This window comes from Protopterus annectens, chromosome 11.part0 (assembly GCF_019279795.1).
Source record: "Protopterus annectens isolate FY-2018-M chromosome 11.part0, PAN1.0, whole genome shotgun sequence".
NCBI lineage: Eukaryota > Metazoa > Chordata > Ceratodontiformes > Protopteridae > Protopterus > Protopterus annectens.
In genome coordinates, this window is record NC_056745.1 from 63,884,837 (window position 1) to 64,029,015 (window position 144,179).

Consider the following 144,179-nt stretch of genomic DNA (forward strand, 5'->3'; position numbering starts at 1 on the left):
GACATAATTGTTGTTTTACCATCACAGTGACAACAGCAGGGGACTACAGGTGGGTTTGGGATGACTTAGCATCAGGCAATGTTGTCTGATATACAGTAAGATTCTTTGTGAGTATTTAGAGGGACTCATATTTCTTGATTCATACACATGATGTAATGCTTTCACATAACCACACATATGACAATCAGTGATGCACTTATGCCATGCCACATTCATTGATCCCACAATGGTGTAGATTTTTCTCAGCACTTACAGAAGTGTTCCAAACCATCATTGAATGACTGTATGCATTTGTTTCCTTAACAGTTATGCATTAAAAACCCTCCCCAAATTGTACTTTGTATGTATAGAGTGGCAGAGACCTACCCAATCAATTTTAGAAGAAAAAAATATGGACAAATATAGTATAGCTGACTGAATGACTTAATATAAGTAGAGTTCAACAGCTGTGATAACAGTTCCACTGTGGCAAATGTGATTAATAGCCATATTGTTATTTGGAGAATTTGTATAGCTTTATGTTCAATTGTAGCACAGGGTTTCATTTTGTGTGACTGCACTGACATTGCACAACAATCATTGCATCACTTCAGTCTTATCCCTTGATATGTTGTGCGAACACATGTGAACATGGCTTTGGATTTCATGGCAGTAGACATTTGTTCTGCCAATGGCATGGTGAGAGTACTACTTTGGCACATGCACTGAATCCTGTGGCACATGCACTGAGTCCTATGGCACATGCATTGATTCCTGTGGCACATGCACTGACTCTTGTGGCATATGCACTGAGCCCTGTGGCACATGCACTGAGTCCTGTGGTACATGCATTGAGTACTGTGGTGTACACTCTTGTGCTCCAGTTCATGGGTGGTATATGTACAAACAGACATAGAACCTTCCTTGACAAAGGAACATTGATACAGAACTGATCACATTTGTGTGCACAGGAGCATAGTCATTTAATTGCCATCAGCCTGACATGCTGATATGACATTCATTATCAGGGATCATTTCATTAATTATTCTGACTGCCGTATTACAAAATTTTATTATTACAAAATTGTTTTTGTGACATAAGCATCTTCACATCAATTATGATACCAGAATTTGAGCATTTACCCTCCCCTTAACACATTTCTCTGTAGAGCTCTGTGATTTCTGTGCACATTGTCCTCGGTATATTTTTCCTGTCTGGCAATATTGCAGTTGCCCTTACCACTTCACATCACATCTTACTTATTACTGTATTCCTATGTTACATTGATGTGCACAGTACACTCAGTACACTTTCCCTGCCTGTACACAGTATGCATTATTTCCCTTACTTATTACTGTATTCCTATGTTACATTTATGTGCACAGTACACTCAGTACACTTTCCCTGCCTGTACACTGTATGCATTATTTCCCTTACTTATTACTGTATTCCTATGTTACATTTATGTGCACAGTACACTCAGTACACTTTCCCTGCCTGTACACTGTATGCATTATTTCCCTTACTTATTACTGTATTCCTATGTTACATTGATGTGCACAGTACACTCAGTACACTTTCCCTGCCTGTACACAGTATGCATTATTTCCCTTACTTATTACTGTATTCCTATGTTACATTGATGTGCACAGTACACTCAGTATACTTTCCCTGCCTGTACACAGTATGCATTATTTCCCTTACTTATTACTGTATTCCTATGTTACATTGATGTGCACAGTACACTCAGTACACTTTCCCTGCCTGTACACAGTATGCATTATTCCCCTTACTTATTACTGTATTCCTATGTTACATTGATGTGCACAGTACACTCAGTATACTTTCCCTGCCTGTACACAGTATGCATTATTCCCCTTACTTATTACTGTATTCCTATGTTACATTGATGTGCACAGTACACTCAGTACACTTTCCCTGCCTGTACACAGTATGCATTATTCCCCTTACTTATTACTGTATTCCTATGTTACATTGATGTGCACAGTACACTCAGTACACTTTGCCTGCCTGTACACAGTATGCATTATTTCCCTTACTTATTACTGTATTCCTATGTTACATTGATGTGCACAGTACACTCAGTACACTTTCCCTGCCTGTACACAGTATGCATTATTCCCCTTACTTATTACTGTATTCCTATGTTACATTGATGTGCACAGTACACTCAGTACACTTTCCCTGCCTGTACACAGTATGCATTATTCCCCTTACTTATTACTGTATTCCTATGTTACATTGATGTGCACAGTACACTCAGTATACTTTCCCTGCCTGTACACTGTATGCATTATTCCCCTTACTTATTACTGTATTCCTATGTTACATTGATGTGCACAGTACACTCAGTACACTTTCCCTGCCTGTACACAGTATGCATTATTCCCCTTACTTATTACTGTATTCCTATGTTACATTGATGTGCACAGTACACTCAGTACACTTTCCCTGCCTGTACACAGTATGCATTATTCCCCTTACTTATTACTGTATTCCTATGTTACATTGATGTGCACAGTACACTCAGTACACTTTCCCTGCCTGTACACAGTATGCATTATTCCCTTACTTATTACTGTATTCCTATGTTACATTGATGTGCACAGTACACTCAGTACACTTTCCCTGCCTGTACACTGTATGCATTATTCCCCTTACTTATTACTGTATTCCTATGTTACACTGATGTGCACAGTACACTCAGTATACTTTCCCTGCCTGTACACTGTATGCATTATTCCCCTTACTTATTACTGTATTCCTATGTTACACTGATGTGCACAGTACACTCAGTATACTTTCCCTGCCTGTACACTGTATGCATTATTCCCCTTACTTATTACTGTATTCCTATGTTACATTGATGTGCACAGTACACTCAGTACACTTTCCCTGCCTGTACACTGTATGCATTATTCCCCTTACTTATTACTGTATTCCTATGTTACACTGATGTGCACAGTACACTCAGTACACTTTCCCTGCCTGTACACTGTATGCATTATTTCCCTTACTTATTACTGTATTCCTATGTTACATTGATGTGCACAGTACACTCAGTACACTTTCCCTGCCTGTACACAGTATGCATTATTTCCCTTACTTATTACTGTATTCCTATGTTACACTGATGTGCACAGTACACTCAGTACACTTTCCCTGCCTGTACACAGTATGCATTATTCCCCTTACTTATTACTGTATTCCTATGTTACATTGATGTGCACAGTACACTCAGTACACTTTCCCTGCCTGTACACAGTATGCATTATTCCCCTTACTTATTACTGTATTCCTATGTTACACTGATGTGCACAGTACACTCAGTATACTTTCCCTGCCTGTACACAGTATGCATTATTCCCCTTACTTATTACTGTATTCCTATGTTACATTGATGTGCACAGTACACTCAGTATACTTTCCCTGCCTGTACACTGTATGCATTATTCCCCTTACTTATTACTGTATTCCTATGTTACATTGATGTGCACAGTACACTCAGTACACTTTCCCTGCCTGTACACAGTATGCATTATTCCCCTTACTTATTACTGTATTCCTATGTTACATTGATGTGCACAGTACACTCAGTATACTTTCCCTGCCTGTACACAGTATGCATTATTCCCCTTACTTATTACTGTATTCCTATGTTACATTGATGTGCACAGTACACTCAGTATACTTTCCTGCCTGTACACAGTATGCATTATTCCCCTTACTTATTACTGTATTCCTATGTTACATTGATGTGCACAGTACACTCAGTATACTTTCCCTGCCTGTACACAGTATGCATTATTCCCCTTACTTATTACTGTATTCCTATGTTACATTGATGTGCACAGTACACTCAGTATACTTTCCCTGCCTGTACACTGTATGCATTATTCCCCTTACTTATTACTGTATTCCTATGTTACACTGATGTGCACAGTACACTCAGTACACTTTCCCTGCCTGTACACAGTATGCATTATTCCCCTTACTTATTACTGTATTCCTATGTTACATTGATGTGCACAGTACACTCAGTATACTTTCCCTGCCTGTACACAGTATGCATTATTCCCCTTACTTATTACTGTATTCCTATGTTACACTGATGTGCACAGTACACTCAGTATACTTTCCCTGCCTGTACACAGTATGCATTATTCCCCTTACTTATTACTGTATTCCTATGTTACATTGATGTGCACAGTACACTCAGTACACTTTCCCTGCCTGTACACTGTATGCATTATTCCCCTTATGTACCACTTTGTGCTGTCTGTGCGAGCACACTTACCAGGTTCGCCCATATGCAGGCCTGTTTGTTTACTGTCTGCTTGTGCTGCTCAACATATTTTCCTGGCCGCCAGCACTGCTGCTGTCCATGAAAACCTGTTTGCATTTGTGTAAGCGTGATGAGCAGCATGCATATGTGATCAGCATTGCTGCTGATTGTGCTAACACAGAAAGACTGTGTAAGCTAGTTCATGAATTCCATGGAATGTCTGGATGGCTGGGATCACTGGCATAGTTAACCCTTTGAGATATTACCTCGCGAAATCTAGTAATGTTCATTACGTCTTACAATGAATGGTGGTAAAGAATTAACATATTCAAAAAGACTTACTTTTATTTAGCTGACTGCAAGCAACTGCTACATTTCTCACATGCATATCATTAATGCATGTACAAGACCTGCATTGTAATGCAATACGATAGCTTCCTATTCAGAAAAAGTAAACAAAATCTATGACATTGATTCCATATGATAATGAGGAAACCGGCCTTAAAGTTAAAAGATTCTGCCATAGTGTGTGTGAGTGTGTTTGGAGTTTTTAGGTGTGGGTTAGGGTAGGTAGGTAAGATTGTGAGTGTGTAAGTGTTGAGAGTGGTGGTATTTGGATGTACGTGATGTGTGTTTATGCAAGGGGAGTGTAAAATGTGTAGTGGTGGGTTTTGTGTGTTTGTAATTTTAGTGTGACGTCGGAGTTAGTATATATAAGTAGTGGGGTGTGGGGGGGCGCAGGGGGGCTTGCCCCCTGCTTATATGTAGGGTAGGTGCGTGTGTTAATTTGTTGTGTTTGTGTACATTTTGTTGGTTGAAGGTGTATGTGTGCTTGTCTGTGTGGTGGAGTGTGTATGTGAAAAGTCGTGATTTTGAATTTTGTGCTTTTGGGGTTTTGGGTTTTGGAGTTTTCGGTTTTATAGTCTCAAGATACTGCAATTCAATATTTCAGTATTTCAGGATTATAAAGTGAAACCCTTTAAACATATTTACAATGAGCAGATTCCAAAATGCCAGAAATGCCTCAAACTGATTTTATTGCTTCAAAGTCATATAGACTGTACATGTAAGCAGCTTCCCAAAAACTATGTATGAATAATAATATTTAAACATCATTTTCCTTAAAAACTAAAGAATATTATAAACACCTGCCTCATGGTTCTGTGAAACTGTAAGTGGTAGAGTTTCTGCCACCATTGTAGTATGGTTACTCACTACACACACCCTTATTACAATGTGTTTGGCAAATCTGATCATCTAAGCTTTGAAAATGTAGAATATGTAGAAGCAAGAGTCATTTAACAAAGGTTAATGCTAACATACAAAAAGTATACTCTGCATGTGGTTGCTGCCATTGTCTACACAATGAGGGCATGGGATCTGTGACCACAGAGGAAATACCACTGTGAAATATATTTTTAAAGTAGGATTCTTTTATTTGATTTGTTTTCTTGAAATCAAGGACCTCTAACTTTGTAAATGCAAATGAATATCAGAAAATGACTTAGAAGGAAAAAAATTCAATCACCAACTGAAAGTACTACCTTTTCCACATAACGTCTTTGTGCTATATATGACAAAAATGATTGTTAATAAAGAAATTAGCATTATATAGAAATGGTCAGCTTGGATGGGTTAAATATGTCTTCAGTTTAAATAAAATCAAAAATGAAGTTATGGTGGAAGGTCTGTAAAACACATATCCTATTATCATGATTATGTAGAAATTAAACAGGGTTAAGCAGGTGATTAAATATGTAGAAATATTTACTTTAAAAACAAATTCAGGCATATGGGAGTAACACTGTTCCATTATAGAGTAGGATAAACAAAGCACACAAAGAAAATATTTGAATTCTAAGATGTAGTTACTTGAAGATGCACCCTGAGTTACAGGCATTAAAACAGTAGCTGATATAATTATTGGCATTTTTTTGGATAAATATGTAGGAAAACCTTGGCAGACATTTCCCTGTAATAGGTAGTTATCCAAGTTATCATACTACTTAAAGGCAGAGTTTATTTACTGATTTTATTCATCACTTGTTGACCAGGTTAGTCGCCTCTTTTCAGGGGAGACCCAAGGTGCTATTTATACTACTAGGAAAAATTTGGCCAGGGCATGGGGGAACTTTGACTTTTTGGTAGGTGCTGTAGGATCTTTTCTATCTACCTGAGCTACAACCAACTCAAGCAGATGGGGCCTCAGTTTAACATCTCATCTGAAAGATGCCACACTCAGAAGTACAACACCTCCCTTCTGCTGTACTGCGATGTCAGCAATCTATCTAACTGATGTGGGAATAGAACCCACAGCCTTCTGCATCAAAGCTGAGTGTGCTACCTTTTGTGCCATTGTCACTGATAATATTAGTGATTTGTTTATAAAGGTCCTTAAACTATATTTTGGTTGCCATGTTTTTGATGTGAAGTTTTTTAAAGGATGATTCTGTTACATCTACCCTTAACAACTTTTCCTAGTGAAGGTTGCATTTTTAGACAATCCAAGTAGGATAGCCCAAACATCTTTAACTGCAACAACTGTCCCCAACTCATCGTACAAAATTCCTACACATTGCAAGACATCCTAATGCAGGATGAGAAACATAATCTCATCTACATGTCCTAGGTCTACCTCAGTGCCTCCTCCACAAGAGTTATGCTTGATAAACCTCACGCAGCAAGCAATGGGAGGAATCCTCACCAGGTGTCTTGAATCCTCTGTACAAGGCATTACTCTGAGATTCTTAAGGATTGCTTAGTTCTTCACTCTGTTGCAGGGAAAAAGAGCATAAATCCAGTGAAGAAACCTTATTTCTGGTATCCCATCCTGTTGCCATTTCCAAAGCTTGTGACTATAGCTGAGAATGGAGGCACAAACATATCCATAACTTCCCAGTGCTATAATGACTGTACCCGTCTGCCAGTCAATCACCCAATCTATTCTACCCTCACTCCCAAGATATTTAAACTTCCCAAGTTGAGGTCGCAGATTCTGCTCACTTTTTTTGAAACAATACACTCTTTCTAGGCTATAACCATGACTTCAGATCTGGAGGTGCTCATCTTTAACCCATCTCCTTTATACTCACCAGCAAGCCTTGCTAGTATTTGTCACAGATCACAATCAGAGAGGCAGAGAGAACAACATTATTTGAAAAAACAACAACTACGCAAAACTCGATGCCCCCATGCAGGGTACTCAAACCCTTAGTGCGCCTTGAGATCTTGTCCATAAAAATCATTCGAAACATTCTACACCCCACCAAGACTTCAACTTAAAGTGAGAATGTAGACACAATTATTTCTCTGCAAGTGCATCGACTAGTTTCCCCGGCTCTTTGGTAATAATCTGACAACTCAGTTGTAAACAACATCGGTAGTCCTGCTATACAGGGGTCCAGAAAAGTAAATATTTGTGGGAAGCAATAGCCAGGGAATCGTTATGGCTAGGCTTGTATAGGCCCTAGGGCCAATAGCCTAGTACCTACCTATGAACCTATGAACCTATGAACTCAGCACCACTCTTGGTCTGAAGCCCTAGAATGGCTGTATAACTAAACTTTGCCCCATTTTTGTCTCACACACAAGATTTCAGACAATAGTGTACAATCTCTAAATAAAAGAGTGACATTAGATACTCATGGTAATGGAATAAAACTATTTTTACAGACAGGCATCAGCTCCCTCACACTCTCTTCTTGGAGACTGTGCTCCAAATCCCTGATACCTAAATATGGTAACCCCAATATTGTTGTATCTCAAGGGAAGTTAACTTGTCTGATGTGTCACATTCTCGCAGCTGGTACATGTTTCAATGAAGTCACACACAACCGTTTGCACTTATGAGTGCCAGACAGTAATGTGCTGAAGTTCTACCTTGTTGACACCCAAAACATGTGCCTTCAGTTCTGATGACACTACTAGGAAATTGATCGTTCAGCATTGGCCATGTCACATTATTCTTGCTACTTATTTTTTTAATATGCTTATCACTTTTTTGAGAAACAAATATTGATTTGATGCATATAAAAATAGTTCCAACTCAGATGTGTCAACAAAAATGATGACAACTAGAACAGCTTTATCCATAATTTATCATAATCATAATTTATTTAGCTTTATCATCTCAGTTCCCTAATGAACACTCTGGGCAAGCTTAGTGAAAGATTTTACTTTCATAGTTTCAAGAGGAACTTGAAAGTTCTAATCTAATGTTTAAAGAGAAAAACATTTCCATAAAAATTATAATGCTTTGTAAGAGCTAAAATATATTTTTTACTTGTTAGGTCAATGAGTCTGTAGATTAAAAGCAATGTGTACAATCATTTTCTTAGCTAGGACAACTTTTGATAGCACACCTTACTTGTTATTTGTTGAGGGTGTAGGTTTCTCATGCAGTATGCTTGATGGGTTTCAGTTCTTAATTAAATAGGAAGTGTTCTTCTGTAATTAACTATTGCAAATGTTCATCTTAGAATGTTTTATTTATTTATTTAATTTTATTTTACGTTTGTTTACTGAGGAGGTCCGACTGGACAGATCTGCCCGTTTTCAGCAAAGGCCCGGGAAGAAAGGCTCCAGAAACAATTACTAACATACTATACATAAGATATTTACATGAGCATTGTGGTTTACACATACAGTTATAAAATATAGCAGATAACTTATGATTGCATAAGATATGTACATAAGCATAGTGGTTTAAACATACAATTAAAATTATAGCCGGTAGTAACGTGATTGTTGTTCATACAGTATATTTAGTAGAGATAATCTTGAAGATGTAAAAAAATAAGAGAAGAAAGAAAAAACTAAAAATTGACATTTTAAGGGAAAGCTATTTAACTTAGTCTAGGGGAGAGTTAGTGGGTATAGATGGGACAGTGGGGAATAAGTATCAGTGAGTCGGTGAGTAAAGTATGATAAATATAGTGCATTGTGGGAGTTTAAAGAAGAGTTTGGATAGTGGGTAGGGAAAAGGTGTTAAAATATGTCAGCCAGGTGCTAGGCAGTTGCATGTTCATGAGTTGTTTAGGTGGGAAATATGCTATTTTTGAAGATTTTTTTTGTTAGGTTGTACCTTGATTTGTAGTGGTAGAGAGTTCCAAGTCTTGGCAATGTTGCTAGAATACAGGGAGTCACCACATTTGTAAGTGCTTTTGGAGACTGAGATTAGTGTGTTATTAGTGGATCTAACTTCTTGGTTATTGGAGTAGAAGGTGATCAGGTTTTGTAAGGCTGGAGTTTTGTCAGGTTTTACAGTATTTGGTGAGCTAGAAGAAGTTGGTTTAGAGCTAAGGTGTTGGGAAGTTCCAGCCAGGAAAGCTGTTTTAGGGCTTGACAGTGGTGGGTACGGTAAGAGGAGTTTGTGGCGAATTTTGTTGTTTTTGTTGGTTATGTTACATTACATGCTTTTTAGTCCATAAAAAAAAACTCACAGAAGTCTGCAGAAATATGCAAATATTATTATTTGTTGATGGTGTTGTGATGTTTTCCTCTGGGAACTCTTTGTTAAAGACAATTTCCGGTCTTCAAAATGATTTAATTTTGATAAGTCAGTAACACAGATACCGAAATAGTGCAGGACTACAAATATCTAAGGGGTCACATTCAGCAATAAAGTAATCTTTAATGATCATGCCTTTGCTACTATAAAATTTATAATTAAAAAACTAGGTTTATTGTACCAAATAAGCAAATGCCTGTCCTCATTGCTTATGTCCAAACTGCCAAACTGCTTAAACATGGCTTAGGCAGATTAAATAACAAGTTGCAATCTACCTGCTAAAGAACTGCTAAATTTGTAGCAGTATCACCACCCCACTGACACTCATACATTCACAGGCTTAATTATAACCAACATATTTCTCAACCTCTTAGTGTAAGAAATGTAGATAAACCCTGACAAAATGGGAGGGAAAAGACCCAGAAAGAGGGACAGATTTAAAATATTGCTCTTATAAACTTAGAAAGTTGCTATAGCAACAGGGTTTGTGTTAACATACATTTTCTGAAGGATTTGAAGTCTGAAAGTTGAATGTTTGTCATTATTTGGTGACTTCAATCCTCAGATCATCCCAGTGATTTTCCAGAAAATCACAAGTTTTATAAAGAATAAACCAAAATATGAGGTGAAAATCTGGACAGTTTGAGGTATGACTAACAATTTGGTTTATAAATTGATATGTCAGCACTTGTTGTTTGAACAAGTCTGTGTCTTCAATTATTATTAAGAATAACAAAGGTCAATAATTCCAACAACCAATACTGCTGGAGATGAAAAACACTAAATTGAACTTATAATTACTCAGATGAACAAAAGACAGAAAAAAAATCAGGGAACAGAAATACAAAACACAATTCTGAACAACCACTCAATATTAAAAAAAGTCAGACATATATTTAGTAAACAATATATAGCCACAAACAAGACTTTACCATTTAATACTATCAGGAAGTCCAAAATTCACAGAATTCATAGGTTCATAGGTTTATAGGTAGGTACTAGGCTATCTGCCCGAGTGCATTTATAAGCCTAGCCAGAGTGTGCCGGCTTTCGCCGCCCCATTGATTAATTAACTGAGCCTCTGTCAAGCAGAGCCAATGAAGTGATCCCGGGGTGTACTTTCTGTTACCCATCCACTCGTCAAGGCTTCTCTTGAAGAGTGTTAGTGAGGGACTCTGCCTAATGTAGTTAGGAATTTTGTTCCAAAGCATGGGAGTCTCTGTGACAGGAATATATCCCTCCAGCATGTTCTATTTATTGTTGTGGTGAGGTTTAGCTGACTAGAGCGCGTGGCTCGCAGTGACTTGGATTTCTTTAGGTGGAGCATGTCCATCAATTCTGAGTTGGACATGGCTTTGTATGAGTCAGACACTTAAGATAATTACACTAAACCTATTATCATGCAGTGACATTTACAGAAAACATAATAGAATACAGTGTACCTTGCTGAACATAAAAAAAAACTTGGAATAACTCCAAGCATAAATTAGTGACAATTATGGCAAACAATATAAGACTATTGCTGCCTATTTTTTGTTTTGTAATAGTCTCAGTAAACAAGTAGCTCATATGAGATCAGGCTTAAAAGAAGCAGTTAAATTTAATGCTATGTATTTCTGGTATCTGAAAAAATGAAGGAGTTTTTGGTTTTGGAAGTTTCGAATAGATGAAAATTCAGGAGAGACTTTAATAGGGCTTGTAAGGCAATGTCAGTCAATTTTGTCTATTTAGTTGTCTAAACCACAATACATTTGTGTCACTCATTATTGTTTCAGTGGACTCAGTATACCTTGCATTATCCATAAAAATCAACATCCTACCCTTTATTAAAGGCCCTTTTTATTTTACTTGTCATTTTGTGCTCTTATTCTCACCTACGGCATTTCATTTTGGGGATAAATTAAGAATGCAAGTAACAGAAATGAGGTTTCTTCACATTGGAGCTGGGCTCAATTGCTATGCAGAGCAAAGAGCTCAGCAGCCTGGAAGGACCTTGCAGTGCAGACACTGCTCCTGTGCATTGAGAGGAGCTATCTGCAGTGGTCTGGGCCCCTGGTAAGGATGCATAGCGTCTCATTAATTTATTAAACACAGCCTACTAAGAAAAGGCCTCATGGCAGAATAAGCCATGGTGCACAAATATTTCTCTCACCCAGCATATGAATCCCTGTGGATGCCCAACAACCCAGCATAAGAATACCTGTGGGATCCCCAACAACCCACCAAAAAATGGCTGTGGATCTCCAACAACCCAGCATAAGAGTACTTGTGAGATCCCCAACAGCTCAGCATATGAATGCCTGAGGATCATGAACAACCCAGAATAAGAATGCCTATGGATCTGCCACAACCCAGCTTGATAGATAGAATAACCCAACATAAGCATGTCTGTGGGAACCCCAACAACCTAGCATATGAATGCCTGTGGCTCCTCAACAACTCAGCATAAGAATGCCTGTGGGTCCCCAACAACCCAACATAAGAATGCCTGTGACTCCCCAGCAACCCAGTATAAAAATGCCTGTAGCTCCCCAACAACCCAGCATAAGAATGCCTGTGGGATACTCAACAACCCAGCATAAAAATGCCTGTGGCTCCCCATCAACCCAGCATAAGAATGCCTGTGGGATACCCAACAGCCCAGCATAAAAATGCCTGTGGCTCCCCAACAACTCAGCATAAGAATGCCTGTGGCATACCCAACAACCCAGCATGAAAATGCCTGTGGCTCCCCAACAACCCAGCATAAGAATGCATGTGGAATCCCCAACAACCCAGCATAAGAATGCCTGTGGCTCCCCAACAACCCAGCATAAGAATGCCTGTGGGATACCCAACAGCCCAGCATAAAAATGCCTGTGGCTCCCCAACAACTCAGCATAAGAATGCCTGTGGCATACCCAACAACCCAGCATGAAAATGCCTGTGGCTCCCCAACAACCCAGCATAAGAATGCCTGTGGAATCCCCAACAACCCAGCATAAGAATGCCTGTGGCTCCCCAGCAACCCAGTATAAAAATGGCTGTGGCTCCCCAACAACCCAGCATAAGAATGCCTGTGGGATACCTAGCAGCCCAGCATAAAAATGCCTGTGGCTCCCCAACAACCCAGCATAAGAATGGATAAAGAATCTGACTGGTTCCAGTAAACACTTGCACAAGCACTTGTGCATTGTTCTTTTCATCCTTTCTCGGTACTCCACCCCTGGGATACAAATAATTAAATGCTTCTTGTAAGTCAAATGTTTCAGATTACAGACTATCTCCCTGTTATGGCATACTGATATGGTGCTAAAATAATGAAGCAGGTATCTATAACTGTTGTTTAATTATTTATCTATTTGATAACTATTTGTTTAAAAGTAGTTGAATGCTTACTTCTAAACATTTCACATAAAATATACAATGTGCATACTGAGGGATGGCTTCCGAAAGGCTTTGTCATGGAGAAACACTCCCAATTACTATACACCTAACTCCAAAATGTCAGCCTTCACCAATCTCCAATTAGTGTATGTTTAATAGGAACTGGCACTGCCCTGTGCCGGATTTCAAAAGATAAATCAGGTTTGTTTCCCCAAATTAATTAATTGCCAATGTACTAGGCTGAATTAATGGTGAATTGGAATTAGCAGTCTTCTTGGTGAGGTAGATGCTGCAAACTTATGTGGAAATAGTTACTGAGTGCAATATCTCTTTACACATTCAGATGGAGCTGTAGTGCAGGCATAGGAAGTAGGGGTCCCTGCCTGGGATCACCCTCATGGGTAGTAGTGGGTAGTATGGGCTGTACCCTGAACTCCTCAAGGGATGGGTTATTTTACTCTCTCTTAAAAAAGAAGATTGCATTCCTCAGTGGGTTAATCATTCCATGTACATGTGTCTCTCTTTCTGGACATGGTGAATGCAACTACGATGGCTGTGCTGACCAGCATGTCTGCATTTTTCAGTCCTTCCCACATATTGAACTGTGACATTGAATAACCTCATAGGGATACAGTCCACCTGTATGTTAAAGATAGCATTGCAGGCAGGCTCTCTGCCTACAATATCCATTCCATCATACAGTTGGAGCTGTTCTGCTTGAGAACTTCATCTTGGATAGCTTTGGTACTGTGCCCAAATAAGGTAATGTAAGTATAGCAGATCTCCATTAAATTCAATAAATTGACATGCCAAGATATTGCATTGGATGAATTGCAGGGACAAGTTGAATTTTATTGCTCAGCGTAGCAAGGGCAGGATAATAGAGGCCATGGACCCTCACTACTCCAGAATGTAGCTCTGAGCGTGGCTTGTTATTTTGATCCATTATTAAAGATGTGTGTGTATCACTCTGAATTTGTAAGCCAGTATTTAGAATATTTATGTTTTAGGAGTAATTAATGTACACTGTATGATACCTTGATAAATGATATTTCTGTGTTTTATAACATATTCTGCCAAGGTTCTCTCTGCAACTGCTCAGGGCTACTTGATTTCATATTGTTATTCTTACTTGGTACGTTGCTCTTGGGTAAACAAGGACAGGTACAGCTTGTAAGCCAAAAAATTCAAAGTATAAACTACCTAACACTTATCTGTATACAGTGAGGTGAAGCAGGAGTGAACCGCATGCCCATTTTAAATGAAGCCTTGTTTTTTGGATTGCTTTATTAAATGCCCTTGAGTCAGTGCACATTTTTGACCCAGTGTGCTGAAACTTTTCTACTTTTTGGAGGGGGGTAATCCACCTTCTTTAATGTACTGATAAAAGGACATACACATATAACATTTGAGCTTACGGAATGGAAGGGATGATGTTGCTGAAGAAAAACACTAAATTCCTTTAATTTGTTCTGTGGTTTATTTATAAGAAAATAACCTCAATTCTGCAGCAGCTTCTCTGCTATCTATTTAAGGATATCAAGTGTTTCAGCTAAATGGCAATTCTAAATGTCCATACCTTCTTCCTTTACTTTTAAGTCTATTTATGGACAATTTCAGGCCAATAAAGCCAAACCATTTAGCTGTGGACATGCATGTTTCTGCCTTCTTATGGCATCATCAGTACAGCATAAGAGGAATTTTTGACTTTTGGAAACACAGTGATGTCATACCCAACTGACATCCATAAACATTAGTGTATCTACAAAATATTCCAACTAACAGACTAAAACAATGAGTAAAAAGGTCACACAGGAAAACCAACTGGTTAAAAACTACAAAAAGAAAATTCTAGCAAAGCTAGACTTTCCACTGCATAATACCTTAAACCTCTTGTATCAGAGGCAACATGGGATATATGCAAATTACCCTTTAAGGATATCAGCTGTTTCAGTTAAATACCATTCTGAATGTCCTTGGCTTCTTCTTTACTTTTAAGTCTATTTATGGGCAATTTCAAGCCAATAAAGCCAAACCCTCTAGCTGTGGACATGCATGTTTCTGTCTTCTTATGGCATCATCAGCACAATATAAGAGAAATGTTTGACTTTTGGAAACACAGGGTTGTCGTACTCAACTGATATCCATAAACATTAGGGTATCTACAAAATATCCCAACTAACAAACTAAAACAATGAGTAAAAAGGTCACACAGGAAAACCAACTGGTTAAAAACACAAAAAGAAAAATCTAGCAAAGCTAAACTTTCCACTGTGTGAACCTTAAACCTCTTGTATCAGAGGCAACATGGGATATATGCAAATTACCCTTTAAGGATATCAAGTGTTTCAGCTAAATGGCAATTCTGAATGTCCATGACTTTATCTTTTACTTTTAAGTATGATAAGAGTGCTGATGATGCCATAAGAAGTTCAGAAACATGCATGTCCACAGCTAGAGGGCTTGGCTTTATTGGCCTGAAATTGTCCATAAATAGACTTAAAAGTAAAAGATAAAGTCATGGATATTCAGAATTGCCATTTAGCTGAAACACCTGATATCCTTAAAGGGTAATTTGCATCTATCCCATGTTGCCTCTGATCCAAGAGGTTTTAGGTATCACACAGTGGGAAGTCTAGCTTTGCTAGATTTTTCTTTTTGTGTTTTTAACCAGTTGGTTTTCCTGTGTGACCTTTTTACTCATTGTTTTATATGTTTGATATGCATAAACATGGGCAATTATAGTTTTCACACTATGGTGTTCTGTATACATTTTCCTTGAAACACTGTATCAGATAAAATTATGTTTTCATTACAGCCTTCCCTACAAGGGGGCAAACACTACAATGAATTTGGGTCATGAGGCACACAAGAACTTTAATTCCACAGGTGCAGCTCCAAGACTAGCTTAATGAGTTTTCATATGTGTAAAAAAAATGTGTAGCAGGAGCCGTTTCACCCATGGGCAAGACGAGTGTGTGTAACAGTGTTTCTGGCAACATTCTCAAAGCAAATTAAGTGTTTTGCATGTAGATAATAAGCCTTGGTAGTCATCCTTGATGTTAAGGAACAATAATAAAACACTTCTCAGAGTACAAGGAACTCTGACATGAGTATTGATAAACACATGATATGACCACTAATGAAGCCAATTTATACTTGCAGTACATCCATATATTGATTCAACATGAAATTATAATAGTGAATTAATATGAAATAAGTGATAATAGTGTAGTCAAGTTAACAAAGGTAAGTGAAATCCATTAATACACAAATACCTGTCTGATACTCAGTTATTCTATCAAAACAGATGGACATATTTTTACTAGCATTTCTTCTTATTTATCTGTTTATGATTTAATTATATGTGTTAGGAATCAATGTATTGTATTACATTGTCTAGAGTTAAGTAAATTCTCAGCTTCATTCACAATTTACTGGAAAACTGTCAGATATTAGGATTCTTTTGCAAAGGTATCACTCATATGACTTATGAAACTGTATGACCCATGACCTAGGAACCTGACATTCAATTCTTAACCATGAAACAGATCAAGACAAGGCAAAACCATATATATAAATAATTCCTAGGTGCCATTTCCTTTCTAGTTGCACTATATTTGACTACATTAACGTACTGAACCAAATCAGCTAACCCTTCTTGGATAATAAATAGAGGTAAGCAAAAATTCTTGGATAATAAATACAAACAAGCAAAACTTTGAAAATATACAAAACTATGCATTAGAAGAATGCACACATAGCCATATGCCCAGTGGTAACAGATGGGGAAAAATCATTGTTTTCACTGAGTTTTACATTCTGCTCTAAGCCTGGAAAGGAATAGCTCCCTGGAGTTCTAAATGATGCAGCAGATGTTAGTCATGTGATGCAAGGTGCCCCAGGTAGGGCCACAGGCCATCAAACCTACATTTCTGAAACATTCTGTGAAAGAAATCATCCTAGCCATGACCTGAAAATGGTAACTTTGTTTTAACAATAAATGCTTCTTAACAGAGAACAACTATGCCCTGCAGGCCCCTATAAGAATGAAATGATAATGTTTCCTATCAAAAACACAGTTAATACTAGATACATGCTTACAACCTCTATGGGGAAAGTTAGACATACACAAATAGTTATACAAGAAAACAATTAGGTAGAATATTATTCCCTGCAGTCTTAACATCTGCTGATACCAGCTACTCAAGAGACAGCATAGTCTTTTTTGGAGAGTTTGCATACAAGTTGTTATTAGGTGGAAAAGATTCACTTGCAGTGTATATTCATTCTGCATATCGATATAATAAGACAAATGGAGATGATCAGAAAAAATAAGCTAATGGGCTTGGAAATGAAGTTGTTTAAAATGTTAAATATCACTGCTATGTTTCTTTTTTTCTGAAAATGTTGTTTTGTCCAGTAGTTCAGTATTATGAGTGTCTTCATATTCTCATTTCAGTAGCCTTTCTACATGAAACTATTGTCTACCACTAGTTAAATGTAAAAATTCATTTGTATTGAACTTTATACCAGCAGAAATTAGGGATGGTTGTGATTGTGAGGTCACAACAAACTGAAATTCCACCTCAAATCTGGTCTCCTTACTGCAACTACCAAATGATTAGCTCAGCTCCTTGCCAGGAGAAACATTAAAACATCAGAAATGCAGGTGATACAGCTCTGATGGCTGGATGGTACAGAGGACTTGATAATCTTGTCAATCAAGACGAAAATAGAAAGAACTACACATGTCTTGAAATTCTATTTACGAAACTATCAAATCTTTGCAAATAGATTGAGAAAAAGTTGTGGCAACTATGGAATTTATTTTCCCAGGCTGTTAGATCACAAGAGATGGTGATTAGAGCCATGAAATTAGAAGATGCATGCCTCTTAAAAGGAAATCAATGAGAATATGGATAAGATATCGAACAGATTCAAAATATTATTATTAGCAAATGTCCATGTGAAGAGCTGGTAGCAACCCAGCCACTAGATATAATGTTATCCAGTCTGTTTCAATGAAGAATCCACAAAATATAACCTTGGCACTAAGAGCATAAAGGGTATATCAGCAATTGTGTTAGGTATGGGTTCTAGCCTCCACACCCAAATTAGACTACACACCGGTCACTTACAGAGCCATACAGCTCTTTCCATGAACCAATGTCTCCCAGTGTTCCTCTATCCATGGGAAACTACATTTCACACAAAGTATTATTTTTTCACATGTACATACATACCTGCACACAATTTCTAGCACTGCCATCACTCTGAGGAAAGTCAGAGGATTCCATTCTGGTCCATTCCAGTCTACTCTTATTTTGCCAGTTGATATCTCTTTCACATGTAATCAGTTGAAGCAGTCTCGAAGACAAAGCCTTTACAGTTTATTTCTTGTTATCATGTTATTGTTAATATTATTATTCAGTATATATGGTTACTGCCCTCTGAGTTAAGCAACAGTACATAAATACACTTGTAATAAATAAATACCAGTGATTGTACTTAAATAATAAATAAAATAGCACAAATACAGAATAAAATATACAAAGACTGGAACACAAGGAAAATTAAAATAAAGTGCAGTAAACAGAGAATACATTCAGAAAAACCTTATTCCAGCTATCTAAGCTTCCTAGCTATCTGCTACAAGATGTGCTATACCTTAAGATAACTAGACGATTTTCAGAGATAGAAGATTCTTACAACAGGTCCACAATTACTTCTTCAACATTTCAGTAAATCACAATTATATAACTGTGACACGCTGGCCCAGTAATCAAGAAGCCTCAATCCTCACCACTAGCACCAGTGAGGGGCGTGAACATTGGGAAGGATTAACAAGTACACATACAGTAAAGTTCAGTTTCCCTTAAGAGTACACAGAGATCACAGTCAGTCTGGGGCTCGTTTCTCCCTTTCTCTCCAGATCCCCAATAAGACTCCTTACTGGCACAGCTATAGAGTCCAGATCTCAGCCTAGTGGTCAGGCCAAAACCTCCAGCACCCTCTCTGTCCAACCAGTGCTTTGTCTCCCTGCCCAAGTAGCTGACACAAGCACACACTTTAAGATACGAGTTATATACAAACACACAGACACTCCTGGGGAAGACTGGCAGAGGTTCTCCAGTTATCCCCCTTTCTGTCCAGGCTATAAGGTAGTAATCCACTGCCACCAACCACTATTTATCAGCTACTAATAGAGCTCTTCCCAATGGGTGACCAATTTCACTGTGCAATATTACTGTTATCCAAATAGTAAGTGTGACTCAGGGCTAAAGCTACTGGACTGGCTTGGACAGATCACCGAATACATGCAATGTACTCTAACGCTTAAATTACCTTCACACAAAACAGCCACAGTTGAAAGATTTAATAAATATTTAATAATAAATAAAAACTCAACACAAATCTTATTGCTTCAACACAATGACATTACAGAGTTCACTGATCACAGGAAAATTTTTAAAATAATATTGCAGGATAGTTTGACATAAATATAGAAACATCTAGATGAATCTTACTGTTTCTGTCTATCCCTAGCAGAAATACTAAAGTCTAAGATCCTACTTACAGAGCAAAGGCAGAGTGCTGGTGAGTTGATGTGTTCAGATTCAGACAAAAATCCGAAATGCTCTCCTTTCTTTCTGTCCTTAAATTGATAACACAGCACTGCTGAGTCATTTCAGATTATATCATTCTTAACAGTTCTTTAGTTCCGAAGATGCACGTGGCCAGAAGGCCACAGCAATAAATGACATTATACATGTAAAACCTTAGTAATTATCTCTTAAATCAATACAGTAGAAAACATTTCCTGGCCCAGACATCCCATCTCTGAGCTTGTGATCAAACAGTCATACAATGTTTGACTTATCAGCTTTCTTCCAGCAGAGTGCACTGTGGTTATGTTTTTTGAAGCTCAGTATAACATATAATTTAATCATAACACATAGTTCTCTTTACATTTGTAAACCAAGCCTGTGGATTATATTAATATTTACAAATGACATAGAGTTATCTACAAAATTCTAGCTAGCTAGCGTGGCAGCCTTCAAAATAACCAAAGTCCTTTTTTGACTTTATTGTTGCTGTCAAGACTGGTCATAAACCAGCTAGCTCCACACCCAGCCCAATAGTCAGAGTTTGTCCAAGCACTTTCACATCTGTTTCTTTTTGGACTGAATCCCAACTGAGTCACATAAAGTTCCATTGGCCATTACATTTCAATTCTGTTTCATCCTTGTCTGCTATCTCAGAAGAAGGTGCAAACGTGTCTGAGAACTAGCCCCTCATTCTGTCCTTTAACATCTGAGCAAACAAATGTGTATAATTAAATATGACACAAACAGAAGAAAAAAATACATTTTACTTTATTTAGCCTGGTATAAGCATATTTCACAAATATTCACTTTTAGCTTGGCATGATCATTGTTTTCAAACCATGTCCCCTGCATAAAATTCTTTTTTAACAAAGCAACACTTGTTACAATGTGTTTTAAAATTGTAGTTTTAATTTTTTTTTCCAGTAAACAGTGAAAGAAAATGTATGCCCCAATAATGACAAAAGTACTAATTTCAGAACATTTCAACCATAAAATACCACTCAGACTGTTGTCATTATAATAATATCTATACTCATCAATTACAGCCAATTTGTTGACTGTGTACACATAACTTGTATGATTGTGATAAAAATGGCCATAATAAACTATTCCAATTTACTTTACACAAATGCACACTAGTCTTGCAAAGACAGACCAATGACTTTTTAACTTTATCAGCTCAGCGGGGTCAGTCATTTTTATCCACAGGCATCTCTAGCCCAAGACTTATAAATACACTGTTGACTGCATCCTTCTCATAGGTACATAGGTATATACTAAGTTAATGACCACCCAGGTCTTTATAAGCCTAGCCATGTAATCTAACCCAATTGTGTCACTATGTAACATGAGCATTTAGTAAGAGGTGGCATGTTATTTAGAATGTTTCTAGATGTTATATGGAGGAGTGTGTTAATTTGGGCATTACTGCCTGCCTCTGTCTATCAGTGACATGGGGGCCAGACCAAGAGTAATTTTTCAAATTTCCCTTTCATTGGTAAAGTTTAAGCTTAAAAAGGGTTAGGGACAGACTGTTATTCACCTGGATTGAGAGCTTGTTCCAGAGCATCGGGATCCTCTGAGACACATATATTTGTCACCAGTATGTCAGATCTGGGTCTAAGACTATTCACTGAAAGCACATTTCACTGAAACACATTTCACTGTGCACAATTCACTGAAAGCTCAATTCACTGAAAACACAATTCACTGAAAACACAATTCACTGAAACACATTTCACTGAAAGTTATATATTGCCTTTTCCCCACTATAGTGCGACCCTGGAGTTAGAATATATAGTAAGGGGAGGCATAGCCCCCTACCTATTTTAAATATTTTGAAATATATACATGGATACTTGCAATTTCAATAAATTACTCTTTTATAAACTTAATATATGTCCAAACTATGTGAGGGGCTATACCACCCACACCCCCAATGTGGGGGGGTGCCCCCCACACCACCCCTTACTATATATACTAACTCCAGTGTCAAACTACAGTGGGGAAAAGGCCATATATAACTTTCAGTAAAATGTGTTTCAGTGAATTGAGTTTTCAGTGAATTGTGCTTTCAGTGAATAGTCCTAGACCTGTCATATTTATGTCACAAGCAACATTTAAATCCTTGGATGTAGTGTTTCTGATGTTGTTCATTTTTCAGACATGAGGATGACTTGCATGCCAGACATAGATTTATACTCAGTAACCTGTAGGAGATCAAGTATAGAGATAAGGCCTTAAGGCAATCTGTATAGGATAATGTGCTGGCAAGGAACCTTTGTGAGCATTCCTACTGCTGCTGCATATATCTGGTTAAGTATATGCCAAAGAGGACATTATATTCAATGATAGGTTTGATAAGGACTGAATAAAATGGCACTATGACTTCCTTGGACCTTGACAGATGTCTGTGTCAATAAAATTAGTAACAATAATAATGACCAAAGTGAAATATTTCAAATTTGTTTCACACAAACACACAGTAGCCAAAATATTCCAACTTGACTCACATAGATATACACTAGACCTGCAAAGCCTAATTAAAGACTGCATAAAAATGAGCATATAATAAGACCATTAGATAAGTTCATCTGCAGAGAGTTCCCCACCCTCACCAGCATTAACAGCCACTTTGCTGACCAGGTAGTCTTCTTATTGTTATGAAGAAATTAGATGTACTTTACTGGTAGTTTTGGATGAACTATATGACATTTTAAAAAGACCATACAATAAGATCAAGCCATGTGTGGCACAGTTTAAAGAAAAGATTATTTAAGGGCACATAAGAAATATTAACCACCTGATATAATATGTTAAGTCAAAATGCACAGTCTCTGCAGGAGTAAAAGTCATCTGAATAATTCCACAGTAAAGAGAACTACTGCTAATGCAGAGGCTGCTGGCAAACAACTTTGCGTTTCAGTGCTTGCTGCCCTTGAATAATAAAGTGCCGCTGTTACATTAAAAATGTAATGCTGGTGATATTGCTATAGCACTTCCTGATATGAATCAGCTATGCAATAGGGAATGGCTGACAAACACTAACAACATGATTCATAGCTACTGGGCATACAGTCCTGGAGATAATTAAGTAACCTAGCCCAAATTCCTAATTGTTCCAAAGCACTGTTGGTTCAGTGACTTGTTCAGTATCACAGAGTAAGTAAATGTAGGTGGAAAGATTCAAATCCTTTATCCTTATTACAAGAAGCAGCTCATTAACAAGTCAGAGTGGAAATCCTTTACAATCCAATGTTGTAGAGAAGACTTTATTACTGTAATATGCAAATAATGGATGCTAAAGATTAGACATTTCTGATCACTCCAAATAATGCAGACTAAATGACATGACAAATGTCAACCCCTTTGCAGTTGCTGGAAGTTGCAAATAAAATACTACAAAATACATTACTAAATGCAACATGTTTAAACTGTATTACACAATCCAAGCCTATTAATGAATTATTTTTTTAGTGCAATGAATAAAGAAAAATATAAATGCTGTAGTAGCTTTTTGTTCAATAACCTCAAAGTCATACAAAAATCCTAAATATTACTACATATGACATACTTTTTTTTGAGGGAGCTTAGATACATACATCTCATTTTTGACCTCATTATTTCTTGTCTTCTCTGTTATCAAGAATATCAAGGATATGTATCTCTTCTGACATCACTCAGTACAGGTCTGGCCTACTTGGATGGCTAATAATACTGTACTGTTGCGGCATACACCTCCAGAGTCAACCAAGCCAGATCATGGACAAATGGGACCCTACACAGGGTAATGAGCGAGGCCCCTGCCAACCATACCAATACCCCACTACTTGGCACTCTCTCTCTGCCCTTCATTTACCATAAATGCTGTTCAAACCTGTCAATGTACATAATGTTTTCTAATTTACTTTTATGATTATTACAGAAATTTGGATTTAATTTAAAACTTCTGTTTCAAATTTTACAGAAAAAACACTGACAAAAAACAACTTCAATTAAAAATATATTCATAGTTAGAATATTAACATAAACTCATTACATCCAACTGATACCTCCAGGTGCATCTGCGGTTAACTCCTACTGACACCTTTAGCTGTCAAATATTGCTTGTTCATATTTGCATTAGTTATTCCAAAACCATGATATGAACAAGGTTTTAAAAGATTTAAACCTTACACAATGGCAAACTCAACTGCATTAATATTTGACCTCTGTCTAGTGCAGGTAAATGGCTATTAACTATTGTTTTTATCATATTAATTTATACAGATTTAATTTTCACATTTTTCTAAATACCTCAACAGCCAAGTAACACAGTCAGACCTCCTTAGTATCACATGAAAGTCCTCAGCTAGATGAATAAAATGTTGCTGGCAGTATGTATGTAACTTGAGTGGTTGCTGAGATATTGTCAGTTGTTCACAAAATATTACAAATATAATAGTTACTGTGTTTATTATGACTTATAAAATTCAGATTAAGACCTAGAACCTAAATAATACCACCACTGTAAAAATAGCTGGTGCTGAAGAGTTTGCCATTTATACTTCTTTCATAACACCTATGGTTCTAGAGATACGAACATTTGTTTGAAATGTGAGGATATAATTTCATTCTGTCAAAAGGCTTTTGCCCATTGGCAGTTACAGTGCAAACTTCCTGAGCTCCATTGGAGTGAATGAGTTAAACACACAGTCTTCATGCAGTCCAGTTTGTTCCAACTAAATGATAAACACATTGTCTACATTAAGGAAACCAAGGGGTCACATCCAAAGAACATGGTTCATATGACAATCCTTTTGTTTACTACAAAGGGACTTGCTCAAATTATGGGCATAAATATTTTAAAATCAGAGATTGTCTGCAAAACTGGAAACAGATAAGAGCTGAGTACTATAAATCTCTTAACAGAATAACAGGTTTTGCATCAAAATGTGTTTTCTGAACCACAAAAACTGTGAAACTGTAATGCTTGACACTGACTGACTGCAACCCTCAGTGAAGTAACAAATGAAAAAAACGTTAATGGAGGTCTGGCAATTGGTGTAGAAATTAAGGGTCTTGCCTCCTGCAGATAAAGTACAACGTTGAGTTTGTGTTACCCTGAGCAAGTCATTTAACTAGACAGTGCTCTTTTAAATGGGACATTAACACACACACACACACACACACACACACACACACACACACACACATACACCTTGTGTTCCGTTAATGAAATTCAATTTCCTAATCGATATTCCTAATACTGCTGTATCTCCCAGTCCCTAACATTAATCACCTGTCTGTTATCTTGGTACACTGTCTTTCCATTCAATGCTGTATGCTGTATAATGTAAAAAAAAATCTCTTCTACTGTTGTGTAATGTAAAAAAAAAAAAAAAAAACATTCTGTTCTGAGCTGCAAACATTTGATGTTTAGTGTTTGTGAATCATATGTCAGTTTCCTGATCATTATTTGCACTGCATGCCATTCTATTCTAGCCAATGAGAGACTGGACACCAAGGAAAACTTTGAATACTGAACAGATTAATGTTGCAATGGAAATGCAGAGCAATGCTGTAGAGTAAATGCAGAGCAATTTTTTAATTAATGTTATAGGACTGGAAACATTTTTTTATTGATTTTTTGCATAGATAGGCCCCACCCAGCCAGCAACTGGCCCTAGACAGCTGCCTGGGTCACTTATTGCTGGATCTTGCCTTGAAAACAGACATAAAGAGATATATGTCAGCACATAAAAAAGGTATATGATATGGCTCATAACAAAGTGCCCACCACATAGAGCATATGTTAACATTCACAGCTGCTGTAACTAATAATTTCAAGAGCTGCACTGAATTCTGTTGCTAAGCATCAAGAAGCCACAAATCAGCATTGGCCAGTACTGCTAGCACTACTGCCACCAATATCAAGACAGTCCAGACATGCAATGCCAAGGTACTAGGGAGAATAAATTGCTATTTATGGATCAGTGGAAAGCCACTGAGAATACAATGATATCCAAAATGTAACAGCGATTTATCATAAAGATTGATGGACACAGCACAAACTTTATGTTACAGGATGGCAAGTCATTTTTATCCCCATGTGAACAGCTTTGGTCATTACACCCACTTACTTAACTACTCTAACACTGGTCCCATAACCATGCTGAAGGGACAAACACTGGAAGACCAGAAAAAGAAACTATTCTGTCTCCCTCTGGGTCCCATATTCTGCTGCTAAAGCTCATGTAGTCAGACTACAGCTGCAGTTCAAAATGTAAAGCTTAAAAGCAGACTCATGCCTGCCTAACACTCAGTCACTCAAATTCTACAGACTTCCACTGCAGCAAAAGGATTAAACATCAGAACTATAAAAAAATAGTAAAATAATAGCAGTCACTATTACTGTCTTTTGAAGCTTCTGTTACAATAATAAAGCAGTTAGAAGCAGTCCATATGAACAAATAACATGATGCCAGCACTTGTTACTGTCAGGATTCCATAATAGACTGTAGCGTATTGACTGCTGTATATACTGTGCTCATTGTTATCCTGGACACACTGATGTGGTCAAAAGGGTGATGTACCCCATCATGTTTAGCACACTTGTTTCTGGAATTTCAAAATAGCTTTATAAATATCTACTGTTCCACATATACTAGTATAAATATGCGTACCATAAGACACACTTGCCTATGGTGCCATATGGAGCTCTATATTTATAAACTTCTCCAGGTATTATCACCATAACTGAGTCTTCACTTAGAGATATGAGGAACTCCTCTTTAGTCTGAGGGACAACATCAACCTCAGCCCTCCAGCAGTTTGCACGGCGCAGAATATACAGCCATCGCTGCCCTCTGCTATAGTATACAAGTTTCATCTAAAAAAAATTAACCTGATTTCAGTGCTGTCCTTCATCTCATCTTAAAGCACTTTCTTATAGAAACACACTTCACTGTGGTTTGTCCTCTTGTTGGCTATTCTTAGATAATTAGTACTCAAGTAGTGTTGTAGCATTTCAACGTGTACTGAAATATGCCCAGGCAAAGGTAGGTGATCCAGTTCTACCTGTAATGCTGACATTTAATGTCATCTGATTTATGTGTCATGTATCATCTGGTATACATTAGTACTCCTTTTGGGAATTATGTTTTTTTTTTCTCTGTTCATAAGCATTCTGCATTCTGCTTATCTACTGGATTGTCTCATGATTTGCCTGTTAGATACATTACCTCAGTGCTGACCTCCTCAGACAGAAATATGCATAGCTGTATTTATGAGAATGTGACAAACTGTACAGTCAGGTGTTTACCCCCCCCCCCAAGTACTTATCCTGTATGAAAAATATATTAAGCAGCATGTACTGTTGGACCTCTGTGAGCTTCATTTAATTTTTCTTAACATCAAGGTAAAATCTTTGTAGTACAAATAATTCACCTGGAAGTTAATTAGTAATTTTCTATTACAAATGTGAAACTTAGTGGTGTTTTACTGATATTAATACCTTCTGAAAGGTGTGTAGGTAGCTACACCTGATCTGATTCACATTCTTCAAGTGCTATCAGAATACTGTTATTTAGTACTGGACAAGCTGAGTATTGTGGGGAGAGGGAGTTCGCTGAGTCTCTCCTGCATTCTTTATTACACTGAACCTGTATACATCAGCTGGATTGTCATAATCAGTTTTTGTAAGTTAGTATTCACATTCTGCTCAACATTAAATCACACAGATATCCATGGAGGATGCCTACTAGCCCTTCACACACTCAGTAGTTTAGGGTGGTGAATGGATTCCCTAATGATGAGTGCACTACTGTATGGGACTACAACATAACTGGGAACTCTCTTGGAGAGCCTGGCATTCTTCCTATGTATAGACTTGGTATCATTTATTCAGGCTGATGATGCCCTCTGTGGTGGTGTGAATGGAGTTGAGTGAGGGGTGGGGTGTTCTGGGTAAGTTGTGGGTTGCACTATGCCCCCACGTCTCTTAGAGAACCCTAAAGATCATGTTATATTAGCTCTCTTTGATCAATGGCTGCTACATGAGGTGAATGCTGTTCTACATTTCAGTGCAATAATGTGTTTGATACTGTATGCTAATGTAATATATGTTTTGTTTGCTGTCATGATGATTGCAGTATTTACCATCTGAATGTGCAGTGCTTGCTGTATTTAACTTTTGAATGTGCAGTGCTTGCTGTATTTAACTTCTGAATGCGCAGTGCTTGCTGTATTTAACTTCTGCTGTATTTAACTTCTGAATGTCCAGTGCTTGCTGTATTTAACATCTGAATGTGCAGTGCTTGCTGTATTTAACTTCTGAATGCGCAGTGCTTGCTGTATTTAACATCTGAATGCGCAGTGCTTGCTGTATTTAACTTCTGCTGTATTTAACTTCTGAATGTCCAGTGCTTGCTGTATTTAACATCTGAATGTGCAGTGCTTGCTGTATTTAACTTCTGAATGCACAGTGCTTGCTGTATTTAACTTCTGAATGTGCAGTGCTTGCTGTATTTAACATCTGAATGTGCAGTGCTTGCTGTATTTAACTTCTGAATGTGCAGTGCTTGCTGTATTTAATATCTGAATGTGCAGTGCTTGCTGTATTTAACTTCTGAATGTGCAGTGCTTGTGTAGTCTGAGGCATGTCTGAACACTCCATGTTTGGTCAAACATAGAAGCGACGTATGGGTGGCTTGCACCTTGGAACACTAATAGTGCCCACATGACACCCCACTATATAGGAGCATGAATTATTTCCAATTCCATGAAAGGGGACAGCAGTTTCATCCTGTTTTGTCTTTTCTCTGTACCATTATAAATCCTATAGCATATTGTGATACTGTTGTGAGGTTTCCTGTGGTAAAATTATGGTTGTTAATGCTGGTCCCCTATCAAAAAACTAAATGTGACTATAGCAACAATATGGTAGCATATTGCAGTGTTAGAAAACAAAACACAACCTGCATGAGTTTTGTTTCCTTTTTGCTATCCATGCCTGATAAGTATTTGAGGAATTCAAGACACTGCAGGAAGTATGCAATGTAACTGTCACCCAAGCAGCCATGGGGTGGGGGGGGGGGTGCTCCATTCTGTTATGTGTTGCCATTTTCTGTTGTGTATGCCTGGTATTACTGAAAGTACAGCCTGTCACTTGTTAGAGCATTCTTTCAGGAAGTGCCAATGTTATGAAGTGTGTGTGTGTGTGTGTGTGTGTGTGTGTGTGTGTGTGTGTGTGTGTGTGTGTGTGTGTGTGCGTGTGTGTGTGTATAGGGCAGTGGAGATGGCCCTCCCTCACATGGCATGTACAGTGGAATTTGACCAAAATAAAAAATAATTTGGGTTTGCTGAATATGTCTTTCACCATTTCAGTATTTGCTGAAAGTTCCTTTAATATATTGAAGTGATTCTTCCAAATGCATGTGAGTGAAGCGAATGAATATTTGCAAGGGGATGTCATTAATTTCCATGCAAGACCTAAGGAGGCGTGCCCTCCTTTGCAAATAGACACCGCCCATTTCATCGTTGGTCTTCACTAGCAAATTTAATGAGTGCATGTACCCACAAGGCCCAAACTCAATACTCCCACACAAAGAAAGGCAAGCAGAGAATTTCTCATCATTTGTCACCCTCTCCTGCTTGATTGTCCAGTAGCAGGATTATTAATCAGTCATAGATCATGTAGGTTATCCATGCATTCTCATCCAGTAGCAGGATTATTAATCAGTCATAGATCATGTAGGTTATCCATGCATTCTCATCCAGTAGCAGGATTATTAATCAGTCATAGATCATGTAGGTTATCCATGCATTCTCATCCAGTAGCAGGGTTATTAATCAGTCATAGATCATGTAGGTTATCCATGCATTCTCATCCAGTAGCAGGATTATTAATCAGTCATAGATCATGTAGGTTATCCATGCATTCTCATTCTTCTACAGGGTATACCATACAGCCAGAAGAAAAAGAGCCTGGGTTAGTAATGTACAGTGAAATGGCTGCTTGCCCACAGCAGCATGACTAATGTTGTATCTCTACTGAAGGAAATCACCATCCAGGTGCATCACACTACCTTGAGCTCACTGCTTAACTTATTGCTATGCAGGTAGTTGTAAGTACCCGACAATGGAAGAGATGTGCTCTGGCTGAGATCTACTTTAGTTAGGAGCTCAGTGATTCACCTTCATGGTGATGAGGAAGGCATAGAGGCATATGGTTGTAACTATTTCTCATTTCCTGCTTCTTCTCTATTCATTGAATCAACTTTCCCATAAGTAATTGTCCTATACGTATGCATGTTTATTTGTTGTTGTCTCATAACTTTCCCATAAGTAATTGTCCTATACGTATGCATGTTTATTTGTTGTTCTCTCATAACTTTCCCATAAGTAATTGTCCTATACGTATGCATGTTCATTTGTTGTTGTCTCATAACTTTCCCATAAGTAATTGTCCTATACGTATGCATGTTTATTTGTTGTTGTCTCATAACTTTCCCATAAGTAATTGCCCTATACATATGCATGTTTATTTGTTGTTGTCTAATAACTGTCCTATATGTATGTATGTTTATTTGTTGTTGTCTCATAACTTTCCCATAAGTAATTGTCCTATACGTATGCATGTTTATTTGTTGTTGTCTCATAACTTTCCCATAAGTAATTGTCCTATACGTATGCATGTTTATTTGTTGTTGTCTCATAACTTTCCCATAAGTAATTGTCCTATCGTATGCATGTTTATTTGTTGTTGTCTCATAACTTTCCCATAAGTAATTGTCCTATACGTATGCATGTTTATTTGTTGTTCTCTCATAACTTTCCCATAAGTAATTGTCCTATACGTATGCATGTTTATTTGTTGTTGTCTCATAACTTTCCCATAAGTAATTGTCCTATACGTATGCATGTTTATTTGTTCTTGTCTCATAACTTTCCCATAAGTAATTGTCCTATACGTATGCATGTTTATTTGTTGTTGTCTCATAACTTTCCCATAAGTAATTGTCCTATACGTATGCATATTTATTTGTCGTTGTCTCATAACTTTCCCATAAGTAATGCTCCTATACGTATGCATGTTTATTTGTTGTTGTCTCATAACTTTCCCATAAGTAATTGTCCTATACGTATGCATGTTTATTTGTTGTTGTCTCATAACTTTCCCATAAGTAATTGTCCTATATGTATGCATGTTTATTTGTTGTAGTCTCATAACTTTCCCATAAGTAATTGTCCTATACGTATGCATGTTTATTTGTTGTAGTCTCATAACTTTCCCATAAGTAATTGTCCTATACGTATGCATGTTTATTTGTTGTTGTCTCATAACTTTTCCATAAGTAATTGTCCTATACGTATGCATGTTTATTTGTTGTTGTCTCATAACTTTCCCATAAGTAATTGTCCTATACGTATGCATAAAACCAAAAAACGCCAAACAAACTGCTGAATACGAAAACCTCGGAGGAAGCTGTCAGCAGATTACAGTCAAATAAATCCAATAATAAATGAATGTAATCACTTGTAATAAATATAATGTGAGCACTTTTATTACACCAGAACCTTCGGGCGGCTTAATATCCGTCCTTCTTCAGACAAAACATTTCTTGTTACAAACAAAAGTTAGTTTAAATACATTTAACTTCACCTAATTAATTGCTCTTTAATTGAGTGCCCGCCTTCATTTAAAACCCTTTGTACTTGTGATCATCTGTCTTCACCTTCACAAAGTACCATAAACACTGAATAAAAACTGTTGTTTAAAATCATTCATCATACAAAATGTATTAAAATATGTTTAATCCTTTAAAACATTTAATGTATAGTTAAAAACCAGTGTGTAGACCAGCGTTAAATCGCATATATTATACACTTTGTGCTGGTTGCCCCCATAAATATGTCATGTAAAAACATTGTGATGTGACCGTATCAATGGATGCACAAATACAAATACGAATGCAACCTACTATGTGAAATGTCCTCCTACCCTAGAACTAAAAAACAGTCCACAGCTGATGGCAAACTAAAAATGGCTAATGAACTACCAAAAGGATCAACCCCATCTATGCGGAAGGCAGAAAGAGAAAGAAATAAGTCCCCCCCCCCACACCACCCATATGTGCTTACCCAACAAAAATAATGAATAAACCTACAAAACCCAAAAAGACTTGGTCACTGATTACCTCCTCAAGGCCAAATGTTTAAGAATGCAGGACAGAGAAATACCTTCATTTATACCAGGATGTATATATGCCCCTGTTCTAATTTGCCAAAATAATTCCTCTTTTTCTAAATTCACTTGCCAAGGGCCACTGTTAGAATCCGTTACAACCTGTTTTACAATGGCAAACCGGTACTCATGGTCAGGGTGTTCCAAAACATGGCGGGCTAGTGCGTTTTTTAGATCTGCTTTGGATATTGCATATAGATGTTCGTAAATGCGCTTCCTAAATAGCCTTTCGGTCTTGCCTATGTAAAAGGCTAAACATTGATTACATAAAGCTACATAAACTACCGCTTTAGTCCCACAATTGAAATTACCCATAACCTTGTATTTCTCGTTGTTTATATAAAGTTGTGTTCCTTCTTGTATGTTTTTACATTGACGGCATGTCCCACATTTAACCATGCCTTTAGGCCTATTAGACCAAGTTCTTTTATTTCTTTCCAACAGTGATTTTAAAGAAAACCCTCTCCTAAAAGTAACCCCTGGAACTGAACCTAATGTGTCAATCAACTGCCTGTCTTCCATAATGATAGCCCAATTCTTCCGTAAAATGTCTCTTATATAACGGTGATCCACTGCAAAGGTACATAGAAATTTTATGCCTAAATCAGTCTTGTCAACTCTAAGTTCCTCCACATCCTTATTGTCTTGCCTTATATTAATGTCCAGACCCCCTGAGTTCAAAATGGCTTTAAAATGTCCAGAGTGTCTTTTTATTTCTACCTCTTTTTTAATTTCAACAAGAAGAACCTGAGGATAACCTCTATTTATAAACATGTTGTTTAATTTGTCGCACTCATCTACAAAGTCTATGTCCTTAGTCGTCATACGTGCCGCCCTTACCATCTGTCCATTAACAACAGCTTTCTTTTGATGGTAAGGGTGGCAACTACTGAAATGTAGGAACCCATTAGAATAAGTGGGTTTACGATAAATCCTACTAGTAAACCTGGATTCATTATAATCTTTAGTGAGTAATATGTCTAAATAATTGATTTCGTTAATGTTTATTTCAAAAGTAAAATCAAGAAAATCCGTGAATGTCTTCATAATTTCAATAAAGGACTTAATTTCGTCTACAGGGCCCTTCCACAGAAAGAACATGTCGTCCTGGTATCTAGTATACCAGGCGACATGTTGTTTGAACATTTCATTACCAAATAAGAATGTGTTCTCCCACTGTGCTATAACACAGTTTGCAAATGCTCCCCCACACGGAGACCCCATAGCGACTCCTGTCGTTTGTTTATACGTAAGCCCATTGAAATTGAAGAAACTATGTTTCAAAATCAAGTCTAACAATGTTTCCGTAATATAAACAATGTTCTGGGGTACTTTTTTACTTTCCATAAATAACCTTAACCATTCCAATCCTAGTTGTTGCGGTATCACAGTGTATAAATCCTTTATATCCACTGTCAGGAATGTAAAATTTGGATCAAAAGGTATTCTATTTATGTTCTCCAAAAAATGCCACGAGTCCCTACAAATCTGTTTTTCGGATTTAATGAGTGGCTTCAAGATGGTATCTACGTATTTAGCACAAGCCACCAAAATAGACCCCCTACTATCTACGATTGGTCTAAAAGGAGGTTTGTTAATAGACTTGTGAATTTTTGGGACTCCAAAAAAATTTGACATCTTAGGTGCTGGCATACACAAATAGGAATATATTTCCTGATCAATGAATTCCTCCACGAACAAATCTTCTATTGTGTTTCTTATATAACTATGGGCTTTATTAACTTCATTTAAACTAATCCTCTCATAGGGGCCGCTGTCCAAATGTGTGGTTAGTTCATTTACATAATCATTGCTGTTCATAAAAACATGCATGTTTATTTGTTGTTGTCTCATAACTTTCCCATAAGTAATTGTCCTATACGTATGCATGTTTATTTGTTGTTCTCTCATAACTTTCCCATAAGTAATTGTCCTATACGTATGCATGTTTATTTGTTGTTGTCTCATAACTTTCCCATAAGTAATTGTCCTATACGTATGCATGTTTATTTGTTCTTGTCTCATAACTTTCCCATAAGTAATTGTCCTATACATATGCATGTTTATTTGTTGTTGTCTCATAACTTTCCCATAAGTAATTGTCCTATATTATGCATATTTATTTGTCGTTGTCTCATAACTTTCCCATAAGTAATGCTCCTATCATTATGCATGTTTATTTGTTGTTGTCTCATAACTTTCCCATAAGTAATTGTCCTATACGTATGCATGTTTATTTGTTGTTGTCTCATAACTTTCCCATAAGTAATTGTCCTATATGTATGCATGTTTATTTGTTGTAGTCTCATAACTTTCCCATAAGTAATTGTCCTATACGTATGCATGTTTATTTGTTGTAGTCTCATAACTTTCCCATAAGTAATTGTCCTATACGTATGCATGTTTATTTGTTGTTGTCTCATAACTTTTCCATAAGTAATTGTCCTATACGTATGCATGTTTATTTGTTGTTGTCTCATAACTTTCCCATAAGTAATTGTCCTATACGTATGCATATTTATTTGTTGTTGTCTCATAACTTTCCCATAAGTAATGCTCCTATACGTATGCATGTTTATTTGTTGTTGTCTCATAACTTTCCCATAAGTAATTGTCCTATACGTATGCATGTTTATTTGTTGTTGTCTCATAACTTTCCCATAAGTAATTGTCCTATACGTATGCATGTTTATTTGTTGTTGTCTCATAACTTTCCCATAAGTAATTGTCCTGTACGTATGCATGTTTATTTGTTGTTGTCTCATTTCTGTTTATGTCTATACTGTGCTTTATTGCATAACCCTTCCTAGTGCCTCACTACATCTGCTTTACTTTCAGTGTGCTCTATTAACATCTCTTTGTTGAACCTTAATGACATGGTTGTGGACAGCACAGTGGTTTCTCTTTTTTGTCTTACTATGCCTTTGTGTTATGTCACTTCCCCAACTTCTATGTTGTGCTGAAACTGGTAGATTCAGCATCTGTAGGCCTGGTATGTGGCTCATAGGTTCATAGGTTCATAGGGTGTGTACTAGGCTCTGGATGATCTATTTATTCAGATGTATAATCATGTGACATGTGCCTGAGGTCCATACACCCATTTATTTTTCTGTGGTTGGGTCTGTGTGCTCCTGCAGCTTGCCTTGCACAGTTCTGCCTGTTTTACACTGTCAGCATACACTCTTGTTTTCCTTCTAGATCTTTCTTGCCATCTTGAAGCATCTCACCTTTGTTCTATATATTAGATTGTCCCATAGGTTGTTCATCACTATGTGACACAACTGTTTCTGTGAGTGTTTGCTCTCCTCTCCTCTCTTCTCCTGTTTTTCTGCTCTGTATAATCCAGTAATATATAGGGAATCTTTAATGCTCATATGTGAAGTGCGCTTTGCATTCTATTCTTACTAGTTTGTTCTGTGGATATGTAACTCTCCCAGCTGGCATATGAAGCAAATCCTGTTCCATTTGTCTAAACTGCTGTACTAGTGTGTGTGTGTGTGTGTATGTGTGTGTGTGTGTGTGTGTGTGTGTGTGTGTGTGTGTGTGTGTGTGTGTGTCTGTGTGTGTGTGTGTGTGTGTGTGTGTGTGTGTGTGTGTGTGTGTGTGTGTGTGTGTGTGTGTGTGTGTGTGTGTGTGTGTGTGAGTGGTGAATTGATAAATGTCATGCAAAAACAAATAGTTTCAGTCCTGTTGAATAAATAATAAATATAATGCATGTCTAGTCTAGAGTGAAAATAAATTATTGCTTCTACATTGTTGTTGCTGCTGATACACTGAAAATAAGATGAACATTTATGCTGGAGTGAAAATAACAACTCATTATTTTTTCTAGCTATGTCATTTATGTATGGCATATGAATGAAACCATCAAACCTCTCCATCCTGAATTATTATTTCCCTGTAACAATCAGCATCGAACTTCAGCCACAGACTTAATAGTACTCTACATCAGAAAAACTGTCATTACTGGAAAAATAAATTATATTTCTTTGTAAATACCTGAAAAATAAGCAGACATCCATTTAGAGAAGATTTCTGAGAATTAAAGTTAAAACAATCAATTCAACTGCTTTCACTCTTAAAATTCTTACTAGACTGTTTTTGCCTGAAACAGTTAAATGCATTTTATTTATTTTTCTACTAGTAAACAATAAAACTTATAGTGAAGTAGCATTTATTTCTAAATGTGTCTATCAAAGCATGTAAACAAAATGGGTCTACTTTGACCCATCGAATTTACGTTTCAGTGAAACTCAATTTTGCTAGTCTGTTTTTTTGCGAATCTACATTTCACTGAACAAATAAAAAAAAAAGAAATACACTACACTAAATTATGCAGGGGGGGCAAGCCCCCCCTGCACTCCACTACAAAAAACCCCTGTTACTAATTATATATCAACTCCAAGATCACACTACAGTGGGGAAAAGAGAAAATTCCCTTATACCCACTGTACTGCAATCTCCAACAACAACCTTGGTGAACTGTAGTTTCGCAAAAATGCATATCCAGAGAAATGCACTTTCGCAAAACCGGACTAGCGAAACTGAGTTTCGCTGAAATGTAAATACGATGGATCAAAGTAGACCCAACAAAATATATAGGGCTGGATTCTGTAAAACTCACGGAATCTAGCACATTATGCCGATATCAGTGTGAAACTTGCAGATAGCATTGTAATATGGTAATGTTCAACAAGAAACTCAGAAAAGCTCTGCACACAATGGAGTACTGCAGTTACAACAGCGCACTTTAGAAATGTGTACATAATCCATAATTAATAAGAAATAGTTGTCCAATCACATTGTACTATACCAAAGTTACAGAAAGATGATCATAATTCAAAAATCCTGATATCTGTATAGAAATATAACAAAATATGTACAGAAAGGTTAAGAACTACAGAATGTAACTGACTTCATTATGATAAAAATAAAAAACATTAAAAATGCCAAGTAGCTCAATGTAAGTTGCATGACATTCTATAAATTTGCAGGAGTACACACACAAATGTTTAGACAACTACAGATATTTCTGTATGTCATGCACTAAATTACAATACGTTTCAAAGCTACAAGGCTATTTGTAGTATATATATTTTCAACATGCTTTACAGTAAAGTCAGAGACAACTACAGATATCTACATAATACATGGACCACTAAAATATATCAGCTTGGACTTATGAATTCCTACGGAATCTTTAAATTTTCTAATAAAAAAATTAAAGGCAAAGGACAATCAAGGCCACATTGCCACAGCTAACCGTTGCTAACAATGAGCTTGGGACTTGTGTGGGGGACACAAGTAATGCCCACACCCAAGGAAAGTGGGAGGTAGAAAAGAAGATGTGGGGTATTGGGGTATTAGTGAAGAAAAGGGACACATAAGAGGGATGTTGGAAGTGGAAGATCTGATGGAAGATCAGAGGGGCATGGGGCAATTTTTTTTTTGATGAAAATAGGTCCCATTTTTTTAAGTATAAAATAAAAGGTAAACATAGAAAAAAAGGAGGTGAAGGTCATCACAGCTGGTATACGCACAGAACAAATATCACAACACAGGATAAGAATAGGCTGGAAAAAAACAGTAAGGACAGGTAATTTACTCAGACAGCACACTGCATGACATGAGAAAGAAGAAGCTGAAAAACAGGGTGTGGATGCATACCAGCCATGGTAAAATGCAGAAAAACATATCTACCTATCCAGTATCACATTGTGACATGTTGCAAACTATGGCAGTCATACCTGGATGTGTATGAAAAATGGTAGATGTGTGTTCCATGGTAATAAATTAGGTTTACAGCACACATTGGATAAATATTCACATATCCGATTACCCCATTAGCAGTGCAAGTGCAAGTCAAGGAACATCACAGGTATAACAGTGCTAGATAACTCCAGCAGAGGACAGAACCAAACTTACGACCATGCATGCAAAAAGCAAACAACTAAGCACAGTGTCAAACAGAAGTACTGCAGAAAGGCAACAAAGGCTGCTACATACACAAGAAGGTTTACATAACACAAACAAACATGCAGTGGAAAGTGTATGTGTTACACACATATGGCATGTCACAGGCAGCACATAGGTGCAGATGTGTATGTATGTCTGTCAGTGGTATAAATGGAATGATCATGAAATCAGTGTCGATACACATACATACACCAATGACACGTAATAATATGTTCAAAAATGTAACAGCATAATGAATACAGCAGGTTGTGTACATGGATGTGAAAAACTCACTGAGTAACACGCAAGTATAATGAAAACAAGGATGCATTGCATGCTTTAGCCAGGACCTTGTGTGCATGTTTTGCATTACACAATGGCCTTACATGTGTCACATGTTCACTGTGTCAAATTAATTAATGGCAATGACAGTAGTTTTAATAAAGACAAACATACCGGCAACAAAAATAATAGTGAAATATGAAGGTGGGAGGGGACAATCTGGGCCCACGTCAAGGTGAACAGGACAAGGTAAGTTGACACAATGCAAATGCAAGTGTACAGCACACAGGGTGCTGTAGAAGCCAAACAGAAATACATTTAACAAAATGGAAAAGTATGTCAAATGGTTAGATTGCTTGGTGATGTCCACAGAAATGGACATGTATAAAACACACACACAGTAAAGTGCAATTGTGTCACATCAACATGTATGGGTAAGCAAGGTAAAAAGTAAAAGCACATGCACATATACTATCATGCAAATGTCAACTAAAGAAATGCAAATATACATCAACCACATTGGTCATTATGGAGCAGAAGACACTCCTGTGAGAGTCGTTACAGCACATCAGCAGTAAATCACTAAATGCTCTCATGTCAAATGTACATTTCTGTGTCAGTATATATTCGGTTATGTGTACATCCGCAAGTACAGTAATTTAATCCAAAATAAGAAGCAAACCCAGTACTGATGTAAACACTAAGCCAAAATAAAAGAAGCAAAAACCAGCTGCCTAACAAACTTGGAACTTTAATAACAAAACAAAAACTTGGAGATAAAAACACTCACGGTTTAACGTTTTCATTTTATATAAAAGACATCAACAAAACCATGAAATAGGAGGTAAAACCACCTTTTAAAGGAAATTCATAAACACACCCACAAACACACTATCAGGTGACAGAAACCTCTAAAGCCTGGAAAAATATTAAAATAACAACAAATACAAAAAGAATGACAGTATTTGCACTATTTACAACCTGGAAGCTCTCATTTTAAGTCCACTGCTGATAGAAATGCCATCATTAATCTCTGGCAAATGTGTGGCATCTAATCAAAGTTGCCACAACATTTCACAATGCAATAATTTGTTCTTCCAGTCCCTTGTGTAGGCAACTGCTTGTATATAAAAAACTTGAATCTTTTAAAACCTAGGCAGGATATGGAATGCCTAGCAAGGTCACTGGAATTATGGAAATGAGGTCAAAACAAGGGGCAGGATTCACGAAGGCTTGCACGGAGTGTAAGAGACGTGCAACACTCCATGCAAGCCTCGCGATCCAGGAACAGCCCTAAACTCCGTGTAAGAGACCAGCTAAAACGTCTCTTACACGGACTGGGTGTGGACATGCTAAATACCTCCCTTGCATCCGAAAGGTATGCAAATGAGGTATATTAGCGATCCACGAAGCAGAAACCAGTCCGTGTAGGAGACGTTTTAGCTGCAGAAATGTACTCAGTTGACAACTGAGTACATTTCTGCAAAATCCACAACGGAGCGATGTCAGCTCCAAAAAAAGGTTGCATATGATGCAGGCAGCATGCCAATGGCCAAATATGTGGCCATTGGCAAGATAACCCGATGCAAAAATATTAAAAATATATATATTTTTTTTCGGCAATCGCCGATGTTTAAACCCAGCGCAGCCCCGCGCAAACGGGCTGCGCTGTATAAAAACATAAAAAAGAAGGTTATAAACCCACAAATGTGGGTTTCATGCAATACATGGAATGACAATGCAGGGACCAGCAGACCAAAACCAACATGGCCACCGTGTAGTGGTTGCTAAGGGGGGAAGCTGAGTCTAAGACATGTAACTAAGCATTAGTAGGCAATCTTATGTAAATGAGGGTTAGGATACTGAATCCCACAGTCACATAGCAAATGAGCATGGCCTGAGTAGTGTGAGAGATACAAAAGGGGGAGGAATAGAGTAGGAGATAGGTGACATCACTGGGGGGAATGGTAGAAAGAAACGCAGTTCATTGGAGGCCAGTGTAACATGACAGATGACAGGCACAGATCATGGAAAGAGGTGTGCCACTAGATAAGTCATGGAAAGACAAGAAATGGAAGGTGTACACTGTTACCTACACTAAAGTTTCTTGCTGGCCGTGCATGCGCACGTGTGCGCCCAATGAACCGCGAGTAAGGCAGTGTGCGCGTGTGTAAGGCAGTGTGAGCATGTGGGAGCGTGTTGGGAGATGTCTAACACTGTTTGCGCGGGTGTGCGCGCGTGTAAGACAGTCTGAGTATGTTGGAGGCTGTTGGCAGACGTGTAACAGTGTTTGCGTGGGCGTACGCGCGTTTAAACCTGAATAAGTAGATCCCTAACCGTGTAAGCACATGTGCGCGCGTGTAAGCCACTGTGAGCGTGTTTCAGATAGTATGCAAGTTGCTCCCCCTTGAGGAAACAGAGAGGAAAAAGGAAGCAACAGAATTAATAGGAAGCTAGCAGGGATAACTGCTGAAGCTAGCAGGTGAAAATAATTAGAAGCAGGCAATTACACAGGCAGAATAGTAGCCCAGCCCAGCACTTAAAACTCTGCAAACAGTAGTGCAGGATGTTGTCATTAACAGACACTGCAAGACAGGAGTAAGCTAATAAAAGTGAAAACTGAAAAAGCTGAACTCAGAGCAGAAATGCTAGGGGCTGCCATAGCTGTCATAATGAGACATAGGCGACTTGCTGAGGGTGGTGACAATGCAGATGGTGCCAGACAACCCACAGTGAGGAGACGGAGAAGAGTGTACAGGCCCAGGGTCACCTACCACGGGTTACATGAGCTGGAGATAGTAGAGCGCTATAGAGTGGACAGAGAGCTCCTGCAGCAGATTGTTGAGCTGTGCAGGCCACGCCTCACACACAGAACCAACAGAGGGGAACCCATCCCAGTGGAAACCAAGGTATGCGTTGGCCTAAGAATACTAGCAACAGGTACCTTCCAGAGACCAACTGGCGATATGATGGGGATATCACAGGCATCAGCCTCCAGGGTACTACACCAGTTCCTGGATGCCATGTCAGCACATGTCGGTGATTATGTATATTTCCCCAATGCCCGTGAGGTATTGGCCAGCAATATGCGTCTCTTCCAGCAAATAGCGGAATACCCTGAGGTACTGGGTGCTATAGACTGCACGCACATACGCATCAAAGCACCAGCAGGAGAGCAGGGTAGGGCCTACATAAACCGCAAGGGCTTCCCCTCCATCAACTGCCAGGTCGTGTGTGATGCCCAGGGCATAATAATGAATGTGTGTGCTGGCTGCCCTGGGAGTTATCACGATTCCCACATCTGGCATTTGTGGAGCTGTACCAGACATTTGCCAATGGGGACATCCCACACGGACACCTAGTGGGGGATGCAGGTTATGCACTGGAGCCGTGGCTGATGACACCCATCAGAAACGCACACACACCTGAACAGGAACGCCATAATGAGGCACACGCACAAACACGTAATGTGATAGAGCGTGTGTTTGGGCTGCTCAAGTCACGGTTCCGGTGTCTGGACACATCTGGTGGAGCCTTGCAGTAGACACCAACTACATGTACCCAAATTGTCATGGTATGTGCTATGCTACATAATATGATCTTGCGAAAACAGCTGCAGCAGGACCAGCATAGGGCCGGGCCAAACAGCCCCCCACCATTGCCAAGGCCAGCACAGGCAGAGCGTGACTTGGAGGAGGAACAACCTGAGCCTGTCCCAGTAGGCAGAAGGAGGCGTGCCCAGTATGCCCTGGCCTTGGCAAAGAGGCAACGCATAGCACATACATTGGCTCAGTAGGAACCTTGGGAATGATACCCCTCTCTGACTCACTCATATAGTAACAGGGATGCCTAACATGACACAACCTGCTCTCAAACATGTACAGGGAAGTGTAATATGCGCATCCGACAGAGGCAGCCCTGCTGCACCACCTGAGGCATGAATGCTATGTGTCAAGTAATGTAACACCAAGTACTATATGCACACCTGAGGACCCTGACTAACATCCTACCCTCACCAAGCATCATGCCACAACATGACAACGAGATGATCAAGTGCAACAATTGACTGAAGTATCGCAGTTAGTCAAAGGGGACCCAATGTGTGCCAGTCTGGGATGACATGCTGAGCATGACATGATGCACCACCTGCTAGGACTGGCGTGCACCTATCAGTGCAGGATGTATGGATACTGGCAAAGGCTGTCGTCACCCACAGTGTGCCCTGAATAGGTAAGGCTCAAAACACAAACCTATCTCCATAGGTACCAGAAGGGATAAGAATAAGATAATGGATAAGTTGAAACAGCAAGATTCATGCAGTCTGGACTCACCCAGTATGGAGAATGTTGATAACTGTGCTGTAACAGAAAACTGAGGCAAGGCCCACAACAGCACCCTAACACTACCAGGTTACACCTCATACTGTGCTGTACAGCCTCAAAACTTGGAACAAGCTACAAAAGGAGGGTGACTAGCAAGAATTGTCAAGGATAACCACACCCCCATGTCGGTACCACAACAAAAAGCAGCATGGACTAGCCATGTTCAAGTAACAGTGGCTAAAACTGCCCCCAGTTTATAGCCTGCTACAGACTACTGTCCCAACACCAGGAACTGCATCTGGCCTATGCTGGAATACATGAATATATCAAGTCCTCTAACCCACATTATATTGGGTGACTGCAAATACCCAGACATAGACTTGGAACATTATACTAGCTCCAACAGTGTCGGACAAAGGTTCATAGAATCCACAAACCAAAAGGCCCAGGAACAACGTACCACTCCCACAAGAGGGGTAAGCATACCGGATGTGATAATCAGCAACATGGGTACTGGATGTCAAGATGAGAAGTGTATTGCTCACTGGTAAAACCAGACCATAGAGTAATCACACCAGATATACAAAACCTGACCACAGTCCCTGGCCGGGAAACCACAGTGGAAAACATGTGTTAAGCAATATCTGCACTCCTCCAAACTGATGTGGAATCCATTAAAGGTCCCATGCAGGTGCAAAATATGGGCCACACCTCAGAACCTGTAATACAGCCATTCCATGAACACTGCCAGGAATGCTTGGATTATGCAGTCCTAAATTAAAACAAGACACAGTGCCTAAATCTGGCATGGTGGACACCAGCCATAACCAAAACATGCAAGCGAATGAGGAAGCTACTACATGATAGAGCAAACATAAACAATGAAGTAAGCACTGATCAGTAGTATGGCAATAAAATCTGTCCACACATGCAATTCACTAAGGCCAGCCACAACAAGTGGAATCTGTGAATCCCGAGGCAATGTCACACCTGCCCCAAGTACACAGACAACCCCCAACTCCACCCAAGAAATACACAAATATGTGAGAGATGCAACCATCCATCCAAACTGGAGGCTGAGCTCCCTCAACTCAGTACTCCCAAAACAAGTCAGTAGGAGAAGGTAACCACACACACCACAAACACAGTCCCACATAGACCTATCACAACTGCAAACCAAACACATAAACACAGACAAACATTCCCAGAGGCACAAATTACAAACACAGCACACCAACAGAGGCCTCTAAAGCAGACACCCAATCAAACAGCCTCCAAACATAGCACATGCAACACATAGCACACAAAGCTGGTGTGCCAAACAGTCACAGGCCAGAAGGAGAAACAACATGCCTGATACAGTTGTAATAGGTGACTCCATAGTCAGACACACTGCTGCCTGCACACCAGATTGAACAAGGGAAAGGGTACAGTAAGCTGCCTGTAGGCTGCCACAATATGCCACATAACAGAAGTATGTAGGTCACTCCAAAGCAAGTAGAAATATGATGCAGTCATAGTCCATGCTGGTGTGAATGACCTGAGATGTACCGCCCTAGACTACAGGAAAAGAGACATAGATGAGCTATCTGATTATGTAGTCCAGGCCGGTATGACACTCACCGTTCGCAGCATCCTACCCTTACCAAGAGTAATGCCACAGTACAAACACAGAATGATCAGTCATAGCAAGTGGCACACTTACTGGTGTTATTCCAAGGGGATGCAATGTGTGTCTGCTTGGGATGTCATGCTTGACAAGCCAAGCAGCTGTCCTTGGGATGGCCTGCACCTGTTACCCCTGGGCGTCTGAATATTGGATAAGGCCTTTGCCACCTCCATAGAGCCTTTTGTAGGCAAGGCTGAAAAGACTGACCCACCACCCTAGAAAACATAAGTGGGAAGAAACATAAGGGAAATGCTGACCAATGCCAGATGTGTACACCCCAATATGCATGCTCCCGAGGCCATCCCCAGAATGGAGAACATCGATGTCTGTGCAGTGACAGAAACCTGCTGCAAGCCTCCTGACAGCACACCAGCACTACCAGGTTATACCACGTATCATGTGTCATGGCCCCAAACCCTGGAACGAAACATAAAAGGAGGGTGAGTATCCATAGTCAGCACAGACACCCATACGTTCAGGTAACTGACAATGCACAAGGCATTGGAGTACACACATGTGCAACTAACTGTAGGCAAGACTGCTGTGCAGTCTGTAGCATGCTACAGACCGCACTCTCACACACAATAACCCCACCCAGCCATCCTGAAGACAATGGACAGTATGAATGTCCCACCAAATAACAAACAAGGTACCACAAATTACCACATAGGTGGTAAACCAGTATGTATAGAAAGAGTAACCAGGGACCTAGGGACACACGTGGACAGTAACCTGTTATGTGACACCCACATTGCCAATGTGGCTAGGAAGACTGTCTACATTTGACACCGTAGCAGGAAAGGAGTCACATCTACAGCAACAGAGGTCATTGTGCCCCTATACTTTTCTCCAATCACACCCATAATCCAGTACAATGCCTCATATGGGATGTATCTTACCTGACACCTGCAGCAGTTAGAAAGACCTCAAAGGTACCTCAACAATAGGATAAAGGGTCACAAATATATGTCATATGCTGCCTGGCTGTAGACACCCCAGCTGAATCCAGTCACATACGGCCTACACAGAGGCATTGCATGCCTGTTGTAGGAGGCCATGCCCAACACAGGAGTAATGGACATGCCCCACCCCAGAAAACACAAATCCATCGGAGCTGTGAGAGGGAGAGATGTCAACCTCAACAAATAATGAAATAGGATGTGCTGGTGGGACAGATACATAATCCAGAGGCTCCCCACACCCTGGACCAGAATCCCATTCCATGTTAGGCAGAGCCCCTCACTGACACTCTTCAACAGGAATCTTGCCAAGTGGATGGATGATTGTAGAGTTACACTGGGGGTCTTCACTGTGTCATGTCCAGACAGAGGCACAGCCAAGCAAAACATAAATGGCCATAATATGCACATAACAAGGGGTGTCAAAAGCCACACACACTCTGGCTATGCTAACAAATGCCCAGGGTGGATAGCCTAGTATGACCCTATGAACCTATGAAGATACAAATTATACAGGACACTAAGGATAATCCCAAGGCTTTCACAACTGATGGTAGGAACCATGTTGGGAATTCACAGATATGCCCTGAATCACACAAATATCACAAACACACACACATATTGCCAACATACATCCTGACAGGTGCAGTGCAAACCCCCAGATGCAGAATATCTATCCCAGCAGACTGCTGGCCCCCTGACATTGCAGATGCTGAGGTAACAGCCAACATCTACAAAGCAAAACACACAGCAGCAATGGTATGAGATGTTGTCCTGGGCTTAGTGCAACATGGACTTCAAGATGAATTGAATGCAAAACCACACTACTGCTCAATGTCAGCCTTACCACAGAATATGTACCCAAAGAGCAGTGTACAACAACAGTGGTCCTTCTCAACAAAGGTGTTGCCTGAATGGATACTGAACACTACTACCCCAGAATCCTGAGAAGCTCGGTTTGCACAGCTATGGAAAGGATCAGCATGTACCACAGACATAAAGATATTGGGGACCTACTGACACCGGACCCAACCCAGTGTGGCCCACCCAAGTGCAGATCCTGCCCCTAACCATGTTTGACTCAATTGAAACAGCCATTAAGGTCATTGATGAGGGCAATGTGCTCCACACAGTGTATCTGGACCTTGCAAAGGCTTCTATACAATACCCTACGTGTTCATTATAGATAGGCTCACCAGCTTAAATATAAACCCACATGTCAGTAGAGGGGTTGCAAACCAGACCAAGGACAGAACAGACATGGTCAGACATGCTGCAGCCATGTCAGACTACAAACCAGATATAACTGGCATCCCACAAGGCTTTGTCCTGGGATCTCCCCCGTCTGGTATATATGTCCCATAGGTACAGGCAAACATGGAAGGACTGTGTCCGAACATGGTTGCAGAGGACTACAAACTGCTCACCACATATGATCCACCAGCTGACACAAGCATCCCACAAAAGGGCCACATAGAAACAGAAAACTGGTGCCATAGCCATGTCAGCAAGCTAAGTGCAGAAACGTGTATAGTCAACCCCCGTGGATATACAGTAAGTGCCCACCAATTACCACATATGTGTTAACCCATTATGTAGTTAACATGTAATGAGAGACCTGGGGACACAAGGTGATAGATATCCTGCATTGGACAAACATGTGCTGTAGTGTTTACAGGAACATACCATATACCCACCTAATCACGAAGGCTGTCAGATCTAGATAAGGGGAGGTCATTGTGGCTCTGCAGTCATCCATCATCAGCGGTACAATTGACTACAATAGCCCCTGTGGGATGTACCTCAGCAGACACCTCCATCAACTGTAAAGTCCCCAACAGTACCTCATCAGGAGTATCTAAGAGCTTGCCCAGATGCCATGTGTTGCCTGTGTTGCTGGCATCAATAAACATGCTGCACCTTGTACAATCTGAATGGCAGTGAGCTATGCACATGAGAGACCTGAACCCCAGCACTGACTTACATAGGACAAGCTGTACTGCGTGCTCCATAACACAGAAGCCACCCCCAGCACAGGCTACCCATAGAGTCACATATCAATCTACCTCAATAGGAATCCAGATGAGTGGATGGGAGATGGTAGATTTAACCTGGGTACCACTGTCATGTCACAGGTAGACAGAGGCACAGTATACTAACCATGACATATGTCATGGCAAACTCCACTTACAATGTGTGTTGAAGGACAAACATACTCTCCAACTAGCATTACACATGGACTAGGGCACATCACTAGTGTTTGCAAATGTACACCTATGTTGTGGAATACACTACCAATGTTGGACAAGCCTGGTTTAAGTAGTTCATATCTGAACAGAATGCAACATGGTCAGATGTACACAACTGGCCCGTAACCAGGCTGTTGTGCCCACTATCGAAATGTAAAGCAGTGATAGCAGTAAAGCCTAGGATACTGCCCACCACAGTCAAAGTACTACCAGTACACTATACAGTACTACAGTGTTAGGTCAGTGTGAAAGGATGTTGACAACTGTATGCAAAGTATCCCATGCAAACACTGCAGGCACAGTATAACCCTGTTGTGTTCACACACAAAGCAGTTGTACCGTAACTACACAACATGACACACAACACACAACCATAAACGGGTGATAGTCATTGAAGTTCACACCCATCCACAAATGTGGTGGGCTGCAGAGTCCAACATATGGAATGCTCACACTGGGCATGCTCACACACATTGACAACATGCCATGGGAAGGCTGAACTGGGCATGCTCACACACTTAGGCCAAATCTCGGTGTAGCAGTTGGACACACATAGCTGGCATTGTTATGTTGTAATCCAGGAACCAACCACATTATAGCAGTCTGCCCAGTGCACACAGCTAGATGACTACAGAGACATACGTGATATAGTGGATCCCTCCCATATGCAAACATCTTCCACAGATGCACAAGTTGTTCATACAAACAGGGAATGCTATGGCAATAAAGATGTGCAAACAGTCTATCAGCAACAAATAATGTGCATTTGACAATTAAACATATGGGTGTAGAGGTCAACACTAGGCTGTTTGCCCTAGGGAATGACAGCTTAGCCAGAGTGTGCTTGGTGTCTGCCTCCCCACAGGATGCACATTCCCCTTTCTAAACACAGATGATGTCAGCACCCTATAAGTACAGCAGGAAAAGAGAAGCTTCCCAGTAATCCGAATAGAGCGCTCTGCTAATGCGTCTGTCTCAAGTGTCATAACATAGTTAGGTAGGGGTTTCAAGTCCTGCAAATGCTCAGTGTGTGTGAGTGGGGTTGGTGTGTGTGTAAGTCTGTGGGAGAGAAATGTCCCTTTTGGCAAATAGGAAAACACACTACAGGATGCACATTCCCTTTCTAAACACCAATGATGTCAGCACCCAATAAGTACAGCAGGAGAAAAGAAACCTCCCAATAATGCGAATAGCACGCTCTGCTAATGCATCCGTTTCAAGTGCCATAACATAGCTAGGTAGGGGTTTGAATCCTGTGAATGGCAATTGTGTGTGTTTGTCTCAGGGAGGTTTGTGTGTGTGAGGAAAATGTCCCTTTTGGCAACTATGTGAACAGACTACAGGATGCACATTCCCCTTTCTAAACACTGTTCAGCAGAAGGCCATGGCTCTGGCACAAGTTGTCTGTTTCTATGATGCCCCTTTGGAGGATGCTTGTGTCAGCTGAAGAGGCGATTATGGTGGCCTGTTTGCAGTCATCTGCATATTTGGACAGCCACAGTCTGTCCGTGTTGGCCTGTACCTCCAAGAAATATATACCAAACAAGAGGGTCCCAGGACTGAGCCTTGTGGGACACAACCCGTAACTGTTGTGGGGTCTGGCATGGCTCCAGCAATGCTAACCATGTGGTATCTGTCCTTGAGCCACTGTGCAATCCATCTAGTGACATAGGGCCTTATATTTCAGCTGGTGACCTTCTCTAGAATGCCCAAGTGGGGTATTGTTGTGAAGGCGTCTGCAAGGTCCAGGTAGGCTGTGTGAACCACCTTCCCCTCGTCAATGGCCTTGGTGACTGTTTCAAAGAAATCATCCGGGTTAAACCCGGTAGTGCTGGTGTGCTCTCAGTAGCCCTGAACCAGGCATCTGTAACTGCACAGATATCGATGTTTTCCATGCCAAGGAGTGTTTTGGGTGCACGCATCTGGAGGTTTAGATATCTGGCGTTGGGTAGCATTGCTCTTAGTTTCTTATCCCTTGTGACACCTATGAAGGTGGGTTTGTCATCTGAGCCCTGCCTAACATAGGCACTATGGGGGTAGCAAGAGCCTTTGCCAATATCTGAATGACCAATGCAAACTGTACACATGCTCATAGGATGCAAGTGTCAAGGAATATGCTGCGTGGCCAGTATAGTCCTCCAGCATGGGTCCTCTGAAGTCATTCACCCCAGTCTACACAAGTGTAGAGTCTGCATGTGCTAAACACAGTTTGTGTGCAGTGACAACCTTGCCTGGGGTGGAGATGGGATATGGATGTCCAGGGAAAGGTGGACATGGGCAGGTATCAACAATGGTGGTCTACCTCCGGTGTGGAACAGTGGGTACCCACGTTGCAGATGGACAGGTGCAATATGTATTAACCCATGTGGCTGTGGTGTGCGGTTCTGCCATAGCACATGGACCCACAAATTGTAGTGGCGGTAGGGTATAGTGGTAGAGGCCTGAGTAGGTCTCACACACAATATGCCTGTACCTGATGTTAACAACTGGAACGGTGTATGTGAATACCTGCATATCCTGGCACTGTTCCCAGGGAAGCTAGGTGTGTGTCCTGGATGTGGGTGTGGTGTGCTGGACTGGTAGTGTTGTGTGTTACAGGTCCTGTGGTCCCAAAGCATGGTATAGAACATAACCTGCCAGTGCGATGTGCACACCTGACCCTGATGTAGGTGGCTGCAAATGCATATACATGCTATCCCCCACCTGACAGGTAGTACGACAACCACAAACCTCTGTGGAAATGAAGATGTCAGCACCCTAGAAATACTACAGGTGCAGAACAGATGCCCAGTAATTCGGATAGTGCGCTCTGCTAATGCGTCGCCCTCAAGTGTCATAATATAGTTAGGTAGGGGTTCGAATCCTGCAAATGCTCAGTGTGTGTGGGTGAGTGGGGTTTGTGTGTGTGAAAGGCTGTGAGAGGAAAATGTTCCTTTAGCCAACTGGGAGAACACACTACAGGATGCACACGCCCCTTTCTTAACACAGATGATGTCAGCATCTTTAAGTACAGCAGGAGAAGAGAAGCCTCCCAGTAATGTGAATAGCGCGCTCTGCTAATGCATCCGTCTCATGTGTCATAATATAGTTAGATAGTGGTTTGAATCCTGCAGATGCCAAGTGTGTGTGTTTAGAGGGGGGGGCTTATTGTGTGTGTGCAGATATGTATGAGAGAAGTGTTCCTTTTGCCAAATGGGAGAACACACTACAGGATGCACACGCCCCTTTCTTAACACAGATGATGTCAGCACCCTATAAGTACAGCAGGAGAAGGGAAGCCTCCCAGTAATGCGAATAGCGCGCTCTGCTAATGTGTTTCCCCTGTGTATCGTAATGTAATTAGGTAGGAATTTGAAACCTGTAAAGACATGTGTGTGTGTGCATTTACGTATGAAAAACATGTTAGTTTTGGCAATCAGGTGATCACACTACCTGATGCACATTACCCTTTCAAAGTACTGATGTTGTCAGCACCCTCTAAGTGTATCCGGAGACGAGGAACTATCTAGTAAACTTAACAGTGCGCTTTGCTAATGCGTCCCTCTCACGTGTCATGACATAGGTAGGTAGGGGAATGAATCCTGCATATGGCAAGTTTGCATGTGTGTGGGGGTAGTAGGGTGTGTGTAAATGCAAGTGTGAGGGAACAGATCCTTTTGGCAAATAGTACTATACACCAGATGCTGCATACCCCACCAGTAAACACAGGGGATGTCACCACACTATCAGCACAGCCAGACAGGGCTAGTTGGCTAGTAATGCCAATAGTGTGCTCTGCCACTGTGTCTATTACCATCGTCAGAGTACAGATAGGCATGTTTGGGTAACCCACAACTATCACGTGTGGTTGTGTCACACAGTATGACCTTGTGCGGGTGTGTGTACATACCAATGCATGCCATTGCCTAACCCAGCAATGGCATTGCACACATGATGTATGTGTGTGACAAATACACAGAAATACCTGTGACCTGCAGTAGTTACCATGTCTGACACATGCTTTGTGTGGATAAATGGTATTAGCAATGTATACCAATATGACTGTGTGTCCTACTGTGCAGGGTCCGCACGTGGTATGTCCCTATACAGTGTGGGTGTCTATGGTGAAAGACCTACAGCAGGGGATACACATCTGGTCTGGCCCATATAGTGTACATGTAGTCAATGTACAGGTGCTGTATGTTCCCACCTGTTGTGGTAGTTGTAACATGTCATTCCACTGCATTTCGGTGACCACATGCTGTGAACTCGTCAACTAGAGTGTTGTAGCTACAGCAATGCTCACACACAATGTTCGGCTGGATGCAGTATGGCCTTACAAACACAGTTCATGGGACTGTCATATTGCCGGTGTTGTTATGGAGGATAGGTGGTCTTCCTGTGTATGTGAGGGTTGTGTGTGCCATGCTATGAACCAGATGGCAGTCCGACACACTGTCAGCTGCACCTGAGTAGGCCCTGATGGTTTGTGCTGTGCCAACAACCTGGAGGTGTGTGTATCTGTGTTGACTGGATACCACACCCTATCCATGTGTGTTACATGTGTAGGGGACGACAGGCATGGTAAGGGGCATAGCCTGTCAGTGATGGGTAACACCTGTGAGCCATGACTCATGCATCTGGTACTGCACAGACACTGCAGTTCACCGTGCTGAGGGCAGTGTCCGGTGCATGCATCCTCCGGTGAACACTGCTGTAGTTGTGTAGCAGCACTGTCAGTGTCCTAACCTGTGTGATACCCACGGAGGTCGCTATGTAAACCATGTCCTGCAGCATAAGGCAGTATGTGTGTACCAAGGAGCCTTGCCAGTATACATCGGGCCATGTGTGTCACGTGCAAGATTACCCATGAACAGCAATGTGGCTTCCCTAGCATGTAAGCACACGTTGACAGCCAGTGGATACCCTATGAATGACAGTGGAGACTGAGCATAATGTAGACATACAACAGCCTTCCCACATATAGTGGTAGAATACCTGGGGAGAGTATGTTGGCAACTAACATCAGGCTCATACTGGCCTGTGCCAAATGCTGAGAGATCCATTCTATGTTCCCTATCATGTAGTCCAGGGAGGTATGTCCCAGGCAGCCACACTGGCATGGTCAATGAGTGAGTCATATCTGTCCATGCCTCTGTCTGACCTGTATGCATGTGTGCTGTGGTGGACCATAGTGCCCCTGAGTCATAGCACTGTGCCCTTCACCATATACAGCCTGTTGAGCGGGACCCCAGTCAAGCACACATGACAGGTACCTGACACGTCTGTAGCAGGTGTGTTGTGTAGCCCTACAGGCTGTGGGTGTGCGGTACAGGGGATGTGCGTGCCATGTGTGGCATGTGCTATGTTCTGACGGAACATATGCCTGTGTGCCAGCTGCGGAGGTGTGTGATGCACAGGCAGGCTGCTAGTCTGAGTCCCCACGTATGCCCCAGTGTGTTCAGCATGCTGTCAGTGTGTGGCAATGTCTGCCTGGTATTGTTGTCACTGTAATATCATGTATTGATTTATTTATTTGTCCTACATATGTTGACTGGGATAGCCCAACTGGATGCATGTCCATTCCCAGGGTAGGCCCGTGGAGACAAGCTACGAGGGTAGCAGATACAGCATTACAATATACTAGCATGACATAGTACAAACAGATTATTTACAGAGATTACATAAGTAAGCAGGTCCAACATGTTCCACAGGTTAATGTTAGACCTGAGCACAAGCCAGGATTACATTGTATTTACCCAGTACAGTGGTTCACACAGGTTACACATCCGAGTTAGCCAGGCCTGATACACTGACATAGCCAGTTACATGACAAATGTTGTTTGGGTCTACTGTTAAATGACCTAAGGTGGACATTAGGGTAATATCAGCTGGAAGTGGGTTCCAGGATCTACGTACAGGATTTGCAAAGACAGAATCACCAGCTGTGTTAATAGACTCGCTAGTCCGAAGCAGTACAATGTTAGAGGCTCGAAGTGGTCTAGGATTGTTATAGGGGGTGATTGTAATTTACGTGCAGGAGTATTGTCTGGATTATACAGGATTCTATAGGCCATAATCAGTTGGTTATACTGTAGTAGGCTGGGTATTGCAAGCCAACCAAGCTGATTTAGATTGATGCAATGATGTGTCCTAACAGGCAGGCCAGTGGCAAACCTGGCAATGTGGTTGTAGCAAATCCAGTGCTTGTTAAGGACAGTCTTGTTCATATGTGAGAGTAGAGGGGATGCATACAGAAGGGCTGCAACACGGTGTGAGCGAGCTATGGCACCTTTAGCTGGAGGGGCTAGGAAGGCTTTAATTCTGTAAAGTGACCCTAGCTTTCTATTGATGGCTTGGCTAATCTGGTCAACATGTATGTCACATATGAGGTTATTGTCTATGATGACACCTAATAGTTGTTGAGATGGGTCAGGGTAGAGTATTGTGCCATCGGTTGATGTTATGGTAACGGTGAACGTGGTAGACCTACGTGTTTGTGGAATAACAGCAGTTCAGTTTGATTGGGATTTAGGATCAGATGATGTTCAGAAAGCCAGTTTGCTATTGTATTACAGGTGGTCTGGGTAGCTGAACATAACTCTACTGGAGATGTGGCTGAGCAGATCAGAGTTGGGTATAACGGTCGTTAATGACGATGGAGGACAGCAAGGGCCTTAGGATAGAGCCTTGTGGTACTCTGAGGGTGTTTGGTAGACGGTTAGAGGGTTTGGTCTACCAGAGGCCGGCCTGCTGTTGACCATGCAGGTAGGATTGACACCATTGGAAGGCTCCAGTATCTAGACAGGCTGTGCAGGGTGCAGAGTCCAAGTTGGTGATCAACCATATCGTATGCCTTTGAGTTATCCAAAAAGAGGGCTGTGGATATATCATTGATGTTGCAAGTATGGCTTATGGTGTTAGTAAAGGCTAGGAGGCCTGACGGAGTGCTGTGATGAGGACGTAAGCCATGCTGAGTGTCTGCCATACTGCAAATTTGGACTAGGCAGTGCATGACTTGTCTATGACGAAAGTCACCATAACCTCTGCAAGTGGAGAGTGTATAGCTATTGGCCTATCAGTGGAGACGTCAGTAGAGCTGCCTCCTGTGTGAAGTGGGATTACATATGACATTTTCCAGATGGTGGGAAAGTTAGATTCTAACATAGTACCTTTGATTACCTTTGAGACGGGGTAAGCAATAGCATCATCTGGTTTTGCTAGGTACTCGGCAGGGTGTTGATCGGCACACAGTGTAGTGGGTTTCACTGTTACAACCAAGGTACAGAGAAGTGAAGTGGCGACTGGTTGGCAGCTGGACGCAAGTAGTTTTCTAGGGGTGCTGCTTTCAGGACCAGGGGAGCTAGGAGGTAGTTGGCAAGCTAGGGCCTGCACTGTCTCAGTAAAGGACTGGTCAAAGCTATCAGGAACATCTTCAGGGGTATTATCATTAGTAGCGGCAGGGATTGGGTTTGACGTTTGTCCTGTACGTAGTATATATGACATGCCACCTGACAGGGTATGGCATCACTGGGTTCAGAGAGACCAGTCCCCAGATTGGCTGTGTGGTGGCATCCCACACATGTGTTGTATATACCTGGCCAAGGGTGATGGCTGACTGCATACATGTGGCAGCTGTGACGATGACACATGACCCACATAAACCACGACTGGACCATAGAGGCGATTCACAGGTTACCTTTGGACATGCCACCCTAGTAGTGTGATTGCCATGGTGAGTACCAACACATAGGGCCAATGGGGAACAACATACTGAAGGTGTGTATGTGTGGGTGGACTGCCTCTGTCTCATAGCACTGACATATATGACTGCACACGTGGGTATATGCCGGGTAAGACGTGTGCAATGTGTCACAGGCTACTTACATGCGTACAGGACAGACAGTGACGTTCTGTCATGTGTAAGGTTGACATACATATGGTACGCTATGCAGATGTCACTAGCAGTCTACAGAAGCACTGTAACCCTGCATTGCAGGTGTAAGCAGTGTTCCAGGGGACCCCAGGCGAACATGCATGCAAACAAGGCTACAGTACACAGGGCTGGAAGTACTGCATCATACAACGAAGAAGGGGTAACAATAACAGTAATTCACAATGCATATATGTAGGCACTGTCAACATGTACCCAGGAATACGCAGCACAGATGGCCATGGTGGAACCGATATTATGTCATACTTATTTGTGGTCTGGACAACATTGGTACTGCACACATATCTAGATGCGTGAACATACACATGGCATAGTTGTTGTGGGCATCCTGACACCATTACTGTACATGTCCACCATTGCATATCACTACTTGCATTAGCATTCCCCCTGTGCTACCCATGTATGCGGCTATCTGTTGACAACCTTACCACCGGCATGCAATTATGTGCAGCTGTTATGCTTTGGTATGTACTATGGGTGCAGATAACAATTCAGGACATTCATACAGTTACTACAGCAGGCATGCTGGGGTACACACAGTCATAGCAGCACACTGTACTGTTACCAACATGATACTACTAATACACGTCTATGTAGTCACCCTGTGCATCAGCAACATGTTTACCTGTTCCCGCAATGATGTTGGAGATTGCAGGAGGTGGCACAGTGTCATCATATGCACAGGGTGTGGATTAGGTATGCCTGAGTCAGCCACTGATACCACCAATTGACATGTGTGTGTATGTGTGTTGGTGAGGGGCAGCAGTACAGGGTGGGCCAGTGTTGCTGCAGTGTGTGCATGTATGTGGTTGCCCTAAGTGTTGACATTCCGCATGTGGGTATGCACGCACACAGTTCCACCTCATGGCTGCCATATACAGGGGTTTGTGGACAGCCACAGACTGCACCTGGCAGGCCGTACAGATCAGTGTCTGTGTGCACGGACACGATACCTGTGCCTGGCAGGGGTGCTACGGACCGTATCCAGTACAACGCCTGACTGGGTACTGTCATCAGAAGCGGGAGTGTGTTGACTGGACACATGTCCCTGTTGGGACTGTCCAGAGCCACGCGCACGTGGTCTCCTGGGGCGTTCTGATGACAGCACAGGCTCAGCGGTAGGTAAACAGACAAGACAGAGGTACAGAGTGCCCTTTTTTGTTTTTTTATTTTTTTTCAGGTAAGAATGGTATGTCAGGTGAAGGAAGTCGGTTCAGCTGGGGAGGTAGGCTGGGCAGGTAAACAGACAAGACAAACAAGACGCATACAGGGGCGGTGTATGACATGTGTGGGGGGTTACACAATTGACGGGGACGGAGGTTTGGATATCCAGAGCCCATGAGCCCACAGATGGCAACAGTGGAACTGATATCCCCACCCATAGGCAGTTGCCACTGTTCCTTCACTGCCCAGGATGGGGCTGTGCTGGGGGCTGTGTAGGCGGGGCAATGGGCATGCCCGTTAGTTGCGCCACCCGTGCCTCGAGCTGGCGTAGGGGCTCAAGGACAGAGTCCCAAATCTCCCTACGCACCACAGTCCGGATGCTATGGAGGGTGAGTGGTGGATCTCCTCCGGCCACACTTGCAGAGGGGGGGCGAGCCCCATCCCCTGCAGCGCTTCCACCCGCAGGTGGCACAGGGCCACCGGAGGAGGGTCCAGACTCGGCACTAGTGCCAGGTGCACTCGCCAGCTGAGGTGGGAGAGGTGGGTCCGCTGGAACCCGCCTTCCCTGTCGTTCTATGTTTTGCATTATGTCATGACAGTTTGGGTTAGTGACATATAATACCATTCACAGTTAGTTGTAACAGCATGCATTAGTATTCCCATTAACCAAACACCCAGATATTCACACCATTGAACAGCGTGCATAACACATGCATAATTTGAACAGAAATACACAGTCCAACAACATGCAGGGTTAATTGATGGCAACAGGCCATCAGGTGTGGGTGTATGAACAGGGCAGATGCATCAACAGACATGCAAATATATATGACCCAACAGGACAAACGTCCAGGGGTGTTAATTGTGATTGCACATACCATTTTCATGTGGAATGGGTTATAGGTGGTTATAGGGTGGGGTAAATAAGGTAATATTAACACCTTTGAATACCAATACATATGCTGTACATTTCTAATAGCTACAGTTATATACACACTACTGTTCTAACTACAGTGTCCTATATGTTAACTACTTCACCTTGCTGATAGGACTGTTACTGCAACATCAATATACATTTTAGTGTTCTTCATACACATTCATATCGAGCTTTGTTCAGATACATCATCTTGCTACTTTTGCTTTATATACCTGTAGACATGTGTGGATGTTTGGTATATCAGACAATCATCCTATCTGCGTATTTCAGACTGGGAGCAACATATCCAGATTTTGGGATACACATTCCACATGCAGCAACACTTTGAACAGATTTTGCTGTTTAGTTCTGAGTCTCACATGCATTTAATTCTGTCTTGACTGCAGTATACTTTATTCAGGGGTTATTACTACCGTATTGCTGGATTCATGACACTTTCTCACACTCTCTCACTTGCTTTCATGTTACTATTCAGGATGGTACTTCTAGGCTTTATTGACATGTTTTAACAGTAGTTATTACAATACTTTCCAGCAGTCTCACTTCTGTCATGTTTCAGTATTTCCACAGGGATATATTTCACACATGTGATTTCATCATCTTCTGCAGCTATACTTTACATCCTGCTGCAGGTTGTGTACTATTTTCTTACAGGCAGGGCATTTTTATTTCAGAATATATGTTGGACAGTTTCATGTTTAGTTTACACTTACAGGCTGGGAACTCTTGTAATCAAGCAATACTTGCATACACTTTCACACTGTTACTTGCAGATTCTATTCCTTACTGGCTACACTGGACTCTTTTGCTGACTGTCATACTTTTATATTTCTTTACAGTTACTGGTAGTGGATTACTGACCTGCCTGGTGGCGCAACCGCACCAGCCCATCACCATAGGCTCTGCGGTTCGCAGAACGGACACCTGCAGCTGTAATATAAATGAAGTAATATTGGAATACACATCTCCATAATTTCAGCTAGTTTAACTTTTTACATACATAATTTATTGTTACTTACTCAGTGGTGGGGCGTTGGGTGATTGCCGGGCCTCCTGGATCCAAAGGTTCAGTTGGTCCTGCTTGCGTCTCTTCAGGTCCGCATGGTGGTGACGGACCTGCTCACCTGTCCTTGGAATCCCTGTGACACTGGTGAGTTCATGAGCCAACCGGTCCCACGTCTCAGCCCTGTACGCTCCCCAGAGGACCTGGCCCTGCATGAGTTGGGCCTCATGATTGTGGACTAGGAGCCAGGCCATGTACCTGGACTCCTCAACACCCCACCTCTGCGCTCGAAAGCGACTACCCTCTCCTACACCTGACATTCTGCCTGCAGGTCTGTTCTACAATCGTTTATGCTGTGTATTCCCGCCTATGGGGCTTATATAGTCCGTTTTTCCCGCACATATCTGTGATTGGCCATTTTGGAATTGTATCAACTTCAGTAAACCTGCATTGTCATGCTCTAGTTTGTATTCATTCCTATATATTAGCTATTATTGCATTTCTAGGTACTGCTGTCATGGCTTAGTGGTTCTGTACCTTAACTATGGTGTATGGTATCCTGGGTTCGAACCTGGCCACTGCTTTTTATTTTTCATGACTGTCTAGACATGCTGAGGGGTTTGTCTGTGTAAAGGCAGTTTTGATACGGCTTGCTCAGCGTTGCCCGTCGGTTAGCTTGTTTGCGCGGTGCATAGCTCCGCGCAAACGGGGTAAGCTGGTTTAAGCCTCATTTGGCTATCGGCACGCATATTACGCTCAGCTCAGTTAGGGGCACATATATTTAGCGTGTTAAACCACTGCTCAGCTACGGGCACTCATTTTGCACCGGTTAGACCACTGCTCATCTACGGGCACATGCACTCACCCTGTCAAACTGTAGCTCAGCTATGGGCACATCTGGCATTTTTTATTCTTTTGTTACCTCACATTTCTTCAATATAAATGGGCTATTTCATTACAATTTACATATATTGTGGTTTTATGTGTACATATTTGTCAGGGACTTGTTTCCTGCTTATTTTGCAAAAAAAAAATGGTGTTGTGGGGGCTCGAACCATGAATGCCTGCTCTGCAGCCAACATCTCTACCGCTACGCTATTGCTTTCTGGCTTATTTTGCATATTTAGTTCTTATATGCTTTCCCATTGACTGCTAACAGTAGCTGCGCTACGGGCACGCCCGCGCAAACGAGCGCACTCACGGTTAAACATCTTTACAATTTAAAAAAATATGACATGTTCATTTATATTTCTTTTATGTTTCATAGTCTGTAGGAGCATGTGTTGTGTTGTGTTTATTCACATTTCCGTGGACTCTGTTGGGGGTGTCTACTTTGGGCACTTTTACACTTCTGGGGGCGTGTCCGCTTGCAGGGCTCAGCCTACGGACACGCCCCCACATGTCTTACACAGACCGTGTTAGACTTAGGTGTGATTCAGCATGCTCTCATGAATATGCAGAGCATGCTGACATCACTCCGTTTAACTGCAGCCTCCGTGTATGAGTTATAACTCTTACACGGAGGCTTCGTGAATCCTGCCCAAGGTCTCTCCAAAAAATGTTTTATGTTAGGCTTCCCTTTGTATGTCAATGTGGGCCGGCTGTTGACCAGCCGATGGGTCCCTTCGTCACAGGAAAGAACATGCCAATTCTTACAAATAATCTGCTCAATATTCTTAACATCCAGGGAATATTGAAGGATCATGTGCTTTTGATCAGTGAATTTATCGATGTCCTTCTGGTTAAACCCAGTAGGATTCACCAAGCCACCCTTTATAATGGGTCTATATTAAATCAGCGAATGCTTAATAAAGCAAACGCTGATTTATCGACCCCCATGTAAGCGAAAGCTTACAATCCCGAACACTTGCAACAGCAATTTTTTTCCCAGGGAAAAAAATCCCTGTTCCAAAAAAGAAAAAAAAAACTTTAAAACATTACATAAAGTGGAAGGCTTTGCCCACCACACCCCCCCCAACATGGGGGGGTTGAGCCCCCCGCCCTTCCTACTTAAATATAACAACTCTGAGATCACACTACAGTGACAAAAATAGCAAAAAAGCAAAGGCGGCCAAGCGATTTCTTTCCCAGGGAAAGAATTTGCTTATATGCCGTTTCGGTATATTTTGCCATTTCCTGCTTTCAAGTTCAATCAAGACACAGTGGAAATAATGTGTCTTTGATCATCTAATAAGGAACCATAATAGCTGCATACCTCTCCATTTTCCCTTCCCATACCTTAGCTTGAACACTATCCGAAAGGGAAACGGGGTATCCTCGGTCTAAAAACATCCCATATTTGCAAACTTGGTTTTGTCAGAATGGGAAAAGCATTGTGTTTTCCTCCCCCTACATGCCCAAGATTTTGATGTTTTTTAGATATTTGGATAAAATTTTAATTTTATGGTCACAGAAGGTAAATGAGATAGAAGGTTTATGGAATATTTGAATAACACCACCTCTTTTTTAGGTTCACTTATAGAATTCATGAAAATGAAATAGATTTTTTGATATTTTTTGAAAAAAGATGTTTTTAGAGGCAGGCTGTCATCTAATATTTTTCAGAAAAAGACCTATTCCAATATGCTCCTTCACTATGACAGTTGTCACCCATCACACCAGAAGAAAAGTGTGGCAAAAGGACAAATGGTTAGGCTGTTCTGATTAATAAGTGATGATGATAAGTTTTGTGAAGAGATGGCTACCTTAATTGGAATGTTCTAGAGTAGGAGTTATCCTTTGAGATTTTTGTTAAAAATTAGGAATGAAACTTTTAAGTAAAGGAAAATTATTTTTACTCCTATTTTAAAAATTGTAGAAAATACAGGTTGGTCGGAATTCTTTTGGTAATGATGTGATGGTCATCCAATATAATCATGATAGGTAGGGTAATTGTTGGTATTATTTAATGCTTGGCTTTTCATGCTGTTTTTATACCCTGAAGACTTTTTTGAGCCAAGGCACTAGAGTGTTAGTATTTGTAATAAATTTGGTTCACTGGTCTTTGTTGTTTTTATATTATTATATAATCATGATCCATCCTTTCTTATTTCAAAGCTTAATATGTTTTAGGATTTTAATTTTGACTCTGAACTGAAAACTAAATTAGGCACAAAGCCTAAAGTAGATTACAGTAAGGGAAGAAATTTGAAAGATATTTTTGAAATTCAAGATGAAAGAAATTTTATCTTTACAGACCAATTATGTATAAATGTGGAGCTTGTAAGTCACTGTAAATTTATAAATAATGTCCCCCCATGTTTCTGTAGTTGGATACAATAAAACTCTACAATGTTCTGCTCATTGTAAATGCAGTACAAAGATGGTAGTATATGTAGCAACATGCATGGCATGTCCAGGATTTTATGTGGGAAAAACTACTTGGAGATTAAGAGCAGGATAGCTGAACACATTAGAGACATAAAAAACAAGAAACCCAGTAGTGCCTTATATGTTCACAGTACAAGTTGTGTTAATTTTAAAAGGTTTATACTTTTTATAATTGATAAGGTGAATTTTAATGAAAGGGGTGGTGATCCTAAAATTTAGGTCAAAGTGAGGGAGACTAAGTGGCAATTGAGGCTGAATGCAAAATAGGAGCCTGGCATTAATTATTGCATTGCAATTGCAGCTATACTGAAACAAAGGGCTAACCAAATATAGATATTGCATTAATATTTTAGAGTCTAGTGATCTATAACATATTTATTTAACTTGGTTTATTTTATTTTTTATTTTGGTCAAATTATTAAATTATGCAGAAGTGGCTATGTTTAGTAGTGATAGGGGAATTTATTCATTCAGCAATATTTATTAATACAATGTTACTGTGCTTTCAAAAGGGTAGTTGTTTTAATTGGATGATGTTACTTAATTACTTGCTTAATAATGGTCTGCTGTGTATTTTGTATTTAAATGAGCGTTATTTCTTATGCTAGTTTGACTCTGATGATGCCCGTTAGTTATGAGGGCAAAAGCAGTAAGTCGATTTTATTGTTATTATTATTATTATTATTATTATTATTATTATTAAAGTAAGGAGGTTCCATTTTACCACTTGTGTGTTTTTTTTATTTTATGTAGTTTAATCTTTCTGGTTTTGTGGCTGTTTTAATTAGTTACTCGATCTAAAAACATGTTCTTAAGGAATGAGAATTCATCTAGACAAGTGGCATCATTAGAAGAAAGTCTTGAGACTCTAATGAATTGACTTTTCACAATTTCTTTCCTTTGGTGGAAAGGCTGGCAACTTATGAAGGACAAAAATGAATTGCAATAGGTAGGCTTCCTATATACCCAAGTTTCTAAACAACCATAACTTGCTCCCTGGATATCAATATCCAAAAAGTTAATCTGCTGCACATCCAAATGGCAAGAAAACTTCAAAAAATTGGTATCAGACTCCACCACCTCCACTAATGCCAAAAAGCCATTGGTGGTGCCCTTCCATACAAATAATACATAATTCAAATATCTAAAGTAACCCAGGCAATCACTGAATAATGGCACCTTGAAAAAGAGTGTCATGTTCACACTTGAGGATAATGGTGTTTGCAAAAATGGGGGCACATGCAGCCCGCATTGCTACTCCTGTAAATTGTTTGTAATATTTACCACCAAAGGCCATGAAGTTGTTGTTTAACGCAACATTCATAAAATCCTGCACAAGTACTTGATCTTGCTCTGAAGGGCCAGCAACTCTCTAAACTATTTCTCCAAAGCAGTCCAACCCCACTTCATGGGGATAACTGAAAATTAAAAGAAGAACACTCACTCAGTCCTGGATAAAGTGCCTTTCAGAATAAACAGAAAAATCCAAAAATCATCAGTCTGATGAAACGTTGTGATAACGTGAAAGCGCTCACTGTCTTTATAATCAATTGGATTAAAAGTTCGTTTTAAAGGATTATCTGCTTTGGTGTTGCCTTTTTCAGCTATTTTTGGATAACTGAAAATGAGCTTTGTACGTCACAAGTGGCAAATAAAGAGATACTATCAACATTGATGTGACGTAGTTTGTTCAGCAGGTCCCATGAATCCCTGATAACATGCGGGAAGGGGCGAAACATGTTCTTAAGTTTCTGTTCTATATACTTTGCCAGCGGTTCTGTAATAAAGCCACCTGCAGCTACAATGGGCCTTAAAGGAGGGTCTTTGATATTCAAATGCACTTTTAGAATTCCAAAAATTTTGGGAACCACTGGATTTTCCACAGAAAGAAACTCATACAATTCATGTGTAATATTGTCAAATAACATCAATTCTGATACTTCTGTATGCAATGGTGGTGAATATTACAAACAACTTACAAGTATAGCAATGGGGGCTGCATGTGCCCCCATGTTTGCAAATGCCATTCTCCTCAATTGGGAACTTGACACTCTTTTCAAAGTGTCATTATTTAGTACTTCGATTTTTTTGAAGTTTACTTGCCATTTGGATGTGTAGTGGATTATCTTTTTGGATATTGATATCCAGAGAACAAGTAATGGTTGTTTAGAAACCCAGGTATATAGGAAGCCTACCTATTGCAATTCATTTCTGTCCTTCACAAGTTGCCACCCTTTCCACCAAAGGAAAGGAACTGTAAAAAGTCAATTCATCAGAGTCTCAAGACTGACTTCTAATGATGCCACTTGTCTAGATGAATGGTCATTCCTTAAGAACATGTTTTTAGATCAAGGATACCCCATCCCCATTTTGAACAGTGTTCAAGCTTAGGTATGGAAAGGGAGAATGGAGAGGTATGCAGCTATTATAAAGGGTGGCTTGGTGAATCCTACCAGGTTTAACCAGAAGGACATCAATAAATTCACTGATCAGAAGCACGTGATCCTTCAATATTCCCTGGATGTTAAGAATATTGAGCAGATTATTTGTAAGAATTGGCATGTTCTTTCCTGTGATGAAGAGACCCATCAGCTGGTCAACAGCCGGCCCACATTGACATATAAAGGGAAGCCTAACGTCAAAGATTTATTGGAGAGACCTTGTCTTCACCTCGTTTCCAGACTTCCAGTGACTCTGAAATGTGTGAGATGTCCTCAATTCTGTTACATTGAGAATAATTACATGGGTCCCTTAGTGGACATTATCATGAAACATGCAAAAGGGGGCATGTTTAATTGCTATTCTGAAAGGGTGGTATACATCATAATGAGCACCCAATGTCAAGAGTTTTATGCAGGCAAATCCAACAATGCCTTCAACAAAAGAATCTAGCAGCATGTTTATAGTATACAGAAGGTTGAGACACAATCGCACCCTTGCTAGGCATTCCCTATCCTGTCTAGTTTTTTTTTTTTTTTTTTTTGGGAACAAATACAAGCAGCTGCCTTTACAGAGAACTGGAAGAACAAATTATTGCATTGTGAAATGTTGTGGCAACTTGATTAGATGACACCCATCTGCCAGGGATTAAGGATGGTACTTCTATCACCAGTGAATTTAAAATAAGAGCTTCCAAGTTGTAAATAGTGTAAATACTGTCATTCTTTTTGTATTCACTGTTTCTTTAAGATTTTCCTGGGCTTTAGTGGTTTCTGTCACCTGACTGGGTGTTTTTGTGGGTATGTTTATGAATTTCCTTTAAAAGCTGGTTTTACTTCCTGTTTCATGGTTCTGATGATTTCTTTTATAAAAGATGAAAACGCTAAACCGTGATTGTTTTTATCTCCATATTTTTGTTTTGTTATTAAAGTTCCAAGTTTGTTAGGTTGCTGGTGTTTGGTTCTTTTGTTTTGAAGTGCAGTCATTTAATGTGTACAACTATTAATGGAAGGTGTACACTGATGTCACTACATCATGGGTGTGGAAACACTGGACACAACAAATACTCTGTAATGTAATGTGAAAGAATGTGTTAACTGCAACATTGTGTACAGATTACTGTTACATTGTTGTTTGATGCAGTCAGAAAGAAGGACTGCATATAGACAGGAGAAACCTGTATATGATCAAACATGGCATCAATATTGCCAAACCATGACACAACACCACATCATGATAATGGAACATAATAACAACTGTCATCTAAAAATCATGTGGAATGACATGTCTGCATGTTACACATACTTGAGATGGCAAAACAGAAATTCAATACATATCACAGTGTTAGTAATGGAGTATAGACAAAGTATGTTGTCTATCAATTGTCCCAGTAGCACATGTTTACAGGCTACCTCTTGCAGCACTATCTGCAGGTTAACTGCCACAATGCATGGATAGATAAATGTACATTGAAAGAGTAATGTCGTAATGTGTGTCATGCACACATTGAAACCAACGTAAATATCATGAAGATAACACGTAAGCATGACAGATACATGGTATGCATGCACAAGAATGCATATACAGTCCAGTCAATGAAATAGCAGTCACCATGTTGGCAGTATAACACAAGTGGAGCACACAGACAATACTTACTAACCGGAGAGACCAGGTTAATGGGGATCAGAGTCACAAATCATCTCATAAGCAATCAACCTGAACAAATCCTGGATAGCCTATGCATATCATCTAAGTTCAGAATACATTGGTCATGACTTCCTGGATTTCCTCCTGAGAATTATCTCTATTCCAGTCGTGTTGACATCTTCTCCTGGGTACAGGCAGGATGGGTTAGGCAAGGATGGGTCCCTGTTTCTCATCATGTAAACATCATCCTTAGACGACTCTGGCAGTGGCCTCACATTTGCATGTCATCGCCTTCAGATCAGAAAACATCCATGGGTACCACGCTCTCTAAAGATTAATTGCGAAACACAACAGAAAAGAAAAGCAAATGTCTATCATGAAGAACAATCTCATGAATATCATAGCACAACAAAATATGATTACAATGAAAGTTTGCACAGTGACTGAGACAAGCCCATTAGGGATAGAGTTACCTACGGCCCTATATGTCATACTCCTGAAAAGGACGACAGTATTCTTTTCTGAGCAATGCTTAGACACACACACACACACACACACACACACACACACACACACACACACACACACACACACACACACACACACCACACAGGTCATTAGCTTTGCAAAAATGTATGAATATTCAAATCAACATATTGTACTGTCTGCATTTAGTGATTGATATGAGCAGCCACAATGTGTCGATAAAATGAGGAGAAAGTGATCTGAAAATACTGTGAACAATAGGCAAGCCATATGACAAGCATCTGAGACAGGCAGCAGGATATTTATTTATATTTATTTATTTATTGACATTTGCTTACTGGGAAAGTCCACTGGGCCAGGCTAGCCCATTTTCAGTGGAGGCCCAGGGAGAAAAGTTCCAATGTAAAAAAAATAATACATAATACATGATACATGAAATTACAAAAAAAAGTTTACAAAATTACATAAAATGAAATATAACTGAATAAAAGAATGTAAAAACAGAAAAGTACACATAGTAATAGTACAGAGGCACAATAATAGCTTGAAAATAGTGCAGAGCATAATACAGTGGCTTGAATTAAACAGTTATATGTAGAAAAAAGTATATAATTTAAGGCAATATTCATATCAAGCAGTAGAAAAATATGAGTGTAAGTTAATGAGTAAGGTATATAGGTATGAAATTAGAATGGTATGGGTGTAACGAAAAAAAATGAAGGAAAAACCAAAGGGGGTATGAGGGGGAAGAGTCAAAGTTAAAGGACAATAAGAGGACAGGAGAGAAAGAAGATTAGTAAAGTAGAAGGAAAGTGGAAACGGGGAAGGAAGGCAGGAAAAAGGAGCAAGGAGATGAATGAATATCAGTAGGGGAGGGCAAGAAAAAGGAGCAAGGAGATGAATGAATATCAGTAGGGGAGGGCAGGAAAAAGGAGCAAGGAGATGAATGAATATCAGTAGGGGAGGGCAGGAAAAAGGAGCAAGGAGATGAATGAATATCAGTTGGGGAGGGCAGGAAAAAGGAGCAAGGAGATGAATGAATATCAGTAGGGGAGGGCAAGAAAAAGGAGCAAGGAGATGAATGAATATCAGTAGGGGAGGGCAGGAAAAAGGAGCAAGGAGATGAATGAATATCAGTAGGGGAGGGCAGGAAAAAGGAGCAAGGAGATGAATGAATATCAGTAGGGGAGGGCAGGAAAAGGAGCAAGGAGATGTATGAATATCAGTAGGCGAGGGCAGGAAAAAGGAGCAAGGAGATGAATGAATATCAGTAGTGGAGGCCAGGAAAAAGGAGCAAGGAGATGAATGAATATCAGTAGGGAGGGCAGGAAAAAGGAGCAAGGAGATGAATGAATATCAGTAGGGGAGGGCAGGAAAAAGGAGCAAGGAGATGAATGAATATCAGTAGGGGAGGGCAGGAAAAAGGAGCAAGGAGATGAATGAATATCAGTAGGGGAGGTCGGTAGAAGTCCGTTAGGGAGTTAAGATAGAAAGGATTTATGAGGAGAAGCTGGAGCTAGACAGATTCAACTTTAAATAGTACATTAAGTTTAAGTAATGGCTGAGGTAGAAATTGAACAGTTACATATCCACTTGGAGAAGAAATGATTGTGCACTGCACTTTTGAAGTAAGAAGGTGTTGGTTGTAAGCAAATAGATGCTAGAAGGTTATTCCATATTTTGGAAATTGTCCGGGAAAATAATAATTGCCCTGCAGGGTAGTTTGGGTTTGGGTATTTGGAGAAGATATTGGTGTTCAGACTGTACAGGCCAAGCTGATTTGCAAAGGGTGACTAGGGAGCTGAGTGCAGGACAGTCATGAGGCTTATATACCAGTTTATGAGTGGTTGTGAGCTGAAGGAGGAGTAGGCAGTGGGAGAGTTCAAGCCATTGTAATTGTTTTAGGGTGATACAGTGATGAGTAGAATGGCGACTACTTGTGGCAAATTTAGCAATCTTGTTATAGCATGTTTCTAATTTAGCCTTCAGGAAGACTGCAGGTTAATTAGTAAAGGAGCACCACAACTTATCAAAGACAGAAGGTAAGATAGTGCTAATGCTTTTTTAGAAGGGAGGGAGAGGAAATTATGTCTGTAGGGTAGGTCCAGGTTTTTGTGGGTCTTGCTTATATTATTTTGAATATGAAGACAGAATTTGAGGTTTTCATCAATAATTAAGCCTACATGTTTAGTGTGGCTTACTAACTCAATTTTGGTGGAGTTAAGACAGAATATTTCAAAGTCAGCTTTATTAATGGGTGAATTTCACTTGGGAGCAAAAATCATAAGTATTTTTTTTAAGATTTAGTGAAAGGTGATTTTTGTCAAGCCATGTTTCTATGGTGGAAAATACAGCTTGGGTGATTTGGTTTAGTATGTTAGAGTTGTGTGCAGAGCAGACTATAGTGGATTCATCTGAATACTGGACTAGGGAACCCTGCTGGATAGCTTGGTGGAGATTGTTAATAAAAATGTTAAACAGTAGAGGTCCTAAAATTGAACCTTGGGGTACACTTGTCGAATTATGAAGGTAAGGGGAAAGGGAGTTCTGCCAGTTAACAGCATGCTCTCTGCTAGAGAGGTAGTTTTTGAACCAGTTAAGTGACTGGGGAGATAGGCCAATGCTGGACAGTTGGGAGAGAAGGATAGAGTGAGAGATAGTATCAAATGGTTTTGATAAGTCCAAGAAAAGGGCTGATGCAATGTTTCCTAAGTCTCAGGCTTTGTTAACTGTGTCTAAGAAGGATATTAGTGCAGTAGATGTGCTATGTCCTGGATGGAGCACGTGCTGAGTGGGGGAGAGAATTTTGTGTTTTAGAAGGTAGTCTACGAGTTGTTTTTGAACACACTTTTCTAGAATTTTAGAGATAGGAGAAAGTATAACAATGGGTTGGAAATTCGAGATATCAGCGGAGGGACCACCTTTATGAAGTGGTAATATTATAGCTTTTTTTCCAGATGCCAGGGAAGTAAGATTCATGGATGGATCTATTTATCAGAATGATAATGGGATAGGCCACTGAGTCTGCAGCGAGTTTAAGAAAGTTGGCAGTAATTTTGTTAGCAGAGTTGAAGTAGGGCTTTAATTTTAGAATTTTTTTGGCATAAGAGGTAGGGATAGGAGAGAAATTGAAATGTGGCTGAGACGTCAGTTACATGCTGTTTGGTAAGGGACTGTCAGTGGATGAAGAGGGATGATGAGTAGTGTATGAACTGTTGGGAAAGTTTTGCCTTAGCGTATGAGATGGAGAACAAGAAGTGGTGTTGTTTGAGAGAGAAAGGGAAAGCAGAGGTAATACTGGCAATGGTGTCAATAAAATAAGAGTTAAAGATACTTGCTATTTGTTCAGGTGGCTTGTTAGGGTGTGGGCAGGGACTGGATTTGGTGCCAGGGTTCAGGAGATTATTGATAGAAGACCAAAATGTTTGGGGATTACTTTTTCTGTTAGTTTGCTGGTTCCAGAAGTAGTGCTGTTTGTCTTTAGAGATGAGTTTCTTGGCTTAGTTACAGAGTTGTTTATAATGTATAAGGTCAGATGTATTCTTAGATTTAAGCCAAACGTTCCATGATTTGCCCCTATTTGTCATGAGTTATTTTGTTATTAGCCAGGGGGCATTACTAGATTTAGTTCTTTTGGTTTTTGAAAGGGCTAGGCTATCTAATACTTTTTGAAAATTACTATTAAAATGGATTAAAGCATCGTCCAAAGGGAGAGTTTTAAATATACTCAAGTTAATGCTTTTTAGGATGCTGTTAAATGTGATGGGATTAAATTTAGTAAGATTTTGACTAGTTTAATATTGTGTTTTTTTGTGGTGGATGAGCAGGCTCGGATAGTACAGGCAGGGAGATGGTCACTAATAGAATTAGACATAGTGCCAGAAGTTATGAATTTGGAAGAACCTGAGACTAGAATCCAGTCTAGGATGGATCCTTCACTGGTTTTATTGTTGTGCCTAGTAGCAGTAGTGATACGTTGGGTGAAGTAAAATAGGTTTATGCTGGCAGATGACTGATTGGAAGAGATAGAGGACCAATTGATATTCATGACTCCAAGGATAATTATTTCATTTTTATAGTATAGGAGAGTCGAGATAGAATATCATCTAGAAGTGGAATGCTATTTCCAGATGGAATGTATAAGACAATGATACAAAGTTTTTTTGAGTGGTTAATTTCAAGAATAGAGATCAATATCTCAGCATTTTGGAACTGTGGGATCTGACCTTTGTATGGAGAGATATTAAGTGTGTTAAGATAAATAATGGCTACACCTCCTCCTTTTTTCTGTCGTCTATCTGCCCTAATAACACTAATGTTAGGATTGAGAAGCTCAGAGTCTGAGCTTTTTGGCTGAATATTTGGCTGGAGACGCATCAATATAATTAGTACAGCATTAAAAACAATGTGATATCTTCAGTCATCACAACTGTCGATATATGAGAATCTAATATATCTGTTGCTAATGGTATTGTATGTATACAACTGCATGCATTATCTACAAAAACTATTTGCAATCAGTAGCCTGAAAAAACAAAGCTTTGTCAATACGCTTGCTGATACAGAACTGCCACAGTCAAATGGGTATCTCCTCAAGTGTTAGTCAGGCTAGGCTATAACTGTGTTTCTAAAAATCACCCAAGAGGTTGGAGACAGATATAATACAAATGCTGACCTCCAGGGTGTGCTGAATATGAACTGCTATAATCAAATGAGTATCTGCTCAAATGTCAGTCAGCCTAGGCTATAACTGTGTTTCTACAAAACACCCACGCTGTCTGAGGCAGATGTAATACTAATGTTGAAATTAAAGATATGCCACACACTCTACAAACAGCAGTGCAAAGACTATCACAGCAGACACCCATTAACTCTATGAATAGGCATTCTATATATAAAGATCAAGTACCACAGCTAGACATTCAAGTGTAGCAAACCACACATCATAAACACTAATCAAAGCACCTATAAAGACATGTGACAGATACATCAAACCATTATTTAGGTTGTGGAGTACATTTAAAAGCATGAGTGCTGAAACAATGGCTCAATGATACATAAAAAATCATCACTGTTAGATTATATTCACAGTTGTAAGCACAAATACCATGTGATGACTTCACTTACCTTACTCGTGCATGATGGGTATGCCTGCATTCTAATCAATAAACATGTTATTGTGAAAAATACAGACCTATAAACAGTGGAAGATGCATTATTTAATTTCATAAAATACATAAAATAATCAACATACCTTTCTCCTCTGGTGATCCTCAAGCCTGCGCATCCTCTTGAAGCACATGGCTCTTTTCCAACTGTGATATGATCCTTGTTAACTGAAATCAAAAAATAGAATATATGAAAAATATATTCCTCAAATAACACTTATACACATTTCTCACCGCAATTTGTAGACATTTCTCTCTGAAGAAAATTAGATAATCACAATATACAGTTGACATTTTTTACATTCAGGTGTTAACATCTTTGATCACAGATTGGAGAACATGAGATTCAAACCTGCAAACATAATCTATATCCAAACTGTAACCTTGAGAACTACCTGCCTATCTAATACATCTTAACTGAAAAAAAAAAAAAAACGTTTTGCAGGCAGTAAAAAGACTTTATATCATGACATCATCTCAATGGAGGATAGTCTACAAATCATGATCTTGACTTAGGATTGCAAAGTATGAACATGTGCTGCTCATGTTGAAAAATACATTCATGTTATTACTGTTTTCAGATACATTAATGGTAATGGAGAGCATATATTCCTCAGGCAGTGTGACACTTTCATATAGCATACAGCTTCTGTGAACAGAACCATATATGTTGCTGTATGTTATGGACACAGAAAGGTATGTGTGAGGACTATTATTCCTTCCTAAATTGCACATCACTAGGAAAATACATGCATCTTTCCTATTCTTCATTTCACCTGTTTGTCTGCCCATCCCAGTCCCTCAAAATTTGAACATGTTGTTCTACTATTGACTTTAATACTTCATGAGAAAACAAACCTCCATAGCATTTTTACAAATTATGCACTATTAACCAAAGAAATGCTCAGATATATAAATAGGATTTAGCAAGCTTACTACCCCTACAGTTAATTAGCTGATGTTAACAGAATGTTACAGATTACAGATATATTAGCAGGAATTCGATGAATAACCAGGTTATTTGCAAATACATTTAAAATATATATTAATATCAATAAGTGTACTATGCTTGTATAAATACATGCTATGGGTATATTAAAGAAAGATGACAGGTTCAGATATATGTGTCCCCTTTCCAGATCTGAACACACAGCATACCAAAATGTAGACATACTGTTTTTTATTTTTTCTTACAAGCTGAGCTAACAGTCAGCACATGCTACTCTTAAACAAACAGGTACTGCCCTACAAACCCTGTCATTAGAAAGCTGATGTTGTCAGAACATTATGGATTACATCCATATTCATAGAAATTCAAAGAATATATCAATGAGTTGATACCATGTATGACATAAACATTAACATAAAGTATTGCAATATATTTTTTCCAAAAAATGTTATGGGTGAAGGTAACAGGCATAGAAATATGTTTCCCATATGTTCACTGGAACCCACACCATGCCATACTTTAAATACAGTGGCTAGTTGTTTTACAGTCTGAGCTAACATTCAGCAAAGGTTTCAGTGCAGAAAACAGGTACTTCAGGCATTTATTAGAAATCCTGCAGAAAATAGATGAATACAGAAAATGCAAACAATTTTTTGAACTTTCATAGTACAGAAACAACGGCTATCAACACATAACTGAAAGCATATGTGTACGCAATGGAACAGGCATTACATTTTAAATTAAATAAACATGTCTGTGTAATTGTTTTTGAGGAATGATGTAATGAAGTTATATTTGTGTTTTTATTCCAATGTGTAGCAGTCCAATAGGTGATACAGTGGGACTCTGATGGAAAAATATGAAGTGCGCAGTCATTTGCAGCCTAAGTGCTATAGGGGGTCTGTGATGCATGAGGAATGTGGCTGTGTGAAATTATGTAGTTAGATGTTGTAAAACGTATATACATTTACAAAGGACATACTTATGGATATTATACACATTATTAAATAAATTAACAATATGGGAATCAAGCCCATAATTAAGAGGACAGTATTTACCAAGTTCACTTAATTACAACCATGAGCTAATTATCACAGTAGTTAGTACATGGTTATAAAACATCTGTCTGATATGTATGGTACAAAGAAATACCTGTAAAATCCTTAGCAATGTTCAAGTATATGTAGAATATTGGTACTTACTGTAGGGTTCTACTGGCTGCCTCCCCACCTCAGTGACCCCACTTCGAGGCTATTCCAGTTCTCTCTGATGCAAGTCATCATATATCTCCATCCTCTATCGATGCTCTCTATCAATCCAGTTCCACACATCGATTGTGGTGAATTTCCTGGGTGTGGCTCTCATCCCCTGCTCCAATTTGGTGTAAACAGTCAACATTTGGGTCATCTCCTCATCAGTCCACATGGGTGCATGGACATGTATCAGCCTCCTCAAAGTAGCTATCATGATCCTCAAGTTGACGAATTCTAGAAAATACAAAAACAGAGAAATGGTCATTGAGGTACCACTCAGTTCACAGTTAGCAATGATCCGATCAGTAAACATATCAAAATCAGTATCTGAAAGGGCCAGTGATGTCATGTTATCAGATCATTGGAAGATAATGGGCACATGCCACACATGGTACCATTTTTCAATACCTATTGGACGTTTACACTATGCATCTGGGTGTTTTGGTGCATAATGGCAATTTGCACAGATCTGCACAAATGGGATTGCAAAAAAATTGAATTTTAATTAACCTCATTAATTCTGTTTGGTGCAAATGGTACTTAAAGTTCAGTGCACACAAGGTGCACTTTGATTCTGTGATTTGGAGTGAGAGGTACATTGGCATTTAGTAGTATTTCTGTTGTGGTGATTAGTAAATCTGTTAACGTTACTCATTTCAAAAGGTGCATGTTTAAATTAATATTTTCTGAAAATTATATTTTAACAGAAGTTGTCATAAGTTACTGGAGTGATGCTGTCTTGAACTTTATGCATACAGGTGTTTTTCTTCTAAGTAGTTTATTTCAGCCCCATATTCAGTTGTAATAAAATAAAGTGGAAGGTGCTGCGAAATAACACAAAGAACCAAAATACAGCACCAAGACGGTAACACTGGTACCTGGAATGTTTAAACTGTTTCTTTATTGTTAAAATAATCCACAACTCGAAATATTTCAAAATGTTGAGCGCTTTCATCAACACTAGTTAACTTCATCAGAACACTTAGGATAATTCACATCCCATTTAAATAGTATACAGCCAAACCTGATAGGACACAAAATCTGCCAATCAAACCCAGTAATTCCAAACAGTAACACAAGACATTATATGTAAATACTGTAACAGCATGAATAAATATAATAAAAATATTAAAAAAAATTGATTTGTATATAAAAGTTAAAATGTGCCAATCACAAAAACACTAAAACATGTCTAGTTGCTCCACTAGTAAATATTCTACATGTTAACAGTACACTAAAAAATTAATCAAACATTAGAAACCCTAGAATGTGTTAAGTAACTAAACAATAAAACAATAATCAAACTTTAGCTGCTTTTTCCTTCAATGCAGGTGTGACGGAAACATATGCAGTTGTATAGACAGGCTTCCAATGTAAATGTTAACAGTATATGAAGGCTGATTTACGGATCATTGACAATTCTTACTGATAATTCCTTGCACTCTGTGGTGTAACAGTGGAAAGCTATGTATTATAAGAATACAGCACAGACAGCTCAACGAATTACAGCACACTGGTTTATTCAGAGACAGCACTCCACAAAGTAAAACATAAATGCTTATATCCACAAGTACGTTTTGGTCTATACAGACTTCCTCAGCTAAATAGATGAATGTATCTCACATTCATTATCTGTGATAGTGGAAAGCTATGTACTCCAACACACTGCATATCTAGTATGTATTGTTGATATTATGGATAGTTATCTCATGTCTCAGAACAAAACTGCTATAAACATGTGCTTTTGCTGTTCCAGATTAAGTTCTCAATGATGATTCTTAACAAAGTTATTATCAGTACTGACTCATTATACTAAAGATCTGTACTATGTGTGGCCTGGCTATGGATCCTGAGGTTTACCCACAAATTCCTTACGTTCTTCAGATTATTTGTTGTTGTATTTGAATGTGACATGCAAGTAGACTCATGCAGCATAATGCTGTTGTCTTTAGACCTCCGTGTAATATATGTGTATTGTCAGGGTGTCATATCCTACTTATAAACTGTAAAGATATTACATGTTATGTTGATTTTACCAATGTTATATATGTAGGCATTTATGTTACTTGTAATAACGTCAAATTAGTATTCATCACACACAGTGTTATACAGACATTTGCAAAACACCAGAATGCATACCGTTTAGGAGATCGTAGGTTTACCCCGAGTATCACTTCTGTGTCACTGTTAGACAGAGGCACAGTATAGAAACCTCGAAAAAGGGCATAGCAAAATTATTTTAAAATGGGTGGCAAAAGCCAAACACACTCTGGCTAGGCTTATAAATGCCCTAGGGCAGATAGCCTAGTATGAACCTATGAACCTATATGCTGTTCCAGAATAAAATGCATGAATGGGCTCAGACATGAATATTATCATGTGCACATCAATGTCTTTAGACAGCCACAACTTCTCTCCCCTGGGAAAATGACATCATAATTGATAGTCTCCTCCAACATGGAAGGAGTCTCCTAAGCCACTCAGGTGATACTGTTTGGAAAAATGAAATCTGGACAGACCTCACAAATATTGTCAATGTACTTGGGGGCCACAACTGTTCCCATGAGGCGTGTAGATGATGCTGCTTGGACACAATACAGCCAACAGCATGACACATTATGTGAGATCAAGGAATGTTACCACTGGTGGACCACCACTGAGACCCCCGATGACATCACAATACTTCTGACATCACTATATACAGCAAGAGGGAACAACACATTCCTGGTGATGGGATTGAACCTGGAGTTGCAAGATGAACATGTATGTATGTATTTATTTCCATTACAGGGAGGCATATTCAATCACTGCATATTGCTGTAGCATGCATATTCATGTATTGCTGTTTTTGATTTACAGCAGTAGAGCTGAAACATAAACACATATCTAATCAGGGTGAAGATAATAAATGTAAGTCTAATTACACGTATTGGTAGAACTGAGTTGCAGACAGCAGACCAAACAACAGTTGCAATGTTGGAATAATATTCACAAGTCCAGACTAAACCAAGGATCGGCAGGTGAGTATCTCTATACTGTTGCTGTGAACACTGCCTTGTTAGTACCTCCACATCATTTCATGGCACCGCTGTTCACTGTTATATTGTTGTTTCTCTATTACTGAACACTACAGATATATCCAGTGGAGGGTCAAGCTGTGTATTTTGAAGTGCAGACAGACCAGGTATGTTACAGCAAATTGTCATAGTTTTCATCAATGTGTAGCACATGCAATACCTGACATTTACATCAATATTTGCCAATAGAGGCCCATCTGGTGTATAGCTGCAATCCATCACATGAGTATTTCAGCCAATATTACCACGTCACATATTTGGTCCTGTCAGTATTCTTTTTTCTAAATGCATGACTGTGCTGTATTTGTCTTTAGTCTCCCACTGGAGGATCCACAGCACAACCTTTCGAGAGCAGGAGTTTGTTAGTGATAGCTATTGTGCTGGTTTTATGCCTGTCCTTATTGTTAATCCTGTAGTTGACCTCCATTAACACTTTGCCTTTCTTACCATTCCTAAGTCAGTCTGCATCAATGTCCTCAAGTGCACATACGAGTGGTACGCGTATGTCACACCTTCTGTATGTCTTAACTGTGTCCACCTGGTTAATGGTCTAAATGATGTGATCAGTAATGCCATTTGTTTTTGCTACAATATTTGAAGTTCATACCTGTCCAACACTTCAGCACCACCATCTTCCCATTAGTGTTTGCCAGGTTCTTTTTTTTTTTTTTGTGCATTACAGATGTCATGTTTGTTGGCCATGTAAACAGATTATATTCTTATTTTGTGTACATCCTGTGAAACATGCATAGAGTAGACTGCAAGTGAAGTCATTATTATTTGTAACATTGCAGCAAGGTATATATATATGCCATATGTCTTTGATGATATCCATCATGTGATGTAGGTACATTGTCCTGATACAGTGGCGGCTGGTGACTTCAAATCAAAGGGGGGCTGCAGGAGACAGCTGAATGGGTGAGGTCAATGGGAAGGGGTGTGGCCAACTAGAAAGGGGAGGAGCTATGCTCAAAACCACAACAACTAAATATACTGCTCTGGGTGCCAAACCGTCATTATGAGAGTCCAATCAAGACAAAATGAAGTGTAGAAGAATAAAAATATTTCAATGCATTGGCTGCATGACAGCTTAATATCTGGATGGAAACAAAAAAGGTTGTGAGGCATGAAAAAATAAATTACTTTTTTAAATACATTAATGGAATGCCAGTCAAAATCAAGTATAAGAAAAACAAGCAGCACTCAACTCAAACCACTTCTTGCACTGCAGTTCTAATTACAATTTATATTCAGCTTTATTAAAGTACCAAGTAACATGCTGAAAGTAGAAATCTCTGATGCCCCCACTTGTAAAAATGTTCCTTATCCAAAAAAAGACCTGCTGCCTGACATCTACTTGTTTCATGGGGAAAACATGATCAAAGTAAAAAATGAAAAGCAAACAAGAAATAAACTCAAGATACATTGCTTAAAAGGATTACTGTACAGGCTATGGACCACACTAAAAGGATTACTGTACAGGTTATGGACCACACGATTGGCATTCTGTTTACGGCTAAAGCCTGCAGAGATGACTGGAAGTCTCCAAGTGTAATGAGACTCTTAAAATAATGTAATCCTGTCCTTTATTACAAATACTGGCATATGCATTTCAATACCCAAGGCTTATACATTATCTAGTAAAGTATTCTCTACATGGCAACAGAAAGGCTTTCAATGTTGGCAATTCTTTAACAGTATGCTTATTTAAGCTTACTTGCATCTTGCAATCTCAGCCAAGCTTACCTAATGGTCATTAAAGTATTGCTACTTAAACACAGAGCAACAGGCACTTTGAGTAATAAGCATAAATCAACAGTACAAAAAATATGGCAGAAACCAGACCATTCTGTAAAAATCAAGGACAGATGAAAAGCCACTCTAGTACTTGTGTCGACCTTGGATGGGGGGGGGGATACTCTGCACATTTACACTACATAACTACTCCTTGCCTTGCTTCGACACATCCAGAGTCACTACATGGGGGAGTGGGGTGCAACAAGTATGTCATAGTTTGAAATGTCTCTGGCTGACTTGTGATGGCCCTGACACATTTGTCATACCTCTCAACCTCAGAGCAAGAAATCTGGACAAAGCCATACAAAGAAATGGGACAAAGGCCCAAAAATAAGGACAATTTTTAAAATATTGCTCTTATAAACTTAGAAAGATAATAGAGGTCTTGCATTAGTATGAATTTTCCGAATGGTATGAAATCTGAAACTCAAATGTCTGTCATTATTTTCTAACTTCAGTCTTTAATGATTTGTCACTAATTTGCCAAAAAACACAATTTTATGAAAAATGGACCAAAAATGTGATGTAAAAATATAAAATAGCAACACAATACAGCTGGGAACCTGTCAAAGAAGGGATACTTTAATATTAGTACTGCTAACTTGAGCAGCTGACAAAATAAAATAATCTACATGCATTTCTGAAATAAAAGTAATCTAACTGATTATTACAGTTATTTCTTAATTATAAACCCTCCATGTTTTCTTCCAAAATTGCTATTTTGCGGAGGGAATCATTAGGGGAAGAGCAACATTTTGAGCCAAAATCAGGGACAGTTGAGAGGTTTGGCTACGCCTAATTCTATAAAGCAATTTATTTGTATGTACCTCTCAACCTGTTACTGCAATAAATCTGGACAAGGCCAAATACATTGGGGGAACATATAAACAGTACTAAAAATTGCTCTTGTATAAACTGAGACAGTTGATAGAACAGGTCTTACTTTAGCATGCATTTTTCTGAAGGTTATGAAGTCTGAAATTCAGTGTGTCATTATTTAGTGATTTAATTCCTAAATGATTTGCCAGAAAACCACAAATTTTATGAGGATCAAACCAAAAATAAGAAGCAAAAAATCTATTCATTCTTTGAAAATCTGGACAGTTGGGAGGTATGGTTCAGCTGGGGCTGCCTAAGTTTGCCACCCTTCCCCCTCACAAAACCATGGTGGAATGGAGCCTCCCCCTGCAGCCATTCCAATGATCCATTACTTGGCTATTTCACTCCATTTACCATAAACACTAACGTGCATACTGATTTACTTCTATGATGATTTGAACTTCATTTGAAAGTTTTATTTTGCATTTTACAGCACAAACAATAAGACATCTGCTAAACAAACTTGGCAGTAAAACTTCTCTGCCATTGAAACTCACATTCATTGAAACAACATTGAAACCCACATTCAAAGAAAATACATTTTACCCGTGGCAGATAAAGATTAATTCTGGGCTGTTTTCAAATCATAGGCCCCTTGCATATGAAACATACATGTGATCTTTGATACACCTTCCTATTGCTTTGAACATTTTTCCAGTAAACAATGAAGCAAAACGCATGTACCAATGACAAAACTGCCCAATTCAGAACATTTCCATCATAAAAGTCTACTCAAACTTCTACAGTCCACTATTATCAGTAAATATGCACAATTCTACAGTCCACCATTATCAGTAAATATGCACAATCTCTGAAGTAGTAAAAAAGTCATCTAAATAATTCCACATTAAATAAATATGTAATGAAGAGGTTGCTGCTAGCAATCACCTTTATATTTCATGGTTTCATCGAAAAATAAAGTGTCTGATGCCCCTGAGGAATAAATTGCCTAAATTACATTAAAAATAAGCTAGTAATATTGCAATAGGAAATGGATAGCAAACTGATAATAGGCTCATAGTTAGTATCTTAACTTTCAATAGGGCAACATTCACCCCTTATGGGAGTAGAACCAACAACCTTGTGCATCAAAAGCAAGTACACAACCTGTTGTGCTATTAGCAATGAAGCTGACTTAGCATAATCAGCACTAAACTTCTCTTCCCCTGCAGCTCTCAGCTCCTTGTAAAACCTACTCAATACTCAACTGCATCTCAACTTCGAAGCACAAGAAATCTGGAAAAAGCCAAATTTATTGGGGTGGGTCAAAAGGGCAAAAAACAGGGACACATTAAACATTGCTTGTATAATCTTGGAAAGCTGCTAGAATAAAATGCTGTGTTACCACCATACATTTTACTGCCAAGGTCCCTGTGCAAAAGAGTCAGAACAACATACCACTATGCCAAATCACCTGCTTTGTGAAAGAAAAATGCTGTGTTACCACCATACATTTTACTGCCAAGGTCCCTGTGCAAAACAGTCAGAGCAACATACCACTACGCCAAATCAGCTGCTTTGTGAAAGAGAGGAAGACTGAAACTTAAATGGCTATCATTTAATGAATTCAGTTCTCACCATAGCTGTCAACCTCTTAGCACAAAACACCTGGACAAACCCAGTAATGAGGGAATACAGCCCTCAAACATATTCAGTGAATTCAGTTCTTGCCATAGCTGTCAACCTTAGCACAAAAAACTTGGACAAAGCCAATAACAGGGTAATACAGTCCCAAAAATAAGGACAAATTTCAAATAGTCATCTTATAAACTTAGAAAATTGCTATAATAAAAGGTTGTGTTACTATATATTTATTGCTAGAATAAAAAGTTGTTTTACTATGTATTTTCTGAAGAATATGAAGTCTGAAATTCAAATGCCTGTCAATTTTACTTCTGACGGAACAAACACAATTTTTAGCAGAGGCCCAGAGAGAAATACTGTAGATATGTCTTTGTAAAATGGCAGGACACCAGAGCAAATCCACACAAACACAGGGATAAGATGCAGACTCCACACAGAAGGCACCCCAGCCAAGAATCAAACCAGAAAACCTATAGCTGTGAGGCAACAATACTGCCACTGCACCATCAAATATGTAAGGAATTAAACATTCAGAAACCTGAAGTCTGAAATTCAAATGCCTGTCAATTTTATTTAACATTTGTTAATCAGGACAGTCTGACTTGGAACAAAAAAACAAATTTCAGCAGAGGCCCAGGAAGAAATAATGCAGACATGTCTTTGTAACATGGGAGGACACAAAAGCAAACCCACACAAACACAGGGAGAAGATACAGACCCCACAAAGATGGCACCCCAGCCAAGAATCAAACCTGAGAACCTGTAGCTGCGAGGCAACAATGCTTCCACTACACCATCAAATATCAAGCATTGCACCATTTATAAACCACAGATATTATGAGGAAGAGTACAAATCAAATATGAGGCAAAAATTTGCAATTTTTTTTTACAAATGGTGGTGGTGGGTAGGGAATTCACCTCTTTAACACCTGCGTACAAGGTACAGGGTTCAAGCCTGAGGTATTCCCTACCACACCACCATGAGTCTAACCACCAGTATATTGCACCTGGGGCATTTTCACACACACACACCCCCCCTTGTAGCAAACCACCATACATCCCTGTAGCAAAAACCACCATAAATCCAAATCCCTCCGAGTAAAGTACGAAAACCCGCCCACACACATCCAGACCCTACCTGTCATGAGATCTTCCCCTGACGAGACTGCAGCAAACTCCAATCCACACCAGACCCTGCCCGACCCGATGAGACTGCAGCAAATTCCATGTATTTTCCCAGCGTTCCAGGACAGTCTATGCAGTTTAAAACTGCATAGACTTCTGGGAGCTCCATTCTTCATGTTTCCCAGTCAGGACTGATGCTGAGACAATCTGCGCATGCTCCAGACTGTCTCAGCAGCAGTCCGGACTAGTGCGCATGCGCGAAAGTCCGTGATTTTTAAATTTTTTTTTTCTTTTTATTTCTTTATTTTTCTTATTTTACAGTTGAGGGGGCTGCAGTCCGGCAGTCCAATAGCACGGGCCTCCCCTGTCCTGATATGTGTCTTTGTATCTTGCAGCACATAAGCTATCTGCATCATCCAGCAGACCATCCAGCGATCATGATGTTGTTCATGATTTGTTTCATTATGGTATTATGGCCCCTGTCACAGAGGACCTCAAGTTGTTTGGTGAGTCCATCTATGAGGATGACAGTGATGTTTCAGCAGATGTAGCCTCAGATGTGGACATCTACTTGTTTAGCCATTCAGAGGATGCAGCCTCAGTGGATATTGAACAGCATGAGGCCATTGACCTACACACCACAGATGAGAGCACTGCTGCTAGCAGTTCCAAACAGCAGCCAGAAACAGGGCATTGTAGCAGACATAAGCGAGTACATGTTGTGCATGGTCATGTGCCAGAGGGTGTCCACCTCCTGCTGCAGTCAAATGAACGATCACAGCAATGGCATCATTCAGATGTCTCCTCATGCCACAGATCATGTGGCACACCAGCTACATGTCATGCATGAAGGACAAGATCACAGACATGGTGATATTATGGCTGCATTGGCCACTCAGAATGAGAGTCTGTTAGCTTTCACATAATCGGTAGAAGCCCTGTCCTCTACAGTACTGCAGCAGTGTCATACTACCTGCAGGATTCTTTGTTCCATGACTGTGCTTAGCAGATTGCAACCTATGAGAGAAAGGCCACCTGTCTGTAGAAGCACCATTGACCATCAAGAATCATTGTCTGTGGTCCAACCTGCACAAATTTCATCTGTTGGCCCTTCTGCTGAGGTCCCACCAAGGCCTTCAACTCACTGTCATGCTCTTTCATCTAACCCGTGTTGTAGCCCCACCCATCTCCTTTGTGCTCACTGTCATGCTCCTTCATCTAACCTGTGTTGTAGCCCCACCCATCTCCATTGTACTCACTGTCATTCTCCTTCATCTAACCTGTGTTGTAGCCCCACCCATCTCCATTGTACTCACTGTCATGCTCCTTCATCTAACCTGTGTTGTAGCCCTACCCATCTCCATTGTACTCACTGTCATGCTCCTTCATCTAACATGTTGTAGCCCCACCCATCTCCTTTGTACTCACTGTCATGCTCCTTCATCTAACCTGTGTTGTAGCCCCACCCATCTCCATTGTACTCACTGGCATGCTCCTTCATCTAACATGTGGTGCAGCCCCACCCATCTCCTTTGTAGAGCAACCAGAGCAAGATGTGTCTGTACATGGTTGGAACAGAGCAGATCATGGTGTGAGATCTCAGCAAGGTCACCTGAGACTGCAATAGAGTGTCTGTGTCTACAACAGTGTAGTGCACACAGGTGGCTCATATTATTGCAATACCACTGTACTGTGATATGTGTTTTTGAAATTAAAATTTCTGCATTATGTCCTGTGTGATTTCTCTGTTTTCATGTTATTATATTGTAGAGATATGTATGTGTAGCATTGATGTGTGTCTTTTATTGTTTACCATACAGTGATACAATAATCTGAGTGTGTATGCATACCTGTGTCATTGTGCCATGAGATGATGATCTGTGTTTTTGGACACATTTGGATATGTTCATATTGGAATATGTTATGATTATCTGTTGTGTGATGCTCAGTGTGTACATCTAGTGAGTGCTTTCCATTAAATGAAATCTGTGTTGCTGTGGTTGGGCAACATCTGGACATCAATGTTCAGTCTGTGCACTCATGTACATCTGGCGTATTGTGACTCAAATATTTGGGTCAGATGCTGCTGTGCTGCCTGGGCCCACACATGTGGTCACACCCTACACTGCCTACACCCATGACCTCTGTACACTATGTCTTCCTGTTCCTCCTCCAATACCTGTGGGATGTCCTCTTGAGATATTTGGGTTTCTTGGGGTAGTTTACCCACACCTGCAGCTGGAAGACCACCATGTGCTGTAGTTAGCATGTTGTATGGCATGGTGCACACTGTCATCATTTTTGCTGCCTTCTCAGGTTTTTATTGGTGAACCCCCAGAAGTGTCCAGACATCTGAACCTACCTTTCAATACACCAAACACATGTTCTATGGTGTTTCTGGTTGTTGCACATGCTCTTCTGTACAGGGTTTGATGGCTCATGGTACAAGGTCATCAAGCCTTGAATAACCACATTCACCAAGTCACCAGTTTTAGGGGATAAAAACACTTTTGGTCATAATGGATATTGTTGAGAGGGGTATCCTTAAATTGCATCCTAGCTGTGCTCCTGTACTTACCCAGTAGCAGTGTGTCATGTATTTCACCATGTTGGAATGCACCCCTCAATCCACTTTTCCTCCAAATGACAGTGTCATAGATACTTCCAGGGTGTGTTTTCATGATGTTGTTATGCTGCCATCTGCTGCAAACACAATCTAGCAGTTGATGGATGGCATCCCTTTCTGTTTATGTATTGGTCTGCTTCTGGATTTACTGGTGTCTTGATAGGTATGTGAGTGCAATCTATTGCACTGAGTACATGTGGGAAGTTTGCTATGTTATAAAACTGGTGCATTATGGTTCTCCACTCATCCAGTCATCCACCTTGCTCCACATTGCTCCCAGGAATTTTGCCAGTATACAACTGGCAGTTGTTTGTGATACTCCCCAAACTTCCCCAATTTGTGTCTGGAATGTATCAGATGCAAGTACACCCAGACTGAAAGACATTTTGGTTTCAAGGGGCGGAGGTGAGGTTTCCTCACAGGGTCTGCACAGACATGTGTGGGGCACATATATTACAGATGGCCTGCACCAGTCTGCCTAGATGGTATCTGTCAATTATTTGCTGGTCTGACAACTGGTTTAGTTGAAGCCTTGCTCTGACTCTAGCTGGCTGTTTTCTAGGATGCACAGCCACAGCCTCATTTATGGCTTGCATCTCTGCAGCCTGTTGCAGTACAGTAACAGCAGGTTGCATTTTATATATATTTTTTTCCAGTTTTGCTATGGATTTTGCTGTAACCCATAGTATTTGCTTGAATTCCTTGGTGTCTGGAAAGTGTGTGCTGAGGAATTTAGAAACAGAATTGGTGTGGCTTCTTGTCACTTTGGAGTTGTGTTGTATGTGCATAATGTGTTTTGGAATCAGACCAGCAGAGGTGGAATCCCTAATTATCCTATGCTAAATACAAGTACTTGGTCTACCTTCAGCATGATTTCTGGAATCATGTCTGCACAAGTTGCACTGAAGTCTTCCTCTGGCATGTTGTGCTGTCCACAAGTAGCTTCCCAGAGCTTTATGGAATCCAGACCATTGACTTTTATAGTGCATAGGTACTGCAGTAGTTATCAGTTTACATTTCTCTTTGTGTATTTGGCTGCATGTGTTATAAAGTTCTTTCTGTATTTGTTTTTTTTTAACTCATTTAAAGAACTACAGACTCATGACTCACTCAGACTTGTGAGAGATGCACTTTTATCACCAAATTAGAAGCTACGCACTCTCCAGCTAAGACCAGACTAGCTGTCCAAGAGGAGAAGGTCAACACCAGCACCACAACACATGGAACACACAGCCCTCCAGAACACCCACTATCACAGCTCTCACATAAAAACACAAACCACACACTCACATTTGCAGAGGCTCTCAATAAAAATTTACTCAAACAGCAGAGATCTCCAAGACAAAAATGCACTCGACCACCACAACACAACACAAACCACAGGAAACATAGCTCACCTCCACAGTCTGCCCCTCAACATAAGCCCCTAAGGCTAAACACCTTGCCCAATACACTAATAATAGGTTACTCAATAGTGTGGTACACAGATGTCCCACTCACTAGGTTGAATAAGGAGAAGGTAACAGTCAGCTGTCTATCAGGTGCCAGAATCTGACACATACCACACATACTCTGGTCACTCCACAACAAGTACTAGTATGACTCTGTCATTGTCCACGTGCATGTGAATGACCTGATATGCACCTCCCAGCATTAAATGAAAAGAGACATGGAGGAGCTCTATGATTATGTGGCCCAGGCAGGTATGACACTAGCCCTGAGCAGTATCCTACCATCACCCAGAATGATACCGCAGTACAAACAAAAAAATGATTGACTTCAACAATTGGCTAAGTTTCTGGTGTCATTCTAAGGGGATCCTATATCTGTCTGCTTGGGATGACATGACAGACCTCGATGCTTTGCCAGAGATGGCCTGCATCTGTCACCACTGGGTTTCCGGGCACTAGCTTAGGCTCTTACCACCCCTATAGTGCCTTTTTTTAGGTGGTGTTCCAAAGACCAAATTACCACTGTAACAGCTATAAATAAATGCAATCTGAGGGTCATGCTGCTCAATGCTAGAAGTCTAAATCTCAAGATGCACTCACTCAAAGCACTCCTCAAAATGGAGAACATCGACATTTGTGCTGTAATGGAGATCTGGTTTAAAGAGGCAGAAAGTACCCCTGCACTACCAGGCTATAACTCATTCCACACCTTTCGGCCCTGAAACATGGACCGAAGCTCTAAAGGCAGTGGTGTCTCCATATTCATAAAGGATATGCACACCTCCAGACTAGTAGCCCAGCATAACACATCTGAGATACTTCAGGTACAACTAACATTGGGTAAGATGGTGATCCAGGTCATAGCCTGCTATATGTCCCCATACCATGTCCCTAGACTCTCATTTCATGTTCCTAAGCACCCTGGAATCTATCAAGGTCCAAACCAACACTCTCTTACTAGGAGACTTCAACTACCCCTTCATCAACTGGGAAAACTACTCAAGCACTAATACACTGGCCCAATGCTTCCTAGAATTCATCAATTCCAATGCCCAGGACCAACTCATTCTGACCCCCACTAGAGGAAGCAACATCCTTGACCTGGTTATTACTAACATGGGTAACTGTTGCTCTACACCAATAGTCAGTCCCTCCCTGATCAGATCCAACCATAAACTAAACACCATGGAAATCCACATCTCACCCACACACACACACACACCCCCAAAGGTAACCACATTGAAAAACATCTCCAAAGCTGACTTTGGACTCCTAAAAACAGAGGTGACTAACTTCATGGCACCCATGCCAATGAAAAATAGCTGCATGACTGCAGAATCATACACCAATGCACTGTCCAAACATGTACACAAATGAATAGAACTAGCCATACCCAACAGAACCAAGATGCTCTCCTCTAAAAAAAGGAAGCCAATCTGGTGGTCCCCTGCCATTAATAAACTCTAGAACAGAAGGAAGAAACTGTTGCAGAAAAAGGTGAAGTCCCAAGACTGGAAAAACTCCCTTATTAGCCTCAACAAAAAGATGAGATCCCTCATCAACTCCTCTAAAGTCAGCTATGAAGGCAGAATTGCGACAGACACAAAAAACAATCACAAAGCCTTCTATAGCTATATCAAGGGGTCTATATGAGAAGCAGAAAACTTCTTTTGAGCGAACACATAAAGAGCGACACATATTCATCGAACCACATTTAAGTGATTCGATGAATATGTCACAGGGCAAGGAGGTAGTTGGCCAACTACACGGAGTTGCCCTTTCCTTCTCTATAGTGTGATCTCGGAGTTGGTATATTTAGTTAGGGGGTGTGGGTGGTGAAGCTCCCCACCTGATAATGGTTTTTAATTTTAGTTTTTTCCAAATGCCCATGTGAATTTTTTCACTAGGAAAAAATTTGATTATGTGGCTGTTTGCTATTTACAGGTTTTGTGTATTATGTGTCAACTTTTATGTAATCACACATATGTGCTTTCATTATTCTGATATAGATCCATACCAAGAACCTCCAAAGCAATACCCAGATTTGCTCTGAGATACTGCACAATGTACCTCCTATATTCAGCCAACAGATATTGCCAACATACTGGCCAACAGATTCAGTGCCAACTTTACCCCTCTCTCCCCCCTAAAAGACCAATCACAATACCGGAAGAATGCCAGGCACCCAGCATTACTGCAGCACATGTTAAAGCTGCATTGTTCAAGGCCAAAAATACAGCTTCCATGGGACCCAATAATATCCCTGGCTGTGTTCTACATGAACTGCAAAGCAGACTGGCACCACATCTGTGTACCCTGTTCAGTCACAGCGTCACCTCAGGCTTTGTCCCTACTGAATGGTGCATTGCTACAGTCATCCCTATCCATAAAGGGGGAGCGACTATAGACCCTGGGAATTATCATCCCATTAGCCTGATGAGTCTGATATGAAAAGCTATGGAGTGCATCATCATGGAGCTGATTAACAAAGATATAGGAAATCTCCAAACTCTAGACCCCATGCAACATGGCTTTGTGAAATGGAGATCATGCATGCTTAACCTGGTTGACTTCTTTGAGTCAGTCACCAGGGCTGTGGATGAAGGTAAGGCAGTGCATACAGCCTACTTCAATCTGGCCAAGGCCTTTGATACCATTCCTCACTTGGGAATTATTGATAAACTCACCAAACTAGACATCAACCCATATATCATTAGGTGGGTTGCAAATTGGCTCACAGAACACAAAGTGTGAAAGTTGCGGACTCAAGTCAGACTGCCAACCAGTTACGAGTGGAGTCCCACAAAAATCGGTCCTGGGTTCTCTCCTGTTTGGCATCTGCTTCTCAGACGTCCAGGCCAACTCAAAGGGGCTCTGGCTGACCAATTTTGCAGAAGACTGCAAGCTGGGAACCATTATTAATGCCCCAAGTGATGCAGACATCCTACAAAAAGGCCTCACTGAGACCAATGACTGGTGTCGAAACCATGGCCTTAAGCTTAACATCAAAAAATGCGTCATCATCCCCTTTGGTAAAAACTCAGTTACCACTGATTACCACATCAACAGGAGCCTATTGAACACTGAAGGTGTTATAAGAGATCTGGGGACGCAGGTTGATAGCAACCTCTCCTTTGCCCACCACATTGCCACTGCGGTCAGAAAATCCTTCTATGTGGCACATCTCATTACCAAGGGTTTTGCATCCAGGAAGAAAGAGGTCGTCATCTCTCTCTACTCTTCCCTCATTAGACCAATCAGTGAGTATAATGCCCCATTTGGCATGTACCTCACTAGACACCTTCAACAGCTGGAGAGGCCACAGAAGTGCCTCATGAATAAGATCATAGGCATTAAACACATGTCCTACATGGACAGAGTCAAAAGACTCCAGCTATTCTCTGTCTCATATCGCCTACTTAGAGGTGATCTCTGCTTGACATACAAGCCATGTCTGACCCAGCTCTGTTAGAAATGCTACATCTAAAGAAATCCCAATCCCTCTGCACCACATGCTCTAGAGACCTCAACCTCATTACCACAATCAACAGAACATGCTGGAGGGACAGGTTCATAACCCAGAGACTGCCCATACTCTGGAATAGACTTCCCATACATGTCAAGTGGAGCACCTCGCTGACCCTCTTCAAGGGAAATCTTGATGAGTGGATAGGTAATAGAAAGTTCACCCTGGGGATCACTCCAGTGGCTCTACTTGATAGAGGCACTGGGAACTAACTTCAGGCGGCACAATGCCGGGGCACTTCTATGGGCTAGGCTTGTAAAGGCTCCAGGGCCATTAGCCTAGTACACACCTATGAACCTATGACAGTGTCTTGAAGAAAAGCCATTATTTAATAAATTATAATACAATATTGCCTTTCTCGTGCTACTTTATGCATTTATCTCTATATATTTTGGTTATTTACACTGGTAAGACAGCTGGGTTTCAAGGAACATTTTTCAGCCATGACACAGTAACATTAATGTAAACTGCAGGAATTAAGACAAGTATACACAACATGTATCAATTTTAGAAAAAAAATAAGTAATTTAAGTAATCTAGATACGTATGCTGTTAATTCTAAGAAAATTAACAATCTGTAATTAATAGTACCACTTTGAGCTTCTATTTGACGTGAATGTGATTGCAGTTAGTAATACAGTCTGTACAATGTTCATACCATCTGTGCAGGAGCATTTGGTCCTGAGTCCAAAGAATAACCTAAACTGAGAGGTGAATGCAGACAATGTAGTCAACTATTGAATGGGACATGGAAGGGAGTTGAAAAGCAGGGGATCTGTAATAGAGAAAGGTCCATCTTGCAACATTATTATACTAGATCTGTTCTTCCATACCATATTCTGTTTCACTGTTTCACTTGATCCCATTTTATATTCCATATTAGACATTTAAGTGACCCCATAGAAAATTAAGCAAGCAAATATCTCAATTACCAATTTATGCTTCCTCATCTCACCATACCAGTCCAAACCAAATGTTCTACCACTCATCTGTCAGATTTCCCCAATAGTATATGCATGCAAGTAATTAATCTCTTAGTTACATAACATGCCATTGAAAGGTTTTATAAAACAACAGAGAACCAGTCAAATAACCAATAAGGAAGATCCTTTCAAAAGGATAAACTACATATATATATATATATATATATATATATATATATATATATATATATATATATATATATATATATATATATATATATATATATATCTATATATGGGTCTACTTGAAAACACTGACATGCCAAAACACAGACAACGAGATAACCGACACCACAAAACCGACAGTTCAAAAGCACGAAACTTCACATGCCTGACAAACCACAATCCCAACAATCAACAAAACAAAACAAATACCTTTTCTGAAAAACACACACAACACAAACACACCAAAAACTTTACAAACCTACACTAAACCTTACATACACAACTAACTATGCACTAACCTTAACCCAAACCCTAACCCTAAGGTCCGTCACTATCGCACACTAACCTAACCTGCGCCCTAACCCTAACTCACTTAACCCACCCCAACCCTAAAGTCTGTCACTATCACACACATACCTTATCCGCACCTCAACCCTAACTCACTTAACCCGCCCCTAACCCTAAAGTCTGTCACTATCTCGCACTTACCTTAACATGTCGGTGTTCTCAGCGTCAGGCTTTTAAACTGTCGGTCATCTCAGTTGTCGATCTTCCGGTGTCGGTGTTCTCATCGTCTGTGTTTTGGTGTGTCAATGTTTTTAAGTAGACCCATATATATATATATATATATATATATATATATATATATATATGGGTCTACTTCATTAGACTGACATTTCACTTACCCGACACTAAAATTTCTGAGACGAAAGGACAGACAAGTTCAGAAGACTGACATCTGGAACACTGACTTTTCACATGAGGTAAGTAACCTCTTGGCCATCCTGTTGAACTTTGCCCCTTACCCCTCACGGTAGTGTAATCACAGAGTTGGTATATTTAGTGAGGGGGTGTGGGGGGTTTAGTTTTGTTTAGTTTTGCTTTTTTATTCGGGATGGCCAAGTAGTTACTTGCCTCAAGTGAAAATTCAGTGTTTCGGATGTCGGTCTTCTGAAGTTGTCGGTCCTTTCATCTTGGCCAAATATATAGTTACACTTCAAAACATCTAAAACTCATAACATGTAAATTCAAAACATCGAGACCACAACATCTAAAACCCAAAACATCTAAAACTCATAACATCGAATTTCATAACATCAAAAATGTATAATATTGAATAGTGTATCATGAAATGTGTAAATGTCATAGTTTAATCTGTTATTCTTGTGGTATCAGAATGAGATGTAGTTTTTATTTATATGTTTTTTATTTATATAGTGTAGGAATTTATACTATTTATATAGTGCTTATTTTGCCACTCTGTATGTGGTTTTTAGGTCAAACAGGTAAGTGATATAGACATTATGTGTGCATTCTTTAGGGTGATCATGATACAGTGGGGTTAGGAAATTAACTTTTTCCCACTGTAGTACGATCTCAGAGTTGGTATATTTAATTTACGGGGGGAGGCAGAGCCCCCACATGGGGGTGCAGGGGGGGCTTGCCACCCTGCAGAAACATAGTAAAAAGTGTGTTTGTTAGTTTGCTGTTGTTATAGGTGGAGGGGATGTTATTTTCAGGTGATTTGTAGTGTTCGATGTGATGCAAAGTTTCAGTGTTATGAGATTTGATGGTCTAGGTTTTAGATGTTCTGTGTTTTAGATGTTGTGGTCTCGATGTTTTGATATTAGATGTTATGAGTTTTAGATGTTTTGAAGTGTAACTGTATATATATATATATATATATATATATATATATATATATATATATGTGTGTGTGTATATATATATATATATATATATATATATATATATATATATATATAAATTCAAATACTCAATTCCCAAGAAGGAAAACAAACTCTCTTTCTGGATCACCATAAGGAGATCCACACTTCCAGCAGAAGTGTAAGTAAAAGTGAAAAAGACAAATTTGCTATACAAGTCCTTTTAACAGAACAGCGTAGGTCCTACTTCCCAGAATTAAATTCCATACCAAAAAGGCCGTATACCCCAGCACACAAAACAGACATAATTTAGGGAAAGCACAATCCTGCCTCCTTGCTGTCTTACTCCTAAAACTGTTGTACTCCTAATACTGTCTTACTCCTAATACTGTCTTACTCCTAATACTGTTGTACTCCTAATACTGTCTTAATCCTAATACTGTCTTACTCCTAATACTGTCTTAATCCTAATACTGTCTTAATCCTAATACTGTCTTTCTCCTAATACTGTCTTAATCCTAATACTGTTGTACTCCAACTTCTGTAGTGTGGACACTTTTATGCAGCATTCACTGGGAAGGAATTAGCTGCCATATTTGAACATAGTGGTGAGGATGGAATAGAAGAAGATTGTGCCAATTTTATTTTAGCCACCTCCAGTGAATAAAGGTATGAGTGCCCTGAGAATGCACACTATTAGATCCATATGACAGAGAAGACTGAAACATCCTTTATTCAGGTCACAATGTGTTATAGCAGGTCTGAAGGCAAGTAGTCATTCTCCATAAAACAGGAGTTGCCTTTGGCATTAAGTATTTTTCAGGACTGATTTTCTTTTCCTTAGATAGCAAATAGATAAACCAAATTATCATCAGATTAAACATTCTTCTTCAGAGGAAACATGGACAAAGATCTGATGTGCTGTCTGTAACTGCACATTTTCTCGGGGGATACCTGTCTATTTTGAGTGGACTCATTTAATAATATATGCAGTGGTGTTGCTTTTTCCCTTCTGGGACATACCTGAGTCATATATTTTTGCAATGACCTCTGTCTTTAACTGCAATCAACTCTATGTAAGCCATATAATCAAGCACTGACCCACTCGCTTTTTTTTTTGTGTCAGAGAGCAGCAAATCAAATTTCTATCTCTCTTCCATATATAAGAAAGAGACATTCTTGGGCTATTAGACATTACACTGAAATACACAAAATTAATTACTCTAAATTTCTCTTCCACTATAAATAATATAATAATGGGAAGAGTGGGGTGGGGAGTGCAAGCCAAAATGCATCTTACTCCATGCATATCCAGACCAGAAGCCTTTTTTAGCATAGTCAGACATCTGAGGTGTACTTGGTCAGCACAATGGCTAAAATTGCTGAATAACGAGTTGCCAGAAGATGCAAATGACTTTGATATAATTTGCTCAGTTAAAAAGTCATTAGTCTGGTATTGCAAAACTAATATAAATATAAATATATATATATATATATATATATATATATATATATATATATATATATATAAAGCAAGTTTGAATACTATACTGTGGCTATCTTATCTTTGCATGAAAAAAACCTGAAATATTTATTTTAGCCATTATTATTATTATTATTATTATTATTATTATTATTATTATTATTATTATCATTATTATTATTTAACCACAGACATTTGAGATGTACACTGTCAACAAAGTGGATATAATTGCTGAGTGTGGAGGTGCCTGAAGTTGCAAATGACTGACCTTGCTATTATATGTTCAAGTTAAACCGTCACCCAGTCAATTAGTGGGGGAGGCACACTCTCTTCAAAAAAAAGTACTTATTAGTAATATCTCTCAGGGATTATTCCTAGGATCAATTCTGTTTGATATTTATTTTTCCTGTGTTAATACAGGGTCTGTGGCTCACAAAGTGTTCAGATAACAGCAAACTTGGAATTATCCTTAAGTCCCCATCTAACTCCCAAATTCTTTAGGATGGACTAGCATGCAATATGCAATGGCTGCACCACAGCCTAAAAACTAAATGACAAGAAGTGCAGCATTGGGTCCTTAGGCAAAACTGGGAACCCATGCAACTACCACATAGGTGACACCTCTTTAAAGGTAGATTCAGTCATTAGGGATCTAAGCACTTTTGCTGACAATGAGCTATCCTTTGATCACTATGTGTCTACTAGTGTTAGGGAATTCTTTTATCTTGCCAGACAACACCAAGGATATTTCTAACATGTCTAAGGAAGTTATTGTTGCTCTCAACACTTCCTTCATCAGGCTGATGATAGAGTATAATAACCCCTTTGGCATGCACCTGTCTAAACATATGACCCAGCTCAAGAGATTCTACTCACTAAGATAATCAAAGACATATCTTCCTTGAGCTACCCAGATTATCTTAAAGTACTCTGTGTCTCTTTTGTTTTCTTTAGACTCCTGAGAGGTGATCTCTGTCTAGCGTACAGAATCTCAAAGGATCCAGTACTCTGTGACCTCCTACCCATCTGCAAAGTAACACTTTCAACAATCACTCAAGAGATCATAACTTCCACTAAAACATAAATAGGAACTGCTGGTGAGATGAATGTATATCCCAAAAAACCACTCTTTTATTTAATTATTACCTGGATGAATGGATGGGCAATTATAAATAACTCTTGGGACTGGCCTCTCAAGCCTTCATTGAAAGCGGTTGAAACTAGGTATAAATTAGGCATGTTAAAGGGCTCCTAGGATTTGGACTATTGTGGCTAGGCTACTAATGGTCCTCTGGATGAACAGGTGAGAACTGACCAATAACTCCAATGAGAGTCTACTCCAAAAGCACATATTATTCTAACTTTTCTTGATTAATCCATATTTGTATTAATTAATTTGGAATAATTTATTGCAGTCATACTTTTATTACAATCACAGTCAATAATGAAAGTACAATTAATTGGTATGGAGGACAGCTGTGGATAAAAGTAACTTAAGAAAGTCCAAATGGAGCTTCAAACCAGTACTTTAATATAAAATTGATAAAACATACAGTATATATATGAATGTATTTTTGAGTATGACTCTTCCTCAGATGTTTTTGCCTGTAGATGCAAATAAAATGTCTGTATTTATGGACACACACAGTTGTAGGCACTTACATAAGTCTTCTGGGTAGTAGTAAAAAAAATCAGTAAACAGGTTGTTGCCATGCAAAAAAGTAATGAAATATATTACAGAACATCTAGCCCCTCAAAGCTTCTATGACCCAGTAGCCCCCACATCTCAGAATGTGCAAGTAAATCTTGAAATAGATTAGTAGAAGCCTTTACCCTGAACCCTATCTAGTGTAAAACTAGCCCTACTCAAAAGTGTGCACAGAAGGTTGCTATAAGTTGTGAAGGTTGTGGTAGGGAGGTGAGGGGAATGCAGTCATTATTTCTTTAACTTTCCATACAATTAAACCTCAGAGCTATGCTTAAAATGTTGTATAGCTTGTGTGGTAGCAAGAATAGTGTGCAGTTATTATTTATTTAAATGTCATGATAATCAGACTTTGATGTGCACAGAATGTCATGATAGCTTGTCTAGGGGCAGCATGCTGTCTGGGATCCATAAGCTGGCACACATTACTTGTCACTGTGATTATTTCTCTTTTCAGTTAAACATCAGATGTGTAGCCATCAGGGCTGATCTCCAAAAGGTGAGGTGTACCTGAGCCATCAGTTCATTTTGCTTAATGGAACTTGGTAAATTGAAAATCTGCTTCAAAGACAAAGGTATACTACATTGTATAATCTGAGGGGGATAGCTGGTTGTCATGATTACAAGGGTCTATATCAATTTGTCGAAAGTTCACTTCCGTGAACCTTTCTTCATCAGCCTGAAACCAAGGAACATTTAGTTCCATGAATGTTCACATCGAAAAAATAGTTCACCAGGGGAAAGGAAGCTCTTGGCCTACACTACACCAGAATATACACCACAGTATGTCAAACTCACCCAAGTGGAGGGCTGCGCCACTCACACACCCCCCAACTGTACATACCAACTCTGAGATTTTACTACAGTGGGGAAAAGGGCAAGTTTGTGCTGTTGGTCAACCACTTCATTTCCCTAAATAAATCTTTTGCTGACGTGAATGTTTGCAGAACTGAACATTTGGTGGTTTTGGGTCGATGAAGAAAGATACGTGGAAGTGAACCTTCAACAAATTGATATGGACCCAGTTACACTGAGCTAAGAGGTAAAGCACTCACGTTATGGATTGTAAATATACACCAGATGGGCCAGTATTGACAAATATTGATATAAACATCAGGTTTTACATGTGCATGAAAGGTTAGGTTTGGTTGCAATCCTGGGATCAGGATTTACTGCAAGAGGTAAAGGTCTTCAGGAATGTAAAACACTGACAAAATATTTTATATGGAGTTGGGGGTGCTTCATCTAACACCTCCCCCAATGCAGAAGAAGTCTTCCGATACTTACCTTTTAATACAATCAAATTCAAGGTCACCATATCACAGAAATATTGTTAATTCCACTGGTAAGATAAAATCATCTGAAAAAAAGTGTTTTTGCTGTGTCATGTTAAAAGAATTGCTATTTATCTACCTGTGATTTGGTAAAAACAAATATTACCACTAAGAACATATAATATAATATATGAAAGGTAGAATATATATTAACTTTCCTTATACTGTGAGACTTTTTTGTATGTAAGAAGCATGTACAACCCTAAAACCAACTTAGACAACTAAATGCTGAACAGGTATGTCTAAAACATGCATTTCCCTACAAAACCGGTGTATTTCAGGAAACTGTGTTACCAATGATGCTAATAAATATACATCACAGTTATAATTTTTATAAAACAGGGCTATTCTTCATGGGGAAAAATTATTGTCAATGTATGCACTATGCAGTTTCTTGTTTTGTGAATAATCAGAAAGGAAACAAATCTTTTTATCTTTCAAGGATAGAACATGCATAATTCCTCAATATGAGAAAGATGTTTCCTTCAAAAAAAATGTCTTAGCTAGACAGTTTTTATGCATACATTGTTTTATTTTTATGTTGTTATTACAATAATACAAACAACAAGAATGGTTTATAACAAGTAATTCCGACTGTTAATGTTACATTGCTCTCATGTTCCTTCATTAGTCAGGGGAAATAATTCATTAACCAATCTTGCCTAAGCTTAGATAACATTTCGCATTAATTTAGAGCTGTCCACTTGAATGTTCATTGCCTGATGCCTTAGATACATCACAGAGATTATTATCTATTGAATGTCCCTTTATCTGTTTGAAGTCATCAGCAAGAGAGATTTAGACAGCATAATGATTGCAGGGCACCAACTTCATAAAACATTCTAATGGCTCCAGGCTTTCATAGCATATGGTTAGGATGTCAATGCAAACAATTACATATAAAATATTTTTTTGAATCCAAATTGTTACTTTCAAAATGGATGACAAAAATCGGTTATGACCATCCCCACAACATATGCTATTTTAGACATGAGAGGCAGGCATAAAAAAATGTCTGTTTCTGAAATGATAAGACATAGTAGATGTTCAGCTTCAGCAATGTATCATTACTGAAATGTTGTCTTAGAGAATGGAATATTATAGCAATAACCCACGCCTGGGTGTGGGTAATGCTGGATTTGCCCACGGTTGGTGTAGTTTGGTCATGAGGGCAAAGCTCGAGTGGCCAAACAAAGCCAACCGTGGGTAAATCCAGAATTACCCACACCCAGAAGTGGGTTATTGCTATTATATAATGACATTATTTAAGAAAAAAAATAATTACTTTTCTTAAATAATGGCATTGTACAATGCCTCCTTGCTGCCCTTCCGCAGCTGTCTGGTATTCTGCGGCAGTTCTGTTGTACTGCGCATGCATATGCCTACGCAGTACATCAGGGCTGTGGGCAAAAGCAATGGAGAAAGCAAAATCTCCGTTGCGTTTTTCAAAACTGTCTCACTATGTTAAATGGGTTTAACATAGCGAGACAGCTTTAAAAAAAGCAACGGGAATCTCCGTTGCTTTTTACACTGTTTCGCTATGTTAAATGGGTTCAACATAGCGAGACAGCTTTAAAAAAAGCAACAGAGAAAGCAAGATCTCCGTTGCTTTTTACAAACTGTCTCGCTATGTTAAAGGAGTTTAACATAGAGAGACAGCTTTAAAAAAAGCAACGGAGAATCTCCGTTGCTTTTTTTAAAGCTGTCTCGCTATGTTAAACTCGTTTAACATAGCGAGACAGTGTGAAGCAATGGAGAGCTTGTGTTCTCCGTTGCTGTAAAAAAAGAGTTATAGTAATGGAAAAAGTCCGGGCGACCGGACCTTTTTCCATTACTATAACTCTGATTTACAACGTGCATGCTGACCAATCAGCGTGCACGTTTTTGAATATTAATGGGGGGGGTCATTGTATAATAGTCATTTAGTTATGTTTACTTCATATTGAAATGTTGTCTTAAAGAATGGAATATTAGTGATTTATTTATGTTTCCGTCAGTCTCCACCTCCTACAGGCTTTTTTTGATGTTGCTTTGCATGCAGTGTGCCATATTTTTTAAAAAGGTGGGCGCCATATGTAACATACAGTCAAACATCAGCTGGGAAAGTCTTATATTTGCTGAATTTCAGCACATCTCACCTTACAATGAGCTTTCAGTAAGATGATGCATATGTCCAAAATGTTGGACAGAGTTTCCAGAAGACAAAGCCTTTCGGCAAATGATCACGCTATTTAAGCCTGCCAGTGCACACATAATTGCATTTCAGTCAGAATGTGTGTGCACTAATTAAATAACAGGAAGATGCCACATCTGAGAGCTCATCTGAAGTTGTTTTATTTACAGAAACATGGCACAGAGAGAAGGGTACTTTTCTGGTGCAGCAAGTTTCCCTACAAAATCTCTGAGAATAGACTTTACAGAATATGTTATTTAGTATTTATCATTTGCAGATTTTATAATATATTAGAACTATTAATTTGCCATAAAAGATTAACTTCAGCAATTACATTCTGCTTGCCAGTAAGCCATTAGACCTCAGGAATTTGTTTAAAGTGTTCAGATTTATAAAGTAATACTTACTTTTTGCTGTATTTGGATCTATACAACTAGTATTCATTTTTCTGATTCCTGACTACTGATCTGCTTATTTGTTTATTTAACTGGTTGATTCTGTCATTCAGGAATTGTGTTTTTACTGACACTACCACTGCAGCTATGTTGTCTCTATGCTACTAAAACTGCTGTTATAATTGTAATGTACATCTAATTGACCTAGTCTTGGAGATAGAAACAGTATTTATTGATTTAGCCCTACAGTTGTCTCTGCTACTGCTTCAGCTGTGGTGTTGTGGTCATTTTCCTTTTTCTTGTATGCACAGGATAATTGGCTGATAAATGTATTGTGCATGATTTATTAACCCGTTTCCAAACTAAGTTATGGCACTGTGATGTGGTTACTGTTGAAGCACTCTCAAACTGTAGCAGTAGCATCTATTCTCCTGCTTTATCCACACTATCCTCAGATTTGTATCTTTTACACCCTCCTATCTCCTCATTACTTCCTTTGACCTGTCTTTGTCTCCTTCTACTAGCTTCATCCTCTCTTTTTTTTCTCTCTCTCTTCAGAGCACACTCAAGCAAATCTGCAGTCTGCAGCTACCACTCCACCCATACAGTATAAGAAGGAATCAGTACTGCAAACTAAACAAGGATATACATTTTGAGCCTCAAGAGCAGGTCCAGACCACCCAGGCATTCTACTTGTATGTTTTATGAGAGTGAACATATTACATTAGCAGTATTTCTTAGTAGTTCTCAGCTTGCTAATAAAACTGACTGTTGTAGCCTTGTTTCCTCCCCACCCCCCCCCCCACTAGTACAGTAATCCTAACTGTCCAATAGACAGTATGCATTTAATTCACATCCCTGTGACTAAATTAACCATCAAGCAGCCCTCTCAGTGCTTTCTGCCTTAGTTTGTATCACTTGGAGGCCCACCTGTTTATTTGCATCTCTATACATTCCCCTTCATTGCTAATGTATCTCCCTACTCTAATCTGTGCACAAACTGGTTACTAATCAGCAAGTCAATGTGAAGACACACTCCCAACCTTAATAAACTTTGCTGTCTCTTCTCTCCTGCACTTTACAGGTAGTTTGAATAATTACTTACCCCCTCTGAGGCCTTCACTGATTTCCACTGATTGCCTCTCTGGTTTCTTTGCAATCCACCTGGTTTACAGCCCTTGTGCTATCTCCCTCGCCCAATACAAAGTCTATATTAGAATCCTGCTGAGCATGGAGCCATCCTTAAATTTTTAGTCTCCCACCAGGACACAAGTGCTCTTCAGCAATTACATTCTGCTTGCAGGTAAGCCATTAGACCTCAGGAATTTGTTTAAAGTGTTCAGATTTGTTCAGTTTGAATTATTACTTACCCCCTCTGAGGCCTTCACTGATTTCCACTGATTGCCTCTCTGGTTTCTTTGCAATCCACCTGGTTTACACCCCTTGTGCTATCTCCCTCCCCCAATACAAAGTCTATATTAGAATCCTGCTGAGCATGGAGCCATCCTTAAATTTCTAGTCTCCCACCAGGACACAAGTGCTCTTCAGCAATTACATTCTGCTTGCAGGTAAGCCATTAGACCTCAGGAATTTGTTTAAAGTGTTCAGATTTGTAATGTAATACTTATTGTTTTCTCTTGTCTTGGTTGGCTCTGCCCCGCGTCATTCGCCCTTGCTAACGCTTGGGCTCTCTCCGCTCACCTACCCTGCCCCCTATTCCCTCCCGCCCCCACTACCTCTACATTTATAGTAATCACAGCCACACCCACAGCTCACCCTCACATCACCTCCTCCAATCACAGCTCCTCAAATCATATCACATTATACCACACCAACTTGCTCCACACAAAATACTCCCAATCACTCTCATTCCCATTAGGCATTTTTACATCACCCACACTACTTCCCCATCCACATATAGTGCAATCCTATAATTCCTATTCAGACCCTCCACCTAGAAACAACTTAAACTTTATAACCATGACTATCACACAACTAAGTCTAGTCTGTCTTCTCATAATTCTTTACAACACCATAAGTTATCACTCTAGCAATATCCCTAAACTTAGTAGCACAACACTACATTATGCACTCTCGTATACAGACACCACACATTGCAATAATATCTTCCCACAATTATTCAAGAATTACATAACGGTCCAATTCAGAACTAAACACATATGCTCTCATTCCTACTCCAAAAAACACAATACTTTCTCACACTCCTCACCAAACTCCAATATCTGTATAACCATTTTAACTCCAGGCTCACCATAAGTGGGGATATCCACCCCAACCCAGGCCCAAATCCACCCTGTCCAACACAAACTGCTCCAACACAAATGTCAGAACATAACACCCCCACTTTCTTCATCCCTGGGCAAATCAACAACAGCAGCAAAACCAACCATCTTTTAATGCTAAATATTAATATTAGAAGTATCAAAAATAAAACACCTGAACTCCAGACCACAACAGCACACTACTCCCCAGACACAGATGCTTTAACAGAGACCTGGCTAAATAAAAACATAACTAACTCAGAAGTTCTCCCTACCAGCTATAATATCATTAGACAAGACAGACCACTTCGTAAAGGGGGTGGAACTGCCTTACTGTACAAGTCCAACTTAACTGTCTGTCAATTACCAAACTCCTACCCCTCCCCCAATAATTGGGGCATACTTATCTCACAACTTCAACTTCACCCTAAAAAGGTCATCACCACAATTGTGATCTATATTCCACCTGGTAATACACTTGCTAGCCTTGAAGACTTCTTATCCTGGTGGTCTTCCACATACTCACAAGAAACCCTTATTCTGGGGGACTTCAACCTAGATTGGTTCACCTGTATATCAGAACCACCAAGTAATCTAATAAATATCCATGGCTACCAGCAGCTAGTCCAAATTCCAGCTAGATGTGATAAAAAATCTAAAAGGGAATCCATCCTGGACTGGGTCCTAACTAACAACTCCACATTGTACCCTCACACAGTCAGTCTCCAAGACACCTTAAGTGACCACAACATAATATACTTTATACGTAGTAGAACAAGCATATGCAAAACCACTAACTATATATCCAACAGAAAGACAAAAAAATTCTCTCCTGAGGTTCTCAACACTTTACTCTGTAACTGTGACTGGACCCCCCCTAAAAACCCTCCCACTTGACCAGGCTGTAGCATATTTCAACAAAACATTTCTACAACACCTAGACACTATTGCTCCATTGCGCAAAATCAAGGTTAGAACCTCTACAAACCCCTGGCTCAGTAAAGAAACCAAACAAATCCTCAAGTCCAGAGACACTGCCTGGCTTTACTATCAAAAAAACAAAGAAACACAAAGCCTAACTAAGTACCAAGAACTGCGCAACCATGCAAAAAATGCATTAGGCTGGACAAAAAATCCTACTACACAACATTACAAACTAAATACCAACATAACCCGCAAAAAGTTTGGAAAAATGTAAACCAGCTACTAAAATCCACCCAAAAGGCTACCCCAAACCAACCACCCCTGACACTAAAGTTCCCATTGAAACACAATTCAACTCCCACTTTGTGAACTCAATTCTATCCTTAGTATCACAGGACAGTTCCTTCCTCACTATCCACCCCAACACAGATAACACTAATACAAGCTTTACCCTCAAAACAGTTTCCACCACTTCAATCAAAAGCATGCTCTCCAAACTAAAAACCTCATCAACAGCAGCCGACCTACTCCCCAGCTATTTCTTGAAACTCACAGCAGATGCTATTGCTATCCCAGTCTCCACTCTCATAAACAGATCAATTGTTGAAAACTATGTGCCCAAACTCTGGAAAATATCCTATGTTACACCCATACATAAAGGCAGGACCTCCACTGAACTTAATAACTACAGACCCATTGCTTTACTCTCCCCCCTGGCCAAAATCCTAGAAAAATGCATCCATACCCAGATGCTAAACTATCTCCTAGACAGCAACATCCTGTCACCTACTCAGCATGGTTTCAGACCTGCCCATAGTACCACTACAGCCCTCCTCTGTTTCACAGACACAGTAAACCTACTCAAAAATGAAGGCTTGCAAGTGTCAGCTCTTTTTTTTGGATATGTCCAAAGCATTTGACACAGTCTCACACCAAATCCTGCTAAACAAACTAAACCAATATCATCTATCAAATTCCACTCTTACCTGGTTCCAAAGCTACTTAACTGACAGGCACCAAGCTGTGAAATGGGAAAATTCTCTCTCTCCTCAGCTGCCCATAACTATAGGAGTCCCACAGGATTCTATCTTAGGACCACTACTATTCACAGTCTTCACAATTGACCTCCATACCTCCACACAGCATGCATCTATAATTCAGTATGCAGATGACACTACCTTAATCTGTGCTGCACAAAACATTCCCACCCTCCTGCAAACAACTCAACTAGCATTCTCTGACATTGAAAACTACCTTCCCAAAGCCCAACTTATCCTCAATCCAAAGAAAACTCAGCTTATGATTCTAACCAGGTCTAACAAAAACACTAACAGTCAATTCACTATCTACTCCACAAATGCAACTCCAATTGCTCCAGTGGCACAGGCTAAGCTATTGGGAATAACCATAGACTTCCACCTAAAATTTGATAGTCATCTCAACTTAGCTATTAAAAAAATACATGCCAAACGGGGGTCACTCTGCCATGTCAAACCATTTCTTACCAATAACACAAGATCAGCCATTGCTTGCTGCCAACTTCTATCCACCCTACTCTATGCATCTCCCATTCTGACTAATCTCAACAAAACTGAACTAAGCAAAATGGAAGCCTGCTATAACAGAATTGCCCGCTTTGCTGCAAATTGATCATATAGAACTCATCACTGTACTGCTTTGAGACAGCTCCACTGGCTTGAACTGCCCATCCTCCTAACCTACAATCAGCTCTGCCTCTATCATTTTATCTATTACCTCCCCAATAAGTGTCCTGCCCTGAAAAACCTAGTACAACATCACTCAGCCAAAAGGCCTCTTAGATCATCAAGCAAACTACTACTAGAAGTCACTAACAGCTACAATAGCTTTGGAGATGCACTATACAGTAGTTCAGTGGCTAAAAAATGGAACTCTGTCCCCACTAGCATTCACAACACATCATCCAAAGCCTCCTTTAAAGACCTCATCAGGCAGCATCTCAAGCAAAGTTGGCAGTGCCAGGATTGCTCCCCAGACTAGTGAAAGTGGATAACATATACATACTAAATCTAGAGCACTTGATAATAGTTTTCAATCTTATTCACAAATACTGGCTAATCTACAATATATGTACTATACCTGTGTACTATGTATGTATTCTACCTATGTTCCAAATTTCAGTTGTACACCACAAATCTATTAATTACCTTTATTTTTAAAATTAATATTTTTTTGTTTGTTCTCTCCACTGTAACTGTTTATGTGCCGCATACCACTGTAAAAACATGTATCTTGTAATTTGTGTGTATACTGATCATGTCTAAATAGTTAAATGTGTCTGTAATTTTTCTTTGAGGAGCTTTTCTCCCCAGGCCTCTGCTGAAAAAGGGCCTTTTCAGCTCAGTCAGACACCCCCGGTCAACAAATGTAAAATCAATAAAAATAAAATAAATAAGTAAACTACACACTGCATAATTTGTAATGTTATGGATCCAATCAGTAACTTTGATATTCATGTCAAATGAAGTGGTTATCGACTCTAATGTAACTAGTGCTGAATGCATTTGTGAAAGAAGATGGTAAGAGCTAACAGAAAAGAAAACTGTAATTATACCATTAAGCATATTTGTTAAAATATTAGTGACTATATTCTCAATCTTGTTCAAAAATTCAATCAAGGTTCTAAAAATTCATCTGGGATTCTGTTTGCTGAATTGCAACATTTACCAGTGCTGGCCTTATACCAAAACCGATTTGGGCAATCGTGATATCCATGAATAAGAAAAGTGCTATACAGAGTGTTGTCATGCAATAATAGAAATTCAGTAGTATCACAGTTTTTTTTTTTAAGTATACTGTCCAGGCCAGTCATGGTTCAGTAAGCCATCTCCATATTCATTCTTCATGTGGCTATTTCAAGTACTTTTCAGACTAGACAAAGGAAGGATATGGGTGGTGGGAAAGTGAAGTAGTGGTCCCCTGTTTGTTGTTATTGTCATTGCTGTTGTTCAGCCATTTACTCAACACACTTATTCTTCATGACTTCAGATACTTTAGCACACCAGGCCTATCTGCTAAGAACTGCTTGTTTAATTTCCTGCAAATTCATATTCATTACATCAGTAATGCCATCAATCCAAATTAACCTCTTCATCTGCCCCTCATTTTTGCCTTGCCCCTTATATATTGCCTTCGATCTTTCTTGGCATCATTGCCTTCTGAGATAAGTCTTGTCTTCCTAGTATGTAGCCAAAGTATCTGTGTTTTAGTTTTACTATCAGTCTGACCAGTGCACAATGAAAAGTCCAGAATTATTTTCTTAAGTAGTTAGTAGTTCAGCCTTCTTGCAGTTCACAAAACTCTCAAAAGTTTTCTCCAGCACCGTAGCTCAAAAGCATTGATTTTCCAGTGCATAGCCTTATATCTAATGCATCTCCATATGATTATATGGCCTTTTATTGACAATGTGATCACTTTCAGCTTTAAAATCTTATACAGATGCAACATAGTTACCCATCCAAAAAACAAAGATCTTTTAATTTCATAGCAACAATCACTATCTACAGAGAGGTTTGAAACAAGGAAAATAAAATTCACTGCCTCCACCTTTCACCATCTATTTGAAAAGAATTAATAGTGCTGGATGATGTAATTTTATTTAATTCTATTGTATTCTATTTATGTTGAACAGCAATCCAGCTTTTGTTCTTTTTACTTTCATCACATAACACCTCACTGGCCCTCTTCAAGAGAAATCTTGATGACTTGATAGGAAATAGAAAATTCACCCCAGGTATCACCCCAGTGGCTTTACTCAACAGAGGCACTGGGAACTAAGGTCAGGTGGCATGATGATAGAGTAATCATATGGGCTAGGCTTGTAAAGGCTCCAGGGCCATTAGCCTAGTACACACCTATGAACCTATGAACCTACATGTACCAGTGATGCTGGAGTCCTTCTTGTATAGTTTTTCTGTATATTCCTGCCAACTGTTCTTAATATCTTCTGTTTCTGTTAGTTTCCTCCCATTCTTGTCTTTTGTCATGCCCATTTTTATCTGTATTCTTGAACAGAGCTGTTGACTTTTCCATTTTATTGTCTTTTTTCCATTTATGTACACTGCTTAAATATTTATTGTTATGTCTCCTTTTCTGTGGAACTCTTACAATAAGTTTAACATAGTTTTCTACCTCCATTGGCTTTTACCTTCCTTCTTTACTCAGCCACTTGTAAACCTGTCAGAGACAGACATTTTGGCTTCTTCACCTTCTTTCTATTTAGAATATTTTTATGTCACCTGCTGGACAATGTCATGAACTTCTGTTTCTAGATTAGGTGACTTCCCACCAGATCTAATCTCTGATATCTATTCTTCACTTCCACTACATACCCACTTGGAACACTGTTGAGCTCATATCTTATAGGTCTAGATGTTTTTCTTATTTTCTTTAATTCAGGACTCTGCAATAAGAAACGTATGGTTTAAAACCACAGTCAGTTCCAGGTCTTGTTTTTGCTGATAGCATAGAATCTTTCCATCTCTGACTACAAAGTATATAGACAGTTTTATTTCAGTATTGACCATCTAGTGATAGCTATTTTTAAAGCCACTTCTTTTTTTATTATTTTTTATTTGCTTTTAAAACAATTGATGAACAAATCATTTATATATAAAAGCAAATAACTATTTACATAGGTCTGCAGTCTTTAAGCTTAAGCTAAGAGTGTGTAATATTAGAAGTTCTCATCTTTATAGTAAACAATTCACTACTGCAAACAATTTTTTGCCATACTAATACATTCAACACCAGAGGGTGTAACTTTACTTTTCCAATTTTTAGTATTTTTTTTCTGGCTATAGCAAGAATAGATCAGTGAAGAGGCACTTGGGTTTTTGGAATTACCCCAAGAATCGGAGCATTAGATAAAACAAAAGATTTAGTAATATTTCTTTTATCTGAACACAGAGCTTCAATGAAGTTATTAATTTCTTTCCAAAAAAGGGGAGATGACTTCATATTCATATACCATGTGTCCAACCAGCTTTTATTTCAGATTCACATCTCCAGCATTTCATTTTATTTGATTTTTAAATAATTCAAATTTTGTTGGGAGTGATAAAAGCTCTGTGTAAGAATTTCCAAGTGAATTTTTTTCGATATAATGAAGATGAGGTTTTATCTGTAGATTTTGATATTATTTTCTTGTATTCTTGACACAAGTTTTTGGGGAATAATTACAATAGGGCTTTGTCTAAATATGTGAAATCTAACTTAAGAATTTTATATATTTGTGACAAGTATGATTTATTTCTCATTGCATTATTATTATTTATTAAGAATTCCAATAATTTGAGGAAGAACTTCTTATCAAGGTTAAATATCTTATCTCTGTGTTCACAAAGTCTCTAAATATTTGTAAAATTAACCAACTCTCAGAATCTTGATTGCATTTGGACCTTAAGTTTTCAACAATATATATATCTATATATATTATATATTTATTTATTTATATTTTATATATATATTTATATATATATATATATATATATATATATATATATATATATATATAAATATGTATATCTATATCTATATCTATATATATATATATATATATATATATATATATATATATATATACATATATATATCAGTACCATTTAAGAATTGATGCCAATAAATTCAATTACTTTATTTCAATGCTAGCATTTTGTTGAAGTTATGAGTTTCTAAGCAGTCATTTGTATATGCAATTGGAAACATGGAAAATATTAAGTCTTTAATACAATTGTTAGAATATGTGAACTTTTGGAAAGAGGAAATAATGTTATTTGAATAGGGAATTTGAGAAGAGGGTGTAATTTCATTTACACAAAAATCATTTAATAACCAGATAAAACTGTTAGGGACCATTTGTTTATGACTGGCTGTGATATATTTATTATTTATCAATAATATTTATTGATGTATTTGTTTCCATTTTGAATCATAAGATGAATTTAGCTACAATGCTATAATGCTATAACGTTTGCAATTGTTGAAGAAGCATACAACTGAATATCAGGGAATCCTACTCCATCATTATCCCAACCTTTTCTGTGCCAACAAAAGGAAACTCTTGCTTTATTAGGATTCCAGAAAATTAAGTAGACTATTATTTATCTTCTTCATCAATTGTTTGGTGGAGATAGTACTAAAGATTGCAAGACAAACAATATTTAGAGAGCATTAACATCTTAATAAGCATTAATTGTTCTTCCATGGTAAAGAAGAGTTTGTTCCAGGTTGTCACTAAACTGAAAATGTTATCAACAACCTGTTGAAAGCTTGTTTGTATCATTTCTTTACTGTTAGACATAATGGTTATACCCGTATTTCATTTGATTGCTATTCCAATTGAAGTTAGAATGCTTTTGTATGATTTCTTTTATTTTTTATTAATTAATAATGTATTTATTTATTTTATTTATTTATTTATTTATTTAACATTTGTTGACCAGGAATGTCCGACTAGGTTCCACAGAGCCTGTTTTCAGCGGAGGCCCGGGGAGAAATGCTCCAGATGCATGTCTTTGGAATGTGGGAGGAAACCGGAGTACCCGGAGGAAACCCACGCGAACACAGGGAGAACATGCAAACTCCACACAGAAGGCACCCCAGCCGAGAATCGAACTGGAGAACCTCTTGCTGTGAGGCGACAGCGTTAACTGCTGCACCACTGTGCCGCCAAAATTTGTTTTATTATGGTTAAATGTTAAGTTCAAGATTTCTTCAAACTGACTCATGCAACTAATTATATGTTCTAATAAATTTTCTGTATTTCCTACTGTTAATAAAATATCAGCAAAAAGTTGAATGTTTTAGTTCAAAATCTTTTTTTTATTTTGATACCATTAATGTTCTTATTGGTTCTAATACTATTAGCAAAGTCCAAAAAACTTACTATTCTATGTAATGACACCTTATGTCTATAATACACACATATACATAAGTATCTTTCATAGTACAATAGTGATATCAGATAGATATTTTAATAATTTATATACACATTAAGAACTTATTTACACATCAAGAATTTATATACACATCAAGATTTTATTAGGTATAAACTAGATGTTAGGTGTTTTTATGATTCATTCGTTATTCATTTACTGTTCAACTCCTTCTCTGGAAGTCAGTAAACAGCTCTGATGAACCATGCTCAGTGTCAAGTAGCGGCTATATTGTAAGCTTTTGCCTTTAACAGCATAGAAATCATACTATCCAGCGGTATGATTCAAACATAGTTTTATCTAAATAGCCTTATTTTTATTGTTTCTGTCAGCCAGCACGTATATGTTTTGCCAATATATGAGTTTATGTTGCTTAGATTTATTGTCTAGCAAATAAACTGACAAGACTAAATTTTGATTTCAGTTGCATTCTGAGTTGCTCGGCTTTTTGAAACATTTCATTGCCGTTACACTGTTACTACTGACTAACAAAAATTACATGTATTTTAATTCTGAAGAAACATGCTCAGTGTTAAGTAGCGGCTACATTGTAAGCTTTTGCTTTTTAACAGCATAGAAATCATACTATTCAGCGGTATGATTCAAACATAGTTTTATTTTAAATAGTTTTATTTTTATTATTATTTTTATTTCTATTGTTTCTGTCAACCAGCACGTATATGTTTTGCCAGTATATGAGTTTATGTTGCTTAGATTTATCGTATAGCAAATAGACTGACAAGACTAAATTTTGATCTCAGTTGCATTCTGAGTTGCTTGGCTTTTTGAAACATTTCATTGAAAATTATATGTATTTTAATCCCATGCATTTGTTGGATAAATGACTTTTGTTTGCTGAAACCTTATTCTGGTTTTACCACTATTAATCCGGAAACTTAGTTTCATAAAGTTGGATTTGGGATACACAGAAAAAATGTTTTTAGTAGCACCTTAATTGATTTGCTCAGCTTCACGTTAATTTGCAATTGACATTTACTTCTACATTTATTACTTTTATTTTTCTTTACTACTTGTTGTCCTATTTTCATAAATGATATGATCTTGAAAACAGTTTTTGAAACTGGATGTTAGTAATTTTGTAGAGTTTAGAATAGTTTTGTCCTGTATTTTATATTTGTATATATATTTATACTATAAGAATGCTGCATAGATGCTAGTTGGGTTGTTTTTCTTTAAAGCATTTATTGCCAATTAGCTTAATTGATACAATTTAGATTTTAACTTATACTATTTAAACAGTGTATGTGGGGTTTTCTTTGTCTGAGGAAGCGTTGCACCACACACGAAAGCCTTTACTCACCCACTATTTTATGGATTAAAGGAGTTTTACAACTTTACCATGGATTTTTAACTACAAGAGTATTATTTATATATTTTTTATCAGCTGTCTTTTGGACATTTTAAGCATTGCAAGTGTTACTTTACTGCATCGTGGTAGAGATCAGGTTACTGTTTCTACAACTATTAGCAAAGTGTTCTATAGCTAATACAAAAAGTAAAGGTGATAATGGACAGCCTTGTTTTGTGCCTTTTTTAATTTAAAGGAAGTAGAAAGAAAATAACTTATTTCAACATAAGCACAATAGTTATTGTATAACAGAAACTAATGCAATTAGCTCAGGTGAGACATTATACAATTCAAGTGTTTTAAACAGGTACAACCAATTAAGTTAAAAGCCTTATTTAAATTGAGACTAATGACAGAAATGTATTTTTTTTATTTTTATTTGCATAGTCAATGTATGTATTCTTATTATGTTGTCTTGTACTTGTCTATTTAAAATAAACCCAGTTTGATCATTGTTAATTAGTTTAAGTAGATTAATTCTGTTAGCTAAAATGGACATAAACATCTTATTATCTACATTTAAAAGTTAAATGGGTCTGTATGATGAATACTTTGTAGGATCTTTATGTTATTTTAAAATAGGTGATATATGGGAATAGTTCATTGATGGGGGGGACTTCATCAGTTGTTTTTATTCCTCTATAAATCCTATCTAATATTTTAACTGCATCATCCGATAGTATTTTATATAGTTCTGGTATAAGAACATCTAAGCCCAGTGCCTTATTATGTTTTATCTTTTTTGTTATATTTTATTTCTGTTAAAATGAGGATCTATCATTTTTTTAATTTGTTCACTTGTTATTTTATTATTTCTATTTTCCCTTAGAAAAGTTTTAACTGTATCAAAATTATCTAGATTATTTGCATTACTTTTATTTATATATTCATAAAAATATCTTAACGCTGTCAAGAATACCTTTAATATCTGTTCTTCTTTCTTTTTTATTATTTATATGTGCTATAATTTCTTTGATAAGATTTAATTTATTCATTTTCTTTGATCTAAGAGCAAGTTTATGCTAGCTTAAAGGGTTTATTGAATATGGCTGAAGTTTAAGTTTTTCCAGGTTTATTGAAACTTTATGATTTAAAATTTCAACATATTTTGCATGACTGATAGTGTCATTGGGTTTTAGATTTAACTTAAGTGTATCTATTTTGGCCTGTAGCGTATTCAATTCTTTATCTCATTCTCTTGTTTTACTACTAAATCAGCTTGTAACTCTTCCATTTAAGTTAGCCTTTAATGAATCCCAAAGGACAATGTCGGATACTTCACCATTCATGTTTATTTCTAGGAAATTTTTGATCTGTTAAACATTCCAATACTTGAATCATTTTATTTTAATAATGTATGCTGGTAATCTCCTGTGAAGTATTAAATTGTCAGTTTTTAAAATAATATTAAAAATTATAGCATTATGGTCTCATAATGGACATGAAACTATTGAAACTTCTTTGATATGTGATAGACTGTTTGAGAAAAAAATGTTATCAATATTTGTTTGTGTTCCATATCTACATGAATATTGGGTAAATTGATGTATGTTTGTTTACCGTAGCTCTTATATATTCTTTAAATTCATTAGCTTTACAAAATTCATTACGTGTTTGTCTGAAGGTGTGATTCTAAGCTTTCTGTCTGCAGTGGAATCTTTGTCTGATAAAATACAATTAAAATCATCAGCCAGTAAGACTATACCTTTCATGTAATAATACGCTATAATGTCTAAGGAACTTTTTGCATCTTTAGTTCCAACTACTGGAATCCTATAAGAGTTCATCAATGTATATAGTTTTCTGTTCCACTCAATTATAACAATGCTTAATATACCATTTTTATCAACATAGCTATCTTTTACTTTAGGCATTACTGGTGAGTTTTTCCATAAAATGAGGGTGCCTCTTCGTTTAGCTTGAACACCAAAACCTCCTAAAACAAATAATTATATAATGGAAGTTTATTTAGATCTTTATTAAGTAAATGTGTTTCATGTAGAAATACTATTTCAGCTGTATGTAATTGCAAGTATTTGAACAGACTTCCCATCTTTACTGGATTATTCAATCCATATTATTAAGAGGCATGCATTTAAAATCCATTTAAATGTTAAATGATATATTATATATTATATTATATTATATTTAAATTAAATTTAAATTTAAATTTAAAATTTAATTTAAAATTTTTAGGTTGCACCACTGCTACTCCCTACAACAATTAAATTGGTTAGAACTCCCCCATTACGTAACATATACTCAACTCATTTTTACCCACCACTTAGTAAACCAGCCTGACAGAATCTCAGCATTACAACATTTACTCAAGCCATATAAGAACATTCAGCACCTCTGATCTACACATAAAACTCTCCAGCCTTATTAACTTTATTAGCCTTTATTGGCCTGAATTTGTCCATAAATAGACTTAAAAAGAAAAAAGTCATGGACATTCAGAATTGCCATATAGCTGAAACACCTGATGTCCTTAAAGGATCATTTGCATATATCCCATGTAGTCTCTAATACAAGAGGTTTAAGGAATCACACAATGGAACTAAAGAAGGCCATGCAGTTGTGCTTGGTATTGGAAGCAATTCTAATTCCAAAAATAGATTGCACCCTCTAATGCTAAACCTGAATGTGTTGCATACTACTTTTAAACTGCTTTTATAGTATGAAAGATTGATTTGTTATTTAGAAAGCCATGTTTTTCCCTCTTTTTTAAAGCATTGTCCTTGTAGTAAGGTCTACATCTGGTGTATTAATGGAGTCATATCGATCCGCCAAATGATATTTCAGTGAATGCCAAAATCATCACAATAACTCACTAAAAAACATGTCACACTAGGCTTTATTTTTGCTGCAGGTAACCATCCTTGCACATTTTTTATGCAGGATGCTCCCACGCCCTCTATATACTTATATACCAACTGCACTGTTATACAACAGTGGAGCAAAGGTCAAACTATTTAGCTCTAAAAGTGAATTTACTTTGCAGCAGCAGCAGCACTTGCAGAAAAAAATGCTCAAACAAGAGATAAGCTCCCATTTTATCCATGGGTTTATCATAAATGCTGAGAAGTGTAACAATACTTTTGGTAAGACCTCTCTCCCTTCATCTTATCATATTACTGCACTTCCTCTCCAAACACACCCTGCTATCCAAGATCTGGGTACTCACATTGATAATGTGCTCTTTTTCAACTACCATGTCTCAGCCATGGCCAAGAACTCCTTTTGTGTAGCACAAATTATCTTCCATGATCACATTTCAAGGTCCAGAGATGTCCTTGTTACTGTTTACTCTCCTTAATGAACCAGTTACTGAATACTATGTCTTTATGGAATGCACCTTTCTATTTATCCTTCACACCTTGAAATGCCTCAAAGACTCCTAAATAGTAAAACTCAGGTGGAAGCCATGTAAGCTATACTGACACAGTAACATTTCTATTCCATTGATCAGTCTTTTACTGGCTCCACAGAGGTGATCTATACCTGGGGTTTTGTGCCATTGCATACCTCTTACCTTGTGATCACCTTACCCTTCATAGAAATAACTGTTCTACTAATAGCTATTCCATAGACCTAAATCTCCATTGCAAAATCAGCAATACCCAAAGGGATGAGAAGGTGTTAAAGCAACGTATCCAACACTTCTGAAATAGACTCTCTGTTCACTGCAGGCAGAGTACCTCCCTTAAATCCTTTACAGCAAACCTTGACAAATGGATGAGTAACCATAAACTTGCACCTGGCATTAATGCCTGTGATCTTCTATTCAGAGAGTCATTACCTAGCATTACTTTACAAGAGTGATAAGGCTAAGCCCTTCAATTGCTCTTTAGTCCAAAGCTTAATATAAATCTCTGAACCTACATTTTTGGCCAGCTTTCTAGCTTTTGAACCAGTTCCAGTCAGTGTGTACAAGAATTCTCTAAAGTAGTTATTGACATTGTGATTTATAGGAGTGTGTTCTGGCAAAACAGCTTCCTCATCCCCCATTTAGAATTATTTTACTTTTATACTTCATCAGGCCAGTGAGCTAGGCATTGTATAATGTGTTGTTACAAGGTTTTTCAAAAACCATAATTGTTGGCTTAATGTAAATACTTGTTTTTAAATGTTTTGATTGTTGATTTCTGTTATACGTTGTTTATGTAAGATATGCCATTTCTCATATCTGTTAAAATGTGGCTGCTATCCAAGCCTATTGAATGAATAAGGGCCAGAGGGTGGGTATGCCAAGTCAGGTATAATTCACTTCACCGAAATCCCATTTCACTGGCATTCATTTCACTGAGACCAAATCACCTAAAGTTCAAATGACTGAAAATTCCTTTCACTGACTCTCCTTTCACTGACTTGTAAGGTATAGACTGTGCCCGTGTGTAGAGTACTGTGAGGTAAGTAAAGGGTATATGCCCTCATCCCCACTGTAGTGCGACCTGGAGTTAGTATATATAGTTAGGTGGGTGTGGGGGGCACAGCCCCCGCATTGGAGGGTGTGGTGGGTTTAGCCCCCCCACTTAGTTTGGTTTTATATTGTCCGGTTTCTGTTAAGAGGATAAATAAGTAGTTTTTAAGTTGTGGAAGGAGGTAGACTTTACTTTTTTTTTGTGATTTTGTTTGTCTTTGGTTTCCCATTTAGTCTAGTGAAATGTAGCATTGTAAGCTGTCAGTGAAATGAGATTCAGTGAAATGAAGTTTTCAGTGTTGTCAACTTTAGGTGAGTTGGTCTCAGTGAAATGAATGTCAGTGAAATGGGATTTCGATGAAGTGAAGTAGACCCACCTAGTCTTATAACCATATGGTAATAATGTACACACATACTCAGGTGTCAAGCTTGGGGATGCTATAAAGGTTAATGTTGTTTACCTTATAGACACAGGGTACAGGGTTTGACTCTGCCTGGCTGATTATTATCTAAGCATGAAATGTTCTGCAGACTGATTGGTTAGTATTTGCAAATAAAAGCAAACTGTACAAATAACAGCACTTGAGTTGTACTTATTAGTTTATCAATATCTACAACTGAATGCTGCATTCTAATTAATAATACACAAAATGTAATCACATCTGCATGAAGTCATTTATAACTTATTCAGTAAACATTAGAAGGGTTTATATCATAACTGCGAAAGCCCATTTCAGCGAATACGTAAACATCGGCACATATTGCGCTAACCGTGAATACACCGAACGCCCTAAACCCCGAAATTCAAAATCTCGAACCAGCATAGTTGGCCAACCCCACCGCTCGCTACATACTACCCATCCAAACAAAATAAATAAACCACATACATACACTAACCGAAACCCTACTTCTAACCCTACAATAAACCTTACATACATTACTATCTATGCACTTACCTTAACCCGCACCCTAAACCTAAGGTCCGTAACTATCGCACACTTACCTTACGGAGCTATACTGCAGAAGGGTCAACTATGCCAGTTCGAGATTTTGAATTTCGTGGTTTCGGGTGTTTGGTGTATTCGCGGTTCGCGCAATATGTGTCGACATTTATGTATTCATTGAAACGGGCTTTCACGGCTATAATATAAACCCAAATTAGAAAATGACTATTAAACTCTTATCATCAAACTGAATGACACTGAGTTGATCTGTAGGGCAACCAGTGAATGTATTATACTTTTGTTGTAACTTGGTATGGAAAATCAAGTAATCTTCAATCTATGACTATATTCCAAATCAGGCTGGGCTTTTATAATTAAGACTACATGCATTCAAATCTCCTGTGGAGAGTCCTCTGAATTCAGTTTTAGTTGCATGGGAAATATTAAGAAGGGTAAGATGTCACTCTATATCTCCAGCTTGAAGAATGAGTATTAAGATAAGCAGAAGGATCACTTTGGAGACTTCAAAATGGAAACAGTGGAACATTGTTGCTTACTAACTTTATGATGTGAATCAAAGTTGGGTTAATGAGAAAGGCAATGAGTAGTTGCTCCACAGGAGGGGCGGAGAGACATGGTAAGGTGATACAGGTTGGTGACATAAGGTAGCATGTAATACACATAAGAGACATGGTAAGATGATACTGGTTAGATGACATAAGGTAGCATGTAATATACATAAGAGACATGGGAAGATGATAGAGGTTGGTGACATAAGGTAGCATGTAATACACATGAGATACATGGTAAGATGTTACAGGTTGGTGACATAAGGTAGCATGTAATACACATAAGAGACATGGTAAGATGATACAGGTTGGTGACATAAGGTAGCATATAATACACATAAGAGACATGGTAAGATGATACTGGTTGGATGACATAAGGTAGCATGTAATACACATAAGAGACATGGGAAGATGATAGAGGTTGGTGACATAAGGTAGCATGTAATACACATGAGAGACATGGTAAGATGTTACAGGTTGGTGACATAAGGTAGCATGTAATACACATAAGAGACATGGTAAGATGATACAGGTTGGTGACATAAGGTAGCATGTAATATACATGAGAGACATGGTAAGATGATACTGGTTGGATGACTTAAAGTAGCATGTAATACACATAAGCGACACGGTAAGGTGATACAGGTTGGTGACATAAGGTAGCATGTAATACACATGAGAGACATGGTAAGATGATACAGGTTTGTGACATAAGGTAGCATAAATTACACATGAGACATATTAAGACGATAGAGGTTGGTGACATATGGTAGCATGTAATACACATAAGAGACATGGTAAGATAAAACAGGTTGGTGGTATAAGGTAGCATGTAATACACGAGAGACATGGTAAGATGATACTGGTTGGATGACTTAAAGTAGCATGTAATACACATAAGCGACATGGTAAGGAGATACAGGTTGGTGACATAAGGTCACATGTAATACACATGAAAGACATGGTAAGATGATACAGGTTGGAGACATAAGGTAGCATAAATTACACATAAGAGACATGGTAAGATGATAGAGGTTGGTGACATAAGGTAGCATGTAATACACATAAGAGACATGATAAGATGATACAGGTTGGTGACATAAGGTAGCATGTAATACTCATAAGAGACATGGTAAGATGATACAGGTTGGTGACATAAGGTAGCATAAATTACACATAAAAGACATGGTAAGACGATAGAGGTTGGTGACATAAGGTAGCATGTAATACACATAAGAGACATGGTAAGATGATACAGGTTGGTGACATAAGGTAGCATGTAATACACATGAGAGACATGGTAAGATGATACTGCTTAGATGACTTAAAGTAGCATGTAATACACATAAGCAACATGGTAAGGTGATACAGGTTGGTGACATAAGGTAGCATGTAATACACATGAGAGACATGGTAAGGTCATAAGGTAGCATAAATTACACATAAGAGACATGGTAAGATGATAGAGGTTGGAGACATAAGGTAGCATGTAATACACATAAAAGACATGGTAAGATGATACAGGTTGGTGAAATAGGTAGCATGTAATACACATGAGAGACATGGTAAGATGATACTGGTTGGATGACTTAAAGTAGCATGTAATACACATAAGTGACATGGTAAGGTGATACAGGTTGGTGACATAAGGTAGCATGCAATACACATAAGAGACATGGTAAGATGATACAGGTTGGTGACATAAGGTAGCATAAATTACACATAAGAGACATGGTAAGACGATAGAGGTTGGTGACATAAGGTAGCATGTAATACACATAAGAGACTTGGTAAGATGATACAGGTTGGTGACATAAAGTAACACGTAATACACATAAGAGACATGGTAAGATGATACAGGTTGGTGACATAAGGTAGCATGTAATACACATAAGAGACATGGTAAAATTATACGTGCTGCTGACATAAGGTAGCATGTAATACACATAAGAGAAATGGTAAGATGATACAAGTTGGATGATATAAGGTAGCATGTAATACACATACGAGCCATGGTAAGATGACACAGGTTGGAAGATATATGGTAGCATGTAATACAAATAAGAAACATTGTAAGATGATACAGGTTGGATGACATAAGGTAGCATGTAATACACATAAGAGACATGGTAGGATGATACAGGTTGGAGACATAAGGGAGCACGTAATTCACATAAGAGACATGGTATGATGATACATGTTGGTGACATAAGGTAGCATGTAATACACATAAGACATGGTAAGATGACACAAGTTGGATGACATAAGGTAGAATGTAATACACATAAGAGACATGGTAGGATGATACAGATTAGAGACATAAGGTACATGTAATACACATAAGAGACACGATAAGATGATACATGTTGGTGACATAAGGTAGCATGTAATACACATAAGAGACATGGTAAGGTGACACAAGTTGGATGACATAAGGTAGCATGTATTACACATATGAGACATGGTAAGACGATAAAGATTGGTGACATAAAGTAGCATGAAATAAACATAAGAGACATGGTAAGATTATACAGGTTGGTGACATAAGGTAGCATGTAATACACATAAGAGAGATGGTAAGATGATACAGGTTGGATGACATAAGGTTGCATGTAATATACATAAGAGACATGGTAAGATGATACAAGTTGGATGACATAAGGTAGCATGTATTACACATAGACATGGTAATATGATAGAGGTTGGTGACATAAGGTACCATGTAAGACACATAAGAGACATGGCAAGATGATACAGGTTGGATAACTTAAGGTAGTATGTAATACACATAAGAGACATGATAACATGATAAAGGTTGAATGACATAAGTTAGAATGTAATACACATAAGAAACATGGCAAGATAATACAGGTTGGATGACATAAGGTAGCATGTAATACACATAAGAAACATGGCAAGATGATACAGGTTGGATGACATAAGGTAGCATGTAATACACATAAGAGACATGGCAAGATGATACAGGTTGGATGACATAAGGTAACATGTAATACACATAAGAGACATGGTAAGATGATACAGGTTGGATGACATAAGATTGCATGTAATACACATAAGAGACATGGTAAGATGACACAAGTTGGATGACATAGGGTAGCATGTATTACATATAAGAGACATGGTAAGATGATAGAGGTTGGTGACATAAGGTAGCATGTAATGCACATATAAGACATGGTAGGATTATACAGGTTGGTGAAATAAGGTAGCATGTAATACACATAAGTGACATGGTAAGATGATACAAGTTGGATGACATAAGGTAGCATGTATTACACATAAGATACATGGTAAGATGATAGAGGTTGATGAGATAAGGTAGCATGTAATACACATAAGAGACGTAAGATGATACAGGTTGGTGACATAAGGTAGCATGTAATACACATAGAAATGGTAAGATGATACATGTTGGTGATATAAGGTAGCATGTAATACACATAAGAGACATGGTAAGATGATACTGGTTGGATGACTTAAAGTAGCATGTAATACATATAAGTGACATGGTAAGATGATACAGGTTGGATGACATAAGGTAGTATGTAATACACATAAGAGAGATGGTAAGATGATACAGGCTGGATGACATTAGACTGCATTTAATACACATAAGAGAGATGGTAAGATGATACAGGCTGGTGACATAAGATAGCATGTAATACACATAAGAGAAATGGTAAGATGATACAGGTTGGATGACATTAGACTGCATGTAATACACATAAAATAGATGGTAAGATGATATTGGTTGGATGACATAAGGTAGCATGTATTATACATAAGAGACATGATAAGATGATACATGGTGATATAAGGTAGCATGTAATACACATAAGCGACATGGTAAGATGATACAGGTTTGATGACATAAGGTAGCATGTAATACACATAAGAGACATGGTAAGATGATACAGGTTGGTGACATAAGGTAGCATGAAATGCACATAAGAGAGATGGTAAGATGATACAGGTTGGATGACATTAGACTGCATGTAATACACATATGAGAGATGGTAAGATGATACAGGTTGGATGACATTAGACTGCATGTAATACACATAAGAGACATGGTAAGATGATAGAGGTTGGTGACTTAAGGTAACATCTAATATATATAAGACATGGTAAGAAGATACAGGTTGGTGATATAAGGTAGCATGTAATACACATAAGAGAGATGGTAAGATGATACAGGTTGGTAACATAGGGTAGCATCTAATACACATAAGAGAGATTGTAAGACGATACAGGTTAGATGACATTATACTGCATGTAATACACATAAGAGACATGGTAAAATGATAGAGGTTGGTGACATAAGGTAGCAAGTAATACACATAAGAGACATGGTAAGATTATACAAGATGGTGACATAAGGTAGCATGTAATACACATAAGAGAGCTGGTAAGATGATGCAGGTTGGATGACATTAGACTGCATGTAATACACATAAGAGACATGGTAAGATTATACAGGTTTGGTGACATAAGGTAACATGTAATACACATAAGAGATAGGTAAGGTGATACAGATTGAATGACATCAGGTAGCATGTAATACACATAAGAGACATGGTAAGATGATACAGGTTGGATGACATAAGGTAGCATGTAATACACATAAGAGACATGGTAAGATGATGGTTGGTGACATAAGGTAGCATGTAATACACATAAGAGACATGGTAAGATGATACAGTTTGGATGACATAAGGCACCATGTAATACACATAAGAGACATGGTAAGATGACACAAGTTGGATGACATAAGGTAGCATGTATTACACATAAGGGACATGGTAAGATGATGGTTGGTGACATAAGGTAGCATGTAATACACATAAGAGACATGGTAGGATTATACAGGTTGGTGAAATAAGGTAGCATGTAATACACATAAGGGACATGGTAAGATGATACAAGTTGGATGACATAAGGTAGCATGTATAACACATAAGAGACATGGTAAGATGATAGAGATTGGTGAGATAAGGTAGCATGTAATATACATAAGAGACGTAAGATGATACAGGTTGGTGACATAAGGAAGCATGTAATACACATAGATACGGTAAGATAATACATGTTGGTGATATAAGGTAGCATGCAATACACATAAGAGACATGGTAAGATGATATTGGTTGGATGACTTAAGGTAGCACGTAATACACATAAGTGACATGGTAAGATGATACGGGTTGGATGACATAAGGTAGTATGTAAAACATATAAGAGAGATGGTAAGATGATACAAGCTGGATGACATTACACTGCATGTAATACACATAAGAGAGATGGTAAGATGATACAAGCTGGATGACATTAGACTGCATGTAATACACATAAGAGAGATGGTAAGATGATATTGGTTGGATGACATAAGGTAGCATGTATTATACATAAGAGACATGGTAAGATGATACATGGTGATATAAGGTAGCATGTAATACACATAAGCGACATGGTAAGATGATACAGGTTGGATGACATAAGGTAGCATGTAATACACTTAAGAGACATGGTAAGATGATACAGGTTGGTGGCATAAGGTAGTATGAAATACACAAAAGAGAGATGGTAAGATGATACAGGTTGGATGACATTAGACTGCATGTAATACACATATGAGAGATGGTAAGATGATACAGGTTGGTGACATAAGATAGCATGTAATACACATAAGAGAGATGGTAAGATAATGCAGGTTGGATGACATTAGACTGCATGTAATACACATAAGAGAGATGGTGAGATGATACAGGTGGGTGACATAAGGTAGCATGTAATACACATAAGAGAGATGGTAAGATGATACAGGTTGGTGACATAAGTTTGCATGTAATACACATAAGAGACATGGTAAGATGATAGCGGTTGGTGACTTAGGGTAACATCTAATACATATAAGAGACATGGTAAGAAGATACAGATTGGTGATATAAGGTAGCATGTAATCCACATAAGAGAGGTGGTAAGATGATACAGGTGAATGACGTTAGACTGCATGCAATACACATACGAGACATGGTAAGATGATACAGGTTGAATGACATAAGGTAGAATGTAATACACATAAGAGACATGGTAAGATGATACATTTTGGTTACATAAGGTAGCATGAAATACACATAAGAGAGATGGTAAAATGATACAGGTTGGATAACATAAGGTAACATGTAATGCACATAAGAGAAATGGTAAGAGGATACAGGTTGGTGACAGAAGATAGCATGTAATACACATAAGAGACATGGTAAGATGATACAGGTTGGTAACACAAGGTAGCATATAATACACATAAGAGTCATGGTAAAATGATAGAGGTTGGTGACATAAGGTAGCATGTAATACACATAAGAGACATGGTAAGATTATACAAGATGGTGACATAAGGTAGCATGTAATACACATAAGAGAGCTGGTAAGATGATGCAGGTTGGATGACATTAGACTGCATGTAATACACATAAGAGACATGGTAAGATTATACAAGTTTGGTGACATAAGGTAACATGTAATACACATAAGAGACGTGGAAAGGTGACACAGGCAGGTGGCATAAGGTAGCATGTAATACACATAAGAGACATGGTAAGATGATACAGGTTGGATGATATAAGGTAGTATGTAATACACATAACAGACATGATAAGATGATACATGTTGGATGATATAAGGTAGCATGTAATACACATAAGAGACATGGTAATATGATACAGGTTGGATGACATAAAGTAGCATGTAATACACATAACAGACATGATAAGATGATACAGGTTGGATGATATAAGGTAGCATGTAATACACATAACTGACATGGTAAGATGATACGGGTTGGATGACATAATGTAGTATGTAAAACACATAAGAGAGATGGTAAGATGATACAAGCTGGATGACATTAGACTGCATGTAATACACATAAGAGAGATGGTAAGATGATATTGGTTGGATGACATAAGGTAGCATGTATTATACATAAGAGACATGGTAAGATGATACATGGTGATATAAGGTAGCATGTAATACACATAAGCGACATGGTAAGATGATACAGGTTGGATGACATAAGGTAGCATGTAATACACATAAGAGACATGGTAAGATGATACAGGTTGGTGGCATTAGGTAGTATGAAATGCACAAAAGAGAGATGGTAAGATGATACAGGTTGGATGACATTAGACTGCATGCAATACACATATGAGAGATGGTAAGATGATACAGGTTGGTGACATAAGATAGCATGTAATACACATAAGAGAGATGGTAAGATAATACAGGTTGGATGACATTAGACTGCATGTAATACACATAAGAGAGATGGTGAGATGATACAGGTGGGTGACATAAGGTAGCATGTAATACACATAAGAGAGATGATACGATGATACAGGTTGGTGACATAAGTCAGCATGTAATACACATAAGAGAGATGGTAAGACGATACAGGTTGGATGACATTAGACTGCATGTAATACACATAAGAGACATGGTAAGATGATAGCGGTTGGTGACTTAGGGTAACATCTAATACATATAAGAGACATGGTAAGAAGATACAGATTGGTGATATAAGGTAGCATGTAATCCACATAAGAGAGATGGTAAGATGATACAGGTGAATGACATCAGGTAGAATGTAATACACATAAGAGACATGGTAAAATGATAAATTTTGGTTACATAAGTTAGCATGAAATACACATAAGAGAGATGGTAAAATGATACAGGTTGGATAACATAAGGTAACATGTAATGCACATAAGAGACATGGTAAGAGGATACAGGTTGGTGACATAAGATAGCATGTAATACACATAAGAGACATCGTAAGATGATACAGGTTGGATGACATAAGGTAGCATGTAATACACATAAGAGACATGGTAAGATGATACAGGTTGGTGACACATGGTAGCATATAATACACATAAGAGACATGGTAAAATGATAGAGGTTGGTGACATAAGGTAGCATGTAATACACATAAGAGACATGGTAAGATTATACAAGATGGTGACATAAGGTAGCATGTAATACACATAAGAGAGCTGGTAAGATGATGCAGGTTGGATGACATTAGACTGCATGTAATACACAAAAGAGACATGGTAAAATGATACAGTTTGGTGACATAAGGTAGCATGTAATACACATAAGAGACATGGTAAGATGATACAGGTTGGTGACATAAGGTAGCATGTAATACACATAAGAAACATGGTAAGATGACACAGGTTGTATGATATAAGGTAGCATGTAATACACATAAGAGACATGCTAAGATGATACAGGTTGGATTGCATAAGGTAGCATGTAATACACATGAGAGTAATGGTAATATGATACAGGTTGGATGACATAAGATTGCATGTAATGCACATACACATGGTAAGATGATACAGGTTGGTGACATAAGGTAGCATGTAATACACATAAGATACATGGTAAGATGATACAGGTTGGTAACATAAGGTAGCATGTAATGCACATAAGAGACATGGTAAGATGATACAGGTTGAATGACATAAGGTAGCATGTAATACACATAAGAGACATGATAAGATGATACAAGTTGGATGACATAAGATTGCATCTAATATACATAAGAGACATGGTAAGATGATACAGGTTGGTGACATAAGGTAGCATGTAATACACATAAGAGACATGGTAAGATTATACAGGTTAGTGACATAAGGGAGCATGTAATACACATAAGAGACATAGTAATATGATACAGGATGGATGATATAAAGTAGCACGTAATACAAATAAGAGATATGGGACGATGATAGAGGTTAGTGACATAAGGTAGCATGTAATACACATAAGAGACATGATAAGATGATACAGGTTGGATGATATAAGGTAGCATGTAATACACATAAGAGACATGGTAATATGATACAGGTTGGATGACATAAAGTAGCATGTAATATACATAACAGACATGATAAGATAATACAGGTTGGATGATATAAGGTAGCATGTAATACACACAAGAGACATGGTAAGATGATACAGGCTGGTGAAATAAGGTAGGATGTAATACACATAAGAGACATGGTAAGATGAATATATGTTGGTGACATAAGGTAGCATGTAATACACATAAGAGACATGGTAAGATGATACAGGTTGGATAACATAAGGTAGCATGTAATACACATAAGAGACATGGTAAGATGATACAGGTTGGTGACATAAGGTAGCATGTAATACACATAAGAGACATGGTAATATGATACAGGTTGGATGACATAAAGTAGCATATAATACACATAAGAGACATGGTAAGATGATACAGGTTGTTGACAGAAGGTAGCATGTAATACACATAAGAGACATAGTAATATGATACAGGATGGATGATATAAAGTAGCACGTAATACAAATAAGAGACATGGTAAGATGATATATGTTGGTGGCATAAGGTAGCATGTAATACACATAAGAGACATGGTAAGATGATACATGTTGGTGACAAGGTAGCATGTAATACACATATGAGACATGGTAAGATGATACAGGTTGTATGACATTAGACTGCATGTAATACACATAATCTGATCTGGTGGGAAATACTGTAGCATGAGGAATGCTGTCCCAATGTATATAATAAAGAAACACTAAAGTAATGCTGTATGAAGAGCTCAGTATTGCAGTAGATTTCTGAATTCTTTTATGTCTTGTCACCATAGGCATCACTCTCATTCCACCTAATCTTTCCTTCTTTGCATACTGTTGTTGCAGGCTCTGTCATGTAGTCTGTCATATAAAGTTGGGCCATTAAGCTGTTAGAACATTTTTGTTGGTTATTGAAATCACTATAACATGTGACATTGTAATCCAGGGGCTAATAATAATGTCTCACAGTGCAAGTTTCTCCAGTTTGGTTCTCAACTTAGGTACCTACTCTGTAGTCTGCAGGTTCTCTCTTTGCATGCATGGATGCTCAATGGGTACTCCATTTCAGAGCCACATCCTAAAAATATGCTGCAGGGATGCTAGGACTCCTTTAAATGTGAGTGTGTGTGTGTGTGTGTGTGCGTGTGTGTGTGTGTGTGTGTGTGTGTGTGTGTGTGTGTGTGTGAGTGTGTGTGGGTGTGCGTGGGTGTGCGTGTGCGTGCGTGTGTGTGTGTATTTGTGTGTGTGTGTGTGTGTGTGTGTGTGTGTGTGTGTGTGTGTGTCTGCGTGTGTGCGCATGTGTGCATGTGTGCGTGTGTACATGTGTGCGTGTGTGTGTGTGTGTATTTGTGTGTGTGTGTGTGTGTGTGTGTGTGTGTGTGTGTGTGTGTGTGTGTGTGTGTGTGTGTGTGTGTGTGTGTGTGTGTCTGTGTGCATGTGTATGTGTGTGCGTGTGTGCATGTGTGTGTGTGTGTGTGTGTGTGTGTGTGTGTGTGTGTGCATGTGCATAAGCATATATATACATGCATGCCTGTGTGTGCAAGTAAATGTGTGTGTGTGTGTGTGTGTGTGTGTGTGTGTGTGTGTGTGTGTGTGTGTGTGTGTGTGCGCGTGTGTGCATGCATGCATGTGTGCATGGAGGATAGGGAATACATGCCGTGATGGGCTGGTTTATAGTATGGAATAAACTCGCTGCCTTGCACCCAGTGAGGACTGCGAAGAACTCCAGATCCTGTCTGACCTTTAATTGGTTGGCAATAACTGGAGAATAAGTGAATGAATAAATGAATGAATGAAAGGATTGCCAGCTAGGCCTCTTCTGTTCATGACAATGCAAGAATGTAGCATGGTATTCATTCTGTAACATTTTTTTTTTCTTTTTGTCATTTTTTTTCCTCCTGTTACCTATTGATTCTGAGACCTTCCCAATAATCAACCTATTCATTCTCTCCACCATCGATAGATGCGGGTTGGCTGGGACCATTATTTATGCATTTGTCAGGGGTGGTTTGATTTTTACAGTTATCAAGTCCTTAACAACCACTGCACATGTGCAATACTACCCCAAGGTTCAATTTATAATAGGTGTGCTGGCAAGAGTATGTTGGCCACTTCTTTGAATGATTAAATCCCTGAAGACTACACTTTCTTCCTCAAAGACAGTGCTCCCATATAATTTCTGTTCTCCATCAGGGATACTCTGTGGGAATGCACATGCTAATATGTATCCTGCCTCCTCCCTCCAAACAGAGGCAAGCCAGGAAAGCCATGTCACTTCTCACACCCCCCACACCAGCTCCAACAGGTACCCAGACCACCGTTTAAACTTGCATTACCTGACTTGTAGTCAGAACTTCAGTCTCTATGTCAAATGAGCTGACAATTTTGCATGAATTTAAAGGCAATCTAGCTGTTGTCTCTCTTTCAGAAATCCATCTATCTTCTGATTATTGATATGTTGTTTGGTAAATTAAATAACTTCATTGCTAAATGTTTTTAAAATGTAGGTCAATTAGAATTTGTTATAGCACTGGACATATTTTTATAAGTGACTGCTGTTTCTGTGTTTACTCCAGTTTGGCTTATAGTGTTACAGATTTTATTTAAAACTGTTTTGACTGATGAATTCTGATCATCAGTAAGGGCTGCCACTCTTTTATATAAAATCTTGACATTGCCATCTGGAGGTTATAAGGTAGCCTCTAGCAAGCAAAGCTATATTAAACAAGGGCAAACTTCTGTTTTTATTTAGGCATTGCTTGCTAATTAGCCAATAGAAGACAAGAGCCAATAGAGACAATAGAAGAAAATACGTGAAGGGAATCAAAAACCTACTGTTATAGTGCATTTCTCACATGACTGTATTTCATGTTAATAACATTCATGGCATCCATTTTGATGAACTAGTAATCTTCCTGCTATCTTACCTCTGCCTCTGGCCAGGGGCAGATTATAACAGGTAAATGAAGAGGCGCCTGTGGCCAGACCAAAAAAAAGTAAAGTTTTGCTGTGTTCCCTGCTAAATCCTTTCATTTAGCTTGGCCAACCATAACAATTGATAAGGGTGATTGTTCCTTTTAGTAAAAAAAAGAAACACTTTGAGTATTTACATCTCTATATTCACAGTGTGAACTAATTCCAGATGAGCAGCACATGCTGGTGACACAATTAACTCTGATGTGTTTAATTAATTTACTAATTTAAAAACTTTGTTTTTTGTATTTATATATAATTAAATAAAAGGCCAGAGGGATCCTGTTTAATGTGCATCAGCTTTTTACCTGTTGCCTTCCTATGAGTCATGGGAAGTTGAAGATTAGAAGGAGCATGAATCTTAAATAGTGTAACAGAAAGTTGTTAGACTGTTGCAGCAGACAACCAAAGAGTAAAAATTAAAGAGAAGCTTCCTTTAAGGCTGTGCATGATAGAAACATAGTTAATGGGTCCTGAGAAAGCCAGCTGGTTGCTGTTGTTGTTATTATTATTATTAAAATTATTATGTCCTAGATAGTATTGAGAATTAAAGTCATTAAATATGAGGGGGGGGCTGCGGGCTTATTGAGGTGGATGAAAAAAACATGCTGTTGGTTCATGAAGGAAGCTTTTTTTGTTTTTTGGGTGGTTTTTTAATCATTTGTATTATTATATCCTGACAGGCAAACAGCTGATAACTGCATTCACTAAATAAGGGGGCTTTGGCTGGCTGTGGGTGAAAAAGAATTCTTAACAAGTACATTTTTTTAATCCTTTCAGGCATGATCCAATTGTAGTTACTAACTGTGGATGAGGTGACGGCTTGTTATGGATGAAAAAATATGTGTTTCCTAAGTTTAAAGTTGTACTGTTTACTGTCTGGTTATACTTTGTATGTGAAACAAAGTTAAAACTGTCCCTGAATATGCCTCTTATTTTTGCTCTGTGACTCACAAAATCTATGGTCTTCTGGCAGTAATTGCTGAATATTGCTGTTACTAAATGAGAGGTAGGTGCTGCCTGTGGATGAAAGCAACTTACCCTCTTGTCCTGAACTAGTGTGCTAGTGCACAGTTACATGAAATGTATTTCCCAGTGGCTGTTTAAGTGAAACAGCATTAAAACCATCCCTGAGTGTCCCTGACCTTGCCTAATATTTGTGTTTCCTCATTAATCATTGAGGATTGCGGCCTTAGGTCAACTGGTGCTGGAGGCAAAAGGGCTCCATGGTGCCCCCACCACACCACCCCATCCTGGTCTACCTATACCAAATAAATACTGGAAAAGCACCCCTAATAGAGCGGCGCCCTTGGCAGCTGCCTAGTTGGCCTATGCCTAAGGGCGGCTATGGGATTGCAGTCACTAAATATGTGTGGGGGTGGTGACTGTAAATTAAGGCAACTTACACTCTTACATTCAGATTAAAGTGTGGCTTCACAGGAAAAGCTTTCATTCATATAAAATAAGTTGGAATATTTATTCTCTGGCTACTGTTTATCTGAGTAAAACTTGAAGCTGTCTCTAATTTCACAGAATGTCCCTGGTGTTTGGTCAGCCAAGCCTTTCAAAGCTACAGGCACTAAATAATGGGGTGGGGGCTAGCGGTGGATGAAAACAACTTACTATATTGCCATTTAAGGACCTTTGTGCATTTTAATAAATTACTTCCAAATATTTATTTTATGGCAACTGTCAATGTGAACAAAGTTGAAATCATCACTGATTTCACAGAATATCTATGACTTTGGATCATATTTTTGGTCTTTCCCTCATAAAATTTTCATTTTATGATAAATCCATTGAGGGCTGCAGTCAGTCAATGATGGCATTTATTTCTCTTTTCATACTTTATATTATGCAGAAAATGCATGCCAGTGCAACAAAATATGATCCTATCAACTGTTTTGAAGTATATAAAAGCAATATTTAAAATATACCTCTAATTCTGCCACTTTCCTTTCATTTTTTGGCTTCACCTCTGATTTATGCACTACAATATACAGGGGTTGGGAGGGTGGCCTAATGATTAAGGTGTTTGCCTTGCAAACACAAGGTACAGGGTTTAAGTCTCACAGGGGATAATTGGCTAGGCTTAAAATGGCTTGCAAGGGCAATTAGCCTAGTACTAATCTATGAACCTATGAACAAGGTTGAAAGCACTATTTTTGTTACAATACACGTGAATATCCAGGGACCATAAACAAGGCAGGTTAGCAAAATAAATGTTTCTTTCTTTGATGTTGGTACAAGCAGAGTCAATTATTACTCCAAGGTAAAAAGTAAAAAAGCTTTATTTCGTAGTTGGTGAGCACTTTCATGGGAATACCTCCCACTTCATCAGACTATGAAAAACAAAGAACTGATGCACACTACATCCTTATATATAAAAACTCAATTACTTAATTACTCAACAATCATCAGTTAAGTGCCAGTGAATCTTCTTTTAAAGATACACTGTACACTTTCTCATTCACCTATTGCCATATAGGCGATTCATAGCAAATACTTTGTGTTCCCATCTATAAACTGATTGCATCATTATTAAATACATATATCATGACGTATTAAATATATATATATATATCACGACATATATTAAAAACTATTCATACTAAAATAAATTTATAATAATACATATATCAAATAAAATAGGATAAAATACAAAATAAAGACATCTAGTGACACAAATACAATTACAGATTCAATTAAAGATGAAAATGAATTGTGTATACAATCATGCTGTGACAGTTCTTACTTGATAATCATATAAGTCAATTATAATACTACTAAAATCAATTAGTAATATAATAATTCTCTAAAAATTCATTTACATTTATTTATATGATTAAAGCTATCATTTTTGTTCATTTACCCATATCACGATGGCGGATAATAACTTCCGCTTGTGTGTGTGTGTATGTATATATATATATATATATATATATATATATATATATATATATATATATATATAAATATATATATATAATTATATATACACTCTTAATAACTAACCTATAACAGCTAAAAACATCTGTATCTCTTAATTTCAATCGTCGTATATGTGTGCAGCTGCCAGTAATTTTTCCCTATTATAGATGTTTCATACTATGTATATAATGCCCCGATGGGCTTATATTGCACTGTCACCTATGTAAAGACCTGTTCTTTAGTATGGGCTTGAGTGGGATCCTATCCTTGAGTCCCTTACCTCTATTACCCCTTAATCTTATCTAACTATCCATCTAACTTTTGATGTTTCCGTTTTGTTAATCATATCCCCTCCTCTTTCATTTTCTCGAATTACTTCAATAACCATGAATCGATAGGTGTGTGTTGGACCTTCCATTGATACATGTTTGGCCAAAGCATTCTTTTTTTTCAAGATTCTTTATGCTCAATAAATGCTCCCTTATTCTATATATAAACTCTCTATTAGTTTTCCCTATGTAGTAACTTGAACATATGGTACACACTGAAAGGTATACTACATGTTGGGTGAGACAGCTAGCTGTAACATTAAATATAAATTCCCTACCTGTATCTGGATGTTTAAATTTACTACTGGAGTCTATCCATTTACACTGGTTACAATTTCCACACGGGATAGTTCCCACCCTATCACATATACTATTATTAATGTCTATACCATAACAGAGATGTCTTTTCAGTGATTTCTTATTCCTATAGCAAAATTTGGGCTCTTCTCCTACTACCTCTTTAATTCAAGGGTCACATGTAAGTATAGGCCAGTGTTTCCTCACGACTTCTTTCATTATATTAACATCACTTGTATAATCTGTAGATACTTTTAAATTGTTATGCTGTGTTTCCGTTGCTTTCATCAATTGTCCCCCTTGCTGTGAAAAATAGTGTTTCCCAATTGTTCTTGATGCCTTGACATCATCCATTACTTTGCCTATTTCACATTCATTACACCCCCTCTGTATAAATTTGTTACTTAAGTCTACAACTTCCTGTTCAAACATGGCATCGTTTGCTGTCAATCTAGATTCTCTAAGTGCCCACCCCTTTATTACATTCTTAAATATATATTGGAGGTGCATACTTCTTAAATGTACATATGTGTTCTTATAACATTCTTTTCTATGTACTTGGGTTGAAAATCTCCCATTTAAATCTCTGTTTACTTGCACATCAAGGAAATTAATAATAATGTTTGAATACTTCATCTCGAACTTTAAAAAAGTTGTACTTTCATTTAGACCTTTATAAAAGTCAATTAATTCAGACTCTGTGCCTTGCCATAACAGAAAGAGGTAGTCAATAAAACGTTTGTAAAACTTTATCTGTTGCCATTTTCCATTTACCACATATTTCCGTTCCCAGTTGGCCATTACTATATTCGCGTAGCTATTCGCGCTAGATGTACCCATGGCCACCCCTTCTTTTTGACTGTAAATTTCATGATCAAATATCATTATATTATTTACCAATACCTGTTCCATCAATAGACATACAAGTTCCACTCTACTGGCTGTATATGTCCCTTCTTGTGTCAAATATTCTCTTAACATTTCTATGCCTAATTCATTTGGAATGGATGTAAACAAAGAGATGATGTCCAGTGTTACCATTATTACTGTTTCACTTAAATTAAACGTTGCCCCTGTACATTTAAATTGTTGAGTATCTGTTAGAATATTATCACTCTTTTTTACCACTGGTCTCAATGTTTTCTCTGTGTATATTGAGATTGGTTCAGTCAACTGAATATCAATAACCAATGTAATGCTGCATTTACACATTTTTTTCAGTTTAATCCACACTGTGTACCAAACATGGGGCACACATAAGTTCCCTGACCTCTGCATGAAACCTTCTTTCTGCATCTATATAACTACCTCTGTTACTGTGTACTAATGACACTGTCCACTGATCAGTTTCAGTAAGGTTTTTGTACATGCCCTAGTTATCGTGGCAGTAGCATATATTCATGAAAATTAGTTCATAATGATGGAATTGATGGACAAGCTATGCATTCTTGAGTGGCACCATTATCTTGCAGAAAATGTGCATTTCTGTTTCTACATTTGCATCATAAGTATAGCATTTGCCACAAAGTTCTGCAGAACAACAAACTTAATTAACCAAAAAATTCTATTAAAGTGGTTGTAGTTTCCTTTCAATTAACATTATGTGTATTGGAACACAGCACACGGGGGTCTCTTCCCCTTTGCAACAACATTCCATTTCTATAGCTACCTTATACCATCTGCCTTCACAAGCTGCTTCTTTTTTATTTCTGATCTTCAGAGAGCAGTACAATCCAACTTTGGTATTCTAACAGGATTCTAAGTATAATTATAATAAACATCCCATCTCCAATTTAATGAGAAATCACTTTAACAGGATAGAGCAGAGAGGAGCATTTTAGTGCCAACATCCTGGTATAGTAGTCTGTCTGTTTGTTCCTGTTATAAAAACAGAACACGTCACAATTCTCAAGCCCAACTTAGTACATCTAGTCAGAAAAATTAAAATGACAGCTCTGTAAAACATTTTTCTGGCAGATTGAATGCATGCAATCAACAAAATATAAACAGACACTGCAATGTCTGCTGTAGAAAACTACCAACTTTCAAAAAGAAACACTGCAAAGGGGATTTTTTTTTTTTTTTTTTTTTTTTTTTTTGCAGAAGGGCTATGCCCTCTGTAAACCTTATGTCCTCTTCCTGTTAAAGTTTACAAAAAAATCAAGAATTTTAATACTTTAGTCTTGAGCCAAGAATAATGCTTCAGGATGTGCAAAGTACTGGCTTATTCCATAAACAACGCTGGGAGACTGCCTACTCAAAATTTCAGATCAGTCTCAAAGAACAAAGGAAAACTTCATATTTTATCCCTTTTCTTATCAATTTCATGCATGCAGAATTCTGACATTACATAGCTTTTAACAAGTCAATGTATTTATAAATATTTTATGCTCTCATGATTCCCGCCTAAAGCTTCACGTGAACACTTGATGATATGACTTTTTAAAACACAGACCATTTGGTCTAAGAATCTTATCTTTTGACATTGTTACATTCAGTACCAGTACAGACTGCCCTACAGACATTCTTGCAATGTTCCATCCCCCAGCCTGAGAAGACCAGAGCTTACAAAAGATTCCTGGCACATTGTTTTTCTTTCTTTCCTCCAATAACATTCTGAAACCAGACTCTAACATAGGTAACACCATGACATCCTTTAACTCCTTCAGCACTTAAATTATCTCTCAGTACACTATAATTTGCTAATAAACAGAATGCAGTTGTAGTGTACTTGAAATATAAAGCTACAACTTATGTGAAGCTATATTTTGCATAATCGTGCATCTATTTTACCTTTTCTTTTAAAATAAACATATTATAAACCTTTTACATGATTAATTTGTGAAGAAACTGCAAGTTAATATGCATTTTGTGAAGAATAATCATGGGACAATATATTTTTCCATAATACTTTTCCCCCATTTGACACTACCAGTGTCACACACCACACAGTTATATTTTAATTCGGTTTACTATTAGATGTTCGAAGCGAACTCCGTCAACTGCACTGTTGTCGAACACGGAAGTTTGAAAATGGTAATATCGAACACCAAAAGCCAACCTAGGAATGGTTTTAACATGGGTTGAGATAGGTGTTCAGTGTTATTGCCGAACTACAAACCTCTCCCCTATCTCAACCCATGTTAAAACCTGTTCTTAGGTTGGCTTTTGGTGTTTGATATTACTGTTTTCGAACTTCCGTGTTCGACAAAAGTGCAGTCGATGGAGTTTGCTTCAAACATCTAATAGTAAGCCTTTAATTATTCTTAACTTGATACAATAGGGTCTATATTATATATTTGAAGTTTCAAAACTTCGAATCCCATATGTTCAACAACATATGACCGAAGTTTGAAACTTCAAATATATAATAAAACATAAAAAAAAATAAATAAAACTTACCTTAATGTTCTGAACAGGGGGGGGCAACCTCTGAGTTGATTTTTTTCCTGCTGTCGCTGGAGTCATCGTGGACTGCTGTCTGAATTGATTTTTTTCTTTTAATCCTTCACTGGAGAAAATGATTCATCCTTCACACTGCAATTTTTTGTTTCTTCACTAACAAAATTGATTCATCTGGAGCTTTCATACAAGTCTTGTTTTGGACTCAAACAGTTCTTTCTTTTGAAGGTTTTAACATAAACCCAATCACTGGGCCGCAGCTGGTGACAACTGGTCAGGAGTTTGAGGAAGAGCTTCTCGTATAGTTATATGGTACTGCTGCAAGAAATGAATAAGATTTGTGTAGTAAGACAATATAACATCATTTGTTAGAGTTAATTTTTCATCTGACACAGGGGGAATACCTGCAAGGGCCATGGGTCTCCCCATTAGGGGCTCATTCTCCTTGTAGTATTTAATGTGCTCCAATGCTAATGGAAGTGCCTCTGGCCAATTAAGGTTTGCTTCAACACAAATCTTTGAAATTGTATTTTTAAAGGTCTTATTAACCCTCTCTACTAATCCAGATGACTGTGGATGGTTGGGACAGTGAAGACTCAACTTAGTATTAAAATATTTGCATAGTTCTTTAATCAGGGAATTATTACAGTCGGGTTCCTGGGCCTGGTCACTATTGATAGTACAAGGTACACCAAATCTAGGTATGAAATTTAAATACAAGCTCTAACAACTGTTATAGAATCTGCTTTGTGTCATGGGTAAGCTTCCACCCATGCAGAAAACATGCAAACCACTACCAGTACATATTGTAAATTATGAACTTTTGTTATTTGGACAAAGTCCAGCTGCACTTTAACAAACGGTCCCCAAGGTGGTGGTAAGCATACAGCCCTAATGTTTGCATTTTTGCTAACATTATGCTGTAAGCATATTTCATAGTTATTAACATACTGAAGTATCACAGCGGAGACATGAGGGGCATACCAACTTTGGGTAATTTGATTAAATAAAGTTGTCTTACCAGCATGGGATGATAAATGATATGCCTTTACCAGGTTAGGTAGCAAGTAAGCAGGTACCACTAGTTGGCCATCTGCATATCACCATAACCCACTGGCACATTTACTGCATTTGTCTTTAAGCCACCTCTGAAGTTGGCCATCTGCATATCACCATAACCCACTGGCAGAATTAGTGCATCTGTCTTTAAGCCACCTCTGAACTTTTCACTGTGATACTTCAGTTTGGGAAACTGATATTGTCTTAAAATCAAACACATTATCACTGTTAAAGTCTTGCAATAACATCACATGAAAATTACAGCTTGCTGAGTAGCTTAATTTGTCAATTATTTTTCTTTGAAACAATATTTACACCCTTTTGATGGGCACTATCTTTGACTACTGCTAATTGGTTTAGGTAACAAAAGAGACTCTAATCTTTGTTGAAGCAAAACATCATTACTGGTGTGGACAGATATTCTTGCAACCAAATTTCCACTTTGAACTCTTCCACAGGAAGCATCTACAAATAGGTCTAGTTCAGCGTTGGGTATAGGAGTGCCCCTTAAATCATTCCTAGGAGAAAGCAGATAATCAGTCACACACACACACAGTCATGTTCTTCACCATCTTTGGCAGTAGGAAACAAAGATGCAGGATTTAGAACAGGATATTGTATGAGAGAAATAGATGGATCAGAAAGAATTGTAAGTTCATATTTAGTCAGAAGTGTAATCGAGAGGGGTTACGTTTTCATTTTAAGTAAGACAGAGATGATACATAATGGGGGACGGCTACTGCAAGATCATGCACAAACAGCAGTGATTGTGCAAGATCGACTAGAATGGAGGCAGCAGCCACCGCCCTTGAACTTGGTGGAAATCCTTTGCAACAGAATCAAGTGCTGTACTATAGATGATATTTGTCTCCATGTTTCTGTGCAAGCACTCCCTGAGTAAATCCATTTTTTTCATGACAAAATAAAATAAAAGTCTTTTCATAATGCAGTCACCCTGAAGCCGAGGCAGTAGCTAACACTTGCTTTAAATTCTGAAATGCATTTTCCTTTTTAGTATCCCAAGAGAGGGGCTCTGGTGTATCTTGTTTTAAAAGAGTTGTCAAAGGTTTAGCAATTTCTGGATAGTTACAAATCCACAATATCTTGTCATACCTAAGAAAGACCTAACCTGACGCTGAGTAATCAGACATGGGGCGTTACCTATTGCCTTAATACAAGACTGTAACATCTGCCTGCTACCCTGAGATATCAAATGACCAAGATAACATACCTGAAATGACCATAGCTGTGATTTTTCTCTTGACACCTTGTGTCCTTTTTTCTGCAAGAATGTAGGGTATCCTGCTGACACTGCTGAAATTAATCAGATGTTATTAGTAACTCATCTACATATTGCACTAACTCAGACCCACCTAGAAATATCACATCTTCCAAATCTTTTTTTAGAAACATAAGTAAATGCAAACAAAAACTTACTTTCAGGGTAGATACGTATAGACAAGAATGCTGTACACAGATCTACCACAGAAAAATATTTTGCTGTAGGTGGTAAGCAACTCAAGCAACTCATTATTGTTGGTGGATTTGGAACCACAGGAAAAGTTGGTAATACTGCATTGTTTACAGCCCTCAAATCCTGCACAAACCTGTAATATCTTTTCTTGGCTTTTTCACTGGGAGAATATGAGTATTACAAGGGCTTTTAGCGGGAACAATTTATTTCTTGTTGTATCAAGGACTGAATTACAGGTTTGATTTCCTGCTCTGCTTCTGGTTTTATTGGATACTGTGGAACTCTAGGGAGAGGTTTTGATGGATTCAATTTTATTTTTCTGTTTCTGCAGATTTTAATTTACTTACTTCATTAGCATGTTTAGCCCATAAGTTAGCAGGTACCTACTGCAACAGGTTTTCAATTGTCTGTATGCCTTCAAAAGGCTGTTTCTCAGCTTTTGCTAAGACTGCCAATACTTCCCCTTCTGATTCTGTTGGAACATCCAAATACACCCCTTCTGTTGTACAGCAAATAGTACAACCCAGTTTGCATAACAGGTCTCTCCATAGCAAATTTACTGGTGCAGTAGTACGCAAAAGGAAAGAATGCTGTTTTTCAATCGATCCTAAAGAAATAGATATAGGTTCTGAAACAGGATACGTAACAATAGCATCTGTTACTCCAACTGGTTTTACTTTATGTTTTGATACAGGTATCTGACTATCTGAGGTAACTTTTAATTCAGACCTAGTAGCTCCAGTGTCCACCAGGAAATGAATTTTCTATGAATTTATTTTTACCTTAACATAGGGTACCTTTCGATCTATTGGCGGCAAAGGATCAATATTTACTTCTGTTTTATTATTCTGACATAGTCAGCATGGTAATTTGCAGCACTTAGTAAGGACTCTAAGTCCTTTTCCTGCCAGTCTATAAGCACTTGCTTTATTTGATTTTGTACAGGGGCTTGCAGACCCTGCACAAAAGCAGCTGCTATAGCTGGCTTAGCTTATTTCTCTGGATCTGGTATCCCTGAATGTCTTGCAAACACTGCTTTAAGATGACTCAAATAATCTGCAGGGACTTCCCCGTTATTTTGCTTACATGCCTGTATCTTAGACCAATCTGTTCTAACTTGACACACTTCTGTAATTTTATTTAATAATGCTGTCCTTTTGTCTATTAGAGTATTCCCTGTGAGAGTAAAATCTGTTATTTTAGCCTTTTTAAGTAACTGCTTTTTTATTTCATCTGAAGTAACTACCCAAAGTAGCTGGTTTAAATCTGTCAAAGTAAGGTTATAACATTCTAGTATAGTTTTTAATTCCTCCTTAAACCTTAATGGATCTTCTCTAATACTTAGAAAACCTTTAGATGGTATACCTTCACAAGTTTATCGGCCACATCTTCGAAACTGCTGCCGCGAACTGCAAACCGCAAACTTCAAAAATTGCGAAAACCGAAGTGCCAAATTACAAAATCTCACCCGTTTTGACCCATGGTAGCACTTGTTTTGGTGGTGGAGTGATAACAAATTTGAAATGTTTACGACGTTTAGGGAACTTGGCATGACAGAATTCAGCTAAATGGTTCGCATATAAGCACATTCGGAAATGTGCTTTCGAACATATAATGCTATACCCTTTTAGACATAGTATGCAAATCAGCAGGGGGTCCAAGGAGGATGAACAAGCTCTCTATTATTAGCCCATAACATTTCTTAAAGAGGTGCCAAAAGTTCCTCTCCAGAGGCAATAGCCTCTTGTCCTACCCTGTCATGTGAGCACGTGTGATGAGTACATGTGTGTCAAATACTAGTGCTCCTGTTGGAGAGGTAGAAGCATGTTGAGAATGATAGGAAGAAGAACCCCTTTGACTGCAGATGCCTGTTCTGAAGAAAAGGGTTGAACACATACCTCCTAACCATACCGAATTACTCTGTTTTTACTAAGTTTTGGAATCCAAATGAAGGGATGCCACAATTTCCAAGTGGCACCCCTTCATTTCTGATTTTTTTTCTTTTTCTTTTTTTCTTTTTTCGAATATCACACTGTCGGAGCTGACGTCAGCTCCCTCAGGGCTACCAGCCAGTCGGAACTGAGCTCGAGGTGTTCATGTCATTCCAGCTGGTCTGGCTGCAAATGTGAGCGGTAACTGATAATGGATTATCAGGCTGCAAATGGTAACAGCAGCAGGACTCATTTTGTTCTTTGGGGGAATCAAGTGCAAATGTGAGCGGGAATGATTAATGGGACAGCAGCACAAGTGGATTAATGGCAGCAACACTCATTTTGGACTCAAGTAAGGAAACAAAGTGTGTGTGTGGATTTGGAAACGAAGCAAGTGTGTGTGTGAAAATGCCCCTATGTTATACACCTGGTGGCTAGAGGTATTCAGGCTCAAACCCTGTACCTTCAGTACAAGGTAAAAAGATCCTAAAGTCCCTAGCCACCACCATTTCTGAGCTTTGTCCAGATTTTTTATGCTAAGAGTTGAGAGTTATGGTGAGAAGTGAGAACAGAATTTGTATTCCCACATTATTGGCTTTGTTGTTTGTCCAGGTTTTTTGTGCTAAGAGTTGAGAGCTATGGTGAGTGAGAGTGAGTCACAAAAGGGTTTGCATCCAGATCGAAAGAGGTCATTGGGCCCCTCAATGCATCACTCATCAGACCCATCATAGAGTACAATGCCCTATTTGGGATGTACCTTACAAGGCACCTGCAACAACTGGAAAGACCATAGAAGTACCTCACCAAGAGGATCACTGGCCTCAAGCAGATGCCCTATGCAGCTCGACTGAAGAAACTTCAGCTGTACTCGGTTGCATACAGCCTATTCAGAGGTGATCTTTGCCTGACATACAAGGCCATGTCCAACCCAGAATTAATGAACATGCTCCACCTAAAGAAAACCATATCCTCTCGAGCCACACGCTCCAGGGATCTAAACCTCACCACAACAATAAATAGGACATGCTGGAGGGATAGATTCTTGTCCCAGAGACTTCCCATGCTCTGGAACAAGATTCCAATCTACATTAGGCAGAGCTCCTTGCTAACCCTCTTCAAGAGAAACCTTGATGAGTGGATGGGAAACAGAAAGTTTACCCCAGGGATCACTTCAATGGCTCTGCTGGACAGAGGCACAGGGAACTAATTGAAGGGGGCGGTGAAAGCCAACACATTCCAGCTAGGCTTATAAATGTCTTTGGGAAGAAAGCCTTGTACCTACCTATGAACCTATAAGAAGTGAGAACTGAATTTGTATTCCTCCATTATTGGCTTTGTCCAGGTTTTTTTGTGCTAAGAGGTTAAGAGCTATGGTGAGAAGTGAGAACTGAATTCACTAAATGATAGCCATTAAGTTTCAGTCTTACAATTTTTTTAGGAAACTGCTAATTTGGCATAGTGGTATGTTGCTCTGACTTTAGTGCATAGGGTCCTGGATTCAAGACTTGCCAGTGAAATGCATGGTGGTAACAAAAATATTTTATTCTAGCAACTTTCCAAAATTATATAAGCAATGTTTAAAATGTGTCCTTGGTAAGTCCTAGCCACCACCACTTGTGAGTTTTGTCCAGGTTTTTTGTTCTAAGAGTTGAGAGCTATGGTGAGAAGTGAGAACTGAATTCACTAAATGATAGCCATTAAGTTTCAATCTTCCTATTTTTCAGGAAACTGCTGATTTGGCATAGTGGTATGTTGCTCTGATTGTAGTGCATAGGGTTCTGGGTTCAAGACTTGCCAGTGACATGCATGGTGATAACACAACATTTTATTCTAGAAAATTTCCAAAATTATACAAGCCATGTTTAAAATGTGTCCCTGGTTTTTGACCTTTTGCCCCCCCAAAAAAACTGAAATTGAAAATAAGTGTAAGAAGCTGTGCAAGATGTCTATGGCTTACACTACTGTCATTTTATTTATAGTGTGGGTGCGGAAGTAGACTTTTATGATGGAAATGTTCTGAATTGGGCAGTTTTGTCATTATTGGTTCATGCATTTTGTTTCATTACCTACAGTACAGCCTACTGGAAAAATGTTCAAACAATAAATTTAAAACGTGCTCTGTCTGACAAGTGTGCTGTATTATACAAGGAATATAACTTAATAAAGTCAGGAAGGTGTATCAAAGAAAAGGACACATGTATGTTTCTTGTTATGTATGCAAGGGGCCAATGATTTAAAAACAGCCCAAAGGTAATCTTTATCCACCACTGGCCAGATGCATTTTATTTGGATGTGGTGTGGGTTTCAATGCTATTTCAATGAATATGAGTTTCAAGGGCAGAGAAGTTTTAATGCCAAGTCTATTTTCATTGTGAGACAGTATTGCTTTGTTTAGCAGATGTCTGTTAGTGTTTGTGCATTGTTGTGCTGCAAAATGTAAAAATAAAATCCAAATAATCATTGTAGAAGTAAAGCAGTATGCACACATTAGTGTTTATGGTAAATTTGGTGAAATCGCCAGGTAATGGGACATTGGAATGGCTGCAGGGGGACTCTGGTGCCATATTTTGGTTGTCTGTTTTTCAGTTTGCATTTGAAAGTTGGTATCCCACAATTCCATAGGAGTGGGTGTTGTTGCGTAATTATGTATGCAAATTAGATGTTAATAAGCCTACAAATTTGTACCTATTTTTCATGGGCCTTGTCCAGATTTTTGATGTTTCTAGGTTGCGAGGTATGGTTGAACACTGAAACTAGACTGAGATGTAACAGTACCACACTGACCTGGGATCCCTTTCTACTGGTCTGTACTGTCTTTTTACCCTCTTTCACCTGTTGTAGCAACTTCTTATTAGTATTCTGTAATCCCCTTAATGCAGATTCCTTTTTCCATTAAAGAGCTTTAGTATACCAAGAATAAAATACTGCCATTTGTTCCCCACTTGCTTTTATTTTTCTTTTCTTCCAAAATACCCTTTAACTTTACTAATTTATCCTTACCATATGTTCCATTTAATGGAAATACTTCACTAGGGCAATTTTTAATAAGCTGAAACCACTCATTCAAATACTTACAACTTTCTTTTCCATAATTCTGATACATAAAATATGCAGGTGTTCCCTTTACAGGGATTTGATCCTGCTTGCTTAGCCTTGTTCCCATTTTCCTTATTAAAGCTTACCTTGATTTAACTTTAACTTTCTCTCTCTCTCTCTCTCTTTTCACTCATACATTAAACAACACAAAACATTTCTCATGCCTTTTACTTTTTTGTCTTGAGGGTACCGCCCTCAACACAAGGCTCTTCCTTGTGATCATTTTCCTTTTTTGTTGTATGTGCATACACATTAATAAACTTTTTCTTATTTTCTGTGGGGTCCTCCCACTATTACTTTACATATACCTAACAAGCAAAGTCAGTCATTCAACAAAACAGTTATTTACTCTTTGCACTTTTTTTAACTGCAATTATCTAAAAGAGGGAAAAAAAACACTTTCCACAAATCTATTGTCCCCATTTTTAGTCTAGTAGGTTTGCACACCCTGAATTGTTAAGTGTCCAAAAATCTGAATATTCCATACAAAACAGTCTGGAACTCACAGAAGAACTTTCTGTTCTGGGCCATTGTAATTTATTCCATACTGC